The following is a 114901-nucleotide window of genomic DNA, read 5'->3' on the forward strand; positions in this document are numbered from 1 at the left end:
GATCACCCTCTTGGTGGCTGAAATACAGCACCATTTTAAAGCATGAGGGAGCTAGCCAGGATAAAGTACAGCCTCCACATGGCGGGGTAAGTTGTAGCAATGGTAATACAAAGTCACCTAAAATAAACAATCCATTCCATACCCCTCCATATAATTTTAAAAATGTCCATTTTTTGGAAGCTTTATGCACAGATTCATCAAAAACATTCCATTTCATTTAAACAAAATGTTTCAGTTTTATTGTGATGATATTTGCTATTGTCCTTTGTGGCCAAAAATAAATTTACCACATTCAACAGCCTCTTTTCACGAATTAGAATTATTTTGCTGTATATATGTTTATCTATGTAGGCTGGATATCTTGTCTGGTTCAAATAACATAACCAAAACTGTTACAACTAGCCCATCAGCCTGTTAAATTTAACCCAGCCTGTGGGGTTAGTTGTAATGTTTTTGCAGTAATTCCACTTTTGGCTGAATTGTTCAGAAACTGTAGGTGCTGGAAACAAAGTGTTTTTCATTTGTAGCAAAGATGTGCAGTTTGCTTGTATAATATTAATTATTTTCGTCAAATACATTCAAAATTGTTCAGCAAAAACCAAGATGCTTTAGGTTGAGCCCCACCCTCCCCTATAACATCTCAGTAATGATCAGTGTGTGCTTTTTGGAAGCAGAACCTGTGATGGAGAATTTTTTTGTCTTCACTGTTTACTTACAGCTCCTGTTTGATGCACTCTAGAAACAATACACAATCAACAGAGATGCTTTCCCTTTTCTTGCTTTTTTTCTCGCGCAAAGCATGAAATCCATCTTTAGGAGCCGGTGATGTATCAGTGTGGCGTCGGAGGTTAGCGCTCCGGCTCTGGCCCCTGTGGTGTTTGTGTGGAAGGTCACGTCCCACAGCGCCTCTGTTTCTGCGGCTTGGGCAGCTGTCGGGGGGTTATGGATCTGACCCGTGGAACATGAACTCAGCGCTACTCGCTCGCTCGCACTCTGATTTATTACGGCTCGCCATGCACACCTTTCAAGCATGCCCCCTCCCCAAAAACTGTGCCCAGATCACACAAAAGAAATAAAAACAGAAAATTCAAAAGCGCCCTTTTTTGGGAAAGGTTGGACTTGCATGCCTCTTTCAGTGGCCTATGCTCAATGTGGATTGCTCGAGCCATTTAATCTGTTAGGGGAAAAATCAGTACAGAGCTACATGAGATAGGGGAAAGAGTAAAACAATTGCTTCTCAGTTATCATTGACAATCAGCTAAAACAAGGAAACGACTGGACATTGTTAGATCAACATTATTTCTAAGTTTTTTGGCGCAGTTTTGCTTAGTTTGGCTTGCCCGACATTACTCACTTGCAAGTGCAATGGCCATGCATCTTAATATAGTATTAAGCACCCTAGTTTTATTTCACTGTAGACTTTGGACAGCACTGTTTAATTTGGTGTTTGGATATATATTCTTTGCCAGCTGAAGATAATGATTAGTTTTCATGGTATTTTCATTACACTGAAAAACAAGGCTCTTGATGACACAGAACAGGACTGTAATCGTTTGTTTTTGAGACTTGAAGACAAATGGGAACGCCATTTTGCGTTGTTGATTTATGTAATAGTTAGAGGCATGTTCGTGGGAAACATTCCATTAAATTGTATTAAGGTAACATGTGCAATGCTGTAAATTCATCTTAAACAGCACAAGCCAGGCTTATACAGTGTACAGATGTACTCATTCTCACATTTGATCAGGGAAAAAGTCCACCTGACTTCTCTTGCTTAACAGTTACTATGATTTAGAGATATGACAAAATTGCTCCCAAGGGAGTGTTACAAATTTGTAAAGCAAATAGTTAACATTTCAAGCATCAATCACAGCACTCTGCCATGGGAACTCAGACCTGTGAAAAGCGGCATAGCCCAAGGGCTCAACAAACGATCAGATGAAAATTATTATTTTGAAAACATACATGAAAGTGGCCCTTGGGCTTTCAACTACAATGCTTAGCTTTCCTTGGAATTTCCTGCTGTTGAAAATACTAAACAGACAAAGGTCACACTCTCAGATGCAATTAGTGATAAAGCTCAAGTTTTTCTAGCTTCATTTAAAAAAAAAAAAGAATCTAATTGGAACCATGCAACGCCATGTAAAACTCTGAGAAATGCCCGTTCTCATCTGACTATATTTGATTGCACGCAATTTATTCACATGAAAAATGTATCCCGAGGCTGATTTGGTACATGTTTCACATTTACCTCGTCAGCGCACTAATGAGGGACGACTTTCATCTAAAGCACACTCAAATTGAAAATATTCTGGAACCAATTGCATGAATGTTCACTAGACCATGTACAGTAGTGAGCCTGTAGAGTGAAAGCAATGAAAAGGTCATAATCACCTTGAAATCCTCAGTGCTGAATGATTTCACTAGTTTGCTGCAGTGCTCCAAACATCAAGCAGGGTCATGAGTTCACAAAACACTGCATGAAAGCTATTAAAACGGTCATGTCAAAAGTCAACTGTCTGACCACGTAGGATGATAATAGAGCTGAAAGTATGTGTATTTGTATTTTCACGTCTAGATAAAGCAGCTGATTGCACTTACACTATCAGTGCTCAGATGTCATTCGTTTATTATCAGTAAAAAATGAAAGTCGGGGTAACATTAGTTTGTACAAATGGCAAATGTCAATGAGATGTGAGTTGTTTTAATAAACGTGATGAGAAATAGCTGTTGAAAAACAAATACTTGAAAGTAGAGTCCTTGAACAGTCAGGGAGACAGATGGCGAACATGCAAACAAATGATTATTTTGACTGCTTTAGTGCCAAGATTGTGTAACACAAAGGTAATGGCAGACCATCCATGGAATTAGATGAACAGCCACTGCAAGGCTAGGCTCCCTGTGGTTCAAACCATGAATTTATAACCTGCTTTACTTTTCTGTCATTCTGAAAGGGCAATATAGAATTAGATGAGCCAAGTCCACAGGACGCCATCAAGACTTGTTAAGAAGGAACAAGGAATATGTGTGAAACTGAAGGGCTGAGATCAAAGCTCAGCAGTCTGGAAGCACCCTGAAGTTGGTCATCATGGTTCAGACAGGCATTAATCCTATGGCTAGGCCTGGAGCGTAAGGCTCTACACACGTGTAGATAGGGCTGCTTCTCTATCAGCTGTGTAAGCTGTTACTGACGGACTGTCCTCATAAGTGCCGAGATGGTGGGGGGCTCCGCTGCAAGTGCCTAAAACAAGCTATACGTCACTATCTGCTAAAACAGGCTTACAGACAGCGGTCTGTGCGAATGGCCCCGGAGCATTGCTCTTCATAGCCAGATAAAGTGCAGTGCGAATTCCACTGTACCACTCAAGGCAGGAGATGGATGAGCAGCCTGTGCGCGTGCACGCACATGCATGCATGTCTGCACACCATTAGAAACCTAAACTGTGAGGCGCAATTTATTCACCAATTATCATGTGACTGGATGCTGCTAGAGGATGTCAAAGCATATTTGACACAAAACCGCATTTGTACGCTGTTACGTTCTGTATGGCCTCCACTGAGTAGATTTCGCTCAGCTATTTCTCTGCCTTTATCTAACCACCTCAATTTCAATTCATCTTCAAGGACAGTATCAATCTATAAAGAATGAGGTAGCTTTAAAAGAATGCCCCTAGTGTAACACATCATGTGCTCTTCTCTTGGAGGTCTAAACAAACTATAAATACAGCACCTCATCCAGCTATAAACATACATTTGTCCCAATTTATTAATCTTACTACGCGTGTCGTTAGAACACATGAAACACTACACTCATTAGAAAAAAAAAAAATCCTTTATTTATTTCATTTGTGCTTGCAGAAATTTATTTCCAAGTTGTTTCTTATTTCCTGCATTGCTGTGTCAAGCGCCAGTAATGAATCACTGAGGATATAGTTGATAACTGCAACTTAGTCTATCTGTGTATTTTGTGTTAAAGGATTATAATTTAATAAGGGGCATAAAACATCCAATTTAAAATTGCTTTCTTAAAATGGATGTCATTGACATCATGTCCTAGGATTAGTATGTGAAATACAAATAAAATTTTTCATGAGTATATAACTTTTGCAAAAACAGACAAATTGTAAGAGAGAAGTTGCTAAATAAATATCAAATCTTCTATATTAAATCTAATTTTACCTCAACTGACAATATTAGCTGTTAATGATTATCTGTGTTCCCACACCTGAGAGGAAGGATGGAAGAATTCCTGTGGTAAATTGTAATGGAAAGTAAAGTATGGAGCAGTAAAATATAATTAGGGCAGTTATTATATTGTATATTATATACATTTTATTCTTAATCAGTTCTTATGGTACAGTTTAAATACCAGCACAAGTAGCAATGGAAGGTAGTTATCCATCGCTGTCTGCATTTTACTTCCCATTATAACAAGAAGTTTTAATGAATTTACACATTTTTAAAACATGTTGTAGAGTATTCTAAAAGACTGAAGTTAACTATCAAGAAAAAACTGCAGTCATCACAAAATAATTTATTAGATAAAGATAGAAATATAAAAGTAACAGAACACATACACTTGAGTTAAAACATAAAATAAATAGAGATTGACACAACCTTAACCAAATTCAAAAATGGCTGAAAAAAATTCATGTAACTATTTCTTGAGAGATAGTGCCATCTGCTGAAATCACACTCACTGAAACTATGGGAACGGTTTCATAATGAACATCCACAGCTACAATCTGTGCAAGTGTTACACAGACAGACACAGACAGACCTACACCTCACTTACCATGAATGGTACACAATTATTAATTTTGAACTGAGTAAAAATGGCTTTAAAAAAATAAAGCAGTGGGCTTTATGTGTTATGTCTGATTTGGAATGCATATGATTTTCCCCGCATTAAGAAATGCTGTAGTTTGCCTTGAATATTGGGAAATGTGGTAATGCTTATCTCATCTGTACTGATATGGCCATTAGTTTGGAGCTCTGCTGGCCATGGTCTCTTGAATCTGCCTGTTGAGTTCAGCAATGATGCGGTCCTCGTGTGTGTATACACCTGTGCGCAGCAGTGTGTCTCTCTCCTCCAGCAGGCGACTCAGGTGGTCATCAGCGCTCTCATTCAGAGAGACACAGGCTGGCTCTTTCCATGTCCTCTTCTCCTCTTGCTGCTTTAGCCTGGACAAGAGGGACAAACGTAATCAGTGTAAACAGTATTAAAAGTTGTGCTCTGAGCTTTAGTATTTCAATATTACCCCAGTTTAAGAGAAGCTTGTGAGCCAGTCACATTCAACAGAATGACCTGTGGGGAAACTGCTTATTTCAACGCAATTTGAAGTGGAGGCATTTCTCAAGCAGCAGATAACCATAAATAAATGGAAAACTTTTTTTTTGGGAGGATCATAAAAAACTCTTCTTTGGTCACTCAAACTAGCAGTACGTTTCCAGCGGTCGCATTTGGATTTAACAGTGGTAGGTTTTGTGGATGGTGGTTCGTACCTGTTCAGCTCATTGCGGATGTCCTGGAGCTCGTGTTTCTCGTTCTTGACAGCTTCCTTCTCCTCGGCTGCCAGGTAGCGCAGCCTCATATGCTCCAACTCCTGCTGCTGCTTCTTCAGCCGTATCATAGCGTTCTCCTGCTCTCTCTGAAAACCAAACAAACCCAGGGGGAGAGAGAGTGTAAGACAGAGATTCAACACCACTTAGTGCTCCACATACCACCATAGAGCAGAATAACAAATGATGTTATTTAACCATTCTGTATTCCAAATGGTTTATGAACATCGTAGAGGCAATTTGACATTTTCCCCTTTAGAACCATTTTGCTTTCTATCATAAAAAGATATCCTTGCAATAACGATAGTTACATTCTGCCTGAGCTAGTCTAATTGCTTTGGAGAAATACAGTGCATTCGCAGTTCAATAGCTGTTTAATTGAATCTGACCTTCAGAACTGGCAGTATAATGAGAAACTGCTGAAATCTGAGGTTAAAATCGTCATTACAGTCCTGCAGTACCATTAAGAAACCACACATCAATATTCTGGCCTATTTGCTGACAGAACAAAGCCCGTGTGAAAATTTAAGCATGCTCTCACATAATAGCTCAACTTGGCCTTATTTTATCATTGAACTGATATGTTTACATATAATCTAATTTAATTTTGCGTTTTCATGCCGCATTAGAGGCCAATACACCATTTGCAGTAACCTAAATTGCAAGAAAAACAAACCCACCAAGTTGTAGCCATAGCCCTCATAGCCAAGTGAATGCTGAAGAAAAACACTGAAACAATTATCTTGCAGATTTTCTTAAGGTCCCTAGGGCTACAGTGTTTTCTTTGCTACCTGTGGTTGATGGCTAAGCTAAATATTTCCAGAGGCCTAAACTGACGATAAAAAGGTGCGTGGCAAGAGGTTCACCAAACCAGGCCTTAACTAATGGTTGTAGGACCTTGACAAATTGTATACACAAGCATATTTTGCATTGCCTTGACCTGGTGGGGCAGAGGAGTGAGAAAGCAGCTGAGTGACCAGTAAATGACCTGTGGCTCTCCTCCAGAGGGGGGTCAGACAGAGGACTCGCTGGAGAGAAGAAGGCTGCCAGACTACAGCTCAAGTGCAGTTTTTTGCAGAGGACTAAGCTGACAAGAACAGGACAAGCACCTGGGGGATTTCACGGCTTAAAATTTCCCAGGTCTTCAAACTGACAAAGAAATACCAAAGTAGTTTGAGAAAGAAGGGAGTAAAAAGGCAAAGTCTGGTGCATTAGGGCCTAAGGAGATAAGATATTCTCAGAGTTAGCGCATTGGAATGTGCATTGGACTCAGGGTGATCATCATGAATTTTTCCTTCTCCAAGTACCCTGAAATTCACGTTTTCTTTTTTACTGTCATGGGAAACTGTCGAAAATTCCCCAAATCGGAGTGTGTTACTAAAGTCATGGTAAAGCATAAGTCATTGTAAATAACACAACATGGATTCAGCTAAATTAGCTACTCTAACCAGGTTAGTACAACACAGGTGCAAAATAAGCCTCAAACTTTCATTTACAAATTTTTCTACGAGTGAACTTGGTGTTTAAATGGTTAATACACAGGCTAATTCTTAGCATAATACAAACCTGATTTATAGCTCTCTTTCATATTAAGTTATAGACCCCTTTGTGCACCATAAATCAACTGCTGTTTTCTTAACATATATCTGGCACTTAAAGAGAAGAAAGAAAAAAAAGGAAAGGGGGGGTGAGTCGCTCTCAAACTTTCCAGCTGGACTTTGTCTTTAACAGTTATTAGCAAGGGCCGATAAGCTCTTTGCATCTGCTCTGTTTACACTGGTATTAGTTCTTTACAGGGTTCACTTGAGAAGGAGTCCAATATTTCAAAGCAAATACCACAAGCTAGTGACAGGCTTACTGTTTCTCAATGTACACTGTGAAGTTTTTTTTTTGAAAAATTTACATCTGGTTTAAACGCAGTAAGAAATGGCACATTTTCTTGCGCCCGTTTTGACTACCATGCATGGCTACTCATGCAAGATACAGGATACCTCAGTCTCCTTTGTTTTTGATCCATGGCTATGTTGAGGGACACACACTAGATCTTACAGTGCAGCTCTCCCTGAATGTGTACGTTATGATCAGTCGACCGGGAAAACAGCTCATGTATCGGAGGGAAAAAGAATGTTCTAGACTGTAGAAATCACTGGTCTTTCTTGACAAAAGCTTCTGAAAAGTACAATCAACTAAATAAAGCTGCCAAAAAAAAAATAAATAAACTGAAATCACACAAATAAATTAATCATTGCAATACATAGTTCTCATATTGTGTTCATTGCAGACCACCATGTACAGTGACATTTTAACTGCTCCATTCTGTTTTCAAATCCTAATGAAATACATAACTGACAACCAAAGTTTGTATTATCTTCTTACTTTGGAACTAAATACAATAATGCACTAAAAGAAAGTGATACAACAGCTTACCTGCTTAAATCTCGCCAGTTCTTTCAGAGCACGTCCCCACTGCTGCTTGTAATGAAGTTTAGATTTCGTTGTTGATTCCAGTTTCCGTTCCAGTTCCGCCTTGGGAATGATAAAGCCACAACAGTTTTCAGCACAAGGCTCCTGGTAATTTACGAATGTGTTTACATCACACCTCAGAGGCTACTGTCTACTCATTTCTGTTCGACAGAAGTCATGCCAACACTTTATTTGAAGGTTTCAATTTAGGGCTACAAAGCACATACATAACCCATTCACAAACTACACACTTGCAAATGGACCATCAACCTATATGAACACTGCCTGCGGCTGCCTGCTTAAACATCTGATTTATCCACAATTTATGTAAGTGTTATGAATGTTTTATGAAGGCTTCAAGTATGGATCTTCAACTAATTAGGCAATTATGATTATTTTATGAGTTCATACTGAATTAACAAATGAATACATTCAAGAGCATTTACCAAGTCTAAAACAAAAGGCTACTGAATACTGTGTTTTATGTCTATTTTCACTGACCTTCTCCAATCGGAGCATGTTGATCTCGGACTGCAAGCGGATTTCTGGCCGAGTGTTCTGTTGGTCACGATACTGTTGAAAGTCTTTTTCGAGCAGCTTATACTTCTTTTCGGCCTCTGTTAGCTTTTGTGTAGAAAACAAAATATGACATAATGAAACATGATTTAAAAAAAAAAAACGGAAAAGCGGCATTTACTGTTTTTATATCATTGTCTGGCTTCACTTGAAAATTCTCCTGTACATTGCCAATGTAGATTTTACAGCAATCCTAAGCACAACTGCTTGAACTGTCTGAATTTGAAAATACAGCACCTTTTCAGACAGTAAGCGTGCAAGATTGCAGAATGGTTTAATGGAACAGTTCCAGAACAAGTCTTGTTGCAGCCTTCCTATACTTCATACAGCCCAAGAGTACAGCAGCACAAAAAGCAGAGAATGATAACGATAGCAGCTTCATAAACGTTCAGCCGTGCTGTGCCAAGGATCACCTTACTGAACAATGCTTACAGCATGGCAAAGTGAGAACAAGTAAAAAGAGTCTGGGATTCAGAACTCAATCATTTTCTAATCCATTTTAAATTGGAGGTTAAATTCTGGGCTGACACTAATAACCAATATTTTCATATCTGTATCTCCTAATGTTGCTGAAAATAGCGATACAATAATGAATAAATTTAAGTGTAAAATTGGATGATAATACATCAAATACATTAATGAAATCAAAAACATTGTTTTGCAAATTGTTGTATCCTTTACTGGTGAAAAAGAAAGCTCCCAAATGAGTCGACTGATTTGGAATATGGGCAATTTAATGCATCATCATACCGGCACTAGCTAAATCTCGCTTGAATCCTTAGATTGATCCAATATTGATATTGTAATTTTAGATAATTACTGTATCTGCTGACAGCAATATAATACTGATTGTATTATGCATGTGTAAAAAGGCTACATCATAAATACTTATTTCTACACGTGCAGATTGACTCCTTGCACTTTCTGTTTAACACTACTCAGTGCAAACAAATGCCCAATTCTCAGCTAACGAGAGCTACTGCTTCAGCACGCTCAAGAGCCGCAAGACTTGAAGGGTGTTAGACAGCGCCCAATGTAACTAAAACCCTGCAAGCTCTCTCCATTCCACAGTCTTCCCTTTCTGACACAAACCAGACCCCGAAAAGAAACCCAACACACACAAAGCATGGCACTCTGAGACAAGGCAAGGAGTGTCCAACAGAAAAGGCGGAGGAGGATTCTGGTCTGATAAACTAGTTAGAGTGTGCCGACACAGGACAAATGTATGTTTACACGTTCCTGACACGGGAGGGAAGACAAGATATAGAGCCGTGTGGCAGCCCAGGCCGAGGATCTCTCATCGCAAAGGCCTTTCTCCTTTACGCATGTCAGAAACCTACTTTGCTTGATTTGTTAGCGCCGGGGTCGGTCCAGATGTTTCTGGGAAAAAAAAAAAAAATGAGACGGCAGACTGAACTATTTCAGTAGGTGGGCTGTCTGTGCAAAGGACGATGGGAGAGACTGGCTAAGACGAGGCTTTTTTTCTATTAAAAAAAGCTCTGAGAAATATGGTCATAAGGGAAAAATGCAACAAGACAGAAACACAGTCTGACACAAGCTAGGTTTTGCACAGCAGTCAAGCATATTTTTTTTCGGCTAGTTGATTAATTAGGCCAGTGATAAAATGTGCTCAAGTAAACAGAGTTCATGTGACAATTCTAGATTATTAAAATAGAGAGCCAAAGTTCGCCTAATGCTCTCTGGAGTCTGCTTGCCAGTAAAGCAATCTCTCAAATATGTTTTAAAAGGAAAGCCTTAAAATTAAGAATGCTTAGCAGCACCTTCCCAAACAAATACTAGCCTATAAAAACAGAACCGTGGAGAATCTACTGGTGCAAATCTGACATACTAAAAAATTTCACTTTTAGATTTGTGGCTTTAGATTTCAAGGATAACCTTTTATGTATGTGTGTGTGTGTGTGTGTGTGTGTGTGTATATTTATATATATATATATATATATATATACACACACACACACAAACACACCCACACACACACACATGCTGTATGTTTACATACTACATCAAAGATTTGCTTTCAACCATTCAAGAAAAACTTGGTTTTCCATTAAATGGGTCCTTTAAAGGTAATTCCCTTGTTTACTTAACAATAATTAATCACTAACAATAACAATAATTGATGCTAGCCAATAGATACAGCCTATTCACATCCAGACTTCAGCAGCACTTTGACTTTTTCTTCTACTTAAAGCAGCCAGAAGAGAAAGGGGGAGGAGTGATCTTATGCCCCATTGACCTTGAGGTCAACATTTTCTCCAGCGCTGCTCTTTGTAGGGCAGAAATTGAACTTGCTGCACAATGTCTACTGCGGTTACCTGCTGTTGCTGCCGGGCGAGGTCCTCCTCAAGCTGCCTGACCTTTAACCTCTCCAGTTCCACCTGGTGGGCACAGTCTTCGCGCAAACGTCGGCCGCTGTCTTGCAGCTCGCGCATGCTGAACTCATGCTCTGTGCGCATCTCCCTCTGCAGCCTCTGGGTCTACACACATACACAAACGTTAACACATGCATTTACTGCAACTGTATGTATGGTGGCACTCATCTTTAATGCATACAGTGCCAGTGACTAGAGCTGACTAGATCTGTATAAGATGATGCCTTTGGCAAAAATTCAAGGCAAGCTCATCGCAAGTCTAAACAAATTGAGAGAACATAAGCTATGCACACATCTAATTAATTCATATTAATACTCCAGTGTTTGTTTAAGCTTTGGCCTACCCAAGTATTCCTGTGTACTGTGATAATGGCAATGCACTGACAACTAACCTCCAACTCTGCATGAGCGAGGGTCTTCTCTCTCTTTTCCAGATCGGCAAGAGTCTTCTGTAGCTGTTCTTCCAACAGATTATATTCCATCTCCTGGGAAAATGATTCCAAAAATGGGCACGGTTTTGCAAACCTTCATCAAGCTGTTCATGCTGTTATAAAACTGGCAGTGCCATTTTTCAAACACAAATGACCTACAGCTGCCATGTCAGAGTACCTTCTTCTTAACAAGTGCTTCTCGTTCCCGGTCTCTCTTCCTCCACTCCTCTGCCAGGGCCTGCATGTGGCTCAGCTCTTTCTGCTTCAGCTACAAAGAAGCCGAATCCACATTACTTTCCATCTTATTCCAAACATCAATGTTTTGTCATGCTTAAGCCTGGACTGAAGGTTTTTAAACTATGAAACCTCAATATAAAAACACATCAACATGAAAGATGAGGAACATTAAAAATACAGTTGTTAGAAGATTCATAAAAAAGAAAGATAACCTGGTTATCAAACAGATCCTCCTGCATCTCCTTCCACATCTCAAGCTCAAGAGCTGCCTTGTATTCCAGAGTCTCCCGTGACTTGGCTGCCACTTCAACCCCACTGTGAGGCTGAGGAGCGACTGCTGTCTTCTGATGAACCTGGTTACCACTCTGTCACAATCATATATGAGAACATATTATTATTTTGGCCATATTGTTCTTTTTAATGTCTACTGACTAAGCCATATATAAGAATAAAATACACTGCCAATAGTGCATATTCACTGTTGCTCAATCTAGTGTAGAAGTAAGCTTATTGGGCATCTGGAAAAACACATCACAAATTTGAATCATAAACATTAGGCAAGTTTTACCAGAGAAGATTCAGATATGAGGATGTCTTGGGCTTTTACTAGACCCATGTCTTCCAGAACCGCCACATAACTCAGTTCAGCCACCTTCTCATTTGATCTATGTAAAGACAGAATTAAGCAAAATTTCAAATATCAGTTCTGGATTTTTACATGAGAGCTGAACTACTCTTAGTTGTTAGTAACAGAAGATTACATGGATTACTAGAACTGAGAACGGCCTTTGTCTTCGACTTAAAAAAGTGCTACATGCCTGCCATCTAAAGGCATGTTTATGCTACTGCACCTAAGATTCTCTGGTGACTAAATAAGAATTGGTCTGTGGTCTAAACTGTATTGTACTGACAAAAACATATGTAACTATACAGCTAAATACTACACAAACCCTTGTGCTTTGACAACAGGTAGCCTTTCAGAATAAGTCTGTCTCCAGTGCTGCTGGCCAGACTGGCCAAGAAAGCGAGTCTTCTCAGAGGTAAGGAGATGTGAAAGCTGGATGCTGGACATGCCAAGTAAGATGTCTCTGGAACTTGGGTCTCGATGCCACATTTCCACTACCAGAGGAACTCTTCAAGAAACAGAAAAGACATGTGGTCACTCATACTTCATTGAAACAAGCAGAGATACACTACTGGAAGTGCTATCGCTACCACATTTGTATTCATAAGTAGATGTTTTTTTCTGATCCGAATCAGATAAATTGTTGTGCATCTTGTTTGTTGTGAAGAAAAATTATTTAAAAAAAAACAGTGAAGCTTGTCAATACAGAATGTAAATCACATGTAATTGTAATTTACTGCATAACTTACAATGTAAATAGGTAATAACATCTGAATAGTACAGCAAAATGGAAGTAATACTTATCAATTTCTAATAGCCACCATCAGATGTGCCAGCGCACACAGTGTACACAAATTCAAGACCAATGGTTTTAATGAAGGTAAGCACACTGATGCCACAATACTGCACAACGGAGCGTGTTGCATCGCGTCCTGTTTGTAGTGGCTCTAAGAGTAAAAGTTATATTATAGCATATTATATGGCTTGATAATACAATGACTTTCATGTGAACCATGTGTTTTGTTGATCTGCATCTCGCATCAGGAGAGACAAGATACGACAGAAACAGTTTTGTTTTAAAGCCTGTAGCTAGTTTGTAAGTATAAAATGTCATGTAAAATTGTAGTGCGCAGTCACCTTAAAAATGTGTCCTGGAGTTGATTAGGCAGTGCAGCAAAATCAAAGGCACAGTATGACTGAGGTAGGAACACCTCTGTGTTCTTCTTTATCTCCACTGCAGGATTCGTCATGATGGGGGCTGCACTCCCAAAGAACTGGTAGGCATATCTAGTTATAAAATTAGACATGAAATTTACTAACCACTCATTACTGGAAACCCACTGATTAAATGGGCATCTTACTCACATTGGACACATTGTACCTCAGCATGCAGTTCACAGGGAAGCCCACATTTAGATCTCTGATGCTGCGCAGGTCCATGGAGAAGCAGTAATGATGCGCTGAGGCAGGGATAGCAATCTTTGGGGCAGACACGGTAATAGAGGATGCCTGAACGTCTGCCTCACTCTCCAGTGGCATGTCTGTAGCAGGTAATGCAGGAGCCAACAATTCTGAAACAACAACAGTAGCATCGCCTGTAGTGGATATTTAAGTCTGACTGAGAAATAAACAGCTTAAACCTGTAATAGGTCACCTTAAAAACCGTGCACACCATTCCACTAAGTTATGTTCAAAACCTACAAAAACAAACCTGATTGTTTTGGCTCAACATGCTCTGCATCTTCTGGCAGGCTCTCAGCCTCACTCTCTGAGTGCTGACGGTCAGGCGGCGGTGACGGCGAGGTCAGCGGCCGGACAGGAGATCTATGTGTCGGGGATGGGCTACGTGGTCTTGTCTTAGCTGGAGCTGGTTCAGGATGGACGTCCACTCCAGGGCTTTTCTTTACTGGAGACTTAAGCCCATCTCTACTTTTGATGGGTGGCTCTGGCAGCTTTTAAGAAAGAGATTAGATTAAACCAGTAAACTGAATCAAGGCATATCTTCTGTTTATCAAAAGCACTGTAAACTTAAAACTATTTTAAGTATAAGGGATTTACACACCAGTCTATTGTTATGATTTTAGCGCCACACTATTTGTTGTATTAGCAAAGTCTGTTTAATTTCTTCTCACTCCAGTGTAATAGTGCTAATGTAATGTGCCCAATTCTACAGTTATGAAAACACACTTGTGAACCTCTTGGAACTAAATATCTTTCTAGATCTGTGTGGCACTGCAACAATAAGTGTGTTGTGACAATAACATTTTTATTTATTATGACTTACATGAAGTGTTTGTTTTGGTGAGGGTCTGTCCCGCTTGACAATGCAACTTGCACAACTGCACTGGTTTGATTAAGCTGATGACTGTTCTGTTCAACTTGGACAGGTCAAGTCCAAAAACAGTACCATAGTGTTTGCCATATATTTTCTTGTCAGGCTAGGTGATAGACACACAAGCTACCAGAACTGCATATTGGCTGGTATCAAATGCATGCAAGCCCTAAGCAGTATCATCTCACGCTATTTTTTTAAGCCAATACGCTATGAGAATGCACTTTTTTACGTTCTCTTTTTTACGAAGGTTTACATTCTTTATACATTTAGTCAGGCGGAACGATTTGGACAAAACATCTAATTGCGATTTTTCTGACCAACATAACAACTGTGATTTTACAGAAAATAATTACACTTTCTCTGGTTTGAGGCTCAGTCATACTGCACCAGACTGCCAATTAGTTGTGATTGTGTTGTCATGTACACAGCATATAGTTGCTTCTGATTGGTCTAACTTGGTGCTGGTCCATCTTATCCGCAAAGGGCCGGTGTGGCTGCAGGTTTTCATTGTAAACAAGCAGGAACATACATGACTCTACTTGTTTAAACAACTGGTCTTTCTTCAAACAACTGATCATGTGCTCCTGCTTTGCTGGAATGAAAACCTGTAGCCACACCAGCCATTTACAGATAAGATAAAATTGGACACCCCTGGTCAAGCTCTTTTTCAGGCACTGCAAACATAAGCTCTAATTAGTTTTATTAATTGATAAAATGGCAACTTGCATCTTTTTAACACCAAATTTCAATAAAACACCACCCCAAACTAATATTTCTGTCTGATCTAGGTCCTTTGTATACCTCAGCACTGACATCCTCTCTTCTCAGTGTAATTGCCACCCCAACTGTTGGCTGTAAATCTACAGGAACAGCCTGGAGGCTCAGCTTGGTACGATTTGGGGGCTGCAAGACAAAGGCTCCCTCTATAGTGGCTGCCTCCTTGGCCAGATCCACACTGTTCTTCACCAGGGCAGCAAGAGAGATGTCAGTTCCTCCCAATGATTGATTTCCGCAGCAAAGGTGGACCTATACATTAAAGTAGACACAGGCATTCATACATAAGTGAAAGTAGCCGTAACTTGTTCGCATAACAAAAGTAGGTCATTTGTTACACAATCACACACCAGATGACTGTGATGGTTGAAGTGTATTACCTGAAGATTCTGCTGCTGACTGAGAAAGGCTCGTAGTAGCTTGTCATTGCTGCGGATACGAACTGAGGCTCTTTCAGGCTCAAAATTTGGACTTATGAGATTTTGGAATGGTTCACTGGTGACATCATTGTCCAGGAGAGAGTAAAAGAAGAAGAACTCTGAGCCTTCACTGGCCAGCTTTGCTGAACTGGAGATCAACTACAACATAAAAAGGAAAGATTTTCATTTTTCTCTTTGTCTACCAAGACAAACAAAATGACATGAATATTATGAGAGTAAGGACACACAAAAGAAGTCAAAGCTTTTTATGTCCTAGTGACTGAGCTTTACCTGCTCCAGATTGGTAGCAAAGGCAACAGTGACTGACAAAATAAACATGTCTTTGCAAAGATCTGCTGGTCCAATTTGATGATATCCTTCACCTTCATTTAGAACAGCCTCCAATTTAACAGACTCTAGATTGGCTAAGACAGGTGAACCTAGAAAAAAAGAAATGGTTATATAGTGGCATTAGAAAACAGGTACAGTGTAAACATAGGTATATCAGAGGTACATACTATCTAGCACCATATTTTAATGAATAAACACTGACCTGAGAAATACTTTGGAAAAAGAAACATGCATGAAGGATAAAGTGCTTTGGAAAGACAGAAGTTATAAATGAAATCAACAGAAGCAGATGGCAAAAAAGTTAGAAAGAAAGAAAGGAGTAATGAGAGAACCAAAAGTTCAAGTATCATTCATCATAGTAAAACAAATGCTTTTTTGTTAAGTTCCCCTTAACAAAAAAGACAGATGAAATTCAAATTTACCTGGTCTAGGTGGAGCTTTCTTTGCCTTAAATTGATCTGGTGGTTGTTTGGTATCATTCTCCAGGACCATGCTCAACAACAGAGCTGGCTTTAGTTTGGTATACTTGCTACTCAGCAAAGGATACCACTTAGGAGGCTGTAAAAACAACATTTTAATCAGATGCAATATATGTCAACATCGAGAATAAGGCTATGCTGTCTACCTATTTTTTAAGTGTATATTGAGGAACACAGTCCAAATACTTTATACAAGCATCATATTCAGAACAAACAAACATCAGCACAAAGCAACATATGTTGACTCAGGGCTTACTTGCTTAACCTCCTGTACTGATCTGAGATCCAGGACAATATATCCAACACTTTCCTTGGCAGATGTATTTGAATCAACTGCATAGCACTGTAATTTGATGGGTGTTCGCTGGAGTCTGTAGTAAGGGAAATCAGAAACCAAGCAGTTACCTTGCCTTTTAAACAAATAAAGAACACAGCTAAAGAAACTGAAGAACAAACACATTCAGAGTACATACCTATGCTGATGAAGTGTTCTGCGATCGAGCTCCCATGCCAACTCAGTACAAAACTGTGGCTGCTCCTTATGCTCCACAGGGTCTGTGGCTAGCTGCTCGCCATCAAACTTTGCCTGGACAACTAAAGTATGTCGTTGACTCTTGGGGAACTGACGACCTTAAAATTAATAGAGTGTTATGCTTTGTAATGCTAATCTAGGTACATTTAGTCTCCAATTCTACATTTTATAAATATTTATGAATCGGTATAAGCATCAGCATGTACATGAAAAATACTGGATATTGACACTGGCCCAGTTATTATCCCTAATTATTATTCTTATTATTATTCTTACTATTATTATTATTATTATTATTGTTATTACAATTACAACTACTACAACCACCATTAATCTTTTTTTTTAATCAAAAAATACTATTTGAAAGAATGCAATTTTAATTGCTTCCTACTTTATTCACAGCTGTCTTACAAATTTTAAGTGGAGAAATAACCTAATAATGCAGAGCTTTCGAACAAACGGTCTAATATGTTACATTCAGCATTCAATCCTCAGGTTTGGAAAAAATGGATGTGCTGGATTTCTTGAGTTACAAAAAGGGCTGGAGCTTGATTCATAGAAAATGATCAAATCAACACTATATATTTTCAACTAATCATTCAACCCTGTTACTGTTATTATTGTTAGTTATTATTATTATTAGTAGTAGTAGTAGTAGTAGTGGTAGTATTATGTGCACGGCTTAACAGAAATTGTACACAAATCTCTTTTTAAAAAGCAGTGCCTCAATTCTGCTATCTATGTACCTACTAACTATTTTCCTGTGTGATAAATGCTGTGGCTACTTCTTTAGTACAACAGTCTTTATGTACACTCACTGGACACCTTTAAACTATACTTTGTATGTACATTCACTGTCCAGTTTAACAGCTCCACTTACGATTGAGGTGCACTTTGTAGTTCTACAATTACAGAATGCATCATTTGTTAGCTTTGTCCTATTCATCACTTTATCCTATTCATCTATAATTAGGACCCTCACAGGACCACCACTAAGCAGGTATTATCTGAGTGACAGATCATTCTCTGCACTGCAGTGACACTGATATGGTACTTACACTTACTGTTGCACTGACTGGATCTGGAGTTTTTAAAAACTTCACTATCACTGCTGGACTGTGAACAGTCCACTAACCAAAAATATCCAACCAATAGCATCCTCTGGTCATAAACTGACCTCTGATGAGGGACTAGAGGATGACTAACCCAAACTGTGCAGCAACAGATGAGCTGTTGTCTCTGACGTTACATCTACAAGGTGGACCAACAAGATAGGTGTGTCTAATATAGTGGACAGCAAGTGTTTAAAGAATCCAGAACGACTGCTGTATCTGATCCACTAGAACCAGCAACACACACTGACATGACACTACCACGTTAGTGTCACTGCAGTGCTGAGAATGATCTTCAACTTAAATAATACCTGCTGGTCCTGACCACTGATGAACGAAGTAAAGACCACCTCTTAAATAATATCTGCACAGTGGTCGTCCTCACCACTGATGAATGGGGCGAGGGGGTGGGGGGGGGGCTTATGTCGTATAGCTATTAAATTATGTTAAAAAAGAAAGGAGCACGGCTTTAAGGTTCGTTTGTTAACCTTAGATAAATGTAACATTTATTATGACCACCTCCTTGTTTCTACGCTCATTGTCCATTTTATCAACTCCTCTTACTATATAGGTGCACTTTGTAGTTCTACAATTACAGACTGTCGCCCATCTGTTTCTCTGCATACTTTGTTAGCCCCCTTTCACCCTGTTCTTCAGTGGTCAGGACCCCCATGGCACCTCACAGAGCAGGCACTATTTGGGTGGTGGATCATTCTCAGCACTGCAGTAACACTGATGTGGTGGTGGTGGTGGTGGTGGTGTGATAGTGTGTTGTGCTGGTCTGAGTGGATCAGACACAGCAGTGCTGCTGGAGTTTTCAAACACAGGGTCCACTCTATTAGACACTCCTACCTTGTCAGTCCACCTTGCAGTAAGTGGAGCTGATAAAATGGACAATGAGCGTAGAAACAAGGAGGTGGTCATAATATTATGCTTGATCGGTGTATGTATACATTTATCTAAGGTTAACAAACGAACCTTAAAGCCGTGCTCCTTTTTTTAACATAATTTAATAGCTATATGGCATAAGCCTATTATGTTTGCACCTTTAAAATACACTAAATAGTACTGAAACTAAATGAGTAACTATAAAATAGGCTAACGTGTTATAAAGTATATCTTGTTTCTTTCCTCCAACTGTAACCGTCACAGGCATCAACGTCGCAACAGTAACTAACCAACAACGTTCGAACTTGGTTAAAGATTATAGCGTTAACATTACTAAAAGTCATGATATTATTGGTCGTAACATTATAATGTTATACATATGAAGTATTGTCTCTTGTCTTTAACACTGCAATAACACCCATATTTAAAGGCAATAAGCGAAGTCGGTTGCTCTCTAGCTAATAACAGCTTCCGTGGATACGACACAACAGCTGCTGTTCAATCTGTCACCTGCTGGAAGGATAAAAAGCTCAACAACTAACTTAAGCTAGCTAGTTAAATTTAACAGACTTTGTTAGCTATCTATAAGTTCATACCTTAAGCAGTTCAGTTACACGTTAAACGTGGTGAAAAAGAATTGTGTAGCTAATGATGAAGTTCTCCAAATTGCACTCTTTTTAACCAAAAACGTTTGTTTATTCTGGTATTAGCAACGTAGCTAGCTAGCAAGCTAACCAAGCTAATTAGCTTTACTGGCAACACCGAACGTACCTTCAAGGATAGAAACAACAATAAGAAGTTGGTCAGATTTTGAAGCCATGGCATTATCTTGATCCTCGTTCAAAAAAGTTCAGTTTGTGACAGTCATTCTTTCAAAAGGGCGCTCATACTCCCAGCTCAGTGGCATCAATACTATTTACTGCCGCTAGTTTGTTCAAAACTGAGCTTCACCCAAAGCCGCGGCGTTGGAGTGAGAGATTTGGTAGAGCCCCCTCTACAGTCAAGGATGTCTGGATAGACGTGAGTAAAGTGACAGTGCATTCTAAAATGAATTATTTTTGTAAAAATATTTGTATTTTTTGTTTTGCTCTTGCATCTAGAGCTCTGTAAATGAACCATTTTGACGTCTCTCAAAGCTGCCTATTAGCGTTAGTTATTACATGAAGTGCTTACAGATACATTACTTGATAATTGAGACATTGTTATGTTACATGCAGGCTGATGTAAGTTATTGCAAAATAGATCCAAAAGAAATTTTTCTAAATCACCACTGTTTTTCCGTTATCACAATAACATAAAAACTCACAACACACATGTAGGTTTACGAGTCATATTGCATAGTAAATAAAATTGCTATATTTATGCATTAGAGACATCAACACTGGTTCCTAACACCACCACCACCGTAAGGAGAATGTCGTCCCACCAGGTTCTTCAAGTTATGAAGAAAAGATACATTTTAAATTCTAATAGAGATGCAAAACTTAAAGTAAATAAATAAATGAATGAATGAATAAATAAATAAATAAATAAATAAATGTGGCTCTACTGGGGCTTTTTTATCAGACTTAGCAAGTATCAGAAAACTAGACATTGTGTTATGTACTTTCTATCATGAAAATGTCTTCAAGTGTTGTGATATTGTATTTTTGCTGTATCACTCACCACTAACACATCCTCTAGAGGAAACAAAAAGCTTTTCATTGCATTTTTCTGCAAATTTTAGTGCACAGTTTCTATTTGTTAAAAACTTTTGCACAGGCCACATTTTATGTTTCATTTTTTCCCCAAACAGTAATTGTGCAGAAGTGTGTTCTTTTCAGAGGATGTGTTAACGTATTGCAACAAAACAAATTCAACAAAACAGCACATTTTGCACATGACTGTAAATTATTCTGTAATTGGTACATATGTTGCTTTTATTTTATCTGTGTGCAACACATAAAGCACAAACATGACATTCATATAATGTTCCCCTGGTTGAAAACAATTTCTCCTACATTTTCAGTGCAAAACTAAATACAGTGGCATAACTAGGATTTTAAATGCCCCTGTGCAAAAAAGCCCCAATATAAACATTCCTTTCAATGAACAAAAGTGACAATGTAATTTGCTTGCTTGCATGCTATTGTTATGTCTCAATAATTATGCATCATGTTTAGCTGTCAATCTGCCATTGGCCAAATAAGAAGGTCACATAGAGTAGAAACTTTGCTATGTGACATGTATATTTTGATGTAATACATTTTGATGTATTATTTGAATAGATTCATTTTGATCTTTTCAGATTGTAGAGTCATAAATAATAAATATATGTTGCAATTTGTGATGAATCTATAGAAAGTAAATATAACTGAAAAGATGTATTTTGAATAAAAGTGGTCTGTGTAGTGTTCATGGGGGCTGACTGGTGAAGTATATTGTTAAATTTCCAAGTTTGGATCGTGCCTTCGGCATGTGGTGGTAGTATGAGGGAAAACTCATACTACCACCACTACTACAACTATGGGGTGGACTCCCCCATAGTTGTAGTAGGACTGATGTAGGACTTATGAACAAGGAGGAGATGGGGTAGCGGTGGGGGTTGCGAAAACTTCATCTTAGGAGCAGAAGGTGAGTATGTGAATTTAAAGGCTGGTAGATTGGAAGAAGGAGGGGTTTCAGGCATGTTCCTCAGCCCGAATTGCAGTTATTACAAAACTACATTTCATAGGTCCATCTGTGAGTCATGGCTTTATATAGAGGTGGGCAATATGGCCGAAATATCACATCATGATACTTAAATACATTTTCACAATGCACCATACGTATCATGATATTTTGACACACAGACACTGCCAGGCATGGTTAATTTTATTTACATTTCGTATTCTGTACTGCACTGAAGCCAGTTAAATAGAACTAATTATGCTCTGTTTAATGAACCATGCAGATGATGATCATGATAATAATATTTTTCCAAATAAAATGCTAAAATATTGTCATATTGCCCACCTCTAGCTTGCCTCTTATTTTATATGTATAGTTATGAAAGCATCACTGTGATGGTCGCAGTAAAATTGCTAGTGGGTACAATACCATGCACCCCACCATGTCACAGGCTTCAGTGTGATCGTTCCCCCGACCCCCCAGTTACAATACTGAGCTGACAAACAACAAAGACAAATACTCATTGACTCTTTCTGCTTATTTTTATCCACGAGTGCCAAAAAGTCTGGAGCTGTCTAATTCTATTGTCCATGTCATTGTGGCATCAATAATAAAGAACTCATTTACAAACAACCTTTACTTTTTATTTGGATTGACAAATGTGTTAAGGCAAGAACAGTATAAAAAGCAACTGTAATTTCATGGTACTGTATAGTTGACATCAAGAAAAAACTAATGACAGTAAGGACGAACCAAACTACAACACTGACTTGTTTTTCCAAAGATGTACTTGTAAACATATTTAAGTAATGCAGCACTATTCAAGTAACAAGGGGAGGACTACTTTTGCCATGTAAGTGAGGTGGAATAGACAACCGTACATTGCACTGAAAACAACTGTACATAAGCAAGTAATATCTGCTGTTAAGCTTTGTTAACTATGTACAAAATGTACATCACAATAATACTATATGGCACTGAGATGTGTCGATTAACTCCTTTCACTTGATACGATACAATCAGTTAATGGCTGTGGCTAATAACAGTATATTCATGTTAATAGGTTAATGCAGACAGATCCACCTTACAGTCACTTGTAACCTACTGCAAATCATCCTTTACCACACAGAGGTCATGAAATATCAAATACATTCAATATTATGGTACACGACGATACATGTGCATACAACTAGCTAGATGCAGCCATTTACAGGCAAAGTCCTATTACAGAAAGCTTTACATGTTTGTCTTTAATGACAGGCACCCAAAAAGCAAATAGCCTATTTTACAAAGCCTTGTCTCACTATGGCGATACCATTAGATACCTATACATCGTTCCATAATATTATTAGCACTGCATTGTTCCTCTAATGTTACATTCATTAATTAAAAAAAGAAAGTAGTTTCTGCCTCCCATGGAGGCAATGAATAACACCATGGAATTGATGTCTATGAATCCTTGTGTGAGCCAGGAACCTGTTGTTTGGACTCACATCTTCCCATCATTTTCTGCAATTGTAAAATGAATAATCAGTATTCACAAATCCCCTAGTAAACAGACAGGGGCTATTTCCAGTCATGCATAAAGGCCATACATACCACAGGAAGTGGTCTGTGTGGTTGCCACTTGCTGGCTGGCAACCAGGGCTGCCGTACTCAGACCTTCAAAGATTACATGGTTAAACCAAATAAAATTAGCTTGAAGGACTTTGTTTTTAAACATGGCAACCAGCTACTATGCTTCTAGTAAACATTAACTGGTTCTGAGGTTCATTTAGTTTTTCTTTTCACCTTGATATGGGTCATATTGCCCCGACACAAGAGTGTAGCTCATGCCCAGATGAGTGTGATGGTGCGTGTGAAGGTGGTGCGCAAATGGAACGGTTTCTCTCTCTTGCTCTGTCTCCCTGTCCTCATCTGGAGATCCCCGCTCCCCAGGCTGAAGAAGAGAAAAACTCTGAGTGAAACCACACATCCCTGAGGCGTAACTTGGGCTTTGTGATTAGGAATTGCCAGAAGAACACTTACCACAGGAGATTTGCCATGGTATGGAAGGTTGTGATGGGGCAGCAGCTCCAGGGCTGTTGGGTCAGTAACTGGCTTGCTGTTCTGTGTCCCTTCCGAGTCCTCTCTGCCCGCTGTCTTCCCATACAGAGGGTAATGGAAACCTAACAACCATGAAACTGACTGAATAATAGTGTTGTGAAGAGCATGAAAGAACCACAAGCCAAAAGAACATTGTGAGAAGCCATCCATGTCAATGCTGTATGACAATATTACCTGGGTAGTTGTGCACCAGTGCTGGTGACATCACCCTAAAAGAAGAGTTGTTTGCCTCACATAAGTGTAGGTACGGATAGGAGTGCTGGTACTGAATGTACGATTGTTGAGAAGAGGATACTGCCACTCTCATACTCTGCGAGTCTTCAGAGGTTTCGCTGGGCATCTCTTCTGCCTCTGCTCTGGTGCCCTCTTCCATGTCCTCAGAAGGTGTCTCACACTTTACATTTTGAAGCTCAGCCTCCAGTCTGGACTCTGGATCGGGAGGCACACGCCAGTCTTTCACCTTGTCTGGGCCTATTTCCTGAGAGACCTTGTTTACCTCTTGATTTTGCTGCTTCACATATTTGGACTGAAAAGAGTGGCTCCAGGACTGTGATTCTGAAGCCTAAACCCAGAGGAACATCTACCGTCAAAGAGTTTAGAGTCTTACAACCAACGCAATTAAACATCTGCAAGGGAGGTCCATTGTCATACAACAGTAGTGGCTATGTGTTAGTAGTGATGAAAGGGATATTCTGATAACTTGAACTCAACATTAGTCACATCATCAAAAATCCCTTCAGGGTACAATATTAGTAAGAAATTTATAAAACAAGGTTACATAACTTTAAAAACTCTTTGGACTGCTATCTTTAAATCAAAGACATATATAAAATTTGTAACGTTTTTACAAGCACATTTTTTGAAAATGTGTAGTAAAGTCAAAGACTTACATTTAGATATGTTACATTTGTGTCCACATTTGTTTTTGTATTTTGACTTTCTGGGTTGAAGTCTTCAGACTCCTTGTTATGCCCCTGATCTTTAGCCATTGACATAAGAGAAGACTTCGCTTGAGGCTGCTGATGCTTGTCCAACTCTACGTAGATGAAACCAGGCTTTGCACAGCTGATTTTAACCGAGTTTGTTCCCTTGTGGATGGCCACAGACGATGTTATCATCTGTTTTGTATCCTCTTTCGTCCGCTCTTTCTGCTCAGGTCCTCGTCTTGCTTGCACTCTACTCTGTTTGCTGTATTGCACATCATCACAGCATGTCTCATTCTGCTGTCGGTGGGTGTTTGGAACTATCAAAACCTTCTGGTCCGCGGGGACGTTACGAGTGTACTGTCCATAGTACAAGGACTGAGCTAAAGCAGTTTGCGTTTGTGTCATGGCTAATTGAAGCTGTGATTGAGAACTGGCATCTGCACTTGATTCTGAGTTTTTCAGGTCCTCGTTTAAGTCTCTTGCGTCCTCCTTGGTTCTGCTGTAAGGTGTGGACACCTTTAGGAAAGCAGCAGAGTTGCTTTGGCCAGAGTGCATGTAACCCGGAAGACCATAAGACTCATATCCATGGCTGTGACTTGACGACTGGGCTGCAGTGACGGGGGTAATTGGGCAGGGTATCTTGGGATTGATATTTCCATTCAGATTGGAATCAGGAGCTGAGTTTCTTCTGGATCTTGAATTTAATCCACCATCTTCAGCCACATCAGATATGTCTGAGTATGCTGGACTGTTTGTCTTGGTTGTATTACTATCTCCATTTGACAGTGTGCCAGGGTCCATTCTTGCAGAGCTCCCAATGGACGGACTGGGGGCATTGTCAGTGAAAGTGTACACCTTGTCAGCCTCAGCTCTGATACTTGCCATTCGACTCTCTTGACTTTCACTCGGACCATTGACAACGTCTTGCTTGCTCAAATGCTCTTTCAACAGGCTAACCGGAAAGTCCTTCCCTATACTTTTTGTATCATCTGCTTTTGTGAAAACAGGATCTGTTTTTGGACTTCTGGGGTCTTTACAGTTTCTGTCCTTTAATCTGTGCTTATCCTTTCTCTTACTTTCTTTGCTTAAAACTATGGCTGCATTTGCCATGTTAACTTGAGCAACAATGTCCAACTTTGGCTTGATAGGTTTCAGTGAAAGGTTCTTAGCTTTTGTGAGAGTAACAGTTGGAGAAGGTTGATGAAATGAGCCATCTGTGATTTTGGTAGGAAATGTCGTGGGAATGGCGATAAGCTTTGGGGGTGCAGGGGTATTAGCAATAAGTCTGTTAGCCCTAGCTTTGGCTGAGCACCTTTCAGCAGTTTCATTTTCTTTTTTAACTTCCCTCTTATCAATGACACCCTCAGCTTCAAGCTTAGGCATTTCCACAGATGAGTTGCGATCCGTGATGAGGCAGTTCTCAAGGACCACAGACATGTTTGAAATAAGTGGCAGGTTGCTCAAGTCGTCAATGGGTCCCTCTTTACCTACCATATTCCTCCGTGGCTTAGCGTTCGCTGTAGGACTGTGTTCACTGTTTAGCAACAATTTTCTGCTCTTTGGAGATCCACCTGAACTGAGCTTATACATGGTTCTTGGCTTCTTGGACATAATATCAAGATTCTCAGAGGAGTCAAAAGCCACATTACTGAGGGGTTCTTCATAATCAGAGAGCCTGTCCTCACTCTCTGCCTCGAACTCCTGTTTGCTATCACTGTCCAAGTGTGCGTGTGATTGGTGGTACCGTAGCCCATTGATATGCTTGTATTTCTTGTTGCAGTTAGGGTGTGGGCAATCAATGAGCATCGGAGAGGCACACACTTGGTCCAGAAACGCTGGGTCTGATTTCCCCTGCGGAGTGGAAGGCGCACTCCTGGATTTGGCACGTATTCGTTTCCCGTTTCCATTCCTAACATCTTCTGCAACTAAGCTTAAATCTAGATCAGCAGGGGCTTTGCCTTTTCTTTTGCCGCATATGAGTGGACTTGACTTTATGTCCTCCACTGAATAGTACGCAGGAGTCCTACAGGTACTAAGATTTAGACTTCCTCGCCTGCCTTTGTTGCCTATTCCCACACCACGCCTCTTATGTGTTAGCCCTCTTATCTTGGAGAGACCAGGTTCTACGACAGGCTGGTCTGACACTGCCAATCGCATCCGTTTACCACGTCCACGCCCACATGGCATGTCAGAATCACTCATTGGGGACTCACAAAACCTAGTGAATAACAACAATGCAACATAAGTATATTTGCATTTAGTATTCATTTAAATGCTATGTACAACCAAATTAAGGGGAAAAAAACCCTAATATCTCTTTTAACACAATCAAACATGTTTTATTAGATTTATTTAAAAAATAGTGAAAAGATGAAAAGTCCAGACTTGGCTTAAAGGTGCCCTTTGTTCCATTTAAGCCCACTTGCGTTCCTTTTAAGCTTACTCACTGTTTTAGAAATGAAATTGATTCATTTTAATAGTTGATAAGATTATGAACAACAGAAAGTCTCTTTTAAGAAGAACTTATAACAAACATTTAAACTGGGAACAATTATTAATGTAAATGTTTAACATTTTGGTGCTCTAGCAGGTCTTACACAGTTATTAAAAGTCTTATTTTCTTTATATCTTTTATATTTAAAAATGTATATTTTTTTAACTTCAGTTTTCGAAACTCCTGTTTTTTAACCCTGAATTTTTGTCTTCCTTATGCTACTAGATTATCTTATATATCCTCTTAAACATCTGCTTTAGACTTATTGGATGCGCATGACAGAGAAAGCCAGCTAAGGTGTATTTAGGTAGTTGCTTGGGTTAAAGTTACTGTCTCCTTGAAAGGGAATGTAATGTCTGTAGCTGGGTTTCCATCCATGTTTTTATGCATATAGATGCATTTTTGATGGTAAAAAATGCAATAAATTACAATGGATCAGGCGATTCTGTTAGGAAACATGACTGAAGGCAGCAAGACACAGTAGACTGATGAAAAAATCAAAGAGGAAAACTAATAGTAAAACTATAGTATTGATTTTGATTGATTGATTTTCTCTTGTACAGAGCTAAGGGAAATACAGGAGTTGCTTTTGGTTGTATGCAAAAGTATGAGCACCCCAGGTCAAATTACATTTTGATGATGTTCTAAGTGAAAATAAGTTCACACTTCCTTTACAGAGAACACACTTCTGTACATTTCTTTACTGTTCATTTGTTGAATTTAACATATTGGGAAAAAACAAAACATTAATGTGGCCTGTGCAAAAATGACATGTGTAATTACATGTACATGTATATATGTATTAAGTTATCAATATATTGAAGTCTAAAATTGTTCTCTGTAGAGGATGTGTTAACTTATTTTCACTTAGAAAATCAACAAAACGTCACGTGACTGGGGGTGTTCAAACTTTTACATACGACTGTATGTTTCTGGACATGACATATCATGACATATCTAAATTTGGAGCACAGTCATATAGGTGGTTAATTTGCTCAATTATCTATATATATATATCTATCTATATATATATATATTTTTTTTTTATTAACATTTATCTTATTTGTCCCACAGAATTCTGAAAAGAGTTTCTTTTCGAGATCATATTTTAAAATGTTTAATAAAGTACTGAAGGTGACTTTGTCTTGTGTTCAGGAAGGAAGATATCTCCATGTTCACATACATGTCTCAAACTAAAAAACGATTCACAATTACTTACATAGAAGATCTGTTTATTGGATGAGACTCCCAGAATTTTTTAATTACTTCGAATTTTTGAACATTTCACAATAAAAGTGCAAGTTGGCTTATGATGTACGTGGGCTTATTAGGGGCTCTCCCCCTAGTATTTTGCTTAACATTGTTCTACTTTCATTTAAAACAATGTATGGCAAAGATGACACAGAAATTATTGTGCATATGAAGAAAAAGTGAAATGTTACCGAGGTGGGGCCCAGTCATGCTTGGTACAGTCTAAGAGAGTTCCCACATAGGTCCTTTTTCTCCATGTGACATTCACCACAAGAACCCCTGAAGTCAGGCAGTCAGACAGAAATAATAACCATGAGTCATGTTAAAAATAGCACACATAAACAACAAAAAAATTAGAGAGTTCTGTGTACTAATATTTATTATACTGTTCACACTTGATGCCTCTTCAAGGGTTCTTTAGTAAAGGCAATGGTTCTGTTTAGGACCATCAGTTCTATCTAGAACCATTTCATGCTTAAAAGTTTCTTTGCATGGTGAAGTGACTCTTCAGACTGATGGAGAATGTGTTGTTATATGGTTCTATATAGAATAAAAAAGGGCTCTTCTTTTGTTACAAGCTTGACATTGTAACAACAGAAGAACCCTTTTTGGTGCAATATAGAACTATTTTCAAAAAGGTTCTATATAAAATCATACACAACACATTCTCCATCAATCTGAAGAAGCTCTGAAGAACTATTTCACCATTTAAAACTAATGGTTCTAAATAAAACCATTGTCTTTTCTAACGACCCCTTGAAGAACCATCTTTTAAAGTGTGTTCCATAAGTGTTATTCTCTGGCATTAAACCAGGTATCAGCTGCAGCCAATTTGACAGATTAACAATAGCATTCTGTTACTTAAAATAACATGCTCGTATTTCCAAAATGCAAAATGCTAAGTTTTCGGGGGAAGGAAAAGAAATCCTTTAATTTCAGTGTAAGTTAATGTAAAAATATTTTACTCCAAGCAATTTTAACATCATTCTAAATTTCTATTGGTCCATTCATCATGAAATTTTGACATAGAGTAAATGGAGGCTAATATTTTCAAATAACATGTTTTTTAAAAAATGACAACAATGTTGATGATTTTGTTCTGTTCTGTTAGCAACTGTATGTATACAAAAACCCATATACGCAAAGGAAATGCTGTTAATGCTTGATGTGTTAAATTAACCCTACATTTACTACAACCTTCCACATTTTGTTCATGTTTCTTTATGCACTGTTTAAATGGCTTCTAGTGTAGTATTTTTGTATGGATTCATTATGTGCTTGATCTCAGCCAGGGATGTTACGATGGTGTTCTGCAATTTTAATTTGCTTAATCAATATGCAACCAGTGTCTCCACTTCCCTCAAATGCTCAAACGCTTTAGTAGGTGATTCAGTCTCCCAGCTGCTTTGAAAATGGAGCCCTGTGGTGTTCATAGCTTATGGCAAAAGTAGTCCTTCACCTTCTTCACATGCATTTGTGACACACGTCTACATGCATGCCCGAGAATCACATCTTAATTTATTCACTTAAACTGTTAACTAGCCTCTGAATGCAGATCATTACAGCATTACACAGTATCAAATGATTAGGGCAGCAACCATTCAAAATTTAGCCATAAAGCAGTTCAAGAGATGTTTTTTATCACTTAAAACAGAACTGATGGCACAAGCTTAATCTGTTACCTTTAAAGGCATAATATTACCTAATGTCATGATTGCGTTATCATAGCTCAATAAGTCAGTCTTACCCTCTTCAGTTTCATGCCACACGATCCCCTCCAAATTTACGCTTGTTCCTGGTTGACATGGCTCCATGTAGTTTGACTCAATGGCTCTTTCAGCCTCTTGGGTATTGGTCCCCACTGACCTGGTTTTTATACTTAACTGATAAGACAGAAAAGAAAAGAGGATGTTGGAAGAGTGGGTGCTGAAATATGCTTATGAAACCACTACACCACTATGTGTCTATTAAATCACTGAATGTGGTCTGAAGGAATAAATAGTTATGTTTTTTCACAGATTTTAATGCCACATAGGTGCTTAATACGAAACACCAACTGCACCTTTATAGTTAATGCACTAATCTGTTTACTAAAGCAAGCGCGCTGTTCAATCCTATTACAGGTGACGTCTTTATAAGTGACAGTTAGAATGCGTACACTCTCAGAAAAAGGCACTAAACTGTCACTGGGCTGGTACCCTCAAGGGTACATCTTCAGTACCTTTAATTAGGGATCATAATTGTACTGTATTCAGTAGACATTTTATTTTTTTAAAGATGTGTTAACTCCACACACTCTGTCTTGCATTCCAGGCTTTATATTGTTCTGTTTTAAAACATTAGGTTATGAACCTATGTATCTTTTTCCTGGGAAAAACTCATTTACGATACACTGTTGGAGCTTAAAACCATTGTTGTATCTTTGAGGGTCTATTTATGTTGTTTGTACCTTGATAAACAAAAATTGTACATGCTCAGCACCTTTTTTTCCCACAGTGTAGGAATATCATGTAATTTAAACAAATGGTGGTGCTATGAGTGCATAATAAAGACAATAAAAACAATATATATGAGTGGTTTAACCTGTTCTTTTCTTCTTGAACTGAACTGACTAACATGTCAGTCCTTTGAAAAAGATATATGGTGAATTAACAAAAAGAGGTGCACAAATGTCCAATATAATGTCACCACTATGTAGACATAAGGACAATGGATAGGAACAGGCAAGGCCAAAGAAGGGGGGGGGGGCTTCTCTCTGTATTAAAAAGAGTAAATACAACATGAAATCACATCCCAGCTTCAAAAGCACCCTATGCTTTGTCAAAAAAGAGAAGGAGTGATGCTGCTGAGGTCTCCAATAGCAACAAGCCAGCAAGAAATTCAAAGGGGTGCCCAGCAAAATACAAAGGAAATGGCTGACAACAATGGGAAACCTAGAAGTGATGCTTTTACAAGCGGCCAGCACTTGTTCATTTATCTTGCTGGGCAGAGTGACATGGAGGCTGTCTTGTGTTTTACTTCCAGGAACGTCCCTATCAGGGAAGATGTTCCTCCAGCTCGTGAACATGCCTGATGCAGGGACGCACTCTCTCTGTTTGCTTACGAGAGGTTCTTGGTTGCAGTTGACACACGCACACACATGTAGCCCAGACGTCCACATAAACGCTCACCTAAAGCCCGCAGCCTGATTCACATTCGCATTTCCTCACAATGCCTCAGTCTTACACTCGCATCCTTTCTAATGCGATCAACAAGGCGGTCATCAGCAGACGTGACAGACCCTCACGCTAGCTGCTAGATCAACAACCGTTTAACGATGGCCTCTGCCTTACCGTCTTGTGAGCTCGCTCAGGCGAGCAGGCTCCTTCAGCCTTGTCGGCAACAATAGCGCCCGCAGCCCTCATCCCAGCGTCCATCGCGCCCCTACCGAGGTCTCCCGCTCCGCTGTCCCCACAATAGCACGGCTTCTCCTTCCAGCCGTCGTTCTGCGGGACGGGGCCCAGTCCGAATCCCGCGGCATCGCCGCCGTGCCTGTCCTTCCGCGCTCGCGCCGACTCCTTGGCTTCCCGCTTGAGCCCCCTGCCCTGATTCCTCCCTCTCTTCCCCTCTTTGCCTTTGGCGCAAGAGCCGTTGACATCACCGGGGTGCTGCTCGGGGTGGCCGCGTTCGACCACCGCCGCCGCCGCTGCCGCATTCATCCCCGAGACCTCTCCGGGGGGGCGTCCTTGAGGCTCGCGCCGTTTGCCCACAGCTGGCGTGAACGCCTCGGCGTCGCCGTCACCCGCCGAATGCCGCCGTTTCTCCTTGAATTTCCTCGCCTCCTTGCAGAGGCTGGCTCGGGCAGCGGCAGGCTGCGCGCCGGGACCCGCGAGGCCGTCCAGCGCGCGCTCGCGCTCGCGCTCGCGCTCCAGCTCCTCCTCGCCAGCCTCCTCGGCGCCTTTCATGGCCAGCGCGCGACTATTCATCTCCGATTTCCGTCGATCCTTCTCCAAATCGGCGTCCAGGTCGATGATCAGATCCCCGAGCCCGATCTCCCACTCATCGCCGCTGTCGTACGCGTCCGCTCCGTTCAGCTTAACACTCCGCTCCACGGAGGAGGTGACTGACATTCTCCACATAGGATTTCTGACAGAAAACGGGGATGAATCCTAAATCAAGAGGATGGGAGGGTATTAATGACTCGATTGTTTTCATTGGGAAAACGCAGCCACTGAAACGCCACATTTTGCTTGACCCCCTGAAAGCAGCGCTCCCGCATCGGCTTTATGAAAGCGTTTGTGATCAAGGACTAGCCCACCCTGTGCTTAAACTTACCAAAATAAACCCGGGGGCCGTTTGTGGATGACCGTTTAAGTGCAGGGGGACTTTGGAGTAGAGAAGATGACCGTGTCTCAAAAGATGAAGAGTTTGAAAAACATCATGGCTTTTCACATTTATCAACATTCGACTCTGGGATTCATATATATTTCACTCTTTATAAACATTCTTCTTTAATGGTTCTTCAAGTCAAGTCAGGGGTTCTGTATAGAACCATGAACATTCAAAGAACCATTTACATGATGAAATGGTTCTTTGCAGGATGAAATGGTTCTCCAGACTGACAGAGAATGTGTCGTGTGTGGTATAGCACCAAAAAGGGTTCTTCTGTTGTTACAAGCTTATCATCGTAACAATAGCAGAACAGTTTTTGGTGCTACATAGAGCCATATATGACACATTCTCTGTCAATCTTAAGAACCATTTCACCCTGCAATGGTTCTGCATAGAACTCATGGTTCTACATAGATTCATTCTCTTCACTAAAGATCCCTTGAAGAGCCATCGTTTTTCATATGGTCATAAATCATGTTTCAATAGATCTTCTTTGTTGTCATTCAAATGTACACACAGTGCCATAATGATATTCTTGACTAGCTACAGATGTAGATATGTAGATATCATGTAGATATTCCAGTACAAGTACCATATTCTTATGAATTTTATACATAATACTGTATTATTTAATAGTTTACTGTACACTATATTACCCCACATGTGGTCCATTACATTGTATTATTCTGCACACAGTGCTATGCTTTGTTACACTGTATATTCACAATGCAGGGCTATTACTGTATGTACCACATTCCTTACTTCTAGTCACCTTTACTGTTCTGTGCCACTTCTTTATTGATAGTTACTTGTTGTCTGGCGAACTTGTCTCATATGTGCCATACCCTTCTTGTACGTGCATTGCCTCCCTCTCCTATGTGCTCCTATTTATTTATATTTTCATATGTAGGAGCATGCTGTTGTAGTATAAGAATTTCATTGTATTTTTCAATGATCTGTATTCTTAATAATCTTAATCTTGAAAAAAATATATTATGCATTATAATTGGCCAAATATCAATTTTAGACTAAAATCACAACACAGACATCACAGAAAAGACAGCAACATTGTTAAAATTCATTTATTTAATCAGTTCAGTGTTGCAGATAAGTAAAACATCCTTTCAGCAATGCTTTTCACTGTAATGCCACAGGACACATCTTGAATGTGTATTGTTAGTACTCTGCCCTTGATAAATCCATTATAACTGACAGCATAATGAGAGATGGCATTGTAAATGCTGGTAACTAAAAGCACAGAGATGTTCTGAGCTACAGCTCACTGGAACAGTTTGAGCGCCATTAATGTCGCAACATGTGTAACAAGAGCAGGTAGTGTGAAGAAGCTCTAACCAGATAAAATGAATAGATTACATGCATGCAAACTCCATTTCTAATCAGCTTTCAGACAGAGGGAATAGTAATGGAATGGAATAATCTGTTTGAAATGGTATCAGCGTCAAGATTGCAAGCATTTTTTGATATAATTTTCAGTGTCAGTCCTGATACTTAATATTTCAGAACAGCCTACTCTCCAGTCTTATTTTAATGGTCTTATATACAACAACAACAAAAAACCCTTACGGGACTAAAACACTTAAGTAGATCTGTTAGCATGTTAGACTGGCTTCACATTTTCTATGTGAAGAAATACATGAAGATTTGGCAACACGCAAGACATAATCACCACACAGCCATATTGATTGTAACAGTGTACTGTCTTTGTACTTCCACAATGCCTTTGCTTGGGTTTTATGAGTAGAAGGTTAGGACGCTCTGGTGGTTTCCTCTTACAAGCAAAATTGGTGGAAGATCTTTAGATAAAGTCTCCAGCCAGCACATATAGAGGGCGCTGGACACTGTTCCCTTCCTGGCAAGTGGCATGCTCCTTTAGAAAAAAAAACAATGGGAGGCATACACATGATTTAATCATCCTGTTGTACGCATGGAAACAGCTCCAATTTCCAGGTCATTTTATCAAATGATATCTTGGGCCAGTTAACCACTCTGGCAGATATATAAAACCCTAGACCAGGGTGTCCAATCTTATCCACAAAGGCCAGCGTGGCTGCAGGTTTTCACTCAAAACAAGCTGGAGCACACCTGATTCCACTTGTTTAATCAGTTGGTTTCAGTCTTCAAACTGCTGATCAGGTGTTTGCCTGCTTTGTTGGAATGAGAACCTGCAGGAACACCAGCCCAGCAGTTTTCTTTGTGTATATTTCCTAGAACTGTTCTGATTATTCCATACAGCAAAAGGGTATATTATTCATTCCAGTTGCAAAGTTCATTCAATTTCATTCCAATTAATTCTAAAAAAGTTTATTATTAGTAGATAGCAAGAATAGAGGTTTCTAAAAGTTGCATTGGTCTTGATCTTAAAGGGCCCATATCCTACATTTTTCTTGTATTTTTTCCACTTATGATGTTTGTGTTGTTTTAAAACAGTTGTAATTTATTTTTAGTGACTATTTTCTAACCTCTGTTTATTCCTTAGAATTGACCAAGCTGTTTTTGTTACTGTACCTTTAAGGATTGGCTGCCCTGCATTCAAAAAGCAGTCTGGGCGGAAATGCTCCTTATAACTGGGGCTGTCTCAATCATGAAATTCTAGCTGTCAATTAATTGTTATATAAATAACTGCAATTAACAATTTAATGGGCTTTTTGGGTTCACTGTATGCAATTGAATCTTCCTTCTAAGCTCTGTTAGTCTCACAGTCTGTTAGCCCCACAGACTGTCCAGGAGCTCAATTTTTTACTTTGATTTTTGATGTGATTTTTAGTCCAGCCCTCAGTGGGTTGATGATTTTGGTTTCCATCGAGCACTCTTATGTCATTTTGTTCTCAACGAATTATACAAATTATATCAGTAAAGATTTTCAACTTAAATCTTTTGTTCATCCAGATCCAGTGTGTGAAATCTAACAACTGTTTTTTGCAGTTAGCTTTTAAGATTGCGATGATCTCAAATAACTGCAGTTATGCCAAGTAACTACTATTAGGTCATTATGCAATAATAGTGATAAGCTCCTCTTCAGTTCATCCCACAGGTTTTCTAAAGGGTTTAGCTCAGGGGACTGGGGTGGCTATGGCAAAACCTTGATTCTGTGGTCTGTGAACCATTTTTGTGTTGATTTTGAGGTGTGCTTTGGATCACTGCCCTGCTGGAAGATCCAACCATGGCCCAGTTTGAGATTCCTGGCTGAAGTAGTCAGGTTTTTATTTAACATCTGCTGGTACACACCATGTCTGTGATACCATGTATCTGACTAAATTGTCCAGGGCTTTTGGAAGAAACAACCACACAACACAGATCTACCACCATACTTCACAGTGGCAACAAAGTACTTTTCTGCATGGCTATCTTTGTATTTACGCCAAACATGTCTCTGGTGTTTGTTGCCAACAAACTCTATTTTGGTCTCATCTGACCATAGAACACAGTTCCACTGAAAATATCAGTTTGTTTGTCCTTGACAGCAGAGGCTTTCCTTCTGGCAACTCCAGAAACAACTTGTGGTTATAGGTGGTGTCTGATTGTAGTTTGGGAAACGTTCTGACCCCAAGACGTGACTAATGTCTGCAATTCCCTAGCTGTGATCCTTGGAGATTCTTTTGCAGCTGGAACCATCCTCCTCACTGTGCGTGGGGTAAATATAGACATACGTCCTCTTCCCAGCAGATTCTAACCATTTCCAGTTGCTTTAAACTTCTTAATTATTGCCCTGATAGTGGTAATGGGTATTTTCAACTGTTCAGCTATTTTCTTGTAGCCATTTCCTGATTTGTGTAGCTCAACATCCTGCACATCATCGCTGTGATCTCTGTTCTTTCTCATTTATTTCCTGATTAGATTTAGTTTTTTTTTTCTTTCAGTCATTGTACTGCATATAAAGGTTAGGTTTTTTTAACAATTTTAAATGAAAGATCAAAAGGGTAAGCAACAGAAAATGTTTGTGGAGGGCACTGCAGTTTCCATACTAGAGAGTGAACAGTATGTTTTGAAATTTTACATACCACATGTTTACATACCACATTAAACTCTTTTATTTAAAAAAGAGAAATATTTAGTTTTAGTTTTACTGGAGCAGCTTAGTTACAGAGTGACTTAAAAACAGTTACTCACATGACAATGAGATTTGCTGTGCTTGAGTGTTCCTTCAGCAATTCATTCAATCTGATTTGACGGTTTGTCTGATTGAGAAAGGGGGGTAAAAGGGGAAAGTTTTCATTAATAATACTTTACTGATGCTGATGTAATAAACCTTCAATCTTCAAGGCAGTAACTTTACAGAATAAGGAAAAATCTGGCTAAACTTTCATATACTATCTTTTAGAAAGTGCTACAAAGGGTTCTTAAATATAAACAGTTCTTCTATGGCATTGAACAAAGAACCTCATCATCATGAAATGTTAACATAATTAAGGCAGTGCTTCCCAAACCAGTCCTCAGGTCAGTACAATGCAATAACACATAATAATGGGTACTGGGAACACAGGGATACTGCTGAGCTGGGCAAGAGCAAAAAGGTGGACTGGTTGAGGGTCTCTGAGGACTGATTTGAGGACCACTGATGTAAAGATCAGACAAAAACAATGTGTTACAAGGCTTTCTTATGCCTGTGGCGATATAAAGCTCTATGTTCATATGATATAGCTTTATAACTCTGAAATGCTTATGACTTGTAAAGCTTTACAAACATTTTATGTAAATTCAAACCTGTAATGACCCAAGATAAGCAGGATTTAAGTGAACAAGTAAACAAACTAGAAAGCCACTCTGTCATCCAGCCTCACCTTGGCCTTGTACAATTCTAGTTCGTTATCAGTAATCCTCCAAGGCTCTTCAGCCTTCAGTCTCTCAGCAGCCTCCTGCTCCATATCCTCCTCCTTCAGTCTGTATGGCTCTATCATCTCCTCGAACTTTTCCTTACTGCAAGGAAGGGGTCATTAGATCACTGACTGCTACCAAAAATGCATTTGCTCCACATGGATAAATGAATGAATCTCAGTGTACTTATGTTTCTTTGGCTTTATGTTGATATCTCCAAGAACGTTGATGTCAGAGAAGTCAATTCTGAACTTGCTCAGTAATGCAGCCATTCTGTAATCAGAAGTAATACATCATTATGAACCACATGTTGATTAATTGTCTATGACTGCCATACAATTGCTTCTCACTTTGTATGTATTTTTTGTACAGCCAATAGCACAGATCTTTCTCATTACAGTACTTTCAGTAACACAGTCATTCTGTAATCAGACATAGCATATTGTCATCAGCCACATGCTGAGTAATCATCTACCATTGCGTTATACAGACCCACTTTGTGTACACTTTTGCTATTTCACACTGCTCAGCATAGCTGCTGTTAACAGTAGGCATTTTTGCAACTTACGCTCTGCGATCATGATCAATCCTGTTTATCTTTCCACCAATGAACACACGGATCTTGCAGTCCTTCCATTTTTTCTTGTTGGTTAGCAAATATGGTATCAGCAGCGTCAGTCCTGAAATGAGTAAAGTATATCTTATCAAGCATATGTTTAAAAATTCAATAAAAAATCTCCAAATTTAATAAGTTCTGAAGCTAATATGTGATGTATAGCCATTTTCAACTATGGTAATTTGTATTATACAGTACTGTGCAAAAGTCAGAGACCACCCTTCATTTATTTCCATTCAAAATTGCCATTTAGTGCAAAATTACAGAACATCAACAACTAAACATAATAACATTTTTCAGTATTTAATGTGTCCATCCTTTGCCTTAATTACAGCTTCCATTCTTTTCCCTTGACAATGAAATCTGCAGGAATATTTTTCCATGCCTCCAAGTTCAGTCTTAGAAGTTGGTTGCATTTTTCAGGACACTGAAATAATGGAGCTTGATTCTGTTCTCTCTCTTAAAGATGAAAGCTTTAAGTACTGTTTATCTGATGGTGACAGTTTTTGTGGTCTACCAGATCTTGAGTCACATTTTCTCTATGACTTTTAATCATTTTTGAACTTCTGTTAAAAAAAAACTCACTTGTTATTTCACTTATTTTCCTTTGACTTTTCCCTTTCTTGTGCAAGTGAATTATTTTATATCTAATCTCCTCAGAAATATCTTCTGAAAAATGAATAATGTGTATGAATTGGCCATTTAGATTTGAGATTAAATAAAGAGTGGTCTCTGATTTTTGCAAGTACTATATAATAGCATGAAGACCCTATTGTCATCCATAAACCTACCTCCATCATCAAACAGCCACCAAACATCGATGGTGCCTTTGCACTGTTTCTTCTTGAACTGCTGACTGGCTGCTAGCAACTTCTCATCTGCAGTGCTAAGCTGCACAGAAGGACTCTTCGTATCTGAATATTACAAATGTACAGAAAGGTCAACTTTCAAAATTGTAACAATTTTTTTTATAGAGCTAATAATTTAATTATTATTTTGAAAGCCACAAGCAAGTTCCTGGACGTGCTCAAGAGATCTCTTGACATCTTCTGACATGAACTGTGTGCAAAGGCAGTTTAGATCTGTCCACACAAACAGCCTATGGTCACCTTTATATCACTCTAGATGACTGGGTTTGTAAAAAGTTTCATGTGTTGCATTTGACCTCTGATAATGAGTGGACTACATTGACCACTGGTGGTCTTCGACGATGGTTTTAAAGAGTCACTGTCAGTGTCCTTTCCGATGTTGATAGCCACCAACAGTTCCTTCATCCCTGGAGCCTTCTCATAGGATGACAGAAATTCATCTGAGAGAAAGACAGAAAAAAAATGGAAATTTATATAAAGCATTTATATAAACCTAAAATACATACTTCCCAGTGGCAGAGAGAAATAAATGTTTAGTATCTAATAAATAACAATGCTGTTCATTCACAGTATACCTTGGCCTTGAATATGGGAGATGTCTAGACCTTCCTTCAATCTTATGATAACAACACCATGCTGTAGGTCAAATGCATCACTAAAACAAATAAAGAATATGTAAATATTTAAAAAAAAAATGTAAATATGCTGTTACTGTGATAGGCATATTGAATGCTTTTAACTGTAACAGCATGTTAATATCTGTCATATTTGTGCCAGTCTGGCCAAAAATGTACACAATCTTCAGAGGCTTACATGCACCAATTAGCATTATAACAAACAACATTAATTATTTAAGTAATGTCAAACATTCTTGCCTATGAAAACTGTTTGACATACTCTTCTATAAAAACAGACCAAAGAGTGGACATGTCAGGTTTCAAGATGGTTGTTACTACTATTTTTAGCTATGCAACATCCTTTGGAATACTTATATAAAAGGGAGTATGTCACATTTCTAAGTATTGGTATTTGTATTTGAGATTACCTAGTAACACTATGCAAGAGTGATGATTTAGGCATGCTGTTTACACTTTGCTAATTGGTGCATATAAGTCTCCATTACTTGTTATCTAAATTAGACTTGTAGCTCCAGTGAAAAACTTATGACGCAACTTTCAGATATCAAACATGTCTTGGCTTGTTGACTACATTTGAGATAAAGAAATAATTGTGTATTTTTTGCCAGGCATTTTCTTTATATTAATCAGACACAAATATGATGCAAAGTGCAAAACATCAGCGCAAATGTAAAGTAGCAAACTGCGAACTCCAAACATGTCTTGGCTGATTGACTAAAATTGCGGTAAGTGGGAACAAATGTAAATTGTTTTTACATACCACACTAAACAACATTCGCTGAAAGAAAGACTAGAAATTAAGCATTCAAATGTACTTACTGAATTATGTTTATGTATGTTTCCACATCTCTCATTTCGCCATCTTGCCAGTTGTTTTTAAAGCCAAATACCAAAGTGTTTGGCTTTAGGCGACCCAAACCAGCAGCCTTAAAACAGATTCAGTCATACTCACAATTAACTAAATGTTACAGTAAGTTAAAAACTAACCTGATTGATTAAATACTAAATTGATTGATAAATGTCATGCATCGCACACTTTCCCTGCTTAAACAAACATCAACTAAGGGACCTCATTATTATTCAGGGGGTTGGAACAGATATATTACAGCAGGACATGTGTGAAGAACCCAGAACAGTGACAATCACCGGGATAAATCATTAAGCAATTAGATTTGAATGAATTATTGTAGAATTTTACTTGTAGTAGATACTGGGCTCCTTGTCTGAGGTCCTCAGCAAACACAGGAGTGTAGAAAGCCTTGATCTGTTTCTTAAGAAGCCAGCGTTGATAGCGGACTTGGTCATTCATCATCTCCTTATGGTTTGGTCTTCGGGAACCCTTAAGACAAGCAAAAACTAAGAAATACCAAACTGTATATCACAGTCCATGAAATAATTAAATCTGAAAAGTGAGTGTGTTGAACATATTTAAGTTTTCTGTTCTTGGAACCTACCATGCGGACATGGCCACAGATCATCAGACCCACATTTTTGGTGAAAGCATGCACTAGATGAAGTAGTGCTGGTCTTGCATTGGGGTAGCCAGTCATTACGAGGCACTGTGGTCTGTGGGAATTAAAATGTATTTATTTGTCATTTGTGGTTACAGGGAAACATCATTGTTAGTGTGCCTGGTCTTGTTTAAGTTGAAATTTTATCATAAAGAAACAATGCAGGCTTCCATAGTTACAGCAAGATTCTGATATGTAGACCACCTGAAGTTCTTAATATGGTCTTCAACTCCAGTAAGATGCAGACAGTGTGACAGGGCCTGGTTGTACATCAAAGCTTGTGTGGAGGATCCCCAGTTGACATCTGTGGTGTGCAAAGCTTTACTAAGTATCCATTTTTGTTTAGTTCATTAATAGTATAGTGTCTTGTTGTGACTGTTATGACGATAAGCAATTGCTCATTCTTGAAAATTTCTGATCATACAGCATGGCCACTCAAGGCGTGTGGAATACCTGGTTTCTTATAGCTGACATATATGTAGAGTGCCAGAACAATGACATTGGTAAGCAGGGCAGCCCACCAGTTGATCACAAACATAACCACACAGCACAGCACAGCCCCAGCCAAAGACACCCACTTATTGTAGTATTTAAAACTCGGACGCCACCCTAGTGAGTTTATGTGAAAGATAAGAGAAAATACAAATGAAGAAACATTTATTTCATTTTAAATTCAGCCACAATTATAGTAAACATGATATACAGCAATAAAAATTGATGTCATTTATAAATGGGCACCCCAAGCAGAAACACATATTTTCTCGATTAAAAATAAAAAGACGTACACAACCTATGCAGCAAATTATTTTGCTATTTAAAAAATAATAAATATAATAAAAGAGCAATTATGACATGCAAAAGTTTGGACACTCTACTCATCAGTACTTGGTAAAACCCCCTTTGGCAGATATCACAGCTCGCAAACACTTTTTGTAGCTACCTAGGGGCCTTTCTATTCCTGTTGTGGGAATTTTCACCCACTTTTCTTCACAGAATGCTTCTAGTTTTGTGATATGGACATGTTTAAGATCTAGCCACAGATTTCCAATGATGTTCAAGTCAGAGGACTGTGAAAGCCATTCCAAAAGCTTCAGGTTGTGTTTTTAAGGTAATTCATGTGGATTTACAGATATGTTTTGTATCATTATCCTGTTGTAGAAGTCAATCAATTTCAATTTCTTGACTGGCTGTGTCATATTTGCATCCAGAATTTGCTGATATTGTGGCATCCATTCTTCCATCTACCCAACTTCTTATGCAAACTGCCACACAACCAATAACAGATCCACCCATGCCATGCTTAACCATTTTCAAAGTGTTCTTTTAATCCAATGCTGATCCTTTTTTCTTCAAACATACATTTGGTAGGGCTCCCGAGTGGCGCAACGGTCTAAGCATTGGCCCTATCATCAGGAGATTGTGAGTTTGAACCCTGGTGATGCTACAGCCGTTTGTAGCTGGGAGTCCAAGGGAGCGCAACTGGCCTCGCTCTCTTTTTGGGTGAATAGGATGGCGTCTGTTAGCTGACATAACAGATCTGGCGGTTGCCGCTTTCATCCGAGTGCATTCGGCTGTCCAATGACACTGCGTGAGTGGCAGTTCGAAAAGATGCGGTTGCTGGCTTCACAGATCTCGGAGGAAGCCTGTGCTAGCCTTCACCCTCCTTGCATTGGTAGTACAGGGGGGGGTCCTAACTAGTGGGTGGAATTGGAGACGACTAAATTGGGGAGAAAATCAGGGACAAATCCAATACAGATACATTTTTTAAGTAGTTTCAAGAGTTTTATTGGTCTTCCAGATCCTGCCTTGATTTCAACAGTTCCCCTTAACTGCCATTTCTTAATGACAGTGGAAATATTCAGCCATTGTCATCAGCTGACAGTGACAATGACAATGCTTGACCATTCCTAATGACTTAATTAAGGCCCAACATGTTAATTAAGTTGAGACTTTGCAAGTGGAAGGGTGTCTAAACTTTTGCACATGCCACCATTACTTTTTTAAAAGAATGAAATTTAAAGTAACTGTGCAGTAGCATTTGCAGAAAAATATTTTTAAAATAGTTTGCCGTAGAGGTTGTTTTTACTTGTTTTCACTGCTAAATAAACACAATGTGTAATTTAAACCCAAATTTTTGTACACAACTTTGTTTTTCCTTTTTTTTTGTGGTCATGTAATTAATAATCCATTGGGCCTATTCAAATTTTAATCAGAAATTGGATAGATAATGCCCTGCAACAAGAGCAGGAATGCTAAAATAACACATACCATCGCTGTTATAACAAAACTTTGTGTCTCAGAAATTGTAAATTTATAGGAAAAGCAAAAAATCTAGAAAGAAAAAAAGTAATTTTGGACCATTTCTGTTGGTCCATCCATGAAATGTCTACACTATATGAAAGGCAGCTGGCATTTTTAAATAGTGTAAAAATACAAAATCGATTAAGATGGAGTTATTAGGCTTTGATATGACAGCGACAATATTGAGTTTGTACATTTATCATTCTTTTCACTAGTAAAGTGAAAACTTGTCCCACTACATCTATGCAACTGTTTTAGTAACTCCTGATTATTTATTTTACTGCACTCACCAGGGGAGTTGGCCAGTGACGCATGGAATACGGAGAAATTGATCAAGGCATAAGAGGCCAGGAAGAAGTTGGAAATGATGGGAGCAATAACATTTAGCTCAGCTAAGGAAACAGCCACATGCAAGGGTCAGATCCATAAATCCATCACATCCATATATCACATACAATCAATTGATTCCTCAGTGGAACTGATGAACCTACCGATTAGAATGAAAGCTAGGCCAATGAAAAAGGTGAGGACATAGCCACGCAGAGGTTCATTGTTCTTCCCATATCCCTTTGCAAAAATACGTAAGCCAGGGTAGATGTTATCCTTACACAGCGCCTACCAGGAGATACACAAGTGCACAACATATCATACTGAACATCGAGAACCTCATAGTGAATCGGTGTCAAAATGATTCCTCCTGGTATAATGACATGTAAAGTAATACCCTTTTCCTGACAGGGCAGTATCTAACAATTTTCAGAAAAAACATAATTCTGTAATCCCAGCTTTATTCTTGAAATGTGATGTTTTACAAGGCTGTAATGTTGATTGTGGTCATGAACAGAATTGGGACATGACCAAATACAAGTGTTGTGAATACATTTTAAGAATATAGAAATTAAGTATCTGCAGTCAGTCCACATTACGTATTGTAAAGACAGTATTCAAAATACAGCTACCTTTTACATTTTCAGGATGCTTTTACATTATTTATTCACCAAATTAAGAAATATGTATACCATCTTTGAAAGAAACACCATCAATGCTTGTTTATTAACTATATTAAAATCAGTGCATGGCATGTAGAGATGTAATCAAAAGAGGAACTCAAGAAACGACTTCTGTACAAACACTGAAGGCTCTGCTAAAGCCTGAGCAGACTGATAAATCAATGTAATGAGCACTTATTAACCTCAGCGTTACTAAATTCTTTCAAAGGATGATTGAACTGAATAGTCTCTGCAGTAGTGGACATGTTGATGAGTGATAGGCACAGTCACTTCAAATTTGTAAGATATTGTTATGGGGATTTGGTGAATTGTTTGCCTAGTTCATGAGAAGGCAGTGAGGTTGTGGGAGCAGCAGTAGACAGACGCAGATAATGAGAACCAAAATAAAGTTTTGAAACTTCATTTAAATAAGTACATTTTTCATGAAACATATTAACACAAGAAAACTGCCAACCAGGAATAGTGAGCAACAGTGTGATATAAAAAAAAATTAGAACAGAGTTTTTCCCATGTGCCATATCAGTGTGTATTCTAAATGTAACCTAAATGTATTCAGAATGTGTTACTTTTTATTTATTGTAATGGAATATGTTACTGAACACATTTAAAGCAGAGTATTAAGTATTCAGCCATCACTGCTTTTTCAAATTATTCTGCCCAACACTGGTCAGAGTGAGAGAAACACACCTGAAACACTTTGGGAGCGCTGACCAAAGAAGCAAGAGCTGATGAAAGAGTAGCAGAGAAGATTCCAGCAGTGATCAGTGGTCCAAATACAGACACCAAGCTCATAACCTGACCAGAACAACACAACCCAAAAGAAACACTCATTAAACAAATGAATATATAGTGGCTCTAATTATGATCTGTTGAGCTGTCTGTTTAAAACTGTTGTTTACAACACCTAATTTTTAGAGAAATCAGTTTTTAGCTAGATCTAATAATCTATTGTCCAACAAAAAGGCAAGTCTGAGACTGAATTTTTTAAAAGTCATGAATAGCTTTGTTCAATTCCTTGTGCCAGTGTGGGATCATGGTGTTGGGGCTTGTGCTAGACAACTTGTTCTATGTAATTGGCATCACCAAACACAGTGAACAACAGACAGGAGGGGCTATCAATGGCTTTATTCAGATCTGCATGGATAGCGTATGACTCTAAATACTCCAGCTATTATCTTAGACCTTTCTGTTTTATGACTCATCTAGCCTAGCAATGCCAGGGGTAATAGACATAATGCAAAATGAAAATTGCTACATCTATTGTAAACATGCCTACTTGCATCGTACAACAGTGATGCAATAGTCTCTAGAGAGATTTTTTGGTTTAAAGAAAACCTCCTTCTGATGATGTGTCTTGAAGGTAGGATGAACTTTTAAAAAACTACAAGCATTTTGGGGCAGATACATGATTAAAACGTTCTTGCAAGGAAGTCAAATATCATTATCTCAATGATTGAAAAATATCTGTTTTTGTTATCCTCTACATCAGTGGCTACACTAACAGTCAGAATTTCTATACCACTGTTGGGGTATTCCCACTGGTTATATGACCTATACGCATAATGCATGCTAATGCATAATGCATGGGTACTGTAGTGAGAGGACATCAATGGACGAAACACAAAAAGGATATAAAATTGTGAATTGAGGCCATGAGATATATTACTGAACCACAGAATACTGCATAACATGACAAATAACATAAAATACTTGTTTTAGGCCAGAATGCCTCTTAAGTATACGTATACTTATAACTGCTTTATAAGACAGTGAAGAAACACTATATGAATGAATGTACTACAAATTCATGTTTAGCCCTAGATGAACATTCACTCCATTTTGTACATTTTCATTTATTCGTTTTGTAGTTTTCAGATTTCAGAGGCAAAAAATAACACATACACTCCTAAATAATTCTTGGCTTGGATGTACAGTTCTAGAAAAAACTTGACTTTAACTTCTATTAGCATAGAATCTTTACATTATGTGGAGTTTTCGTACTTTCACACATCTCATTTACAAAAACTGTCCTTAAAGAACCATCCATTGAAAAAGTTCTTTAGGGAATCAAAGGTTGATCTTTCATGGCACTGTTCCAAACAACCCTATTTCAACATGATTTATAAAACTGTACCTGAAAATCATTTTGTAGTCCATACTTGCAGCCGCCCTCCTTGCAAATGGAAAAATCATAGCCAAGTGTACAGGCTGCATCCGTGCAGTTCTCCAGAGAGCCTATGATGGTGTCATTATCATCACCCGTAGCATCTCGTAGAATGCAAGAGCCTGGAAAGAGAGAATGCTGTTCTCAACAATGTGACTGTGTTTTTTTTAAATAAAGGATACAAAACATAAAACACCCTCATAAAAATACCTCCATATTTCCTACCATTAGAGACAGCAACTGCGACATAAACAATTCCAGTTATGAGAATAGCCAGCAGGGTTCCTTTAGGAATGGCAGACTGTGGATCCTAAAGAAACACACAAAAGATTTGCACTGAACGCTGTGCAGTGGTTCTGATGTCACAAAACATATTTATTATGTTCTTTTTGAGATACATTTGGTTTCAGAAGCGAAATTACATGCTCTGATGTACACATCTTTGTAAAAAGACCTAATGAGTACCACTGTGGCTTTCACTTATTGTTAGCAGCACTATAATTACACCTCTAAGCAGGAACAGCAACAAGTAAGTCTTAAGTCTTGACACTCAAGTCCCGAGTCAAGTCATAAGTCAAGATAGTCGAGTCTCAAGTCATGTCCCAAGTCAGTAGTCCTAATCTTTGAGTCTTAAACAAGTCAGTATGCATTCTTCAGCTATATTATTTACATTTAAAGAAAATTTTTGATGATTTTTGGGAACACTGGGCACATAGGATTAAAGTAAAAACTAGCTCAGCCAACAAAAAACAACCACTAGTTTGAATTGAATTTAGGCAACAGAAACCAAAATGACAGAACAAAGCTGAAGAAAAGAAAAAAAAAAAAGACAGCAAAATGATGGTGAATGTACGAAGCTGAAGTTGACTTTTTTCGGCAGCAACTTCTTAGTCAAATTTTCCATTCAGCAGCTATGTATAGTCCCGTCTGCGGTCAGACTCCTCCCCACATCTCTTCCACTTCAGATCTTGAGTCTTTCTGAGTCATAGGGCTGAAGTCCGAGTCAAAGTCCGAGTTGTTGGTGTTGAAGTCATAGTGGAGTCACAAGTCTTTCTCGATTTTCTCAAGTCTCAAGTCATCAAATTCATGACTCAAGACGGACTTGAGCTTAAGTCATGTTTGAATTTCATTCCAAATGTGTTCTTAAGTTTTAAAGTTGTTCTTAAATTTTAAGAATTTGCATACTAATTTTTAAAACATAATGTTTTTTTAAAACAGAATCAAATGATCAGGAAGCACAGGCTTACTGATAGGTCCCCTGAGATATTGGCTCCTGCTAAAATGCCTGTTGCAGCTGGGAAGAAGATGGCAAAGACGGAGAAAAATGTTTCTTCATCCCTGAAGTCTGGACCCATGTTCTCCATCATGATTGCAACTGTGAGGAACATAAACAAAGGAACTTTAGGTCCTCTCTTTTTTAATAGTATTGACTCTACAATAAAGGATAAATCAATTTCAAGGACACTGCAACACTGTATACGGCAAGATCAGGAGTCATGACATTCATCACAAAATACATTTGGCGTGCATAAGATATATTCTGAAAACATAGCAACAGAAATAGTCCATACCATTATAACCAAAGAAGCCTTTAGGTTCCTTTGATTCCATGGGGATGAATGATCCGATGAAATAGTTAAAGATTGCTGCCAGAAGAATGACCAACAATACAATCTGGGCCTGTGAAAAAGCCATCAATCAAGCCATGACTAAACAATCTAGCCTGTTAGGCTATGGTCTGTTAGGCTATGGTCCATATTGTCAATATTCAGTATTACTGAATTTCATGATAACTGTTTGGTGTCATGACGTTTTGGTCACTGTTGTATATAAATGAGCCTCAAACTGGTCAAATGGCTGGTGAATTCATACAGTAGGATGCCATCGTTGCTTGAATACAGTTCTGTGGTAGGAATTAAACAAGCAAGCAAGCTAAAACATGGAATATCTATGGCTTGTCAGTACCTTAGCCTCCCACTCCATTCCTGCCACAGATATGCCAAGGAGCAAGATGATGGTGAGGGTGCCAACTATCCGGATGTCATTGATCTCATCTGTCATGAGGGCATCTACACTCTGCCATACAGAGAAGATCGATCTTAGAAGAAATGCAAAACAAGGCATCCAGCCCTAGATAAGTCAGTTCATTTACAGGAGAATTCCACTGGTTTTTTAAAATTTCCACAGGATATAATTGTTGAGATGTAAACTAAGTAATTTATAGTGGTTTGCTACACAAAAAGTCCATCGAAGAGAAACTTTGCAGTGGCCCCGATAGGAATCAGTGGTCACAAATTCTACAATGCACATAGCCATTTTATTTATTATCCAAACCAGTCAGTGAACCTACTTGGTCTTTTAAGTTTTATACATAATGTTGATGATGTAAAATAGCTGTAAATCTGAAAAAATCAGTTTCCTTTGGGGACTAATTTGTCTTACAGCGCCCTGCATGTATCTCTCCACCATGACTGCCTCTTAAAAAGTATATTAGGCCAAAATGTTATCTTAGAACTATTGTTAAACAGTGTCTCAGGCATTAAATGCTGTAAACTTCCGGCTCCTATTGCCAGCACTTTGAATCAGTTCAGACTATGTTTCTCTAAAATGGCACATTTGACATCAAACTACTCTTCATTTTATTTAATTCTTAGGGATCAGAAATTTTGAAAAAAAAAAAAGCATGTGGAATTCTCCTTTAATTCCCAACCACTGCACACATCAGTCCATTCCTGAATAGACTCACATCGAGGAGCTCAACCACAGTTTCAGCAAAACCCACAACATACATGGCGACAGCAACGGCATTAGCAAAGGCAAAAATGAGGCCGATAGATCCACCAAACTCTGGACCCAAACTCCTAGATATCAGGTAGTATGCTCCACCTGAGGAGAGAATAATAATTCACTGCAGTCCATCTCATACATATAAATTAACATAAATTACAAAAACACTGTGAAAGAATAATAATTTTATGTTTACAGCACCACAACAGATGTCTCAAAGCTATTCTTACCTCCTCGTACAAAGCCGTTGGTGGCTATTGCCGAGGTGGAGAGACCGGTAATGGTGGTCACCAAAACAGCCATTAGAATGATACCACATGACAGAGCTAGAGAAGAAGAAAGAAACAATGCATTTTCAAAACCATCTGTACCTTGGCAGTTACATTTTTACCACTATTAGAAAATAAATCTTTGTTTTTAGTTTTTCCAAAGATTACCAATGCCTGCTTGGCCAACAATCCATGACATACGAATGAAAAGCATCACTCCCCAGATGTTCAACATACATCGTACCTGTAGAGATGTCAGACAAAAAAGACAAAGTGCTGAATCATTTGTTAAACAGTACAAATTCATTGGTATTCATTCAACTTTTTTATTGCTGAGTTGACACTGCTGAAGACGAAAAAAGAACACCAACTACATTATATGGCTGAAAATATGTGAATATCTCTTCCAATCCTCGGGTTCAGGTGTTTCAGTCATACCCATTGCTAACAGAAGTGTGGAATCAAGCACATGGCCATGCAATCTCCATAGAGAAACATTGGCAATAGAATGGAATAGAATTGGAATAAAATAGAATATGGAATAAAATAGAAAAGAAATAGAATAGAATGGGCAATAGAATACTGAAGAGCTCAGTGACTTTAAACATGGCACAGTCATAGGATGATATAAGTTAGTTTGTAAAATTTCTGCCTTGCTAGATCTGCCCCGGTGAACTGTAAGTGCTATTATTGTGAAATGGAAGCATCTAGGACAGCTCAGACATAAAGTGGTTGACCACGCAACCTGACATGCTCGGGCCGTTTAGAATTGAAGCGTTTAAAATTGCCTGTCAACTGTTCCCTCTGGAAGCAACATCAGCACAAGAACTGTGCACCATGAGCTTTGTGAAATGTGTTTACATGGCCAAGCTTTTGCACACAAGTCTAGGATCACTATACGCAACGCCAAGCATTGGCTGGAGTGGTGTAAAGCATGTCACCCTGGAAACGTGTTTTTGGGAGTGATGAATCACACTTCACTCATTGGCAGTCTGATGGAAGAAACTGGGTTTGGCGGGCACCAAGAGAACACTACCGAAATGCATAGTGCGGACAGTAGGGTTTCTGTCTGGGTTTTTTTTTTCAGGGTTCAACTGAATGTAAATGCCCATGTTTTTGAGATGGGATGTCCAAAAGGTTAACAGAGGTGTGTTGTCAGGTGTCCACATACTTTTTACCATATAGTGAAGGTCACTCTGTGGTCTATACTTCATACACATGCAAAATTTTTAGTAATTATATGAAGAAAATCTGCATTCAACACATGGTATACTAACAAGGACCCCCTTTATCCAGCCAAACTTCACCGTGCCCCCTTTGGACTCAGGCACAACTTTTGCTGCAGCTTCTTCTGCAGCAGCTGGCTCCTCCCCATTTGCAATACCATCATCAAAGGGTTCCTGTGGAAGGGCAGGTAAGACATTAAGTAAGTGGTTGTCAGAAAAAAACTGTACCTTTCAGTACAAATACTGTCATTAGGGTGGTACCCTCAAGGGTATGTCTTCAGTACCTTTAGTTAGGGGACATGATTCTACCATATTCTTTTGCATTTTTCCATTGCATTACATCGATTCCATACATCCTCTCCTGACTCCAGGCCTTTTATTTTATTTTTCTACTTGTTCTATTTGAATGTAGTGTACTCAAAAAGTCATTTAACTTACACAATCGGACCATGAGGACCATGTTGTACCTTTGAGGGTACATTTACACTGTTTGTATGTTGAGAGACTAAAATTTACCTGGACAGGAGCCTAATTTACAACGTAGAGCAAACCAAGTAACTTATAAGTGCATCTTGTGATGGCACTGTTATGACACATTGTCGTGCAGTTCACATTTACAGACATATAGCACAGTAGTGCATTTTTTAGAATAGCTACAGGTTACAACAAGACAGGTTGGTGCTGAACTGCAGGCAAAAAGCCTGAAGCAGCTAATAATTTCCACTGCTTTGCCACTGTTGACTCTCAAAGGGTTTACTGAAGCCCACAATCAGTTCTTTAGTTTGGCTGAGGGGCAAGTTGTTATCACACTACCAAATTGCCCTGTCTGCAGGCTAAATGTTGTGATAGAACAATTCAGCAGTCACAGAATCATCTGCAATTGTAATACCAAGGTCGCTGTTATAGATGGCTACAAAACCAAAAATAAACAAGAAGTTCATTCTGAGGACTCTACGTTGATGTGTTCCAGCAATTAGCCTCACTGTAAAGGAGATGTTGCCAGTTTTCAGTATGTCAGGACGTTGCAGACAAAGTTGCACAGATTCCTGAGTCTTATGACCACTTAGAGCTGTCAAGAAAAGTACAGCATCATCAACTGACCTATTAAGAAAAGAAAAGTGGTACGAAAGGCAAAGTGTTGAAGGGAGTCTCACATAGTGCAATTTATATCTGGCTTTCCAGGCACTTAGTGGTCACTGTCAGAGAGTGCCATTAAGACAGTTTACATCAGTCCTTTTGCTTTACTTGGTCTTCTTGTTTTTCTTGGGTACATCTGTGGTTTTCTTGAAGGATTATGGCAAGATCTTACAGTTGCATAGCACTTTGACAGTACACTAGCGTTAAAAAGTTTGGAATCAATGGGCCTCATTCACCAACTATTTTTAAGAAGAAATTTCTTCTTAAAACCCACTTACGCAGTTGTCATGAAGATTCTGACATTCACCAATGTTTTCTTAGTTGGGATTTGTTCTTAGATAAAAACTGAATATACGCACACTCAAAAGCGCAAAGGTGTCAACAATGCTGCGGTTCCAGAACACGTCATGAATCTGACGTAAATTTTTTCTTAGGACCTTTCTCAAGAACAAATTTAAGAAAAACATTAGGAAGATATTGGTGAATGAGGCCCACTGTTTTAAATAATGGAAAACAAGTTTTGGTTGAGGATAAATTAATATTCTTATTCTAATATGTTAGCCGTGTGCAACTTCACAGGTTTCGAATAGTTAGTAGGATACTAGGAATCTGAAAATAGAAAATAAGAAAAGTTAGACATGTCCAGAATGACAAACAGAGCTTAAGAAGATTCTGAAATGACTGAAGAAGTTGTACAGTGTAAAGAATTAAGATGTAATATAATTACAACTATAACTATATGCAGAATTCATTATATTTTAAAAGTGATTATCAAATTCTAAAGTAAATAACTTGACAAAAACATACTGTACACAGATAATATACAAGAGTATATTATTTATCAGTTCAATCATGAAATGTTGCTCACAAAATTCTTGAAATATTGAAAAAATACACCTTTTGGTGAATATTTTGTAATATTTCTATCAACATTGTATATATGATTGTATATAAATATGGCAAAGTGGTAATTAATTTTTTTTTTCAATATAGGATGTAGTATGTGGTATAGTGACAGGAGCCTACAGTAGACAGTATGTGCTTGCATGCGGTATGTATTAGCCTATTCAGTCTACATATCTGTTACATCTTGACAGATCACATGTGACTCAGCGGACCTAACGCCGTGCCCCCACCCTAAACAATTCAGAGTGTCTCCCCAGGAGAGCACTGCACAGCTCCGTCCACAGCAAAGGGACACTAGGCCATTGACAGAGGCGTGTGGTCAAACATTGGGTTATTGTTATGGGCTCCCGCGCTCCGACCAAGCGTCCACGGTGCCGCAGGGAGTGGGCTTGGTAAGAAAGACCATTGTCTACGGGCAAGTGTGTGGGTAAAGTCTCTGACATCACACAGCCCATTCAAGTGAGAACAAACATGCATGATGATAAATAAATGAAAAGATACACATGTAAAGAGCAGAACAACTGAATGACCAGATGTCCTAACTGAGGACTATTTTTAATGTGTGCTGTCTAAAAACAAGCCCATTATTTATCCATTTTTATAGACTGCAGCACTAGAAAGTAAGAGCAGTAATCAAAAACAAACGGATTAAAGCTGAAGAAGAGACTCACACTGAGAATAACTTGTGTACTTACTTTGTCCAGCTCATCATGAAGTTCGGACAGCGACGGCCGGATGAGCTTCTCCCCCAGAGGCGCCTCCGTCTGCCGGTAGAAATCAATGTTGGGGACGGCATCGATGGTGTTGTGGCCAAAGGTGCGCAGGTAGTAGGTGCTGGAGTGGGTGTCGGAGAAGTGGCTGAGCCCCCCTGTGGAAGAGTGCAGGCTGGCCTCGCTCCTCACCGTGTCCCCATTGAACGCTGCATCAGACCCTCCGTCAGCAGGAGCTCCTGAGGGGTCCAGAAAGTTCACCACACGGAATCGACCTTTGGCCTCCTCGCCACCAGCAGTGCCCTCGGACGTCCTGCCTGCCGATGAGGACCTCGCTCTTGGAGGAGTTCTGGGAGCTCCGCTTGCAGCCGCAGCCGCTGCCGCTGCCTCTGCCACCGGGTCCACCTGAAACCGGCTCTGTGTGGACTTCAGAGCGGGCTTCTGTCCGGGCGGAGGTGATGAGGACGGGTCTGACATTGTGAAATACGAGCAGGCTGATAATTAGCCGCCGGCCGCTTATACGCGCTGCTGGAAGTCTAAATTTGGCGCGGTTTTGCGCGCATCTTCGCCGCTGACAAGCGGAGAAAAACGGGCTCCACTCACCACGTCATTTCTAATTACAATGTCTCTGCCCCCCATCCAACCACCCCACCCCCCTACACAGACACTGTCCACCATAGAGGACCGACGTAACTCACAAACTCGTGACTGTCCTGTTAGGAACTTTGGCAGAGAGAGTCCAGACTGCGCCAACTCCTCATCCGCGCAAACGGACAGATACACGGCAAAAGTGGAACAGAGCAGAGCTGGATTTGAACCCATTGTAAGATATGGACTGCTAAAAACACTGCTTTTGTTCAAACTGTCGTTTTGCTTTGCTTCGCTTTGATTAAGGAATTGACGTGATCGGAACAAATTCAGAAAGTCATTTTTTAGATCGATTTTGAGATCTCAGTCTGCTGCTCCAATAATTAATACGTTTCCATTAGATATGGAGCCCTGCTGGTGACAGCCCGTATAAATAAAAATAATGCGTGGCCACACTGATGTAACGCATGGTAACGAGATTCTAATGCGTGGCCATGATTAATGAGACATGGGAACAAGATAATTAAGTTGTGGCCATGACTTAGTAAGACGTGGGAATGAGATCATGCCTTACTAAGTCATGGCCACGCATTATTTTTGCTTATGTCACCAGCAGGGCTCTGTAGATCCTGTATGAATAAAAATAATGCATGGTCACACCATATTAACACATTTGAACAAGATCCCAATGCATGGCCATGACTTCATAAGATGTGCGAATGAGATAATTAAGTCTTGGCCATAACTTAGTGAGGTGTGGTAATGAGATCATACCTTATTCCGTAGTGGTCAAGACCACATTATCTCATTCCCACACCTTACTAAGTTGTGGCCACACATTAGAATCTCATTCCTACACCTTAGTAAGTCATGACCATGACTTTATTATCTCGTTCCCATGCCATACTAAGTTGTGGCCACACATTATTTTTTATTTATACAGGATGTCTCCAGCAGGGCTCTGTAGGGTTCCATAATAAAAGGAAGCCCTAAAGGGTCATGCATTTGCATGTTTTTATTCTGTTTGTCCATGATGACCAGTTATTTTCATTTGTTTTCTCGAGATCTTATGTTTTTTAAACCATTATCACAACATAACAAATGTTGTTTTCTCATGATCCTGAGATATGTATGCCATTATAGGGACATAACAAAGGTAAATCAGCACTGTAAACTTAAATTTATTGACTTTACTTAAAAAAAACATGTTGCCTTGAAAAAAATCAGTTAAGTTACTTAACAGGTTTGAGCTTAACATATATAATTTTGTATATGAGTTATAGTTACTTTATTATTTTTTTCAGTGATCCACACATCTGCAGCAAGTTTACCTGCTATTCTGTTCTTCTGTTGTTACAAGCTTGAGATCATAACAATAGCAGAACCCTTTTTGGTGCTTTTAATCATGCAAAGGGTTCTTTGTGTGTTTATGGTTCGATATAGAACCATTTTCATTACCAAAGAACCCCTGAAGAACCATCTTTGGTAAGAGTGTAAGGTTAACTCAAACAGACCAATAATTATAAGTGTTTTCCTCTGAGCTGACAGTGCTCTACTTTTTAAACTCCTTGCTCTTGAATTAGTTAAATTTGAATCAAATTTTCTCTAATAGTTTAATGCGTATTTGCCATTCTGTTAGCATTCATTGCTAGGATAAACTGGTAAACCTGAACACAAAACACCATCATGGTGACAATCACAAAAACATTTAGAAGTGAGAGTATGCTGTGACACAAAAATAACGTTTTGCAAAGAGAATTATATTTATAAAATTACAGAAGTAAGAGTAGATTAACAGAAACTAACAAAATTGCTAAGAATGCAAAGCTTTTTGTAAACAAATGCTGTAAATAAAACAACTTCCATTTTGTGATAATGACAAATATCACAAGATCTCGAGTTAGTTTATTTAACTGAACAACAGTTTGCATTATACACATTTATTTAAAGTTAAAGCACCAACTAACTTTAGCTAATGGATATCACAAAGGTTGATTTTTAGCACAAAGAGTTTGAGCCTACAACACATTAAAACTCATTCTATTGTTGCTGTCTACTTAAACAAATAATTAATGTCGTATCAATATCAGAACGGAAGAAACCACTGAACCTTTCCCGAGTTCTCTCACATTTGCATTCATTCCAAGTCGGAGGAAAAACAATTGTTTTTCTGTAAAGAGGGGAGATGACATGCGTCCACATTACCATAGAGCACAACACCGCCTTTCACTCTTTGACTCTTTGCAATACAGAACTGAAAGGGATCCTGAACAGATATCAGCTATGCCATGATTATGACCTGGAAAAACATGAACAATATTCAATATTGTGCGCTGAACAATGGTGTTCATGTAGTTGTATGAGAAGCAGATGTTTAAATGTTTTAAACAGTATGGATACTGAAAAATGCTGTACTCACTTAAAAAAAGATGGTTCTTCAGGGGTTCTTTAGTAAAGGCAATGAAGAACCATCTTTTTTAAGTGTGTAGGTTAGATTACATTATGTCACACTGTGGGAAAAATAGTTATCTGGAAATTAGTGATCTTGTGCAGCACATTTAGAGGTGAACAAGGCAAATTTTACAAACTAAAATCCACTGCTAATAAAACAACTGAACTTTAAACCAGATTCAGCCACCAGAGGGCAGCATTTGGGCTTCAAATCAAAGGACCTCAAAACTTAGAATACAAAACCACCACTTTTTAAAAAGAACCACCAGTCATGGCTCTTAATGTTCACTGTATTTATTATATTAGCTGTACTTGACTATAATTGATATACTTGATGTATGGAAGATGTAATAGGATGTAATAGGATGCTAAAATTACAGGCAAAAATGGCTGTGAGTGTTTTTGTTTCAGATTCTGTCTCACAGTGAGAAGAGCCTGGGTTTGATTCCCGGCCGGGCGACCAGGGTCCTTTCTGTGTGGAGTTTGCATGTTCTCCCTGTGTCTGCGTGGGTACTCCGGTTTCCTCCCACAGTCCAAAGACATGCAGTCAGGCCCGTTGGACATGCTAAATTGCCCCTAGGTGTGAGTGTGTGTATGAATGTATATGTCTGTTTGTCTGCCCTGTGATGGACTGGCGACCTGTCCAGGGTGTTTCCTGCCTTCCGCCCATTGACTGCTGGGACAGGCTCCAGCTCCCCCCCGCGACCCAGAAGGATAAGCGGCTTAGAAAATGTTTGTGTGTGTATTTTATTTGATTAATAAAAATATCAGATGAGTTGATTTCCATTCAGTCAGCAGAATGGTCATTAGGAGGCCTGCAGAAAGGGGTTAAAATGTACAGAACTTGTAACAGAATGAACATATTGGATGTTTAAAGGAAACCTGAAATGGCCATATTTGACTATGGTATTCTTCTTTGCAACAGAATTATTACAGCATTTCCATTTTGTACTGAGAGCAACCAACACTAAGCAAAAATCTGCATTACAATATCAGCAAAGACTCATACAAGCAATAACATTTTAATAAATGTTCTTTGCAATTTTGTGTTGACATTTCAAAATCATCAGAACTTTGACAATGTTGTTACATAACTGATATAAACCTGGAAAGTCAGTTTTTGGGTGACAACAATAGAATCAGGATTCTTTGACCTATAACAGAAGAGGAGAGGAGATGGCACATAACAATAGCTCAACCCCTTTTGGTGGTATATAAAACTATTTTTAAGTTCCTTAAAGTACTACATTCAACAGATTTTTCCATTATAGAGAAGAATGATCTAACCATGCAAAGAATGATCACACATTGTCACAGTTCTATACAGCACTACCCCCTTTACTAAAGAGTGGCTTTTTAAAGGGCATGCTGCTCATAGCTTCTGATTTCCATATGAAAGCCATAGATGACCGAGTGCTGTTCTGAAAACCATGTACTGTGTCATCAGCATCACGAGGAAGAGACGGCATCATCATTGGCTGTGCCTGCCTTCACACCCCGCCCACACAGGAACACATTCCACATATTCTACACTGCACAAAAGCATTTCAAAAACATCTCATGCAGAGGCATCCATAACATATCACATGTACTGAGATTTATTTTAACTTAAGGCACATAATATCCAAAAAGTGAACACATTTCATGAAATTAATCATTTACCCATATGTTATGTACACACATGACATATGCATGACTTTGAAGTCTCCTGAATACAAGTTTATTTTACAACATCGATTACATACATTCCCAATCTGATATTGAAGAAAAAAACCTCATACTCTATTTTGTTAGGCTTAAGCACAATTGATGCAGTTGTCAAAACAATTCAGCAATAAATGACACACATTCATGACTTTAGCACCAAAAGAAAACACCAGACCAGCTAATCTTTATTTCATGATTACTTCATTACTGAGATCAATAATTAATCAGGCTCTCGATAACCAAGCTCTTGTGTTTGCGTAATGCAGCCACCAGCAGCTACTTGGCTTTGTAAAAAAGACAAATGATATCTTGAAGAGTTTTCACAGTATTCTGTATGTCTTAGAGTGAAACATGTATAAACACAGTGAAAACATACTTTAGGAACTCACTCACTGTAACTTATACCATGTTTTTGTCCTTTGTAAGTCTGTTGTTGACATCTGGGCTCCCTTTGCTTGAGTCTGTATTATGCCATTGCAGACGAATGGTTTACATTTTAACGTCATTAGGTTTCCTCCAGTAGTTTCTGGAGGTTTCTCTGAATCTGAAGAACAAAGAAAGACCACTTCTCAACAAAGGCTGCACTGTTTTTTAGAATTTACATTTGCAACCTTAACAATCATCACTGTGTTTCATTTTTCAGCTGTGTTGCTAGAAAGCATCACTGCTTTGGTCATTTTGTCAGTGTTGTATCCATCATATCAAATTTCCCAAAGATACACTGGTTTTAAGAAATCAATATCTTTTCAGGTGCAAACATGGGTGTGATAGTTTTCATGTTTATCATAACCTTGTCTTGAGTTATAGGACCACGTTTGAAAAAAAAATGTTTAAAGAACCTTCAAATAATTTAAAAGTTATACACAATTTAAGAGTTTGTCCTAGAACCTTTACATTACTTTAAAATGGTTCTTTACAGTCACTATAGAACAATCCACTGAAAGGTTCTTTAGGGAAACAAAGCGGTTCCTCTATGCATGGTGCAAAGAAGAGGAATTCTCTTTAAAAAGGTGCCAAAGAGTTCTTTGTGGGTTGCCATAAAAGATCCACTCTTGGCTCCCTAAAGAACAATGTCTGAAAAGGGATTTCTGAGCATGATGGGCCTTTTCAAGATTTAAAGAATGTTTTCATAAAGTACATATTCTACACAAAGAGTTCTTCCTAGAACCTTTACACTATGTGGACGTTCTGCAAACTTTAGGAAGGTTCTTCACACTCACACATCTCATTTTCAAAAATGGTTCACTATAGAACCATCCTTTGAAAGGTTCTATAAGGAACCAAATGTGGTTCTTTGGTGTCCTTTTTGGCACCTTTATTTTAAGACTGTAAACAAAGGTGTTTGTGACGTGCATGAGAGCTGATACTCTGTGGGCAGTTCTTCAAGACGTGAGCTCATTTTACGTCAGTATGTCCAAAGAGCGGCTCAGTTACAATAAATGTTTGATTAAGAAATGCTATCTTTGGATTCAGAGCTAGCCCCGTGAATATGGTTCTAGATCTTAAACCTGGGATATGATAACAAAACATCCACAAATTATGTACAAAACATGTACCTTTTCCAGCTTCACAAGGTTCATTGATAGAATAGAGATGATGTCAGCAGTATCCTCAGGGTATAGTCTGTGATACTCATCTCTGAAACTGAGAAGTCACACATTGTCCGAACTGCACAGTACAATTTACTTTCCAGTATAAAAATGAAAACTACACTCTTAAAAAAGGGTCTTCAAGGGTTCTTTAGTAAAGGGAAGGTTCTATTTAGAGCCATAGGTTCTATATAGAACCACTACATGTTTAAATGGTTCTCTGCATGGTGAAATGGTTCTTCAGACTGATGAAAAATGTGTTGTATATGGTTCTATATTACCAAAAAAGGTTCTTCTATTCTTACAAGCTTGACATCTTAACAATAGAATAACCTTTTTTGGTGCTGTATAGAACCATTTTCAAAAAAGGTTCTATATAGAACCATCTACAACATGTTCTCCATCAGTCTGAAGAACCATTTCATCATGCAAAGAATCATTTAGACATGAAATGGTTCTAAATAGAACCTTTCCCTTACTAAAGAACCCTTGAAGAACCATCTTATTTAAGAATGTAGGCTGACTGATTTGTATTGACCTCACCCATTGTGAGAAAATTCCGTCATGGAACCTAGAGACGTTAGCTTCTGTTCCAGAGATATTATTTTGAAAGCCATGTAACACGAAGACAGGACTAAAACACAGACTCTGTAGGAACAGAACAAAGTAAAAAAAAAAGATCAATGTTTCCTATAGATTAAACAGAAGCTATGAAATATACAAAGGTTGACTCACAGAAATAGGTAGACCATCAGAAGAATGTTAAGTGAATTTGGTCTCAGTGATTTTACATCATGCACTTTCTGTTCATGATCTTAAGGATGGACAAAAAAGACATCTCAACAAAACACTGCGTTTGGTTAATATTCCTTTGTAATATGTGAGTTATAATGAAGATTGGTCTTACTTGCTTGCTGTGGGTGAGAGTCTGAGGCACTGTCCTGTTTCACCACATTCAGAAAAACTTGAGAACGTTTTGGGTACTCTACATAAAAATTACAATGTAAAATAATTATTTTATTCATCTAAACCTTGCTGTGTTCTGTTTACTATTCCAGTAATATCTGTTCTTAATGAGGAATTCTACTGATTTTTCTAAATTTCTGCATAATTAAACCATTAAGATGTAAATATCATTCAGAGTGGTTTGATGTGAAATGCTCAATGCCAGAGAAGCTTGCTGTGTCAGAACTGTTCTCAATAGCGGTGATAGGACCAGACGTCTGAAGCATTTAATGGCTCTAAAAGCAACATGCACAGAATGCTATTTTAAGGGGCATAGCTAGAACTTTTAGAATGTGGTGGCCAGATAAGACCCAGAGACTTTATTGTGGTGGCAAAAAATAAATAATAAAATAGTGTTACTGTATTAAAGTGATAAAAATTACGTGTCCTTTTTCTTCTGTACATACCTCAATCTGTCCATCATTTTCACATGACTAAAAAAATACAGCAATACAACTGTTTCGGAAAGTAAAGTGAAAGACAAAACTGTGTTTAACATATTTTGGTAACATAAGGAAATTATGTATTTGAATCAAGTAAAATAAATGCATCACTTTTTTCCATGCACAATAATAGCTTAAAAAAACATTTCATATAGACAAATCATATAAGTAATTCATTATTCATTCATTCTTGCTTTTGGATTACTATTTTTCCATTATCATCATTACATATTAAACCTCAGGAGACATTTTTAGGCTCACTAGTGGTTTGTATGGCAAATAAAATAAAATCTATATTTGTGTTGTAGACATTGTGACTTCTGGTTCCTATCACCACCACTGTAAAGAAATCTCAGTAAGTTTCTCTATAGTTAAACCACTCTGAATGACTTTGCTCTCATCTCAACCATTACATTTTGCAGAAATCTGAAAAAAATAGTGTAATTCTGAAATCTGATTAAAAACATACCTGGGATTTTCTCATACTCTGGTGAATCTGGAGAGTCTGAGCTACTGCTGTCCCCCATTTCTTGTCTCCTCTGAACTACTGGGCCATCCAGATCGGACAGATCTGCTGAGAAATCCTGTTAAAAAAAACAAAACTACTAATGTGATACTAAATTAAGCAGATATACAGTTGACACTCATATAATTTAAGTCTCATGGTTACCCGTGAGACTCACCTTTTTCCATTTGCTTTTTCCCTTTTTTCCCTTTGCTGTGTTTATAAACATAAATCTCACAGAGGTTCACAAAATTTCACAAACTGCCGGTGTGCTGCAGAGTGTCATCACAGCCAAGGTGGGGCTAATTATCTGGACTGCACCCAGAGTTACTGACTAATCCACTGCTATCAAATTAAAGCCTGCAGACATATAAACTGGCTACAAAAATGGATGCAATGCAAGATCACCCAGTGGCTAAACGTCCCACAAAGACAAGATTTTCTTGTGAATGGAGCTTTCAGTTTGATAGCATTGAGAAGTCAAAACTAGGGGGATGCATTTTGTAAAGTGTATAGGTGGGATATAATAAAGACCACAATGCTTGAAAGTCAAAAGCAGACTGCATGCCCTCACAACACAGAGCAGAGCCCATGAGACTCATCAGCACACGTATACAGATTTCTAATGGCTTGAGATAATTATTGAGATACTTGTTAGATCAGATATTTTTATCAATGTCAAAACAGCTGCCAGTCCTATACTTTAAAAACTGCAATGATAGCAATAAAAGGACAAAAAGAAATCCATACATTTTATATATATATAACCACTGTTCTTTTGAGGACAACGCCTTATTTATTTTTTTCTACAGGTTTACTTTTTCTACAGGTTTTTCCTCACTCATGTCCCTATTTGGCCTAACTGTACTTAAATAAAAGTCTCCTAAAGTCTGTTAACACTGTTAGAAATAAAGGTTCTGTGCAGGTACATTTTTCATTCATCAGGGTACAAACAGTGTAAATGTACCCTTAAAGGTACAACAGTGGTTTTAAGGTTTAATTGCGTACCATAAATAAGTTTTTCCAGGTGAAAAGTATATATTCGTACATTTTCATAACCCAATGTTTTAAAACAGAGCAATAAAATAAAAAGCCTGGAGATGAGACAGGGTGTGTGGAGTCAATACAACTTAGAAAATATAATATCAATGGATTATGGTACAATTATGTTCCTTGACTAAAGGTACTGAGATATACCCTTGAGGGTACCACCACAGTGACAAGAGGGGTACTGCCCCAGGGACAGATTAGTACCTTTTTTCCTGAAAGTGTAGATCTACAGCTGTCATAGAAGAACCATTTGTCGTTCCCTGAAACAGTTTTGTTTTGTCAATGTGAAGTGTGAGTGTGAAGATGTGAGGAACCTGTTGAAATTTTAAAGAACCTACACATAATGGAAAGGTTCCGTGAAAAACATTACATGAAGGTTCTTTAAACCTTTAAAAGGTTCTTCACACTCACACATCTCTATTTCACACATGGTTAAAAGTTAATGTACACTCACCATAGGAAGCGCAGAAGGAGTCACTCTGTAGCTGCTGTCTGTAGGAGAGGGGATGGGGCTGCTTCCCAGACACTTGTCCTGCAGTCAACACAAGATGTTAGCAACTGCCTTTATAGAAAGCAGAGATGTAAAACTAAAGGATTAAAAAGGAACTTTCAACCTGGACTGTGTCAGAAACTCACATCCAGATGTATGCAAACTGACATCAAAACCTTGTACGTGGTGTCTCGGGACAGGAATGACACAAAGACATACTGTAAAGTTAATAAAACATCTATTAGATGATGTATAAAATGTATTGTTAACTAACTATAACAGTTAAGCCTTGTTGGAAGAAAACCTTGTATCTCCAAAATAATGACTTTACAGGAGAAGGAAAAAAATACTTTACTTTTAATGTAAGTCAATAGAATCAGACTTTTTTCCAAGTAATTTTGGGCCGTTTCTTTTGGTCCATTCATCATGAAATTTGCACACAATGTAAAGGGCAACATGTATTTTCAAATTATGTCAAAAACTGAAAAACGACAAAAATGGAGAAACAAGGTTTTCTTAGAGCGTTATACAATATTACCCTCTCTTGTGCTGTGGTGATAACCAGTGCGTTCGGCACTAAGATGGCAGTTTTTGTTTTCTTTATAACCGTTACAGATGAAACTGGGATGGCGATCTGGAAATGAAAGAAGGAAATAAAGACTTGGTTCATCACAAATATCAATCACAGGGGACTCTGATTTCCTTTGTGGTTCCAGTATTTATTTTAGCTGTAGAGGGCATGCATACCTTAGTGTCTTTGCCAAAGACTTTAGAATGGAAACAGATCCAGTTATCAGACACAAAAAGCCTCCCTTGGTACAGAATGTCTTTCTGCAAGGCACAAGTGTAACCTGTGGGGAAAAAACATGCTGGATATTGCCTCACTTACTGATTAGTTAAGATAGAGAGCATGAAAATAGATTCAATTCTATCAATTTAATTTTGGTGTGCTTACTTTGTTTCAACTGCTCATTCTCGCTGATATCTTTGAAAATTTTGTGATATTGGGAATTCGTCCGGGGAAACTGAAAAATCACATAAACAGATTCAAACATTGCTAATCCACACCGGTGCATAACAATGTACATTAATATCAACTGTACAGGAAACATCTAAAACTGTCGAACACAATATAAAACACAAAGTCACTAACATGATAAGAGTGGTGCTTCTTCCTTTCGGTCTTTGACTCTGTGTCACTTTGGACATGTGTCAATAATGAAGGGTCAAATGTTTTGGACCTACAACATGATATCAATGAAAAACGTATTTGCATAGGTATTACTTAGAACATAAAGTGTTGAAAAAGCATCCATTACATATTCTTATACAGTGGGCAATATGGCAAAAAATACAATAACACAATAAACAATATATATGGCCAAATGCAAAAGTTTAGATGGACCTAGTCAACCTAAATGTTTTATTGATTTGTAATTCACAATTACTGTTTATTTGCTGAATTTTACCATAATGAGTGAATTTTAACACATTTTTCCAATGTGTTGAAACTCAGCAAAAATAGAAATTGTGCACTAAGATTAGCAGGAAAATGTCATATTTAAGTGTGTTCCCTGTGGAGGATGTGTTAACTTATTTTCAATTTGAAAATGGACAAAAGCTATTTACAACTTTTCACATACTGCACTAAATACAGTTAAACAGGACCAGTTATGCTCTCTCTCCAATCGAACATGCAGCTGTTTTTAAATCCAAAATCTACGATATGATTAGAAAAGCACTGTGACATAATTCAGTACAATGAAGATAAATATTGTCATATTGCCCACTTACTCATATTACCTATTCATAACATGACAATACAGTCATGGTGCTTTTACCTAATTAGTGTTGGCTTTCTTCTCCTTCCCAACACTTCAGATTCGGCATCCATTGATAAAGCTGCATCTAACTTTATCATTTTTCTTGATCTCTCCTCTGCCCCATTTTCAGCATCGTGGCTGAAAATGACAGGAAAAAGAATGGAACTTTAACCTTCAATTCAATCTTAAAACATACTTAAAACAGTAAAACTCAGTGATCAGAATTTGCTCAACTTTTATCTTTAACTCTTTAGTAAGTGTAGATGAAAGTTTTTCTTCTTTAGTAAAGGCAATTCTATATAGAACTATTTCATGCATGGTGAATCTGTTCTTCAGATTGATGGAGAATGTGTTGTATATGGATCTATATAGAATCTTTATATAGCACCAAAAAGAGTTCCTCTATTCTTAAAGCTTGACATTGTAACAATAGAAGAAAGCTTTTTGGTGCTATATAGAACCATATACAACGCATTCTCCATTCTGAAGAACTTCACCATGGAAATGGCTCATGGTTCTAAACAGAACCATTGCCTTTACTAAAGAATCCTTTAAGAACCATCTTTTTTAAGAGTGTGTTGTATATGCTTCTATAAAAAAAAAGACTTTTTGGAAATGGTTCTATATAGCACCAAAAAGGGTTCTGCTGTTGTTACAAGCTTGACATTGTAACAACAGAAGTACACTTTTTGGTGCTTATAGCACCTTTTTCAAAACTGTTTCATATAGAACCCTATACAACATTAATCTTTCACTATGCAAAGAACCGTTTAGTATGTACATGGTTCTATATGGAACTCATTGTTCTAAACAGAACCACTGCCTAAACTAACGAACCCCTGAGTCTGGAAGCTGAAACATGGAAAGAAAAAAAACAGTCTATTAACGGTCAGTTCAGACTGAACACGCTTTCAGCTGTATTACACACGTCGTTACCTTCCATACACACTGTGTTCAGTCCGTTGGCCACTTCCTGCTGAAAGGTATCGCGTCTTACAAGCAGCTGCGACGAAACTGCTAACTGTGAACGTTATCTAACGCTTTTAGCTGTAATAACGATAACTGTGATAACTGTTGTTCGGTGGCTCTTTTGATGCGTTTCACTTCGCCTTGTCTCTCAGTCTTGGCTCTGTATCACCTCTCGTTCTCTATCGAGTTCACCCAGTTTGACACATTGGCTTAGTTAACTCAGGCTACGTCACGCATCCATTAATTAATTCCTGAGGAGTTAGCACTGTAGCCTACTCGCAACGGCGTGGATAGCCACTGACCACTGAGCCAGGTCTGCAGTCTTCACTGAACCCTCACTGACAGACTGCAGAAAGAGCTGTAGAAGCGAATGCTTAAGACATGCAAGTGACCCCTGATGAAAAAGAATGAAAACCACTTAAAAAGTTCTTCAGAGGTTCTTCAGTAAAGGCAACAGTGCTGTTTGGAGCCATTCATTCTATAGAGAACCATGCGTATATGGTTGTTCGCGTTGTGAAATTTGAAATTTGACGGAGGATGTGTTGTATTTGGTAAAGAACATTTTTGAAAATGGCCATATACAACACAATTCTCCATCAATCTGAAGAATCATTTCACCATGTAAAGAACCATTTAAGCATGAAACGGCTCTACATAGAACTACTCGTTCGAACCATTGCCTTTACTAAAGAACCTTTGAAGAGCCATCTTTTTGAAGTGTGTAAGCCACTACAGGGTTTCTACAGGATGCCTGAGTCTTACAGTACAGTTTAGGTTGCTACAGGAAACTACACAAACAACCAGCTTCTTAAAAAAGGAAGTAAAATAAGTGGATATTTTGTAGTTAATTGAACTATTATTTTAACAGAACAAAATAAAACAAAACAGAATCTGCGTTTTACACGTGATTTAAAGTTTAAACCACTCAAAATTGTATTGCGACACAGTTACTTTACTTAAGACACTAAAATGTTTTACAGTAAAGACTTCTAAAACACTACTACAGGAAAATAGTATGGAAGCAAAATTATGATAAATTGTTATAAAAGTAGAAATCTCAGTTTTATATACTACAGTCATGTGCAAAATGTTTCAGAGCTTATGGTCAAATATGTTTTTGTTGACTTTCTTAGTGAAAATTAGTTAACACTTCTTCTATAGAGAACACACTTCTGCACATTGTAATGTGCAATTACCATGTATTTGCTGAATTTAACATATTGGGGAAAATAAAATGCAAAAAGTATGGCATATTTTATATTTTCTGTTCTATTTTTTTCCAAAATGTTAAACTCAGCAAATAAATAAAAAATGGGCACTAAATTTGTCAAAAATGCCTGTAAATGACATCTTAACTAATTTGCATGTTAACTAATTCAACAAAACATAATTTGACTGGGGTGTTCAAACTTCTGCATACGACTGTATAGATCTTTTTTGTAGGGGACAGTATGAATCCAGCTACAGTGCACACAGTGCAGACGGAGGGAATTTTTCATGAATTTGTCCATTTTAACCAATATAGTGCTTTGATATCCAATTCCTTGTCTGTCCTTCATGAACTTTTGTGCTTGCTGACAGACACAAGACACAAGGCAAAGTCCCCTCTGTCCTTCATAAAGTAAACATAGTGCTGTAGACTGTGTTCTACTGGTGCTCTTTGTAGATACAAGATAAGACTTTTCACAGCAACATGTTGGCATTATTTACCCATTTAAACTGTTTCTTCATCAATTTTGCACCAATTTTGCCAGTAAGGAATTTGTTAACTGTGTTTTATGTCACATGTTAATGAAAGAATGCAAGAATATAAAAGGGCATATATAGACTCACCATTGGGAAACATGTGCTGTCTGTTGACTAGGCGAAACAGAACACGTTGGCCTCTCTGCACTGTTTCTGAGGACAGAGTCATCACAGATAAAAGGTTTCTCCATCAAAAGTCCTAAATGATTCTTCTGTCCTGATAAAGGGATTTGAAAAGACCTGTCTGGGTTTTCAGATTTTAGCTGGTGAGGAGGTCTTTGCTCTGACCCGGTTAATAAATGATTTGTTGGCTCCTCTAGATTTGTAAATATTAGAAAAAACATTACTGTGGGTAAAGGTTTCAGTTCTACAAAGAGTTGCCGTGTTTTTAAATTCTCAGTTGGGTACAATCATAATAAATACATTTACGGTACATTTTCACAATAACTAGACCTGTCTTGGACAGACAAATTGAGTCATACTATATTAATTAAATCACTTAATGAACTTACAATTACTTAAATCATTTAATGATGTTTAATGAAGCTAAACACAGATTCAGTCGTTTTCCAGCCTCCATATACCAGTTTATTTATTTATTCATTTATTTATTTTACATTTTAACATTTGGCAAGTAGTCGGTAGGTAGATGATCTGAAGAGCTGCAAGAAATGAAAGTGCTTAAATGTTCAGAATGTACTTGGAACCTGTAGCCATTGTACCATCCAGATTATTATTATTATTATTATTATTATTATTATTGTTGTTGGTGTTGTTACAAAGTGATGTGTTAAATAACAACACCCTTACTTGTCTTCCTCATTTTAACACTTTGTGTCATATTATCTCACTGCCCCTCAATATTCATTGGATATGACATATTACTAGTTTTTTAAGTTTAATTTGACTTTTGTACATTTGACTATAACCAGTGGTTAACGTTGTTATCATTTTAAAAAAATGTACGTATTCTTCCTGAAATACATTTATGTATTGCTTCATTTATTTGCTCTATAACTGTTACTTGTTAAAAATTGCTCTTTCATTTTTACGCCGATTATTTTCTGATTATTGTATAGCCTATATGTGAGAAAGTTTGAAATCTTTGAAACAAATAAAATGTTCCCCACTATTTTAAACAATTAAACAAGTGACATCCTATTCTTAATCCATAGAGTTTAATATGATGTCAGTCCACCGTTTGCAGCTATAACAGCTTCAACTCCTCTGGGAAGGGAGTGTGTTTATGGGAATTTTTGACCATTCTTCCAGAAGCGCGTTTGTGAGGTCAGACACTGATGTTGGACGAGAAGGCCTGGCTCACAGACTCCACTCTAATTCATCCCAAAGGTATTCTATCAGGTTGAGGTCAGGACTCTGTGCAGGCCAGTCAAGTTCTTCCACACCAGACTCGCTCATCCATGTTTTTATGGACCTTGCTTTGTGCACTGGTGCACAGTCATGTTGGAACAGGAAGGGGCCATCCCCAAACTGTTCCCACAAAGTTGGGAGCATGAAATTGTCCAAACAAGGGGTCGAGCCCAACTCCTGAAAAACAACCCCACATCATAACCCCACCTCCACCAAACTTTACACTTGGCACAATACAGTCAGACAAGTACCATTCTCCTGGCATTCGCCAAACCCAGACTCGTCCATCATCGTCACTCCAGAGAACATGTCTCCACTGCTCTAGAGTCCAGTGGCAGCGCTTTACACTACTGCATTCGATGCTTTGCATTGCGCTTGGTGATGTAAAGCTTGGATGCAGCTGCTCAGCCATGGAGACTCACTCCATGAAGCTCTCTATGCACTGTTCTTGAGCTAATCTGAAGGCCACATGAAGTCTGGAGGTCTGTAGTGATTGACGCTGCAGAAAGTTGGCGACCTCTGCGCACTATGCGCCTCAGCATCTGCTGACCTCGCACTGTCATTTTATATGGCCTACCACTTCGTGGCTGAGTTGCTGTCGTTCCCAATCGCTTCCACTTTGTTATAATACCACTGACAGTTGACTGTAGAATATTCACTAGCGAGGAAATTTCATGACTGGACTTGTTGCACAGGTGGCATCCTATCACGGTAGCACGCTGGAATTCACTGAGCTCCTGAGAGTGACCTATTCTTTCACAAATGTTTGTAGAAGCAGTCTGCATGCCTAGGTGCTTGGTTTTATACACCTATGGCCATGGAAGTGATTGGAACACCTGAATTCAATGATTTGGATGGGTGAGTGAATACTTTTGGCAATTTAGTGTATCTGAGTGTGATCCATACAGGCTGTACATGTTTGCTATTTGAGCGCTGCGTTTGGCCGCTAGAGGCCGCGCTTGTACCGAACAGCAGCAGCTTGAGAGCGAGTCACGTGCCTGCATACGTCACACGTTTACGTCGGCAGAGCCTGTAGCGAATCGTTCTAACCATAGATATGCATACCTAGATGCCACGTTGCCGGTTGTTCTCAATTGGAGGCTATACGTGTGCGCGTCCGCCATGTTGGAACGGTTAAGATCCGCTTGTGAACAAATTCACTTTTATTGAGAGATGATGAGTTTCAGGATTAAATCGGCCACAACTTCCTTAATACCCAACCGATTTTCACCAAATTTATTTTGTTATACTCCTCAGACATGGATTAATCTATGTTGCACGGACTGCTTTCGGTAGCTTTTATTTCTTTAATAACTTATCGTGTTAATTAGCCGTCCTGGCCAACAGGAAGTATTCAGTCTGCACCTGACGTTAAAAACCGCGTTTAGCGCGAGTAGAAACACAAACTCACACACATCAGCAAATCCATCAGTGTGTGAATCACTTCTAATTCTAACACACATAAAAATGAAATAAATACAGTAAGAAGGACGAAGTTTGGCTTCCTATCAGCCAGCTTCTTCTTCGAGTTTTCCCATTCCACCTTAAATGGTGCAGCAGTCACTTTCTGGTGCCTGAAGCTGCACCATTTAAGGTGGAACCAGAAAATTTGAACAAGAAGCTGACTGATGCACCATTTAAGGTGGAACGGGAAAATTCAAACATGCCGCTGGCTGATGCATCATTTAAGGTGGAAATTCGAACGAGAAGCTGGCAAATAAGAAGCCAACTTCAGCTTCATGTAAGGTGCTAAAGTTATGAATATCTACATGGTTTTAAGGAATGCTATAACTTACCAAGCTACAAAGCATTAACCATCATTGTAAATAAATAACTACTACATAAAGTTAAGATCCCCTGAATAGACTATTAAATGAAATAAGCTTAATATAAAACCAGAGGAAAAACTATCCCATTAACAGGTTCTCTGTGCCTCACCAACCACACGACCATATCTACACATGAACATCACACAAACAATACGCATCACACACACATATGAGCATGGATCACGGCGTTTCCTCCGTTATATAATCCTATCCCACTTTCTGAGTGCAATATTCTTGAAATAGTATAATTTTGGACAGTATCTTTCTTAAACTGCCGCTCTGTAATGGTGCTGAAGGCAGTCCAGCAGCGATGTTGACCTCCCTAAAATGGCGGTGCCGTTGACGTGCCTGGCTGGACCCAACGCGGCATCTAGGTATGTGCATCTATGGTGCCAACCCTTCATTTTCACCTTCCTTCCGCTCTTACTCTTTACACAGAGTAGTGGTTTGTCTCGTCTTTGGAATCAGGTTTGAACGTTTAATCACTATTTAACTCACTATTTTCTATTACTTCATATATATATATATTACATTACATACAGAAAGAGACCTGAATATCTGCCTAAATGAAAGCGTGAGAGAAGCGAGCTAAGGTAGCTTAATTCCTGCTAGTCTAGAAACCTGGTAGAATCAGGGGCGGATTGAGTGATTCTGTAGGCAAAATACAGGAATGGAGACCCTGGTTAAACATTTTTAAATTAGTTAAGGCTCTGGGCTCCCAAGTAATGCAGCTGCCTACACTGCAAAAATGTTATCTTGGCAAGTGAAATTGTTTTATTCTATAAAAATTCTGTATTATTATATAAGTCTAACATTTCAAATTTTGAGTTTGTTGCAAGAATATTATAATGGAATTGAATAGAATAGAATCTTTATTGTCATTATACTCCGGTACAAAGAAATTTATTATAGCATCTCTCCTATAGAGGTGACAGAGCAGCAATAATAAAATAAATAAAAGAACTTACAGACAGCAAAATCACTACAAACTACAAAATCAATTCACTTCCGGAAGTTTGGTGTTATAGTGGAAAGATATATATATATATATATATATGTATATATATATAAATCAAATATTGAAACGGAGCAATTTTATTGTTTTTTGAAAAATATATGCCCATTTTGAATTTGATGCCAACAACACATTTCAAAAAAGTTGGGACGGGGGCATGTTTACCACTGTGTTTCATCACCTTTTCCTTTACCAACACTCTGTAAGTGTTTGGGAACTGAGGAGACTGACTGCTGTACTTTTGAAAGTGAAATGTTTTCCCATTTTTGCTTAACATAGGATTTTAGCTGCTCAACAGTTTGGGGTCTCCTTTGTCGTATTTTTCATTTTATAATGTGCCAAATGTTATCAGTGGGTAATGCTGCCAAAACATGTATATATCAGTCAGCATTAATGGTGTCTTCATAAATGTGCCAGTCACCCATGCCATGTGCACTAATGCACTCCCATCCCATCACAGATGCTGGCTTTTGAACTGTGCACTCATAACAAGCTGAGTGGTCTTTAGACGGAAGGACACAGTGTCCATGATTTCCAGAAAGAAATTCAAATGTTGATTCGTCTGGTTTTCAGCCTTGACCCTTACATACGGAGATTTCTCCAAATTCACTGAATTGGAGAAAATTTTAATGTTATTATGCACTGTAGATGATGAAAAGCAGATGTTCTTTGATATTTTACGTTGAGAAACTTTATTTTTGAATTGTTGCACAATTTGCTCGTGCAGTCTTTCACAGAGTGGTGAACCCCTCCTCATCTTTACTTCTGAAAGACTCTCTGGAATGCTTTTTTGTACCCAATCATGTTATTGACCTGTTGCCAGTCAACCACCAGGTGTTTTTTAAGCATTACACAACTTTACCAGCCTTTTGTTGCCCCCGTCCCAACTTTTTTGGAAAGTGTTGTTGGCATCAAATTCAAAATGGGCATATATTTTTCAAAAAACAATAAAATTGCTCAGTTTCAGCCTTTGATATGTTGTCTTTGAAACATTTTCAATAATAGATAGGGTTTAAATGATTTGCACATCATTGCATTTTGTTTTTATTTACATTTTTCACAGCATCCCAACTTTTTTGGAAATGGGGTTGTATATATACGTTACTTTTTTCTGAAATAATAAGTAATGTAATCACATTAGCTTTGGGGGGTGGCACTGTATTGAAAGCACTGAAAATAATCACTACAGTTGCAAAGAACGGCTAGGAAACCTAAAACTGTGCATGTATTCCCTTCATTAACCCCTACCTTGTCTAGTGGTGCCTTAAAATAGATCACAACACATTTGTTTACTCCTTCTCGAGAAAAAGTCCTCGAGTGGACCTCCCCAGTTGCTCACATTCTCGACACTGATTTCTAAATGTCAAATATGCTAATGCTGTTTTAAATGGAAAAAGTTCAGATGATGGCCTATCTGTGTACCCACAGCCAAAAAAAGGAACAGTTTAATTAATGGAACAGTTAAAACTTTTACCTTAAACTAATCGCCTTGGCAATTTCATAGTAGTAACTGCAGCTAACAATAACACTCACTGCAGCTGTGCAATCATCCTCCCCAAGGGGGAAAGGGGAAGCATATCAAATACAATTCCTCTGTATAGCTGTGCCAAATCCAGACATCACTGTGGAATATGACAGCTGTGACTTTGTGTGACTAGATATTCAGTACGATTATATTACACTATCTGTGTCAGATGATCTCAAATGCTAATGGAAAAAATGTTGCAGCACCATTTTGGAGATCATATGAGATGAAAGAAAATATTAAATAGCACACACTTCTTCAAAATCACACCATCCTAAAACAGTATATTTTGTGTGCTGTATCACAATGGCACTTTAACTTATAATGGAAGTTAATGTAAAGTTGTCTTAATCAAGATGTTGGTTATTAAGCCGTTACTTCATGCTTTCTTTCTTTTTTTCTTTCTTCTTTTATTTTAGCTCAGTTGAACATGACAAGTGCTCAGATGAGTGCTAATGATGAGATGGTTCAGCAGTTCCTGGATAGTGCATCCAGGGGTGACATAGTGAGAGTTTCTGCTATGATTTCTCACTCCAGTCATCTGCTCAATGAAAGTGGGAAACAAGGCTGGACAGCTTTAATGTTAGCTGCAAGAAATGGACACTTTGATGTGGTAAAATTATTACTTTCAAAGGGGTAAGTTTTAAAATGTTAGATGCTTAGTTACATGCTTAAAAGTTAAAGCTGCAATTGCCTTTAAAATGTACACAAGTACTTATACAGGCCAAAATAAGTATGCAAGTACTTATACAGGCCAAAATACAGGAATTTTTGTCAGTCATCATTCTTTTTGTTCTTAACAGGAGTAATAAAGATTTGATGAACAAGTCAGGCCAAACTGCTCATGATATAGCAAAATTTTGGGGTCACAAACACATTGCCAGTTTGTTGGTTAGTGGTGGGGACAGCAGCCTTAATGAACTTCTACCTCACACTGGAGCTATGGATCATGAGAATTACTTCAATAGAGAGTATCTCGACAGAAGGAGTGATAAAAGGACAGACTCAGGATGGCTTGCAGCTAAACAGATCTCTCCAAAGACTGTGTTTCTTCTGTTTCATAATTTAGAGCCTCTTGTTACATCAGGGCCAGAAGAAGTGAACAATAGTAAGCCTAAGTTAAAATTGTGCAGGCTCAGAAGAGACTCTGTGGATGAACTAATCAAAAAGAGTGACACAGTAGTTGTTTTTCTGGGAGTTGAGAAGCAAAAACGTTCACCTTCTACACTGCTGTCAGAAGAGGAGGATGGACTTATTGCATGGTTTGCTCTGAATACCCAGGACAATCCCACAGAAAGCCTCAGGTCCACAGATTCAAACAGATTCTTCCTTAAGGGGACAATGCCAGGACTTTTATTACTAAATGAAGATGAAGCAGGTGGGACATGGGTTAAATTAATCTTTGATTAAATTTCTCAATAAACTGTTTAGAATTGTAAAGAGGATGCCCGGGAGATATAGTAATGGGCAATTTTTTATTTTTACATGCTAGTGCATTTGTGTAGAGTATTACATTTTTGCAAACACTAAGCTGTAAGGTAAAATTGAAGGGTCATTTCTGCCAATTTTTCACAATTTCTGCATGAGAACATTTTGAAGATATAAACAGAGTCATTCAAAGTGGTTTGATGTGAAATGCTCCTTTCTAGAGAAACTTGCAGAGTACATAGCAGCAGTGATATGAACCAGATGTCTCAAGTGCCTCTAAAAGCTACATCACAAAAAGTTATTAAACAACATAATTATGTCAATGTTGCGTAATGCCTGAGACATGGATCTATGGTAGTTTAAGATAAGGGTTTGGTCTAAAAAATCTTTTTCATACATTCTTGATGGAGTGGTAGATGCAGAGAGCTGTAAGGCAAAAGAACAACAGAGGAAAGCTTTTTTCAGGTTAACTTTACCATTATTAACATTAGATATAATACTCAGAAGGCACATGTAGGTTCATTGGTCATTTTTGGTAGTTAATCAAATATTTTTGCATTAATTGCATTTTGGCTATAGTTGCATTGTAGATTTTGCAACTTGTGGTTCCTATCACCTATAGTGTACAGAAATCTAAATCTGTAATTTTCTTTACAGCACAAAAATTTCACATGAGACCACTCTGGGAGATTTTCTTTATATCTTTTTTACATTTTAAAATCCTACTTTAAATTACTTTTGGTTATGCACAGGTGTAATTGCACAGGCCAGATCTGTTCTTGCGTGGCACAGCCGATACAGTTTTTGTCCAACATGTGGAGGCCAGACCAAAGTGGATGAAGGAGGTTACAAGAGAACCTGCTTGTCAGAGGGCTGCAAGAGTCTTCAGGGAATCCACAGTACATGTTATCCTAGAGTTGGCAAGTAACCTCCCTTATTGCTTTTGTTATCTATTAGAAATCATGGTTGTCAGATCCACCATGACATAATTTGTGCTGCTGTTTCGATTTTACTGGGCAGATCCTGTTGTGATCATGCTGGTCATTCACCCAGATGGGAATCAGTGCTTACTAGGGAGAAAGAAGACTTTTCCTCCAGGGATGTTCTCCTGCCTTGCTGGATTCATTGAACCAGGTAGATGAAATTCCTTGCACAGGAATGTCTTATTAATGCAAATGTAGGAACTGTTTATACTGAGTTGTCCTAGTACCTGTCCTAGTACACCTACACATTAAAATTTCAACCTAGAACTTAAAATGACATTCCAATTTTACCATTCATTTTGAGTTAATTGGACATTGTTTTACAACTGGTTGACCCCTGTCACATCACATCAACGAAGAAAGAAAAATTGGAATTACACATTAAGGCTTATTACTCATCCACTTGTACATTGTCCTTTAGGCAGATTTTACAATTATGACCATACATTTTTAGACGTCAACAAAGTTCTTGTGTCTACAAGATGAAATAAAAATGCAGACTTTCAGTTTTAATTTGAAAGTGTTTACATCCAAATCAGGTGAACCATGTAAGAACTACAACTTATGCATACACCCCCATTTTAGGGACTCAAACAGAATTGGACAATTGCCTGATCAGCTGTTCCATGTCTGTGTTATTCCCTCATTACTTTATTTTGGAAATAAAGGAAGCTTTCAGAAACTATTGCTGTTAACTCTCAATATGAAGAGCTGTCACTTACAGTAAAGTGCAGCATCAATTGACTGATATATCAGAGAAATAGCAAAAACTTTAAGCGTGACACCACCTTTAAAAAGAAAGAACACACTGGTAAGCTCAGAAACTCCAAAAGGTCAAGAAGACAACAGAAAAAACTGTGAAAAACCCCTTCATAGCATTTTAGCAGATAAAGAACATCCTCCAGGAAGTAGGCTTATCTGTTTTAAAGTCAAGAGAAGACTTTACCAGAGTAAGTACTGAGGATTTACCACAAGATGTAAACCCTTAGTGAAAAACAGGAAACAGTAAGACCAGATTAGAGTTAAAAAAAAACATTTACAAAAGCCTGCACAGTTCTGGAACAAAATCTCATAGACAAATGATTCAAAGATCAACTTGAACCAGAATGATGGGGACAAAAGAGTACAGAGAAGTGAAACAACTCTACCATGCAAAGAAGAAACCATATATAAACAGGATCCAGAAGTGTCGCTGTCTTCTTTGGGCCCGAGCTAATTTACAAATAAATTACAAATTCAAAATAGGTATTTCAAAGAATGCCACGTCTTCCAGGCTAAAGAGGAGTGGGACCGTCCAGTTTGTTATCAGCCCATAGTTTAAAAGCCAGTATCAAGTGTTTACAGAGTGTTTTTAAAAGAAGAGGTGTTGCAACACAGTGGTAAATATGCTCTTGTCCCAGCTTTTTTTAAATGTATTGCTGGCATAAAATTCAAAATGGGCATATATTTTTCAAAAAACAATAAAAATTCTCAATTCTAACATTTGATATGTTGTCTTTGTACTATTTTCATTTATATATATATAGGGCTTAAATGATTTGCATATAATTAAGTTCTGATTTTAATTACATTTTGCACAGCTTACCAAACTTGTGGAAATGGGTTATAATTTCTTCTCATTATCATAATAAGCTCCATGGACAAAAAAATTGTCACCTTGTATGTTTAAATATTTTAAAAAACACTTCGCTTTTAACTGCATACCATGAACATATGAGTGGCACACGAGGCCCTAGCTTACTTCTGCTCACAAAGTTGCCCAGTTACAGTGGGTGAAGAGACACAAAAATTGGACTGTTCATGACTGGAAACGTTATCTGGTCAGATGAATCTTGTTTCTGCCTGTAGGTGTCATGTTCATCGTAGACCTCAGAAAGCCTTCAGTGAGGACTGCGTGCAAGGTGTGGTTCAAGCTGGAGGAGGCTCTGTGATGTTCTGGGGAGTGTTTTAATTATGCGTAAATGGGTTCTTTGGTTGAGGTGACAGTAAATTTGAACCTCAGTGCCTACATTGAGCTGCTGGACAACCAGGTTTTACCTTTTATTCATCATCTTACCGAGGAACATAACATTCCTATCCCTGTATTCCAAGATGACAGTTCACAGGGCTGCAAATGTGACTGATTGGCGTGATGAACTTTCAGGAGCATTCACACATCTGCGCTGGCCCGCAAAATCCCCAGATTTGAAACCTCTTGAAAATCTGTGGGACTACCTGGAACAACAAGTAAGACGCCAGGGAAGGCATCCACGAAATCTGGCTGAACTGCACAATTCCTTGATGCAAGAGTGGCTGAACACTTATGTCGCCTACATCCAGAAACTTGCCCAGTCCATTTGAATCGCTGCTGTTATTCGTGTTTGTGGAGGTATTACCTGCTATTAGGTTTCAGTCACAAGTGACAATTTTTTTGTCTAGTGAGCTTATATTCATTGAACTCCAATATGTTGTGATGGACAGCTAAACTAACAATAACTTTGTTGATGTCCAAATATCTATAGACCTGACTGTATGGTGTGTCTGTTGAAACAGGTGAGACCATTGAGAATGCAGTTAGAAGGGAGGTTCTGGAAGAGAGTGGTGTTACTGTCGGCCCTGTTCAGTATGTGTCCTGCCAGCCTTGGCCGATGCCATCCTCGCTAATGATTGGTTGCTTGTCAGTAGCAGTGTCTACAGACATCAAGGTTGATAAAAATGAAATTGAAGAGGCTTGCTGGTTCACAAGACAACAGGTAAGACTGCCCAGTTCTGTAAAGTAAGCCTGTTATTCTTCAAACGCAGATTTGCCCATTTTGCAATGAAGGCAAACGCCTTTTGCACAGTGGTTGACCATATTTTCTTCTCTGTCAAATTTCATCTAAAGAACATATGCACAAATATATGTAGCCATGCACAAGAAGGTTTATCAACCTCAAATCAGAAAAAGTTGGCATGTATGGAAAATGCAAATAAAAAAAGAAAGAAGTGATGTCTGAAGTTTACATTGACTTATATTTCCTTGCAGACAGTATGAACACAATACATTGCATGTTTTCTCTAGTCAACATTTTCATTTGTAGATATACATCCATTCCTGCCATTCAGGCCTGCAACACATTTCAAGAAAAGTCGGGATGGAGGCAATTTAGGTCCTGTACTGAGATAAAATAATTAAATAATGATGTGATTTGAAACAGGTGATGCCAGCAGATCACTGTATTCATAATTTGGTACAAAAGCAGCATCTAGGTCTTTTAGGAGCAAAGATGGGCTGAGGATCGCCAGTTTGCCAACAAATGCGTGAGAAAATTATGGAAATATTTAAACACAATGTTCCTCAAAGAAAGCTACGAAGGGATGGTTATTTTACCCTCTACAGTGCATAGCATAAACACATAGACAAAATTGTTGGTACCCTTCTGTTAAAGAAAGAAAAACCCACTGAAATTGAAGAGACAGATAATACGAATGGTAACCAAAGAGCCCAGAACAACTTCCAAAGAGATTAGAGGTGAACTCTAAGGTCAAGGTACATCAGTGTCAGATCGCACCATCCGTCGCTGTTTTAGCCAAAGTGGACTTAATGGAAGACGACCGAGGAGGAAACCACTGTTGAAAGCAAATCATAAAAAAGCGAGAATGGAATTTGCCAAAATGCATATTGAAAAGCCAAAAAGCTTCTGGGAAAATGTCCCTTGGACAGATGAGACAAAACTGGAGCTTTTTGGCAAGTCACAACAGCTCTATGTTCACAGATGCAAAAATGAAGCATACAAAGAAAAGAACATTGTACCTACTCTGAAACATGAAGGAGGCTCGGTTATGTTTTGGGCCTGCTTTTCTGTATCTGGTACAGGGTGTTTTGAATCTGTGCAGGGTACAATGAAATCTCAAGACTATCAAGGCATTCTGGAGCGAAATGTGTTGCCCAATGTCAGAAAGCTTGGTCTCAGTCGCAGGTCTTGAGTCCTTCAGCAAGATAATGACCCAAAACACACAGCTAAAAACATCCAAGAATGGCTAAGAGCAAAGCATTGGACTATTCTGAAGTGGCCTTCTATGAGCCATGATCTAAATCCTATTGAACATCTGTGGAAAGAGCTGAAACATGCAGTCTGGAGTAGGCACCCTTCAAACCTGAGACAGCTGGAGCAGTTTGCTCATGAGGAGTGGGCCAAAATACCTGTGGACAGGTGCAGAAGTCTCATTGAGAGTTGCAGAAATTGCTTGATTGCAGTGATTGCCTCAAAAGGTTGTGCAATATTAACGGTACCATCATTTTTGTCCAGGCCAGTTTTATTAGTTTGTTTTTTTTAATTATTCTGTTGAACCACAATTCAAAAACAATGTCTGATTTTCATTAGTTGATTTTCAGTAATTTTTTATTTATTATTACTTTTAGCAGTTTCAAGTTATTTCAGTGACCACTGTGGGTTTTTCTTTCTTTAATGGAAGGGTACCAACAATTTTGTCCACGTGTGTATTAAAAGATTCAGTGAATCTCAGTGCCAAAGGTTCAGGGGGCAAGCTTAGGCCTAATAACTGTGCTCTCCAATCCCTCAGATTGCACTGCATCAAGAACCGTGATTGCTCTATAAGTGATATAACCACATGGGCTCAGGATTACTTTGGCAAACCTTTGCAAACACTGCAGTATGTAGTTACATCCACAAATGCCAGTTAAAACTTTACTTTGCTAAAAGCAAGCCTTATGCTAACCATGTCCAGATGCACCGTCCATGACCGTAACTACCATCTGTGCATATTTCAGCAAGACAATGCATAACTACTTTCTGCACACATTACGAAGGCATGCTGTGGAAAAAAAGGATGCGGGTGCTGGACTGGCCTGCCTACAGTCCCAACCTGTCCCCAGAAGCAAATGTGTCACTTTTAAAACGCAAAATGCGACAACGGACAACCCCGTGCTATTGCACACCTTAAAGCTTGTTAAATTAAAGTGTTGTGAAAAGTAAATCCAACATGGCAAAAGGTAAATGCTTTACTGTCGTGACATTTTTTGAAATATGTTGCAACAATCAAAACTGAAGTGTGTTTATCTTTTTGAAAAACCAATAAAATTCATTAGGTAAAACATCATGTGCTGTTGCATTGTTTTCAGTGTAATGCAGGTCAAAAATAATTCACAAATCAATTTTTAGTTTTAATTTTTGGCTGTAATTTTGTAATTTTTTTGTTATTTGGTCAAACCTGATAAGATGTAATAATATATTTTCATAACTTGGTCCATTCTACAGGTCATAGATGCTATTGCAAAGAGCGACCAAGCAGTTTTCACCATGCCTCCAAGACAAGCTATTGCGCATTACCTAGTAAAACACTGGATTGGCGTTAACTCAAACCTTTGAGCTGAATGTTAAATTGTCATCATGAATTGACAAAAATTGTAAAAATGCTTTGAAAATAGAAACAGACACAGTTATGATTTATAATACTTCTGTATGTGTGGCTGACTTACCACTTCATGCTAGAGAAGTTTATTCAAAAAAGAGATTTGTGTAACATTTGCTTAATGAAGCAGTTGTTTTATTTCAGTTGTTTTCATCTCTGAATATTTCTGTTTCTTAATTGGGAAAACATGCTGATCATAATCTGTATCCTGTATATTGCATGAAAATCATGCAATGAATTCAGTTCTAGTCTTCAGCTGGAGAACATGAAACAAAGTATGAACTGCACTACAGATTTGATTTCACTTGTTAATTGACAAGATCAGTAAAATGGGGTTATTGTGAACCAGTTTCCACATGCTGTGGTTTTTTATGAAATTAAGAGTGCCTTTGACCTATCTAGTAACACTGTGGGGAGAACATTAAGACAGGCTACACAAATGTTGATATGTTGACACTCCATTCTCGTTTTGACTAGTCCAGTGAGGATGTGGGTGTTACATTGAGTCAAAAGTTGAAGATGTGTTAGAGATGCAACTGACGAGTTGAAATGCCGATTTCAATGATCAGAAAAATGATACATGTTGGATTGATTGACCCAGTAAATTTAATTTATAGTTTTACTTGCAGTTTTCAATTTGGGAGCATGAAACAAATTGTTGAGTGTGGACAGCACTGCACTCTGCAGTGAAATATGCATAATATACGTTAAATATTTTTGGTTTTGATTTCACTTGATAATTGTAAAGATTAATAAAATAGGATTTTATTGTGAACAACTTTAATTCTTTTATTGCCACATGGTGTGACTTTGGTAGTTGTTTCTGGTGCATTAACATACAATGTAATACATACATATAGTAAACAATATGCAATACAATACAATACACATTAAACAATATATAGTATATGAGAATTATGGGAAAATACACAATAATTTCATCAATGCATTCTTATAAAAGCTGGAAATCTTACAGGCAGACAATAATGTACACTACACAGAAGAGTTTAGTAACCTTATCGCAAATGGAAACATCACAGCATCACAAAAACTAGTAATTTCTCTTAATAAAATGTACCACAATGTCACAGTCTCCCTTTTGATATGTGGCAGAGATTGTGTGTATTATTAACATGGAACACCACACATAAAGTATTAAACTGTTAAGTACTAAAAATACATTACTTCAACTAAACTACAGACAGTAAGTCTACATAAAGTAAGAGCTTCTTAAATTCGCAACCAGCGACAAGTCCATTATCCTCTGATATCTAAAGGATATTATTACATATGTTAAGACAATGGGAAGCACAGTTAAAAAATATATTAAGCAGTGCAGAGCATTCCTTAAAGATGCAGTTGTCAACACCTGTTGTAATAATTAGGTTGCTGTCTAAGCTGGTGCTAAAAGAGAATGAATGCTTGCACAGTTATGGAATGGTCTCTGTTGTTATTTTAGTTATTCAGTAATCTTAGCTAGTACTCTCAGGTATGTAACAATTTTCAACATAACCAAAGTTATCAGGAAGCAAAGGCAAATCAACATACTCAGTAAGACTAGGGGAAGCCTCAGAATTTTCCGCACCATCATTTTCCACTGCACTGTTATCAGGAAGGTACATCATGTCTTCGTCAACCACTCCTTTTTCTGAGAACTTTTGGTGCTCCATTTGCATGAGAGCCTTTTCAATGAGTTGATTGGTCAGTGAGAAATCCTCCAACTGTAGCACCCTCATAACAGTATCTTTCTGTCAAAGAAATTAATATTTATGCAATGATTTCACAGATTCTGCACTGTTTATATGAAAGATGTTTGAGTATATTTGAAAGTGTCCCACATATTTTCTTTGAAGTTTCTTAAATTTCTCAACTTTTTCAGCTTTTCTGTCATTTAGCTCCAAACCAAACTTCAAAACAGTGCAAATTTGAGTAGTGGAAGAGCTTTTTCACACCAAGCACATAATCAAATGGAATTCCACCCAATTCTGGGACAGCTTTTTATCTTTCATTTTTCTTGGTTTCGTACATGAATGTTACTACACTGTAGCCTGTATTTTTCTTTATATGTATTTTTCATGTGATGTTAATTTATTATATTAACTCCTACTCTTTGACTCTGATTGTACCCGATATCAGAACAACAGATGTATTTAAATCAAAAGACTTACCTCATGGAAAGGATTTAGCAGCCAGCGTCCAATAACACTATGGCTGGGGTTCGCAATGCTGGGGAAGAAGTAGTCCTTATAACTGTAAAAGAAGAAATGTAAGATATGAGAATGTGAGATGAAGGATGTATGTTCAGAAATAAGAACAAATGAGAACGTTTTGTAATTATTGTAACAAAGAATAGGGACTTCAGGACAGCAGGAATTGGAAACATTGGCAACATTTTATGGATTAAGTAAAGCAAATGCTCTGCTTTAATAAACTTTCAAGAGAAAAGGGTGGTACGTACATTGTTCTTGAGAGAACTGAGAAAATACCAAATCCAAATATCAGAAGTACTATTGGAACTGCAGCTTTTATGATTTCATCGTTTTCTGAAAAATGGATAAAAATTGCAATTGCACTTAACTAACGAAATTAACAAGCGGTTCTCAGGCTCTGTTCAAAAAGAAATGGTTTACTTACCATAAAGAGGTGTAGTAAATTCAATATTTGTCTTTTTAAAGTTACCCGACTTGGTTTCTCCGTAAATAGACACGGAGTACTTGACATTTGTCTGTAGTTTGTAGAATGAGTGTTGACACTGGTGTGGAAAAACTGTTAAAACTGAAGAAAAAGAAAAAAAATATTTTTTCAAAAAACAAAAACTGCAAAGCGATGTTTACAATTAACATTTAAGAAATGTAAAAAATACATTTAAAATAAATTTGTAAGCTTACATTTTGTTTCACTTTCATCTAGAGCACTTAATGCAAGTCTGTACTGAAGTACATTCGTGCCATTGGCTTTTCTCTGCCACACCCATCGGACTGTCACAGATGTTTTTGTCACATTCACAAGTCGGAGGTGGACAATGTCCAAAAGAGCTGTAGAAACCCACAGTACACTTAGACAACTCAGAGGATTTGAAGATGGTTTATAAAGAGTTACAGCTTTACTTACTGCCATTCTCTAAGCTGGCCTGGACTGACTCTGAAGGTCCACAGAGACTTTCATAAAGGGGATACACATTGATAGTGTAGATCTCCAGTTGTTTGATACTGTCTGAAATAAAGTTGGGGAGACAGTTGTTAAACTGACATATAACGGAAAAGTGAGGCACAACCTATTTTTTTTGTTCTTTTGCTAAATAATTGTAGAGTTTTTGAGAGAGATGATCATTTTAATACAAAAAACATATACATCTCTAAAAGTAAATAAAAATTGTTCCCAGCACGTACTACTTATGAACAGTTCAGCCAAAAGTGGAGTGAGTGCAAACATTACAACTAACCCCATAGGTTAATTGTAACAGATGGACAGGCTAGCTGTAACAGTTACAGAATGTTTTATTGACACAAAACATAAATAATACAGTTCTATTATGCTTGAAGCAGATGGCCTTTCCAGTATAAAGCTACACCATGTAAGATTTGGGGATTTGGAGAACTTTCTGATAGAAATGTGTAATTGTAATGACTGGAAGAGCATTTTCTAAAGTCGATTATGCTTAAGACCCCTTCCCCTAGGAGATGAATTGGATGATTGCAGTGCATGATGAAGTGCATTTATAGAGTATTCAAAGATGACTCTGTCAAAACTTGGTGAACAGCTTGTAAGTAAACGAACTACTATGCTACTATACTATAAAGCTGTTTAACTACATTACATTTTACCTTATATTAGTTTGTGCTCTGCTCTGCACTACTTATTTTTGTAAGTCTGACTTTTAAAAGTGAAATGTCACATGATGTATAATAATTTGGAAATAGTAGCCTATATGGCTCGCATCCAATAGGGTAGTTGTGTTGCATCCTAATAAAAAAATAAAACAAATAATAAGTAAATCTTTTGCTAGATTTACCTGTTAGAACAGTTGAAAATGTGGCACCATTAACTCTTTTCCACTGACTAGAGGCAGCATGACTGAGCGAGAACCACTCAATGGCAAACTCACTAACACTCACAGCTGCCGTCTCTGTCTCCCATCGAATCCTCAGTGAATCTGCTTCAGTGCTGGCCCAGAGTCCTTTGACTCCTGGCAAACCTGTTTGGAAACCATTAAAAGAATATCCTTTACATAAACGCAGGATATATTTTGATAAATATACTTTAACATGTATTACCTAACTGTTAATTAACTCAATGATTTTTCACGACACTTTTTTAATTTCCTCAAAACAAGCAGATGACAGGCCAGAAAAACTACTGCATGAAATAACAAAACCAGAGCCCAGTTTCCCAAAAGCATCCTAGTTTCAAGATGGTAGAGAGCGTGTTAACTGTGATGCTCTTTCAACCATTTAAGAATCATTTTCGTGCTAAGATGCTTTTGGGATCTTAGCATCTTTCCAGCCCAGAACAACAACTTAAACACATTTTGACAATAGCTTAGTTTAGTGTATTTCATAAGGCAAGTATATGAACAAAACTTTTTAATTTAATTAAGAAATGAATTGCTTTGCATCAGTATGTGAAGATTACAGCGGGGGGCATGGTAACATAAACACAGTAAAATATCTAGTTTCCTCAGAGGCAGATAAAACTGACATGTACATGAGTATTGCACAATCAGGAAAGGACTGCAAGTGGTGTGATGCTTCAGTGACAGTTGAAAGATGTTATCCAGATTTTATCTCTTGCCAAGAACAGCATGCAGCCTAAAAAACTCTACAAATGTTTATGTAAAAAGAACAAGCATAAAAATAGGAGGAGAAATAGCAGCTTACTTTCATAAGAAGCAGTGTTAATTCTAACATGACGAACAGGAGATTGGCCAGCACTGTTATAGGCCATCAATGTTACGTTGTAGTCTCCAGGAGCCACCTCTAACTCAGCCTTCAGGTTATTGGTAATTATTTTGGCCAGAGCTGGTTGCTTGGTTGATGCGTAGGTCACCTCATATCCAAGAATGACCCCTCGAGCCACATTTATCGCTAAAGCCTAATACACATTAGATAATTAAATGCATAAGGACAATTATTAAGAAATTAATAGGCTGCCATTTTTAAACAAAGCAGTGCACATTATAACTTGAACTTACCTTCCATACTAGTAGGAGCTTTTGAGTTCTGAAGGTGTTGTCTAGTGACTCAACACGGTAACTGACATTAGGTGGTGCAGTTGGGACTAAAAATAGAAAAGATGTTAGGTAGATATGACTATCCAGAACAGTCATATTAAATCTTACGGCCCACACTTTCCCTGCTTACCACCCTCTAATGTCTTTGCTTGAAATTCTGCACTCCATTCACTCAGCATTCCATATTCCCCAATGCAGGCAACAGTAAGACTGTACTGGCTTAAAGGTTGCAGGCCCTCAATAACATGAAATGTTTCAGAATCTTCTTCCTTGAGGATAATGAAGTGGGACATAAATGTAAATACATTTTAAACAAGAATCATATAATTCATGCACTGCTCTTAAGCCGTTGACCCACTAGATAGATTTCTTGATGGCTGATTTCCAAGAAGCTTCAGTCTAGGTTAGAATCTACATATCAAGTATATAATCAACACATCAGCGAAGATTTAATTGATAAAAGATTCTACCCAAAATATCAGTTAATTTGTTAAATTATCATTGTTTCATTTAATCATACCTCCATCCATTCATTCATGGTTGAGTGTTTGTACCGTACAAGACATTTTTTGCTTTCCCATTGTTTGATCCATGTTACATTCAGTGATGTCTCTGTAGCATTCACTGATATGACATCAGGACGTGGAAACTGGACTAAAACACAAATCCATGTGATTTTCAAATATTTTTCATATTTTAACACAAATAACTAATTTTAAGGCAAAACCCAAACCTTCACTCTTGTAAAAGAGACTATGATGAGTAATTGTAAGCATACCTATGTTTTCTATAGTTATTGAGTAGACTTCCGAAAATCTTTCGATTTTCCTATGGGGATCCTTTGACTTTATGGTTAGGTTAAAACCAGAAAGTAAGTTTAAAATAGAAGGGCAGTGGCTGAAGCCTTTGTTTCTGAAATACAGGAGAAAAAACATCACAGTGAACATGCAACAGAAACGGAATTACGAAAAATGGAGTTGATTCTGTGGAAGCTCCAAACAGTAATATGTACAGTGTAATGTGTTAGCACTCAAAAGAAGTACTCTCACTTAAATCAGCAAATTTTACTCAGCTTAGTAATTTTATAAGCTTGTAACATCCAAACAAGTCTTAGTAAAGTAAAAGCCCTGAGCTTTTGTACTCAAAACACAGAGGTTGCTAAATAAAAATTTGAGAAAGATGTGTGTTGTTTGTGTTGTGCTAGTACAAGTCCTGTGGGAAACGTCCTGTGACCACTGATGAAGGACTAGAGGATGACCAACACAAACTGTGCAGCAACAGAGGTGAACCAAAAAAGTAAGTGTGTCTAATAGAGTGGACAGTGAGTAGAAACAGTATTTAAAAACTCCAGCAGCACTGCTGTGTCTGATCCACTCATACCAGCGCAATACACATTAATACACAACATCATGTGAGTGTCACTGCAGTGAGAATGATCCACTACCCAAATAAAACCTGCTCTGTGGTGGTCTTGTGGGGGTCCTGACCATTGAAGAACAGGGTGAAAGGGGGTAACAAAGTATGCAGAGAAACAGATGTACTACGGTCTGTAATTGTACAGACATTAAACATTGAACATTGTTTTGGCCAAGCCAGTCTAGCAATGCTGGCTTGTTAAGTGGTCGTTTTATTTTAGGCTAAATGTCTTTAAGAACTTCTGGGACTACAAGCTCAGGTCATGGCTGTCACCATAGCTGAGCAAAGCTAAATCAGTAGCTGGAGACAGAATGTTTCAAACACAAACCACCCTAGAAAGTCCAGTGCTTCCCCCGATAGTTCTCTTTTCACCAACTGCCAATGGCAAAAATGGTAGTGAACACTTTCTCTGATCACAGGATAATTTATTGTTTCCCAGTTGTACAAAAGGTGGATAACTAAGAGCATTCAATCATTCATTTATTTATTTGAAATTAAAATTGTATGTAGCTAACTTACTTCAGTCCATTTACTATAATAACTACTGCATACATCCAATAATGTCAACTTTGATGGCTCTGCCAATAAACATGACACGGAATCGCTTTGTTGTATTTCAGCATCAGCTTAACTTCCATGAAAGTACCATGAATTGCAGCGGCATCACTACCTGACCTTCCGAGTCCCGAAATGCTCGCGCATCCCTGTTGCTTACTAATTATTCAACATGGTATTTAAAAAATTACGTCCATATGTGATATGCCATTTATTCCCATCTTTCTATGGTAGAAGAATAATGTGAAACGAAATCACCTCGGTTTAATGTATTATTGGTATGCTCCAACATATTTGTTGTTATACGTATGACCACATACTACCACACTAATATGCTAATATAATTTATGTCAAAAATAGTACACCACCCATAGAAGTCCATTTGTTAGTGTACAATGTGTAGTACAGCAATATGTGGTTTTGGATGCATCTTAGGCTTTAGTGCATCCGTTTATAGATTGCTGGAAGTTTAGCCCATATTTCACTCAAGGCACAATGGGGCATAGGATTATCATGGATTATTAGTGTTGTTTTCAAACAAATACAGGCATATTGCCCAGATAAATGGCTTTACATCTCATTTTCTCTAGTGAGCGACTTTGTAAGAGACCTCTAGTGAAAATATATTATCAACATAATAATTTGAGAGAAAGTATGATCTTTGACATTTTCACCATGAATTTCAGAATTTCTTAGTATTTTTTATGTGTCCCACTTTGGCTTGCACTTTAGATCTTTTGGAACAAAGGCCTTAACATGGTCAGTTTCACAAATATGCTTACATTTGAATAATGACCTAGAAATAGTGTGGAATCTTAAAACTTTCTGTTGTTTATTTCCAGGTTTCTATGAATTTTCAGGCAACAAAAGACTTACCGACTGAAAATAAATGAATGTATCATCTTGGTTTTGACATCATTTAAATAAGTCCATTTGCATCCAAAGGATTTCTCATTGAAAAGATAACGACACGATGTGTTCAAAAACATGTCTAGCATGGAGTGAAAACATACAAATCAGAACAGTAACTGGAAATACAGTGGAACAATATGACATAAAATATCTTTCTCAGAAAATGACTGAATCCAGAATCAAACATGAGACAAGAAATGCCTTACTGTTCCCATGTGCTGAAACAGAGCCACAGTCGTTAGTATCCAAAACACAAATGTGTTTTTGGTGCTCACATACTTTCAGGTCTTTACCAGTCACGGTAAGTTCTGTTAAAAACAATAAAACATGTATAATGTGCAAGTGCTGCATAATGTCTATCAATTGCTAAAACAAAGAATATTTCCACTACAAAATAGTCAATGATGACACACTTGAAATACGTATTGTATGCAAAAGCTTTGTGTGCCCCTGGTGAAATTACATTTTTTGTTGATTTCTGAAAATGAGTTAACACATTTTCTACAGAGAACACACTTCTGCACATTTTATTGCACAATCACTCTTTATTTGCTGAATTTGACATATTGAGGGAGAAAATAAAACATAAAATGTGGCCTGTGCAAAAGTTACAACACATTGTATATTTAATGTTTTACTTTTTTCCAGTGTGTTAAATTCAGCAAAAAAGCGAAATTGTGCGCTGAAATTTGCTAGAAAAATGCCATATCTATGTTTCCTGAAGATCATGTGTTAATTTATTTTTGACTTAGAAATCAACAAAATATGTAATTATATTGCAGGTGTTCAAATTTGCATTTAACTTTAAATGTGTGCATGACACTGACCTACACTCAAAAATATGGTTATTTATTTTCTTTAGTAAAGAAAACGGTTCTGTAAAGAACCCTTTGCATGATTAACAGATGCTTTGAAACTTGAAAGCACCCTTCAGACTGATGGAGTATGTGTTGTATATGGTGCTGTATAGAACCTTTTTGAAAAGCACCAAAAAGGTTCTATAGAGAACCACATATAACACATTCTCCATCAATCTGAAGAACCATTTCACCATGCAAAAATCCATTTAAGCATGCAAAGGGTTCTTTAAGTGTTCATGGTTTTATACAGAACCATTTTCTTTACTAAAGATCCCTTGAACAACCATCTTTTTTAATTGTGTTACAGATATCTATGTGACAGATGGTTATGTACCTCAGACCTATTTATGTACCTTGTTCTGCTTAGTAGGCAGATCATTTATTAGTAATGTCTTATTTTGATTATGATGATTTCTTTTCATTCTATGTTTATATGGGCACATTTAAAAATTAAGTTTAAGTGAAATCTGAAGCATTAGAAGGAATGCTGTTCTATTTCACAGGCATACCCCACCATTTTGTGATGTTTTATAGCTAAACTAACAACAGATTGACCTTTCACCTGACTAAGATAAGCTAATGAATGTTCAGTAATGGTAGGAGGAAGGGTTTTTTGCTACACAGAGCTGCCACTGAGAAATTACACAAAAGGAGAGTGGATGAAGCTTTGTGATCAACACCCAAGCAAATGGAGCATTCACAAATATACAGTGCTTTAACTACTGTTCCAGTTTCATATAGGCCTTTCTAAATGAGTAAGTCTGAAAAAAGCATATAAAAAGGGTGTAACTTTTGTTATGATCAAGCCTGAAGTGAGATTTGGTGGCCAATGCATCAGAGCTTTTGGTTCTCTCTTCCTTCTGTTGAAAAAGTAAATAAAAGAATGGCACATAAACATAGTCTAAATGTAGGTGTATAAGAATGCATTTACCTGTGTAAGTGTAACTTTTTGGTTGCTTTCCATTTACAGGCCATTGTAAGGTAAGCGTATCTGTTTATTACAAATTATTACAAATTAGCTTAGTTCAGTTTGTTCATTGGATCAGATTAAAACAAGATATTTTTGCAATTTCAATTCTGTACTACTCACAGTGACATAAGCAGACCAAACAGGAAAGGAGGCAGAAAGTGCATCTACTGCTCATATTTTCCTTTAGAAATTAACCTTGAAGAATCCTTCTGTAATATTCTTTAATCAGAATTCTAATGGTTATAACATGACATGTTTATTGACACATTCACATAAACACCTCTGACATGCAAGAAGACATTTTAAATTTTCTCTATGAAATGAAGAAACAACTACGCCTTTTTAAGTATTTATGCAGCAAAAGTCACATCATATGGCCTTAACTATATTTACCGTATTGTGAAGGTGGCCTATGCCATGTAGACATGCAGTGACCTAAAACAATTCAGTGTAAAAAGTAATGCAAAAACAAAAATTTACTTGCCTTTGCTTGTCATCACGGTGTACGCTGTTGGGCACTGTCAGGAAGAGAACAACATCTGTAATGAGCCAGTTGTTGCAGCAGCACTTGCATCATCTCTCTGTGGTTACACAGTTAGAGAGTTATACAATCATGATGAATCACATGTTCCAAGGAAGGTCAGCAACATGACCCTGTATAAAATGGGTGTTTCTGATAAAGTGATTAATAATAAGCATAAAGTGCTGTAGAAAAGTACTAGATGATTTCTTCTGGTTTTGCATATTGGCCACGCTTAATTGTTTCAGATAAAGGAAACCTGAGTACACACAAAACACAGCTTTTAAATGATCTTTTCATTTACTGAAGGAAAAAGGTTATCCAACACCACCTGGCACCATGTGACACTAATTGCTGATTGCCCTCTTACTTATTCAGTCAGCCAGTAAAGCGAATTTAATTGATCACTGGGGTCAACTAAACTAGACACTCCCAGGCTTGATTACTGCCAGCTCTGAATCTAAACTTACAGTAGAACACTGAAATTGAATCTTTCCTAAAAGATCTCCTCAGCAAGCGGGCTTTTTTTCGTTTAAACCAGGAAATAAACAGCAGAACGTTTTAGAATTTTGAAAAGTTTAAAACAAAAAAGTTATGACCAGTAATATGAAGAAATAGTCAAGATTATGCACTATTTCTTGGTCACTATTCAAATGTAAGGCAAGGTGTCACACTGACCATGTTAATGCCTTCATACAAAAAAGACTGGCTGGTGAAGCAACAGCTCTCAGTTGGATTTGATCTACTCATCAGAGGATTTCATACAAACTTGTGGATGTCATCTTGAGTGCACGCTGACATTAAAGTAAAAAGAGGGACATACCAAATACAAAGATTCTTGTAAAAATTTCAAAGATTCTACTTTTCACAATTTGTTATGCTGATAATATCATTTGCAATTAAAAAAACAGCAAATAGAAGCATGTTCACTAGTGGTCTCAGACTACTGGACCCCACTTTACACTTGTTTGAAAATAACAGTCAAACAGTTTTATCCATTACAATCAAACAATTACCTCATAGCCTATGGTATATTATTAGTACTAAATTTAGCTAGTATGTAACAGTTATGTTGTTAAACAGTGTTCCCATAATTAAAATATTCATAATAATCACTCCACATATGCCTTATAGTTAAAGACATTTTGTTCAGAAAATAAGATTATATTAAATACTTAAGAGTATAATCTCCATAGAAATGCCGTGCCCATAGAATTGGACGCTCTGGTGCAGCTGCACATGAGCTAAAGGGCACTGTGCTTAAAGCTGAGCACCAGCTAGAGGGGTATAAAGCCCCCCAGCATTGGGCGTTGGAGCAGTGGATCTGTATTCTCTGGAGTGATGGAGCTCCATCATATACTTTTGGGATCAGTCGAGTCTCATTTGTGATCCAGAAGTGCCTGACTAATGTCGCTGAATACAATCAAATCCTCGCAGCAATATTTCGACACCTACACTGTCAGAACAAGGATACTGTATGAGCCTTACTTTTGCATTATTTGCCTGTATACTTTTGTCCCCGGAGGTAAACGGTCATATTTGTACATTAACTTTTTTAAAAGAAAAACAAAAAGCTTGGAGTCAATATAGGGTGTAAGGAGTCAATGCAACTTAAAAAAAAGTACTTAAACAGAATAGAGTACAATTATGTCCACTAGCTAAAAGCATTACAGTTCAGCCTTTGAGGATACCCACTCAGGGAAAGTGCCTAAAAGGTAGCATTTAATTAATTTTTTTAGTGTGTAGTGTAAAGCCATCCCGGATGAGTAGAGGCTGTTACTGGAGCAAAAGGGGGGTACTACCTTTGGATACTTTTAGTGTGGTCAAATGAGAACCACACATAAAGGGTTAAAGGTGACTACATCATCTTTAATTAATGTTATGGAACTCCTAGCGGCTGGCCCTTTCAGCAGCAATGTTTCAATGAATTGCTTGTCAGAAATACTAATAGCAATCTCTTACTAGTCTAGACTGGAGTACTTTCGACATGCTTCTCTCCTTCTCTCTCTTTCTGTATATTTGCACACACACACCAGTAGAAATGCTCCAAAATCACTTTTTTGCCTTCTCCTGTAAAGTTATTATTTTGGAGATGCATGTTTTTCTTTGGACAGTGATGATATGCACCTTTACACAGATATCTTTAAATATACAGTAGGTGACTGCACAAATCATTGGAAGAATACCTCAGACTTAAAGTACAAATGAGTAAATTCAGCAGTACAGTTTTAAAAGAAAAGACTTTCTGAATTGTTATATATGCGCTAGAATGTCACTGTCAATAATGACACTTAAGTACTCTTCACTACCAGCTATAAAGGCACTTGGAATTCATATACGATGACTATAGACAATATGAAGTGTGTTGTATCTTCTGGTTGGGTATGCATGCAAATGGGCAGTGAACGGAATGTTTGGGTCAGGCCTCAATATTGTCAAACACTGTTAAATAAAAAGTCACCCATTTTCTATTCTAAGCACGGCCTTTTAGAATCATTGTGCACTGAGGACTCGTGTCAGGTTTACTTCCATGCAGCCATTTTAATGCTGTGAGTAATGGAATCTTTTTCACATTTCTACTTGCAGACTAGGGTAAATCCCTGGTACTTAATGAGGATTATGTTGTTTATAGATATTTATTACAACCCTGCAGAGGGTAATTAGATTTCACTTTCCTTTAAAAAAAAAAAAGTGATCCCCCTATGTAAAGTCATGTGCTTTGGGATTTGGCAGGAATAAACACCTATACCAGGTGTGTCAGGGGAGATCTACTACAATGCAGACTTCAGCATTTTCCCTGCCTTAACACTTCTGACAAAACTAGTCAGCTATATACCTCAAAGATGGTACTCCCCTCATCTATACACTAAGGGTATCAGTATATTCAACTACGTATCCATGTAAATAGATATCATAAGCGCTAGTGAAACCATTGCAGTTTTTGAGTTTACTTATACTGTAGGTTGCTGATGTATTTACTTTCATTATTGGGATGTACAGGAATATACTTCTAATAATTTGACCCATAATTGGATTATGTGCCCCCTATCAACATATGGGCACAAAAAAAAGCATCTCACTCATACATAACATGCTGGTATTTCACACTGATAAATACAGTAGATAAATAAAAAAAATAGGTACAAGAGAACATATTTCTATTTGCATAAAAAAGAGAAAAATCATGGACAAATCAGAGAAGGCTACTCAGATTACTAAACAGTAAGTCAATGTAGATATAAATTCAGCCAATGCTTTTTAAATCTTTCATATGACCAACTTAAAAGACACCTTCCAAAGCTGTTCTTTACATTCCATACACAGCATCACTAACTCAATCTGGATATTCTTTATATTGTGGGACTTATTTCTTAGTAAGTGGTCCTGAACTCCAATACTCTTGTTTGAAAACTTTATTAATTACAAAAAGTAGACAGCCAAGCACGACTTACAAAAATCGGTAACTCCAATGAGGTTAGAACAATAACTGTACATGTTTACAATTTAAATATGTTCCCTAGTTTATGGACTGCTAAAGTAATCTCTCCTGAGAGCTGTAATTTTTGCCTTAAGAAATTTCCAATGAATTCACAGTAAAATATGTCACAGTACACCCATATCTGGGGCAAGTTCCTTTGAAAATTGGCATTGCATGTCGGAAGCCTGGAGTGCTTAATAGCATGGTTGAGCTTTGTCCAAACCTCTTCAACACTCTGCGGTGCACAATTCAGCTCACAAATAATCCATTTGGCTCTCTGGTGGAAGTGAAGTCTGTATCTCTCAATAGTCTTGTGGAACTGTCTAGAGAAAGACTGTGTGCTCTCATTTGTTCTCATTTTATGTGAAAAGACACTCCATGACCTTTTAAATTTTTCTGACACATTCTCAACTTGTGCAGGCCCCTTTCTATCAACTGCTTCTGGGCTTGTTACCAATTTCCTCTTACAGACGTCTTTATCACCTGGACATTGACTTCTATAAAACTCGAACTCTGATCTCTGCAGACATCTGGAACTTTTCAACAGCTTCGATGAAATTACTGGAGGAGCATTTTTAGGTTTGATTGGCAAAGATCTGTCAGCGGCAGAAGGAAACCAAGGTGTGAATGCTGGCAAAGCACGGCAGGGAAAGTCCTCCAAGGCCCTCTGTGTTATGAACACTACATCGTTCAGTTTATCTTGGTCCTTCTTGTAATGCAAGCATACATCCATCCAGTAAAGTGTGCAGCTCCCTGTTAATCTTGCAGTTTCTGCTTTAAGAGAACAGAAAAACAAACTTAAGAGTCACCTAGCTAGCGTAATCAAGTTTTATTTACTTATTCAATCACTAAAGAAAAACTCAGCTATTAATGTATAGCAGCATAGGTTCAAAGGCTTTTATGCTTACTAGTTAGCTAACTAGCATAGCGTCCTCTATTATGTGTTTACTAGATATATTGGCGACTTTAGCTTTAGGCTTATATTATGACTTCAGCTGCAACAATCACAAAGTTGAACAATATTATGAAAATATAATTAAACGGTGGACACATGGCGAAAAATATACGTCTTACCTTAATTTAGACACTTCCCAGAAGGAATATATATGTAAAATAATTTCATTTAATCAGGTCCAGCGTCTGTGTTGCTAAGAAGAAAACACTGTAAGCGGTTTGTTTTTCTGCGCATGCCCGGTACGGAGATCGCCTACTCGCATACTGCCACCTACTGTATAGCATTTAACAAACTTGGAATACAAGCTAAACAATATATACTATCTATTACCCTACTGGAAAAAATTGTAGAAACCCATATAAATCATTGGTTCCTGATAGTTTTGTAATGTGTTTTGGCTTTTTTTAATGGGTTGATATCACAATGTAAAGGGTTCTAACAGGTTTAAAGGTGTTCTACAGGAAACTGGGGTCTTGTTAAAGCAATGGATATGCACCTAATATAATACATATAATGTATGATGTTCTATGTTCTTCTTTCGTTGTCCTTTTCTGTTTTCTCATATTATTTACTTCAGTACATTTAATATGTATGAATATTATGTGTGATATTGTCTCACTATTTGCACTCTAAATACGAGTTTCTAACCTCCTCACCAGCAGAGGGTGATGTGGAGTACACACCTAAGACTGCGCGAAGAACAGCGTCTGCTGTTTTTTTCATTCCGCTGCATTTAGCTTCACTGAAATGTGAGTGTATAATTCAACGTATTGTCCAGCATTAAAGCAGTCGCTTAATTTCAGGAAAGACATACGTTAGAAGATGGCTTATTTAACGACGAACCCTGCTGAGAAAGAGAGGTAAGTTAATTGATCAAGTCTGCATTCCCCTAGCAAGCTAATTCCCGACGGTAACAGCTTGGCCCGAATGAAGTTAGTAGCTAGCTAAGTAAACGTGTACAATCGCTGAACGAATCAGTTGGCCAAACGCTGGCACAGCGCGAAAATACGCATGGGTTAATGTAGCTATTTTATTAATATTCTAATTAAAAACAATGTAGATTCATTTAGAAAGCGATACTTTCCATCTGTATGATGATTGGGCGATCCAGTATGCCTACCACACTGATCTTTATTGTGGTATTGTGTTCCTGCATATTGTGAAATCTTCATATAGTGCCAATTTAGCAAAGTTCAAGAAATTCTTCCATGTTATTCATGGCAAGAAACATAGCATGCACACTAAATTAGGCTTATGCATCCAGCTAAATGTTACTGAATTTAAGCAGTTGTATTAAGTTTTAGTTGTGTAGTGCTTTTCCTAAGACATTTTCACAAAGCTGCTAGGGGTCCAAACCCCTAATGAGCAAACTGAAGGCAAGAGATCCAAGGAAAAGTCCCTAAGACCTGAATTAAAAAAAATTAAAGAAAATTAAAGAAAATTAAACCTGCACTCAAGGAGGAACCCACACTTAAGAAGGGAACCCTTCATTTTCTGTGTGATGAAGATATTAAGATAAAGAAAATTACAAGCAAGATTAACATAAACACCTGGATCAAACAGAAGAAAGAACTGTAAGATAAGCTGATGGCTAATGTTAAAATTCTATTAGAAAGCTTTCAGAAAAGATCTGGCGTATGGTTTGTGTTAGATATATACAGGATGTGATATTTGAACATAGGAGGTTAGGATAGGATTACATCTTTCAGAAACAGGAATCTTGCAGGAATCTGAGTTTTATTTTACTTGTATAGTTTCCTGTTACATGCTATGGCTGAGCAATATGTAAAAAAATTTTATATCATGACATTTCAAGACATTTTCATGATACACATTATGCATCAAAGTATTTAGAGTTTTCTGAGATTTAATAAGTTGGAACAGACAAAATAGAGCCTACAGTGCCACATATAAAATATTATTATTATTATTATTATTATTATTATATTTAATAATAAACCCATACTATTTTACATACTATACTGCAAAATAATCCTATTAAACACCCAATTATGCTGTCTTTATAGTGAAACATGTACTTAGTCAATGTTTCTTAAGGACTGACAATATCCAGGCTATTTTCAGAAAAGCATATTGTGACACAATTTATCACGATAAGGCTAGAATATTGTCATATTGCCCACACCTATTACATATCGTTACTTTTTCGTCTGGTTAAAATGTTCCTCAATTTCTTACAGGTTTTTGTGTATATATCCAGCTTACATAAACAGTAAAAAGACATTAGCGGAAGGCCGAAGAATACCAAGTGAAAAGGTGAGTATGGTGCTGCCACACTCAGGTTTTTCATTTCTAATTAATAGAGTTGAGTCATGGGAAAATGTGTATATAGGTATTACTGTTTTTCTGTGCATGTCATTGTCTTTTTCTGCCTTTTCAGATTCTGGCATTTCTTTGTGAAAGCACCACTCTTTAATCAACTTATTTTTCTTCTTCGCTTAGGCGGTGGAAAACCCTTCATGTGTTGAAATTAAGGATGTTCTAACTGCTGCAGGAATGAATGTCTATGTTGAGGTACTGTTGTTGCAGTCTGTCTGGACTTCAAACCACCAACTACATTTTTATATTAGTTTTTGAAGATCATGTTAGGATTAACCAACTGAAACTGGAGCAATTTTAAACTATCTGGCCTGTAAATAAATCTTTCACTTAGTTTCAGAAAAAATGCATCTGTATTCAGATTCATTGAGTAACAATCTAACAACAAAAACCTTTAAAAGGTTTTGAATAGTCCAAAAATAATCAGCAGACCGTTAACTTACTTCAGGAGATTTCCTTTGCTCTCAAAAAGTAAATGCAAGGAATCAACCAATGTTTTTAGCCAGCTACACAAAAATCCTAATAGTGAGGATATTTTTATTTCTGTCATTGAAGACCTGTCTTGGCTCAGTGAATGACCGTTAAATAGTTTCTCTGGCTTATATCAATCCACAAAAACTGATTATTAGATGTTGAATTGGGGAATGCTTAAATAGATTAATGTACCGTTTGGACAATGTTGTCTACTGCTCAGACTTTCTGAAAATATATTATAAAATTCATTTTCCGTTACCTTTTATAGAGACCATGTAAAGCTGTAAGGAGGAGTCGCAGAGCAAGAGAGAGCGAGTTTTCGTTTTCGTGTAGGTCACATAGGGTTGTGGTTGTTTTTAAATCAGCGTTCATTCAGTGTCATCATGGCCAATGTTAGTTTTCTTAGATAGTTTAATGTTGATCCAACACAGTGTTGGCACTGAGATTTAATCTTTGACCAAAATGATAATTTTGATAACATAAGTATCAACATCTCTATCTATCAGAGCTCTGAGCATAGCAGTGGCATGTTAGTGTATGTGTGCTGCACAGAGTGGATCATGCACAGCAGTGTTTTTAAACAACTCCATGTCAGTGCTAGGCTGAGAATATCAACCACCAACCAGCCAGGTGTCCTTTAGCCAGAAACTGACCATTTATAATAGACTAGAGGCTGAGTGTCTAACTCAGCGAGGTATGCGTGTTCAAATCCCTTTTCACACATAAGACCTGAGACATTACTGGGATACTTATGGGATATGTACCCATAACGTTTGGGCTTTGTGTCATTCACATATACACCCCTAAATGGTATTTTACCAGAATGTAAATGTTCATACTTGCCATGTAATTCCTGGTAAACAGGACATGACATTTTTAGCATAAATGGCCAAAAGCTACAAAAATACACTCCTGTGGCAATTTTCTCCTTGAACACTGAACACTCTAGAGTGGAAAACAAACATGTAGCACAGACATTTTGCTTTATGGGCCATGCTGCATCCCCTTTGGCGCAGTAGCTGTGCACACAAGCAGGCTATTTTTGCTGCTTCTTTGTAGAATCATGTACAGAAAAATGGAGTTTTCACTTGCCAAAAGAACCTAGAATGCTCAGTTATTAAACTAAATTATCCCAGAAATGTACTTTGTCTGTTGGAATCTAGACACAGTTGTATTTACAAATAACGTATTGGCTTTTATATACATATTAACCCTCCTGTTAATTACCCAGGCGTTATACTAGAGCCATTTGATTGCCTGGATTTCAACTCCAGCTCGTGTTCACACTTAAACCTTTCTTGTTTAATTCCTTTCAAATACCAGAGCAAGAAGTGCAGGTGTTAAAAGGGCTATAGTGGATAGAAAGCGTACCCAGTATTTAATAGCTCCAGCAGCGCTGCTGTGTCTGAGCCACTGTATTATAGCAACACTCAATATCATGTCACTACCATGTGAGTGTCACTGCAGTGCTCAGAATGATCCATCACCCAAATAAAACCTGCTCATTTGTGGTATTGCATATGTTCTGACTACTGATGAATAGGATAAAGTAAAGCTAGCAAATAATACAGATAAACCGATGGACCACATTCTGTAGTTATAGAACTGCTAATGCACCTCTATGATAAGTGGACTTAATAAAATGGACAAGGAGTGTAGGTACAAGGTAGGTGGACTTATGAAAGTAGCCAGCGAGTTTGTGTCTGTTTTCGTTTAGTTGCATGCCATCTACTGAGTCAGTGTGAAATAACACCTTAACTTTGATTTTCTTTTTGCGTTAACATACAGAACAAGATGTATCCAAGAGAATGGAATAGAGATGTACAGTTCAGAGGCAGAGTGCGAGTTCAAATCAAAGAAGAGGATGGAAGCTTGTGTCAAGATAAGTTTACCTCAAGTAAGCATATTATAATGCAATAATAATGGACCAGTGTTTCTTCCTGAGGTACCACAGGACTGCTATTTCAGTGTGTCCTTGCTCGACCAAACCCAAATTAAACTTGTTTAATGTTAACTAATAATTATTCTGCCTAGAAGATCCCCATAATATTTGTGTTGATATCACCATGTGCCATATCTGATTTTCCCTCTTTATTCTTTTTGAATTTAATGGACAATCATGATGTGTAGTTTTATTAAAATTTCTATTATATATATTTTAAGCTACACATTTGCATATGATTACTGTATGAATTTTAATTACACTATATGCTGTGTTTCTGTGAAAATCAGTCATGGTCAACTAGTTAAGATCTGAAATTTAATTTAATTTGGGTAATTTACATTAGCATGGTTATATGTACTGTATCTGCTCTTTAAGTTTATACCCTTAAATATTTCTTTAAAAGCTATCTCCTTTTGATCTATTTTCTCCCAAAATAGACTGTTTCAAAAAATAAGATTGGGCCTCTTTCACTAACTGTTCGTAAGAAGAATGTTCTTCTTAAAACCCACTTATGCAGTTTTTATGTAAAGGTGTGACAAAGGTGTGAACAATTTTGCGGTTTAAGAACACATCATGAATCTGACGTAATCTTTTTCTTAGGACCTTTCTCAAGAACACATTTAAGAAAAAAACTTAGGAAGATACTGGTGAATGAGGCCAATTGACCTTTGGTCTGGAGTTTTTTTTAGGTCTGGTTAATAACACCTTCAAGTTTCACCAGGGACTAAGCCATGTTTCCTATTTGTTGCTAGAAAAAGATGTTATGTTCTACGTGGCTGAGATGATACCGAAATTGAAGACTAGGACACAGAAAAGTGGGGGCAGTGACTCAGGAGCACAACAAGGAGAAGGAGGAAAGAAGGGAAAGAAAAAGAAGAAGTAACTGCTTTTCTTTAATTGGAAGATTCATCTTGGCAGTTTTTTTTTTGGCAGTTTTTTTGCCAACTGACCAGTACAGGAGCAGATCATGATGGAGGTTTAGACAATTAAGGTGTGCTTGTTATTTCTTTTCTTTTTTAAACTAGTTTAATCAGCTTTGTGGATACATGTCAGTAGACAAGCTCTGCATTTCTGAAGTGTCTGTTTTGTTTAGGGCAGTAATTCTAAACAGTCTTTTCACAGACTCTTTTGGCTTTAGTTGTGTTAACACCTTGGAACATACAGAACATTTATTGTGTACTGTAAAGAAGAGTTTATCAATGGTTTATCTACAAGAATGCAGGACTATTTAATCAGTTTTAATTGTATTTTTTTCAGCAAAGAATAAAACATAAAATAAAAAACGCAGTTGATTACTTGCTGCTGATTGCATTTTATTTATTTATTTTTACCCAGTACAATTTTCAAAGCATATCTTTACAGCTATGAGTTCAGGATCTCTTTCCTTTTGGTTTCAGTTCATAATAAATAATTGCTTTGATTTCTTATGCTTAATGATTTTACATTAACTGTTGAATTGCGCACATGGTTTTTATTACTGTCTAACCGTATTTGTCAAAAGTCTGTTTCAGAATGTGTTGTATGTTACATTGATGTAATTATTTTTTCTTTCATTGTCTGTTGAGCACCTAAATGGCTAAGATACTATGAAAATGCTAAGACCACTATTACTAACCGATGGACATCTGTTATTGTTTCATTAAAGCACTAAGTAGCACAGTGTTTTTGAAGAGGGGCATGCCCACATCAGAATTTTTGAAAACTGAATTCGGGGTTAAATAGTTTTAATTAAGTGAAACTTTGTTAGGTCAGTGTTACTATTTATTTAATGAAACTTCATACAATTGAGTGGGTTTTTTTAAGCTGACAATCAAAAAAAGCTGAAACACAACTATAAGTGGTGTTCAAATAAGATTGGGCTATTATCATTTAGTACCACCACTTGAGTGGTACTAAATGATAATAGAGATAATAGAGGTTGAGAACAAAGTTCATTGGCTTGTCATCTAATTTTTTATTTGTTTTTTTTATGGCATTTGAGCATTGCAAAGTATGTTCATTTATTGAAATTTTGTAGAAGGTTAATATCGGTAGTACTATTTACTTGTTTTTTTAGAATACGATTGATGGAGGTGATGTCAGCGAAAAAATTAGGTTAATATTTCTTTAAGTGCAGTATGTAGCCATAGGGATTATGTATTTCAACAGGGGTGTAAACACATTGATATGCCTGACATGTCTTTGGCGATCAGACAGTTTATACTTGCCCATGCCCTTCACACCACCTGTTTGTTGTAGAGGACTGTAGTGACAAGCGAAATGGGACTAATTTTGTTTGGATTACTTGCTCTTGGTCATATTAGCTTTCATTGTACAGATGAAAAGCTACTGTACACATCCAAACAGACACAAAGGAGTGAGCAGAGAGAAAACTTTATTGACTATGAAATGTTTGAGCATAGAAATGTCAAAAGTCATTCTTGATCAATCTGCTTGACTACAGTTGTCTTCAAGACATGTCCATCATTGAAATTCTTGAGATGTTTTGTTCGACTTTCAAGTCGCATGACCCATTCATCACGGAGCCTACATAAACACGTTAAACATGTTAAAATAGGCAGTTATGCAAGAGGCACAATTGAGCTTTATAGGATAAGCAATAATTCATGCAAGCTTGTTCCTAAATAACAAATCTAATAAGTTCTGCAAAATCTCTGAGCAACTATAGCTTTATCTTCTGGGAGTTTTTACAGTTATGGTTCCATTTCTGTAACTGTTCTACTGGCACATTTTTTGGATGACTATTTGGGAGTTCTTAAATTACAGCATTTAGTTAAGCTTCTGATCACCATAAAAAACAGGCTGGTGTAAAAGACTAAGCAAAACAACATACTAAAAGCTTATAACCCTACATTTTTTCTAGGCAATTCAATCATCTGAATTATTTTATTGTAAACTATGTTAATACATCTTAACATTTTTTGTTATGACAAAACCACCAAGTTATCTGATCTATGTTGTTCATTAAATTTTTACAGTATTTATGAGATATTTGACATGTAATTGCAAAGAGACAGCACTGAAAATAAAATGCACAAACACAAGAGAGCAACTTCTTACTTTGATAGAGCGCTGTTCTTCATCCTTTGTTCCTCACTTTCTGTCAGCTGGTTATGCTTCACAATCTTTTGCTCCCAGAAAGTTTTGATGAACAACTTGTCATGAATTAGTGCCGCATTCATTTCCTATGTACCGGGACCAAATATTTGACTCACCATGACTAATTAACAAATAACTGTTTTTTTTAACTCAGTAATCAAAATATTAGCCACACACTGAGGACAAGCAGAAAATAGGCAAAAGGTGACTGACATATTGTAGCTGTCAGAACAAAACCTTGTAGCTCCGAAGTGGTAATGTTATATGAAAAGTAAAAAAAAAAAAAACATTCTTAACAACTAGCATTCTCACTGTGTGTTAATGTGACATGATTTCATTCCAAATGATTCTGGACCATTTTTGTTGGTCCATTCATCATGAAATATTCATACAGTGTAAAGAGCAGCTGATGTTTTCAAATTATGTAAAAATAAATTAATAAATAAAAATGACCAAAAAAAAAAAAATACAAGGTTGTGTTCTGACAACAACTATATGTTAAAGTAAGCAAAAGCATTCAAACATGCATCTATCCATATGTGTTCATTTTGCTAGATATAGCAAAGTAAACCAAAGCATCACATCATGGTAATCTTACGTTTCATTGGAGCTCCAGAAATTAGTTATACAAAATGTTGTTGCTGGTTTAATATCTTATGGTTTGCCTGCAAAAAGAGTAACATATACTGAGACTAACCTAATGGAGAGTGGAATCCTTTCTGTGTTAGAGTTAAAGCTGCCTCTAATGGTAGCACTAAAAAGGAAGATTACCTTCCCAGTTCCCTCCCCAGAGAAGTATACGAAAGAACCAACTGTGCAGAGGAACTAAGTAATATTTGAGATGTTGGAAGCTGCAGTGGAATCGTGCCACAATTCCCACTGTGCACCATGTTGCATCAGATGACATTCGGATTAGTGGAAACCCATAACAATGTTGTAGTACTCAACAGGTGCCACAGAGTCATAATAAGCACGAGCTTCTCAGATCACTCCCCATCATGGACGCTGTACTCAGGGTGATGTATTTACATGTTCTGGTGAGTCACTGGAGATCCTCAGCATCAGCATTTAATGTAATTTAAATTGGTACGCATCATGGCCAAAGTAGCTGGCAGGACAAATGTGAATATGCAAGCAGCAAAGTAATGCTGGTTGCCTTGGATCTTATTACTGGGGGCAAACAACTGATGTTCGTATCAAGTTCACATCTATACCCATCTATACACCCATGATTCGCATTTCAGACAGCTTTATGCTTATAGTTGTTAAGTAAGGTTATGCATGAAGCATCACGCTCCCCTTTTGGCATTCCAAACACTTGATTATGAATTCTAATTAATATTGTTAATAGATGCTGTGTTTTCACTAACAAGTTGAAATGCACAATAGAGATGACAGGCAACAATGGTGCTTACATGAAAACTCAAGAAAAACGAGGTAGGCAAGGGAAAAGCTACAAAGGCTGAGGCTATTTTGGTATGAGGAGGTCAGCTGGGGCATTGTCTGTAAGTGAGCAGTCTGTTGTATTTGTCATTGATCTAAATCACATTAGCACCAGCTCAACTCCATGTTCTGCTGCAGAGGGCCAACACTATTCTGGAAAATATGGAGTGCAATACAAATCTGATAGCACATGCTTGACATTTCATTTCTTTAGAGCATGATATATTCTAAGCCCAGGGTCTTAACCATAGGTCAAGTAAGACTAACATGATCTATTTCTGTTCCTGGAGCAGTGCTCTCAAAAGCATGTAATTATGTTATCAGTTACTAACACTAATTAAGACATAAGACACTACTGAGAAGGGGGTCTATGAGTCATCTTTTAAAAATAAACTTGAATGCATAATGTGCTGTAATAAATTGTGTTGCCTATATTGAAAATATCCTGATGCACAAAGCATCTTAAGCTTGTTAGCTTGGAACCAGGGGTTAAATTGAGCTGGAGCAGAGCTCTGGCATGTTTGGCTCATGTGAATGGCAAGAGAAGCCGAGTCCTGGCGCTATCATTTAATAGAAATAGAAATGGAAATCATTTCTAACACATTCTTCAGGAAATTCATTCAACTGTTTGATATAACAAACTCTGTTGACAGGCCCTTTATAGCCACATGCTACAACTGTGGTAAAGAAAGCTTGGTTAGCAATTCAGGATTTTGACAGATATAAATCGGTGGTGAAACTGCTCCTGTAAGTAAAAGCTACTAGACCCTGGTGCATTTTCTTAGTCCTAATTTGTGAATGTACATGACTGCCAATATTACATTTCAGGACTTTTTGTTCCATCACAACTCAACTATCCAGAGGAATACCAGAGAAATGAAACCAGATTGAAACTGATCACATTACTTTGTTTTTCTTTAATCAGTGGTTCAGAAGACATTGTATCCAGAAACAGAAATGTAGGTGTTTTTACTCTTTCATCTTGTGATGCCCAAGCTTACCAATGAATGACTGTCGAACAAAAACAGGATCATTAAACATTCCACAAATCAAGCTCATTTATTTAAGCCTGATTTCATTCTTCTAGCTGGAAATCTTGTGAAGTCACATGAATTGATGTGTTGGTTCCCTTTAATACCATAACATTTCAGATGGCAACATGATAGACAAATGCCTGTATTTGACTTTCTGCTGACATACAGTATTACAAACAGGAACATGAACTGTTCATTTGAAGTTACATGTTTTAGAAAATAAATCCTTAAAATCAAGCTCACAAATCAATACTAACACAATGCACCTACAAAGTGCCAAATAGCTAATCGAAAGCTATCTCTGCCTCTAGCCCTCATCCTCCACCTCCATTTCCATGATCTTTTCACAACAGTGCAAGTACATTTTCAATTCTTCCTGCTGTCCTTCATGGTGTTTCAAATTGGCCCTTTGTGTCCCCCTACTATCACTAACCACTTCCAAGCACATCATTCATTGATATGCAACATTACCAGCGAAATTTGCTGTTTTGAATGCAGAATATGCCATTCATGCAGTGAGGGGTAATGGGGAGGTCTATGGTGCAGGGGTGCCACAGCAACTAGTCACTTTTTTTTTTATTGTCCCCCTTCAGGCTTGGATTGCCCATCATCAGCACTGGGAGATTTTCTGGCCGGTAGCCCAACCTGTCTGTTGGACAGTCCAGGCCAGTTGCACCTAAGATGAACTAAAATAGAGCACAGCTCAGCTACATCCTTTAAAATGTGAACAAACCCCTCTCCCCTGCACCATCTGTCCCCTAATCTTTTAGGAGGTTGGCCTTCTTAAAGCACATACACAGTATACGCATCATAAACAATATTAAATCAAATGTAGAACTTGCCGGTGAGTTAATGTAGTTAGTCAACTAGCCTACAGCATCTGAGTCTGTATTCAAAACTTGGTAACACTTTATATTAAGGGTACATGACCTATCAGTAATTAAGGCATTTACTAATGAATAACTAATCAGAAAATAATGACTCATTAATCAGGAACAAATTAATAAGTCATATATTAACAACCACAAGACTAAATTACTAACACATGTACTAATGAATGAAGATGAAGGTAATAAAGGCTTTATTCAGTGCCTGAATTAATTAGGAATTCATGTGTTAATTAAGCATACAAAAAGAATGTTAGTACACATTGGTGAACTGCTGGGAGCTCTGTTAGTTTCATTCTATTCATGCAATTTATGATTACCTACGTCATACTGCAATGCCGTACTGTTAAAACAGAAACATAAACTGTTGTATGTTTAATAAACTGTAAACTAGTTTATTTACTGAAAATAGGCATTTGATTTAATTAAACCTGTGAATTATTTTAATATATGCCACAGCTATTCTGAGAAATACCACCTTCAGAAAATGACAATGTGTTTTCCATTATATATCTATTATTCTTTTTAAAAAAATTGCTATACCTAAATGTTTTATTAATGGAAACACAGCATTTTGAAATGCAACATTTCAACTGTTTCTGCAGCTGGAAATAACTGCTATTTTTCTTCGCCAGTAAATGGCAGTAATTGCGTTAAATGCTATATGTCAAGCGGCCATAGAGTCTTGAGTGAATATCTCTAGTAAAACAAATGAAAATAATTGAAATAATAAAAAAAATTTAAATATTTCTCTTTTCGCCTTTTTGCAATATTTTGCATTTTTGTTACTTTTAAAGGTGAGTTATGCATATGCATACTGTATTATATACATAATTTACATCGCAGATATAATATTTACACGTGGTATTGTTGTCTGAGTGTTGTGAGTGCTAGTATGTATTTTTGTGCCTCACCTCTTTTTAGACAAACGTGTAAAACATGCAGCTGTTATCTGTGGTGAAACAGAACGGATTTGCAGGTACTGTTATTTCTAAATTCATTGTAAAGTAGCTTAAATATTTGGTTTGGTGCTTAATTATTTGCAATAAACCTTTTTGGTTTTAATATTTTGTGTTTGTGTTTCTCATGAGCGTTGTGTGATTCTAGTAGTAATATGTGGCATCAGGCACGTCTATTCTGTCTGGTTAAAATCACATGTTAATTTTATGCTGCTTGGTTTATTTGTTATTCCTCCTTTGACAGGGACTCTTATTGTGAAGGGCTGTGTGTGCACGGTGACAGTGCTTCACAGGGCCTAGTAGTAAACAGACGAGACAGCGAGAGGGCGCGCTAACTGCGCTTAGCTGAGCGCTAACCTAGCGCCATATTCTCCCCTTTCTTTTGTACTCCGTTCTGAGTTTTTCAGTAAAGCTGAGTCACAGACTCGATCTTCAGCTTGTGTGAGTTATTTGGAAACACCGCTGCAGTATGAATATCTTTGTGACTATAATTAGCTAGCAGTTCTGTCCGTTTTACAGATGTTTGTGGAACTACAGAACCAGTATGTATTAGTTTCTCTTCATTTTCTTCAACACTGAGTACCAAATGCAGGGGTTATTCGTTTTACTTACCAAAATGACAGTCATTCTTTTGCCCTCTCAAGAATAGTGATGAAAGATAAGTACAATATGGCTCATGTAAAAACATGACATTGACGAAAATTCACATAAATAAAAAAGCTACACAAATACAGAACACCTGTATTTGGTACTCAGTGTTATATCTTGATGAAGCAGAGCAGTTTAGTGCTTTTCCCATTTTAGCAGGTGTGTTGCGAGAAAATCACCATACTGTGCTGGACACCAGCCCTCTAGGACTGCCGTTAGCCACCCCTGCTTTAGCTTTAGCTCAGTGTTTCCCAACCCTGGTCCTGGTGACACACTGCCCTGCTCATTTTAGTGCTTTGACTGTTTTAAGAACCACTGTAATAGAGTATTGCCTTTGTTAACTGGGACGATGTTTTTATTTGTTCCAATACAGGAGGGTTATGCTAACATCCTGTATCTGTCTAGATTTGCCTCCTATGACCATCTAATGGCCCTCTGGAGGCTTATTGAACCATCAATAATTGTTTGGAGTTCTTTTTTAATAACTCAGTTTTAATAACTCAGTTTTTCAGTAAAGCTGAGTCACAGACTCGATCTTCAGCTTGTGTGAGTTATTTGGAAACACCGCTGCAGTATGAATATCTTTGTGACTGTAATTAGCTAGCAGTTCTGTCCATTTTACAGATGTTTGTGGAACTACAGAACCAGTCTGTATTAGTTTCTCTTCATTTTCCGTGTTACACTGACATATTCACGTGCTCTAGATCTGTGTATTGTGTAGCTTTTTTATTTATGTGAATTTCGTCAATGTCATGTTTTTACATGAGCCATATTGTACTTATCTTTCATCACTATTCTTGAGAGGGCAAAAGAATGACTGTCATTTTGGTAAGTAAAACGATTAACCCCTGCTATTTTATTAGCTTTTAATCAGTAATAAAGTGTGACTCGTTCATCATTTTACTTTAGGGGGCACAAACATTATGAACTCATCATGAAGAATTAGTATAATCAGTAATAAAGTGTGATTCGTTCATCACTTTCAGGGGCACAAACATGAATTTATTATGAAGAATCAGTATTTAATGAGTAATAAAGTGTGACTCGTTCGTCACTTTACTTTAGGGGGGCACAAACATTATGAATTCATCATGAAGGATCAGTATTTAACGAGTAATAAAGTGTGATTGGTTCATCACTTTACTTTAGGGGGCACAAACATTATGAATTCATCATGAGTTATCAGTAATCACTGCTTTCTTTATAGTGAATTGAGAATTGACACTGCATAGTTTTGTATTTTTCTCACTCTGACACACCTCAACCAGCACAACAGGAGCTTGTAAATTGACAGTTGAGTTCAATCAGGTGTACTAGATGTGGGAAAGCACAAAAATGTGCAAACAATTAAGGATTCTTATGACCCCAGGAGAAAGACACTCCAATAATTAACTCATTTCTGAGTTAAGTGGCAACTGTAGGCTAAACCATTCCCTGATGAGGCACTGTGTATCAATACAGGAGTTTAAACATGTCATATTATTAACATGAAAGATGAATTAAAACCATGGCAACTGTCACAAATAAGGACTAATTGCAAAACAATGTCAGTGTAAGCTTTTAATTTTATTAAACAGTCACTAGGTGGGTAGAAACAGACAAGGTAACATAAGAAATCAAAAACAATAAACTCAAGACCTGACAGATAGAAACAGGCAAATACAAGGGCTGCTTACACAGCATGATGAAGCAGAAGGACAAGATGATGAGAGGATGGAGCTATAAAAAAACTTTGACTTTGATAGGCATAATATTCCAATGCACTGTGTCTCAGGGGGATCTTGTGACAACATTAATTAACACATGAATTCCTAATAAATTCAGGCACTGAATAAAGCCTTTATTACCTTCATCTTCATTCATTAGTACATGCGTTAGTAATTAAGTCTTGTGGTTGTTAATATACGACTTATTCATTTATTCCTGATTAATGACTCATTACTTTCTGATTAGTTATTCATTAGTAAATGCCTTAATTACTGGCAGATCATATACCCTTAATGTAAAGTGTTACCCAAAACTTCACAAATCGGATAAGACAAGGAGAAAAGCGTGAAGCAGTGAGGGAAAAACAGTGTGCTCAAAATAACTAATTCAGCAGTCTTGAGCCTCCCTTACTCAAGGATGGTCTCTGTGCTAGGTAGAGGTAGGCAGCAGCCTAGGGCCCCCATGAGCAGAAGTGGCAGAAGTACACAAGGCCCTTACTCAAGTAAAAGTACAGTAAAAAAACTCGAAGTTGAAGTATGACGTTTTTCTCAAGTAGAAGTATAAAAGTACATGCTTATGAATGTACTTAAAGTAAAAAAGTAAAAGTATTTCTTTAAAAATAATCTCTAATTAAATTTTTTAAACAGGATATCTTTCTACTGACAGTTAGAGGTACAAATCCATCGAACCTTAACAAGACTTAGAGATGGATTTTGTTGGAATCTCTACTGAGAAAAACATAGCCTATTTTTATTTCAGGAGTCTGAACACTAGATCAAATAAATCCTTCAAGTAACGCCAGGCCTGGAGTGGGACTTGTTTTCAGACCAGGAGTTACACACACACACACAATGTGCTAATGTCCTGCAAATGCCATTACATCAGGCTATAGACTATTCCTAACAGCCTTGCAGTCGTCACCCTGCATATTCCAACACTTCCACCCTGATACAAAGCAATAGCTACCAATCTAAAAGCTGGATTCACACAAACACAACCTGCCACACCATCAATATAAAGCATGCTCAACACAGACTCTTCTGTCCAGAGAAATATGTTAAAATCAGACAGCTAGGATGTACAAAGTTAAACCTACAAAGTCACAGATGTACAAACTTAAAACCTGAAAATTACTGAAGCCAAAAACAGGTTATTCCCACAGCGGGCAGACCCAAATGAAGATGAAATCGAAGTTAAACAGCTGATGTGCAAAGACGAGGAAAAACAACACAGCAACTTTTAATACCTAAACCTAATCATTGCAGACAAAAGCTTTGCAATGACTTGATGCATTGAAGTAACATCTGTACAGGCGCCTGAATGTAACCGCTACATCATTTAAGGTGGGATGGGAAATAAAGCTAACTTCGGCTTCATGTAGTCTCTATCCACTGTATGAGTCTTACAGTCCTGGGGCTACATCACTTGAGGTGGGGGACGCTGGTTTAACCCCTGAACTACTACAGATATACACTTGGGTGTAACATCTATAGTCTGAGCGTTCTTATGCTGTCACTTTATTCAGTAGCTCACAGTAACCGGCCCGAAACACTACCGACCCATAAGGAATTCTCCCGACTCTCCCGATTTCCTGCTCCAGCACTAAATTAGACCATGGATGCATTTTTTTCAGACTCATTGTCCGTATTTAGTGCTGATTCGATGCTATCACTATCTACGGATTTCGTTATCTCGTCTGTTTGTTTTTCTTCCTTTTCCCATGTGCTCACTGATGGGGCCTGTAAGCTGTGAAAGTAGCCAATCACAGGTTCACTCTGCACCTCCTCCCGTCTTTCACAGCACTGATTTGCGCTTCATTAGGTGCCTGAATACAATTCGCTATGTGCATGAGAAGCTGTTAAGTACTTCTGACTTGGGCTAAACCGGCACTTTTACTTCCTGCCTAGGTTTTCAGCGGCTAATTTAACGGTGCCTGTGAAGAGTTTAGTGAATATGAATGTTGGTATGAGTTTTGTCCAGAAGCGTGAAGGGGGTTTCATCAAGATATAATTCGGTAGTGAGTTTTCATTCTTTCTGTGAGGACGAGACGCTTTGCAGAAAATGGCTTGCCAAGATACGGTGGGATAACTTTACCATCACAAAGCATACAAACGTGTGCAGCACTCACTTTACAGAGAGTGATTTTGTTCATAAGACGTCTAAAGTTCTCATATTAGATAGATATTAGATATTGTATGTGTTGATTTTCAGTAACCTTTACCAATATATATTTATATATTGGTATTAATATAATTTGTGATTGTAGCAAATATTTTCAATAATGTCAATGCAGCCCCAACCCTCAGTCATGGTTACACAACTGTATGACATAACTGCATAATGACAGTTTGGTATAAGCAAGGCAACTTACCGGTCATGGACAGGAGGGTTTTGTTGGGTGTTGAGAAGGGAAATCAAATAAAGTTATAAAGTTGGAAAGCAGTAACATTTTTACATGACTTATAATGACATAGTTGTTGAGCTTAATAAACTGTGAACATTTTATATATATAGTTATTTTATTCTTAAGGTACACCAGAATGCTTAATTTTCATAGTAAAATCAATAAAATTCTATTCTATTCTATTTGGGAACTAAACTTCTAAAACTGTTGTTTGTGTGACATCAGCCTCATTATTAGATATTTACCATGTCTGCTAGTGAATCTAAAATACACTTAGTAATATATGGAATGAGCTATATCTGTAATGTGGTTGATGCTCAATGAAATGTTCTCTTTATGACAAATGTGTTTAGAGATATAAGGAGAAAAATTTGGAGCTCTTTGAATTTGAAGGTATTTATTTGGCTCCTGAACAGAGATTGTTGTAGAATCACCACTGCTACAAAAGCTGCCCTGCTTAACTGGAAGTGCTCTAATTGGAAGTGGGAACAACAAGAGCTCAGCCAAGAAATCGGTGGGCCACACAAGCTCACAGACCAGGACTTGTGAGTGCCAAACTGCATAGTGCATAAAAATTTACATCAATTGTCAGTGTAGTTTAGTGCTACAGACAATTTAGAATGACATGCATAAATGCTGTGAAAATGCAGTGGTACTATTATGCTAACACCCCTAAGAAAGAGTAACAGAATGAAGCCTCAAGCTGCTATGGCAAAAACATTTAAAGTCTTAGTTATCATTTTTAAACATACTAGTGTTTAAACCTTTGTATTTGACACAGAAGAGAGTCAAGGTTTACAGAAGAGATGTTCTTTATTTTAAAAGAGTGAGCTGTCCGTTCACCTACAAACCCAGTCTAAAGAACAGTTTTTGGACACAGAGCTTTATACTCTTTATCTCCCGACCCCTTAGAGAAAGAGTGAATGTGGATGGATACCTTACTGTCAGCCACCAACATTATTTGCCAAGTGCTTAATGAGTTGATGAAGGTTCAGGTCTGTGGATAAGCATGAGCTTAAATGTAATAGTTCCTGTGCAACGTTTGTGTGCCCTATCCTGACAAGCCAGGTGTGGTACTATGTTAGTCCTTCAGTTTTGAAGGGAAGCTAAGGTGCTAATGCTTTTGATGTTAACTACCAACACTTGTTTTTAAACTACACAACTATCAAAGATAAGTAAGCCAAAAAGTACAAGTAGTATAGCTTA

At 37.7% G+C, this 114901-nt stretch overlaps 9 protein-coding genes across 15 annotated transcripts; 2 read left to right on the forward strand and 7 right to left on the reverse strand.

Moving 5' to 3' along the window:
- Window positions 1-4519: 4519 nt before the first annotated feature.
- LOC118813254 (centrosomal protein of 120 kDa) lies at window positions 4520-20131 on the reverse strand. The gene is made up of 20 exons (XM_036578483.1): window positions 19949-20131; window positions 17119-17275; window positions 16902-17016; window positions 16589-16724; window positions 16107-16255; window positions 15777-15974; window positions 15424-15648; window positions 13999-14239; window positions 13669-13858; window positions 13425-13574; window positions 12613-12795; window positions 12231-12327; window positions 11875-12027; window positions 11604-11693; window positions 11387-11479; window positions 10938-11099; window positions 8527-8649; window positions 7990-8088; window positions 5506-5651; window positions 4520-5184 (listed from the first exon to the last, which is right to left on the reverse strand). The coding sequence occupies exons 1-20, from the start codon at window positions 19995-19997 to the stop codon at window positions 4983-4985; spliced, it is 2958 nt and encodes a 985-aa protein (XP_036434376.1). The 5' UTR covers window positions 19998-20131; the 3' UTR covers window positions 4520-4982.
- A 2317-nt stretch (window positions 20132-22448) lies between these two features.
- On the reverse strand, window positions 22449-32732 carry znf608 (zinc finger protein 608). Of its 2 annotated transcripts, XM_036578485.1 has the most exons (8): window positions 31936-32023; window positions 30351-30486; window positions 28795-28882; window positions 24823-27076; window positions 24107-24494; window positions 23855-23994; window positions 23618-23765; window positions 22449-23488 (listed from the first exon to the last, which is right to left on the reverse strand). In XM_036578485.1, the coding sequence occupies exons 1-8, from the start codon at window positions 32017-32019 to the stop codon at window positions 23403-23405; spliced, it is 3324 nt and encodes a 1107-aa protein (XP_036434378.1). In that variant the 5' UTR covers window positions 32020-32023; the 3' UTR covers window positions 22449-23402. The 2 variants fall into 2 exon arrangements, with proteins under 2 accessions (XP_036434378.1, XP_036434377.1); XM_036578484.1 differs by having other exon boundaries at window positions 23395-23765; window positions 31936-32732.
- Window positions 32733-34040: 1308 nt separating this feature from the next.
- Window positions 34041-54576, reverse strand: LOC118813256 (solute carrier family 12 member 2-like). Its single transcript, XM_036578486.1, has 26 exons — window positions 53937-54576; window positions 51250-51372; window positions 50141-50216; window positions 49934-50029; window positions 49663-49802; window positions 48882-48992; window positions 48488-48596; window positions 48164-48291; window positions 47142-47226; window positions 46887-47038; window positions 45440-45547; window positions 44234-44357; window positions 44033-44134; window positions 41895-42050; window positions 41646-41745; window positions 41385-41496; window positions 41129-41269; window positions 40750-40856; window positions 39868-39947; window positions 39589-39732; window positions 39215-39337; window positions 38376-38487; window positions 37994-38080; window positions 37774-37909; window positions 37103-37170; window positions 34041-34862 (listed from the first exon to the last, which is right to left on the reverse strand). Exons 1-26 carry the CDS (start codon window positions 54426-54428, stop codon window positions 34727-34729), a joined length of 3348 nt encoding a protein of 1115 aa, XP_036434379.1. The 5' UTR covers window positions 54429-54576; the 3' UTR covers window positions 34041-34726.
- Window positions 54577-57996: 3420 nt separating this feature from the next.
- LOC118813257 (GRAM domain-containing protein 2B) lies at window positions 57997-68592 on the reverse strand. The gene is made up of 14 exons (XM_036578487.1): window positions 68405-68592; window positions 65621-65740; window positions 64933-65020; window positions 64735-64804; window positions 64527-64630; window positions 64318-64413; window positions 63926-63997; window positions 63744-63821; window positions 62204-62318; window positions 61194-61271; window positions 61022-61100; window positions 60830-60934; window positions 60254-60341; window positions 57997-59241 (listed from the first exon to the last, which is right to left on the reverse strand). The coding sequence occupies exons 1-14, from the start codon at window positions 68506-68508 to the stop codon at window positions 59203-59205; spliced, it is 1236 nt and encodes a 411-aa protein (XP_036434380.1). The 5' UTR covers window positions 68509-68592; the 3' UTR covers window positions 57997-59202.
- A 3311-nt stretch (window positions 68593-71903) lies between these two features.
- nudt12 (nudix (nucleoside diphosphate linked moiety X)-type motif 12) lies at window positions 71904-82633 on the forward strand. Its single transcript, XM_036578490.1, has 7 exons — window positions 71904-71985; window positions 74477-74693; window positions 74861-75435; window positions 76238-76405; window positions 76506-76619; window positions 79001-79200; window positions 81706-82633. The coding sequence occupies exons 2-7, from the start codon at window positions 74488-74490 to the stop codon at window positions 81814-81816; spliced, it is 1374 nt and encodes a 457-aa protein (XP_036434383.1). The 5' UTR covers window positions 71904-71985; window positions 74477-74487; the 3' UTR covers window positions 81817-82633.
- LOC118813258 (interleukin-6 receptor subunit beta) lies at window positions 82623-92377 on the reverse strand. Of its 2 annotated transcripts, none has more exons than XM_036578488.1 (17): window positions 92287-92377; window positions 91923-92021; window positions 91764-91823; window positions 90179-90280; window positions 89937-90051; window positions 87868-88001; window positions 87610-87743; window positions 87220-87358; window positions 87051-87136; window positions 86737-86950; window positions 85872-86054; window positions 84971-85072; window positions 84748-84894; window positions 84494-84634; window positions 84318-84402; window positions 84028-84109; window positions 82623-83607 (listed from the first exon to the last, which is right to left on the reverse strand). In XM_036578488.1, the coding sequence occupies exons 2-17, from the start codon at window positions 91975-91977 to the stop codon at window positions 83332-83334; spliced, it is 2055 nt and encodes a 684-aa protein (XP_036434381.1). In that variant the 5' UTR covers window positions 91978-92021; window positions 92287-92377; the 3' UTR covers window positions 82623-83331. The 2 variants fall into 2 exon arrangements, with proteins under 2 accessions (XP_036434381.1, XP_036434382.1); XM_036578489.1 differs by having other exon boundaries at window positions 91923-92035; window positions 92287-92362.
- Window positions 92378-95720: 3343 nt separating this feature from the next.
- On the reverse strand, window positions 95721-96990 carry zgc:101664 (uncharacterized protein LOC450064 homolog). Of its 2 annotated transcripts, none has more exons than XM_036577993.1 (2): window positions 96875-96990; window positions 95721-96571 (listed from the first exon to the last, which is right to left on the reverse strand). In XM_036577993.1, exon 2 carries the CDS (start codon window positions 96531-96533, stop codon window positions 95820-95822), a length of 714 nt encoding a protein of 237 aa, XP_036433886.1. In that variant the 5' UTR covers window positions 96534-96571; window positions 96875-96990; the 3' UTR covers window positions 95721-95819. The 2 variants fall into 2 exon arrangements, with proteins under 2 accessions (XP_036433886.1, XP_036433887.1); XM_036577994.1 differs by having other exon boundaries at window positions 95721-96574.
- A 438-nt stretch (window positions 96991-97428) lies between these two features.
- srp19 (signal recognition particle 19) lies at window positions 97429-103184 on the forward strand. The gene is made up of 5 exons (XM_036578491.1): window positions 97429-97615; window positions 98957-99032; window positions 99219-99290; window positions 101358-101466; window positions 102267-103184. Exons 1-5 carry the CDS (start codon window positions 97578-97580, stop codon window positions 102395-102397), a joined length of 426 nt encoding a protein of 141 aa, XP_036434384.1. The 5' UTR covers window positions 97429-97577; the 3' UTR covers window positions 102398-103184.
- Window positions 103185-103870: 686 nt separating this feature from the next.
- On the reverse strand, window positions 103871-105455 carry LOC118813262 (protein FAM240B). 4 transcript variants are annotated; one of them, XM_036578495.1, is made up of 4 exons: window positions 105385-105425; window positions 105212-105278; window positions 104575-104699; window positions 103871-104040 (listed from the first exon to the last, which is right to left on the reverse strand). In XM_036578495.1, exons 3-4 carry the CDS (start codon window positions 104694-104696, stop codon window positions 103929-103931), a joined length of 234 nt encoding a protein of 77 aa, XP_036434388.1. In that variant the 5' UTR covers window positions 104697-104699; window positions 105212-105278; window positions 105385-105425; the 3' UTR covers window positions 103871-103928. The 4 variants fall into 4 exon arrangements, with proteins under 4 accessions (XP_036434388.1, XP_036434389.1, XP_036434385.1 ...); XM_036578496.1 differs by lacking the exon at window positions 105212-105278 and having other exon boundaries at window positions 105385-105455; XM_036578492.1 differs by lacking the exon at window positions 105212-105278 and having other exon boundaries at window positions 105311-105418.
- Window positions 105456-114901: the final 9446 nt, after the last annotated feature.

This window comes from Colossoma macropomum, unplaced genomic scaffold (assembly GCF_904425465.1).
Source record: "Colossoma macropomum unplaced genomic scaffold, Colossoma_macropomum, whole genome shotgun sequence".
Taxonomy (NCBI): domain Eukaryota; kingdom Metazoa; phylum Chordata; class Actinopteri; order Characiformes; family Serrasalmidae; genus Colossoma; species Colossoma macropomum.

Excerpts from the sequence above, each read along its gene's own strand:
- LOC118813258 (XM_036578488.1), bottom strand. The coding sequence starts at position 91,977 with ATGAGCAGTAGATGCACTTTCTGCCTCCTTTCCTGTTTGGTCTGCTTA. Across the intron at positions 90,281-91,763 it reads AAAAAGTTACACTTACACAG|AACTTACCGTGACTGGTAAA; the intron begins GTAAATGCATTC and ends TGTTTTTAACAG. Across the intron at positions 84,403-84,493 it reads ATTTACTACACCTCTTTATG|AAAACGATGAAATCATAAAA; the intron begins GTAAGTAAACCA and ends TCCATTTTTCAG.
- znf608 (XM_036578484.1), bottom strand. The coding sequence starts at position 32,721 with ATGTGGAGAATGTCAGTCACCTCCTCCGTGGAGCGGAGTGTTAAGCTG. Across the intron at positions 30,487-31,935 it reads CTGAGCGAGCTCACAAGACG|TTAAGTATAAAAACCAGGTC; the intron begins GTAAGGCAGAGG and ends CTGTCTTATCAG. Across the intron at positions 23,766-23,854 it reads ACCATGGCAAATCTCCTGTG|CCTGGGGAGCGGGGATCTCC; the intron begins GTAAGTGTTCTT and ends TCTCTTCTTCAG.
- nudt12 (XM_036578490.1), top strand. The coding sequence starts at position 74,488 with ATGACAAGTGCTCAGATGAGTGCTAATGATGAGATGGTTCAGCAGTTC. Across the intron at positions 74,694-74,860 it reads AAATTATTACTTTCAAAGGG|GAGTAATAAAGATTTGATGA; the intron begins GTAAGTTTTAAA and ends TGTTCTTAACAG. Across the intron at positions 76,406-76,505 it reads TACATGTTATCCTAGAGTTG|ATCCTGTTGTGATCATGCTG; the intron begins GCAAGTAACCTC and ends TTTACTGGGCAG.
- srp19 (XM_036578491.1), top strand. The coding sequence starts at position 97,578 with ATGGCTTATTTAACGACGAACCCTGCTGAGAAAGAGAG. Across the intron at positions 97,616-98,956 it reads AACCCTGCTGAGAAAGAGAG|GTTTTTGTGTATATATCCAG; the intron begins GTAAGTTAATTG and ends AATTTCTTACAG. Across the intron at positions 99,291-101,357 it reads GAATGAATGTCTATGTTGAG|AACAAGATGTATCCAAGAGA; the intron begins GTACTGTTGTTG and ends GTTAACATACAG.
- LOC118813256 (XM_036578486.1), bottom strand. The coding sequence starts at position 54,428 with ATGTCAGACCCGTCCTCATCACCTCCGCCCGGACAGAAGCCCGCTCTG. Across the intron at positions 50,217-51,249 it reads GCTGGATAAAGGGGGTCCTT|GTACGATGTATGTTGAACAT; the intron begins GTTAGTATACCA and ends ACATCTCTACAG. Across the intron at positions 41,746-41,894 it reads TGTCAGCTATAAGAAACCAG|ATGTCAACTGGGGATCCTCC; the intron begins GTATTCCACACG and ends TGCACACCACAG.
- LOC118813262 (XM_036578496.1), bottom strand. The coding sequence starts at position 104,696 with ATGAATGCGGCACTAATTCATGACAAGTTGTTCATCAAAACTTTCTGG. Across the intron at positions 104,041-104,574 it reads AAGAACAGCGCTCTATCAAA|GCTCCGTGATGAATGGGTCA; the intron begins GTAAGAAGTTGC and ends GTGTTTATGTAG.
- LOC118813257 (XM_036578487.1), bottom strand. The coding sequence starts at position 68,508 with ATGGAGAAACCTTTTATCTGTGATGACTCTGTCCTCAGAAACAGTGCA. Across the intron at positions 65,021-65,620 it reads AGAAAGCCAACACTAATTAG|GTCCAAAACATTTGACCCTT; the intron begins GTAAAAGCACCA and ends ATCATGTTGTAG. Across the intron at positions 62,319-63,743 it reads CTCCTTCTGCGCTTCCTATG|GATTTCTCAGCAGATCTGTC; the intron begins GTGAGTGTACAT and ends TTTTTTTAACAG.
- zgc:101664 (XM_036577993.1), bottom strand. The coding sequence starts at position 96,533 with ATGGATGTATGCTTGCATTACAAGAAGGACCAAGATAAACTGAACGAT.
- LOC118813254 (XM_036578483.1), bottom strand. The coding sequence starts at position 19,997 with ATGGCTTCAAAATCTGACCAACTTCTTATTGTTGTTTCTATCCTTGAA. Across the intron at positions 11,694-11,874 it reads AGGATCTGTTTGATAACCAG|CTGAAGCAGAAAGAGCTGAG; the intron begins GTTATCTTTCTT and ends GCTTCTTTGTAG. Across the intron at positions 11,480-11,603 it reads AAGCACTTGTTAAGAAGAAG|GAGATGGAATATAATCTGTT; the intron begins GTACTCTGACAT and ends TCATTTTCCCAG.